The sequence below is a fragment of the Mirounga leonina genome, unplaced genomic scaffold (genome assembly GCF_011800145.1).
Source record: "Mirounga leonina isolate KUSES-001 unplaced genomic scaffold, KU_Mleo_1.0 Mir_125, whole genome shotgun sequence".
NCBI lineage: Eukaryota > Metazoa > Chordata > Mammalia > Carnivora > Phocidae > Mirounga > Mirounga leonina.
This window is the reverse complement of record NW_023270305.1, coordinates 76,070,645-76,214,823: the sequence shown is the minus strand read 5'-3', so window position 1 is coordinate 76,214,823 and position 144,179 is coordinate 76,070,645. Positions and strand designations below refer to the sequence as shown.

General features: G+C 45.0%; 2 protein-coding genes across 9 annotated transcripts in view; one reads left to right on the top strand and one right to left on the bottom strand.

The window, feature by feature from the left end:
• The first annotated feature begins 63,367 nt into the window (after positions 1-63,367).
• On the top strand, positions 63,368-130,004 carry FHL2 (four and a half LIM domains 2). Of its 6 annotated transcripts, XM_035001876.1 has the most exons (7): positions 63,368-63,546; positions 67,884-68,033; positions 108,320-108,499; positions 116,820-116,994; positions 123,403-123,572; positions 125,596-125,782; positions 129,345-130,004. In XM_035001876.1, the coding sequence occupies exons 3-7, from the start codon at positions 108,344-108,346 to the stop codon at positions 129,494-129,496; spliced, it is 840 nt and encodes a 279-aa protein (XP_034857767.1). In that variant the 5' UTR covers positions 63,368-63,546; positions 67,884-68,033; positions 108,320-108,343; the 3' UTR covers positions 129,497-130,004. The 6 variants fall into 6 exon arrangements, with proteins under 6 accessions (XP_034857767.1, XP_034857770.1, XP_034857768.1 ...); XM_035001879.1 differs by lacking the exon at positions 67,884-68,033; XM_035001877.1 differs by lacking the exon at positions 63,368-63,546 and having other exon boundaries at positions 67,778-68,033.
• Positions 130,005-138,791: 8,787 nt separating this feature from the next.
• CUNH2orf49 (chromosome unknown C2orf49 homolog) overlaps positions 138,792-144,179 on the bottom strand; it is a 9,674-nt gene continuing 4,286 nt past the window's right edge. The window contains exons 3-5 of one of the 3 annotated variants that reach the window (XM_035001872.1): positions 141,821-141,947; positions 141,572-141,694; positions 138,792-139,413 (exon numbers count right to left, since the gene is read on the bottom strand). In XM_035001872.1, coding sequence (XP_034857763.1) covers positions 139,357-139,413; positions 141,572-141,694; positions 141,821-141,947 — 307 coding nt within the window. In that variant the 3' untranslated portion in view covers positions 138,792-139,356. Of the gene's footprint in view, positions 139,414-141,571; positions 141,948-144,179 lie in introns of those variants that run through there. The other 2 variants (XM_035001871.1, XM_035001873.1) reach the window with 2 other exon arrangements.

Here is a 144,179-nt window from a genome sequence, read left to right as displayed (position 1 = left end):
GGACACCTGGTCAGTTAAGCCTCCGATTCTTGATTTTATCTCAGGTCATGATCTCAATGTCATGAGATCAAGCCCCACATTGGACTCCATGCTGGACATGGAGCCTGCTTAAGATTCTCTCTCTCCCTCTCCCTTTGCCCCTCTCCAGGGGGGCTCAAGCACACATTGGCACACTCTCTATCAAATTAATTAATTAATTAAATATATTTAGTTTTTGCAAAAAAATATTTATGTAATATAAACATGTAATGGGTTTATTATTTTAAATGAATTAATATTTTTAAAACACTTCTCATTTTAAATTTCAAATACATTAAATATCAGTAGATATAAAGCATACAAATTCAAGATACTGGAGTGGTTCTAGATTAATGCTTATTCCAAGCCTAGACTCAGCTGACTCAAATGTCATTTTTGTGAAAAAGCCTTAAGATATATTTGTTCACCATTTAATTTTGGGACCTAAACAGTGCCTAGATGTTCAATAAATATTTGTCAAATATCTGGATGATTTCTATTAAATTCCCACCAAAAGAAAGCAATGCAATTATCTAATAAGTTTTATTTCCATATCTAGGCATTTAGGCAGTAAACTTTGGCTTAACTATTTTTAAAAAGCTTAAAATATCCATAAAGAATTTGTCATATATGTGATCCAAGTTAAATATAATACCATCTTTGGGGGCACCTGGGTGGATCAGTCAGATGAGTGTCCAACTCTTGGTTTCAGCTCAGGTTATGATCTCAGGGTCCTGGGATCAAGCCCTGCGTCGGGCTCCATGCTCACTGGGGAGTCAGCTCAAGGATTCTTTCTGTCCCCCTCCCTCTGCCCCTCCCCCCCATTTGTGCTCTCTCTCCTCTCTCACTCTCAAATAAATAAATAAAACTTAAAAGAAAATACTGTCTTTGGCCTGATGGGGCTTCTAGAGTGGCTCTACCATTTTACATTACACTGGAAAAGTATGAAAGGTCCAGTCTCTTCATATTCTCACCAGCATTTGGTATTGTCATTTCTTTTTTTTTTAATTTTGGTTTTCACAGGTTCAATGCTAGGATAAAGAAATACAACGGATTTTTGTATGTTAATATTATAAACTGAAACCTTGCTAAATTCAGTTATTAGTTTCAGGAGTTTTTGTTTGTTTTTTGTAGATTTCTTAGGATTTCTTACATAGACAATCATGTCATCTACATATAAGAATAATTTTGTTTCGGGATGCCTGGGTGGCTCAGTCAGTTAAGCATCTGCCTTCAGCTCAGGTCATGATCTCAGGGTCCTGGGATTGAGTCCTACATCAGGCTCCTTGGTCAGCAGGGACTCTGCTACTCCCTCTGTCACTTCCCCTGCTTGTGTGCTCTCTCTCTTTCTCTCTCTCTCTCTGATAAATAAATAGATAAAAATCTTAAAAAAAAAAGAATAATTTTATTTCTTCCTTCTTGATCTGTATACTTTTTATTTCCTTTGTTTGTCTTATTGCACTGTTTAGAACTTCCAGTATTATGTTGAATAGCTGTGGTGAGAGAGGTCATTCTTGCCTTGTTTTTGGTTTTAGGGGGAATACCCTCTTTCTCCAATAAGAACAATATTAGCTCTAGGATTTTTATAGATGTTCTTTATCAAGATGAAGAAATTTCCCTTTATGCCTAGTTTTCTGAGGACTTTTATCCTGAATAGGTGTTGGATTTTGTCAAATTCTTTTTTGTATCGATTAACATTAAATAGCTTTGTTCATTAGCCTGTTAATTTGATGAATTACATTAACTGATTTGCAAATGCCTTCTATCCTTGGAATATATTCCACTTGATTATGGTATATAATTCTTTTTATATATTATAAATTCTATAAACTAATATTTTGTTGAAGTTTTTATGTTTTTTCTCCCCCTCCTCCTCCTCCCTCTCTTTCTCTCTCTCTCCCTTTTGTAATGTCTTTTTCTGGTTTGAGTATCAGAATAAGACTGGCTTCACAAATGAGTTGGGAAATGTTTTTACCCCCTTGTGTTTTCTGGAAGAGACTGTGCAGAATTTGTGTTAATTCCTTTTTTTTTTTTTAACATTTGGTAGAATTCTCCATTGAAACTATCTGGGTCTAGAGATTTTGGAAGAGTTTAAATTACAAACTCAGTTTCCTTAATTGTTATAAGGCTATTCAAATGATCTATCTCTTACTGGGTGATTTGAGGTATTTGTTCTTATTGAAGAGTTTGTCCATTTTTTCTAAATTGTTAAATTTATGTGTGTAGAGTTATTTGTAGTGTTCCTTTATTATCCTTTTGATGTCTGCAGGGTCTGTAGTGATAATCCCAATTTCATTCCTGATATTGGTAATTTGTGTCCTCTTTTTTTGTCCTTGTTAGTTTTGCTAGAGATTTTTCCATTGTACTGATCTTTAAATATATATATATATATATATATATATATATATATATATATATATATTATAAAGACGATTTGTTTCACTGATTTTTCTATTGTTTCTGTTTTCAATTTAATTGATTTCTGCCATTATCTTTATTATTTCCTTCATTCTCCTTGCTTTGGGTTTATTTGGCTCTTCCTTTCCTAGTCTGTTGAGGTAGAAACTTATTATTCATTTGAGACTTTCCTTTTTTTTAATGTATGTATTTAGTGCTAAAAATGTCCCTCTCATTGCTGTGTTAGTGGTGTCTTACAAACATTGATTGTTGTATTTTCATTTTTATTCAGTTCAATGGATTTTTCATTTCCCTCAAGACTTATTCTTTGACCCATGGATTATCAAGAAGTATTATATTTAGTTTCCAAGTTTTGGGAAATTTTTCTGTTGTATTTCTGTAATTGGTATCTAGTTTGCTTCCACTGAGGTCAGAGACCATACTTTATGTGATTTTAATTATTTTAAACATGTTAAGATTTATTTATTGCCTAGGGTATGATCTGTCTTGGCATACCTTCTGTGAATTTCTTTAAAAAATATATTTGACTGTTGTTGGGTGGAATGTTCTATAAATGTCAAATAGATCCTCTTGGTTGATGGTGTTGTTCAGTTCTTCTATACTCTGGCTGGTTTTCTGTCTAGTTATTCTTTCAATTGTTGAAAGAGAGGTGTTGAAGTCTCCCAGTATAATTATGAGTTTATCCATTTCTTATTTTCAATTTTATCTATTTTTGCTTCATATATTTTACAGCACTACTGTTTGGTGCATGAGATTACTATGTTCTTGGTGGACTAACCTTTCTATCATGATCTTTTTATCTCCCTATAATTTTCTTTGCTATAATTTTCTTTGCTCTGAAATCTATATTATCTACTATTAATGTAGCCACCCCTGCCTTTTTAAATTGATGCTTGCATTATGTATCTTTTTTATCCTTTTCCTTTGCTAGGTTGACTCTTTACCGGTCCTTTGGCTAGAGAACACAGGCTTTTCTTGGGGCTTTTTTGTCCTCATTCATCAGTGTTTCTGGATTGTCAGCTTCTCCAGCACCTGCTTTGGAGTATAATGGGTCAAAAGAAAATTCAGGACCTCACCGCTGTGTTGCTCTTCAGGTCCTGCAATCTCTAGTAGGAGCTGAGAAAACATCACCAAGTCCTATCTAAGAAACAAGTCACAAGTTACACCACTGTGGACAAAATAATAAACATCCACAGGGCATGCAACAATCAGGTGCAAGATACATCCCCCAGCAACCAGAGGGCAAAACAAGAGTGCCCAAGGATTCCAACACCTTGGCTTCCGCTCATGCCATGGGGTTGCTACATAAGCTACTTCTCACCTCTATAGAGAAACAGAAGAGAAAAGGAGAAACCACATGAGAGGATGTGAATTTTACAAAGAGAGAGTAAACACTTCTTAAATGGACTGATTAAAATTGAATCAGACTAATCTTTAACCCAATTTGATGTTGGAATAGCTGAGTCTCACTAACTGTAAGTGAGAATGCAGAAGAAATCCAGATTTCATGTAGGAAATTAAAGACATTACATTTTTTGGTATATCCTAGATCCAAATCATACTTTCTAGATGTTTATTATCTGGTTAGCATGGGCACCTAAGTGGTGGTGTGACTATCTTATATATTTTCTGTAATAGTTTTGTGGTTTTACTTCCATTTTTTTGTTTCATAAGTAGTTCCCATTCTTGTCTTTTTCTTTCTTTCTTTCCTTTTTTTTTTTTTTTTTTAATTCTAAGCCTCCTAGTTTCTTCAGCCTCCCCTAATTCCCTTTAACTGTTAAGAGTATGGACATGACATATGAGAGACATTTCAAATAAGCTGAGGATCCCTTAAACTATGAAAATGTCTCTTACTTCCAAGCAAAGAGGACTGAGAAGTTTCTAAGTTTCAGCTGCATCAAGGAGTAAATACAATTGCTATTCTAACTGAATCTTGATTCAACAAGCCTTTAAGGACCAATGTGGCAGGTACTGGGTCAAATGCTTCCTATATTATCTTATCTCAATATCATAATAGCCCTGTGGCAACTATATTATCAACCAGAATCTCAGATGAAGAAACTGAAAAGTGAGGGTGCCTGGTGGCTCAACGGGTTAAACTTCTGACTCTTGATTTCAGCTCAGATCATGATCTCAGGGTTGTGAGATAGAGACCCATGTCAGGCTCTGCACTGAGCATGGAGCCTGCTTGAGATTCTCTCCCTCTCTCTCTGCCCCTTCCCTGCCCCCACTCGAGCTCACTCACGCTCTCTCTCTCTAAAAAAGAAAGAAAGAAGGAAGGAAAGGAAAAGAAAGGAAACTGAAAAGTGAATGGACACACTCCAGGTCATCCAGCGGGGGTGCAAACCTGCACACCTTGGAAGTCCAAGGCTCCTCTTAGCCTCCAAATAATCTACTTGAACAATTCAGAAAAGACTTCCTGTGCTCCCAGATACCATGCATTTCCCTTCCGTTTCCATGTCAGGACCTTCAAGAGGACAGAATGGACAAGAAATTGCCTCCTCAAGATGGCAGCCAATAGGTGTTCCCAGTGTGGTTCTGCCAGTCAGGGTGACATCAACAAGCACGTTCATACACTCCCACCTTCCTGTACTGGAGCAATAATGGAGCACACTGCTTTTGAAATGCTTTCTTTTGGGTTCTCGATGATCCCCTTAAATCAGTTGTCTTCTACGGGTTCTCCATGTGATACTTTCTCATCTTTTTTCTATGTAAATATTGTTTCTCTGCAAAACTATTTTCCATTAAAAACATATTTACAATGTAAGCGATGTTGTGAATTATTTAATTTGTTTGACCATCTCACTGCTGATTTTGCTTGAGGTTTTATCAACATACCCACTTTTTTTCCTTTTTTATGTATCTAAACCTCTACATGAAGCAGCAGAATCATTCACATTGTGATCTTGAAGGTCATATTGGGGCATTAAAAATACCCTGGTTGGATTTTAGGGTGTTTATCACTTGGCAGGCGAGGGGGTAAGCAGGATTGAACAATTAAATGTAAAATTTTTCTGACATTTATTTGAGATATGTTCTCAATTATTATTCCTCAGAAAGACAGCTTGATGTGTGTCTGTGTGTGTATGTGTGTGAGAGAGAGAGCGAGAGAGATTTTTAGATGGGAGATTGGAAAGGAATCTAGAGATAGTGCAATCAGTTGACAAAAACATGAGGTTTATCCACATGAAATTCCCAATATTGTACCATTTTGACCTTCAGAAATGACACTTTTCATAATTCAACATAATTGCATTGAACGTGAAGTAGACGGGAAAAGGACAGAGGGAGGAGGCAGAGGAGTAAGGGAAGACAGGGGCTACAAAGTTCTAAGTGTTGGTGGTCACTGCGCTCAGACGGCCCTTGGGCAGAGCCTGGGATTGTGGACTCATAATAATGGTAAAGTCAGTTCAGAAATGTTACGGAAATTTACTCAGGAAATACAAGGGTAATGAAAATATAAAAGAGTTGCAGGAGAGTCACTTACTCCTGAAATTGAAGGGTGGATCTGGGGCCCAGCGGGAAAAGATCCTTTGAATATGGTGACTTTGGGGGTTGACAGAAATATCTAAACTTTAGGAGTGGGTGCATGTTGAAGGAAAAAATACTATCCCCAAGAGGGTCAAGTAGACGATGAAAATAAACAGGGCCTTTGAACACACACACACACACACACACACACACACACACACACCAATGTCCCAGATAACATGTAACTGGGGCCGTGTAGCTTACCCATTATATAAACTGTGTCTCAAGATTCCCTCCCTCCAGCGAAAGGCCGCCAGTGTGTATCTGGGGGTCAAAGGACAGGACAGCTCTGACAAAAAGGCAAGTGAAAGGGAACAGAGCAGAAATCAGGGCTGTGGGCTGTGAAGGAGATCTTCTTACCCCTTCTCCTCACATCCCTGGAGCCATAGGCGTTATGGTAGCAAGGAATGGCATGCCTGAGAAAAGGCCACAGAAAATTCTGCCCCTGGGGGATCCAGCTCCCCACCTGATTCAAAGTTAGATGGCGATACACATATTGATCAAAACTCCTAGCCGGGTCCTCACTTGTCCCTGCTGTGAACTGAACCTGAGAGGACCTCACACTGTGGGCATGAGTACAGACAGATGGCCTCGGACTTGCTCAAAATATCTCCCCCAGGGTCCGGCAGGCAGCAGGCAGCCTTTCCAAGAATGTGTTTATCAAAAAGGCGACTGGAAACTTTGCTTTTTTCTAGAACTCTGTTAACATGCAACTTGAGAGAGCCACGCAATGCCTCTCTTTGGAGAGAGGGGCTGACTATTTATAATACTAACAACCCCGGAGGCCGGCAGTCATCTCCCAGGGCGGGGGGGGGGGGGGGGGGGGGGGGGGGGGGGGGGGGGGGGCTGGCCCTGCAGCAAGGTCAAGACCATTCATTTTCCCATCCAGACAGGGTGAGGGGTGTTTGCTGCACTCGCTGCAGAAGGAGGAGGTCACAGATTCTAACTGCAAACTCCTCCCTGGACGTGCGGGCCCGGTGGCTCCACTGTTCTTGAGAAAAACTAAATTTCTAGGAAGAAATAGTCAGTGGGCCCCTGAGGGACAACCATTCTACCCTCCAGGGGAGCCCAACCATTCGCATCCCTTGTGCTTTCTCGAGCTCTCCACACCAGAGGCCACGGGCCTGAGCAAGGCTGGTTTCTGCTGCAGGTGCTGGGGAAACGCAAGAGGACAATAAGGATCATTCTCCAGGGGAATTTAAAAACTGAAACTAAGGCTTCAGTTGTGTGTTTAAGGCTTCAAGCCCAAGGAAGGGACTTTTAATGCTCACAAAAGGGGGATATCATGCTTTCCTTCGCCAGCTGATCACCTGCCATTTATGGCTCAGGGATGCTGACCTCAGTTCCACAGAACCTGGTAATCACAATACAATTACAAAAATACAAAACAACTTAAAACTGCACCCATTTTCCATTCTCCCTCTGGTATTTCCAAATTGCAAGCACTTTGGGTACCATGGGTTTCCATTTCCATACTTTACTTCTTTGAGTAGAGCATGAGATCCTTGAGAAGTTTCTAACCTCCGCACACATACCTTAGAGGGTAATAACCTCACTGGACCAGGGTCTGAAGGGGGCCTTCGGGCACCTGTCATCACCTCGGAGAACCATCAGGAAAGCGTCCGACTGAGAACTCCCAGGATCCCGCTGCCTGTGCAGGGCCCACAGAGTGTGGATTTGTGAAAACAACACCCGAGATAAGAGACAATAGAACACTGCTGTCTGTCTTAGGAGAGAGTTGATGCATAATTATAATTAAAACTGCATCTTAAATAAGAAAAGTATGGTATTTCAGAGACTTGATGAAAAGCTGGGATGGCCTGATTGGGGCCAAAACCCCGGAAATAAAAAGTATGAAAATGTTATTTTCTGAGTAAGAAATCATATTGAAAACCACAGGTCTGTTTCCAGTTCTTTCTGAGGTCAGCAGTATAGAAACCCATTTTATGTTGCAGTCCACCGGCTAGACTGTGTTCCAGACCATGGGTGTTGGACTCGGGCAAAACCAGGCTTGACTGCCAATTCTGTCTTACTACTTCTCAGGTAAAAATAAGCATTGTACTTCACCTCCTGGAACCTGAGCTTTTCTCATCTGCAAAATAAGAAAAACATATCATAAAATTGTAAAGAATAAATAACATAATCTATGTAAGAAGTGTATCATACGTTGTGCCGGGCTCGGCACATACCCTAGCTCTACATGGGGATAAGCATTCTGAACCAGGAAAGCCACTTTCCTCTCATCATTCCTAGAGCTAATTTCTAAGCCTCCTCCCTACCCAGCCTCCTTCTCCTCTCTCCCATTGCCTTTTCTATACTTCTTTTCCACAGTGACCAACACCATACTTTCTTGCAAGATGATGTCTGACAATTAAGACTAAAATGTTAAAGTTCGGGGTGCCTGGGTGGCTCAGTCATTAAGCATCTGCCTTCGGCTCAGGTCATGATCCCGGGGTCCTGGGATCGAGCCCCGTATTGGGCTCCCTGCTCGGCAGAAAGCCTGCTTCTCCCTCTGCCACTCCTCCTGCTTGTGTTCCCTCTCTCGCTGTGTCTCTCTCTGTCAAATAAACAAATAAAATCCTAAAAAAAAAAATAAAATGTTAAAGTTCAACCAGGAATATATTTTCTTAAAGATTGATTTATTTATCTGAGAGAGAGAGAGAGCACAAGCAGGGGCAAGGGGAGGGACAGAGAACTCCCTGCTGAGCACAGAGCCCAACATGGGGCTCGATCTCACGACCCTGAGATCATGACCTGAGCCAAGATAAAGAATTGGAGGCTTAACTGACTGAGCTACCCAAGCACCCCAGGAATACTTATTAAGAACAGTTTAGAGTCTGGTGCCAGAAATATAGACTCAGACTATTAAAAATGGAAGCTATGATTCTTAAAATGCTTTTTAAATGTAGTACCAGACATTGAATATTCAATTAAAATTGAATTAAAATGGATCAAAAATGGAACGTGATTTTCTTTGCCAAAGGTAATTTTTGTTAATATAAAATATGTGATAGCTACTTATACCATGAGGAATAAAGGGGATTTGCCTAAGGCTTCTGAAATATTAAAATTTATGTATGTACAGCCAAAGATCTGAGATTTAAGAAAATCTCTAATAAGAAAAGCAACAAGTAAAATAAACAATAGGAAACAAGCTCGTAAGAAACAGAGGAAATGCAGAAGTAGAAGGACATTTTAAGAATAACAAATTAATATGCCAAAACATAAGGAAGATATATTCATGAAACAAGAACAGACTTCAATAAAAAAGGGCAAAGACCAAAACAGAGCTATAAAAAATAAATTTATGATAGGAAAAATGAAATTCAGTTAGAAGGGTTGAAAGTTAAAAATTTAAGAAATCTCCTTTAAAAAAAAATAAAAAGGGAAAAGGAGGAAAGACAGGAAAAAAAATAAGAAAATTAATGGATCTATTTCAAAATAACAGGTGTGCCAGATAGAGTGAAAGGAAAAAATGGAGTGTAAATCAAAGAGACAACACAGGAAAATTTCCCAGAACTGAAGGAGACACATTTCAAGACTAAAAGAACCCCAAATGATTCACACCACTCATCAGTGAAAACTTTCAGAGTCCTGGGGACAAAGAAAAATCCTAAAAGTTTCTGAAAGAAAAAAAAAAAGCAAAGTCAACCAGGCAACATTTCAGGGATGCAAATGAGAATAGTGTATTTCTCAACAAAAAACATCTTAGAATTCCATACTTAGCCAAATGGCAGTGGTACATTTTAGTAGAAGAAAGCACTCAGGCATTCAAGATCTCGAAGATTTGACTGCCCATACACTCCTCAAAAAGCAATGTGAGACCCTGTTCCACCAAAATGGGTAAATATGCCAAGAAAGAGGAGGATGTGGAAACCAGGGATCAGGAGATCCAACCCAGGAGAGAGGAAAAGGAATTCTCAAGATGAAAGTGAAGGGAAATCCTTCTGCAGCTAGAATATAATCAGTGCAGATTGGACTGGAATGACAGAGGGCTACTGCATGGATGTGAAAGGGAAAAAAGACATGATAGAGTTTTGTAAGGGGATGTACATTTTTGGTGAAGTATTTAAGAATGAATTCATGAAGGGTAATAGGAAACAAACAAATGGTAGAAAAAAAATGAGGTGATTGTTAATTCCATGAAAAGCAAAACAAAGGAAATATAACTACATCCCCCAAATGGTTCAATTTTAGAGTTATGATAGCCACCGTATATTCATTTAACAAAAAAAAATTAAGATTTATTTATTTATTTTAGTTATTTATTTGAGAGAGAGAGCGAGCGAGTGTGTGAGCAGGGAGAGGAGCAGAGCAGGGGAGAGAGGGACAAGAAGACTCTATGCTGAGCACAGAGCCTGACCTGGGGCTCGATCTCACAACCCTGAGATCATGACCTGAGTGGAAACCAAGAGTCAGATGCTCAACCAACTGAGCCACCCAAGCACTCGTATTTAATAAAAATTTTTGATAAAACTACATTAAAAGGATAGGAAGGCAAAAGAAAGGGGTGAGTGCAGGGGAGGTGGTGAGGTTTAAATTAAATAATACCTTATCTCCCATAGGAACAAGATAGTAAGCAAGACTAAATAAAATTTAAAAATCAAGAAATATTTGAAAAATCAAAAATGGAAGGAAAGTCCTGAAACAAGTTATATGATAATATGAACCTAAGTACCAGAAGAACCAGGTAAAAGAGTTAGAAGTTTTTGTCTCTGGGAAATGAAGCATGGGATTGTGTTTTTTATTATAAGCCATGTAAAATTATATAACTTCTAAGACATATATTACCTTATGAAAAAAGAAAAAGTTGACTTAATTTTACAAATGAAGAACATAACTAGCAAATTATAAGAAATGTGAACTTTAGCTGGAAAAGGTCTTTAAATATATTTTTTAAGTCACATCAGGACAAACATACTTCTTTTCCAACAGTGTTACTGAGTTAAATCAGGGGCTGTGATATATACTGTGATATATAACAAGGAGACATTAGATCTGCAATCAGATACAAAGGTCTCTACGAAAGAGTCACAGTAATGAGAATATTGGGGTCCAAGCTGTAAGCCCGAGGGCACTTAGATTCCTTCCTGGGAAATACTGAACAACACAAGGCCATGTAATGCAGCAGAAAGTGCCAAGCAGAGGGGAGCTGATCAGTTAATTCTAAACTGCTCTCATGTAAAAAATAAGTAACATCCCAGAGTTCACTGTTCATCCCCCAAAAAATGTTGGGCAGGAGGGGTTTGGGTTTTGACCATCAGATAATGATCTCTAAAGTACAAAAATGTACTCGATGGTTACATTATTAGAACATCAAGATCATGAGAAATAATGGCACCCATTGGATCACATGGGAACCTGTGCTGGTTTGGGGTGTAATATTTCCAAAGAAACATAGATGGGAAAACTCCTGTGATAAGAAAATTCATTGTTGAAGGCAATGAAGATGTTAAACTTGGAGACAAGAAGATAGTATGATGCAATCATTGTATTAAACACTTATTGTGCTGTTGGATCAACAGAGAAAACAAGAAGCGCAAAACCCCGTTCAGGCACCTGCAGAACTGAAAGCCAAGTGAGGGACTTTGCTCTGCGCTCCTCTAGTGCTCTGCCTGTCTATGTCATTGCCATCACTCCGTATTATTATCATTGACTGTGACCTTCTGCAAGGCAACGTATGTGGTTTACTCACCTTCACGTCTGCAGCGGCCAGCACCGTGCCTGGCGTATGGCAGACACTTGAAGTCCTGGAGTGGGTAGATTTGGGCTCAAAGAACACCAAATGGTAAGAGAAAGCCAACAATGGACTGGACAGTCTGGTGAGATGATGAGTGCTTAGTCACCAGAGTAATCAAGAGGAATTAGAGTCCTTTCCTGGGTGACTGCTAAGATTTCTTCCAACTTAAGGAACTTTCAATTAATGTGGGTTTCAGCTCTGTTGATGTTAGACTCAGGATTCTCTCGTGATAGCTAATGGCTTCTATATTCTTACCTTTCTCAGGTAGATGGATAGCAGGGCACCAGAGGCGGGAAGAAAGTATGACTGCAGGGGAGAACACACTTTTGCCAATAGCCTTTAGTGAGTTTTCCAGTGTCCCAGAGGGAGATCAGTTACCATAGATCAATCGAAGGGAAGTGGGGAAATGGCATGGGTGACTAACACAATGTGAAATAGGGCAGAAGGAAGGTGTGAGAAAGTTCCTTCTGGTTCAAACTTCCCATATCTTGAAGTCCTTGCCATTCCTACCTACCAAATCACCATATCAAGATCTCAAGGACAGAAAGAATTAGAGGAAAGAAATGAAGGAAATTATGGATGGGAGGATTGCTACATTGTACAACCCAGGGGACCACAGTGAACCTCACAGTCATGAGGAATGGTGCCCTCTGGGTCTTGAGCAGTGCTCAGTCTGCACAGCAAGTCCTGGTGGTCCTGGTGAGACCAGATGCTGGCCAAATGAGGGTGTTTTATACCTGCTCAGAAGTGAGAAGGGTAAGATTGGTATCAAAATCCCGGGAAAACAGTACCAATAACCACAACCAGCTACCTCTGAATGTAATCAGATTTAAAATCAACCTATTTGCTAGACTGTTCTAAATTATACTGTACTGGGGCACCTGGGTGGCTCAGTCATTAAGCGTCTGCCTTCAGTTCAGGTCATGATCCCAGGGTCTTGGGATCGAGCCCCGCATCGGGCTCCCTGCTCGGCGGGAAGTCTGCTTCTCCCTCTGTCACTCCCCCCTGCTTGTGTTCCCTCTCTCGCTGTGTCTCTCTCTGTCAAATAAACAAATAAAATCTTTAAAAAAATAAAAAATAAAAAATAAATTATACTGTACTCTCCTAATCTTGAGGTTGACTCTACATGTAGTTGAGACTAACTACATACCCAGAACAACTTTCTACTGAGTCAATATGTAATATGAGGTGCCTTAGTCTCCCAAATGCTAGACACTCGCAAATCTGATGGCCATGTTTATTGTCCCCTGCCCGGGACTCATTCAGTGGTTCTATCATGAGGCGGAGAACAAGTGGAGTTAAGAGGGAGGTGGATAATAGGGAGTAGGTGGGAAATCAGAGGTCAGAGGTGCTGACAGCTGAGAGGAGTTGGTGAGCATGTGTCAGGGGCAAGTGCAGACCACTCACACCTATCTATTTTTATATGAACACTTAGCTGCCTGTGTCAGAGCTTGGAGGGCATCGGTACCCAACGTCCCCAAAGCCTATTTTAAGAGACTTCACTTCAGCGACTGATACATCATGCAAATTCTGCCAAATGACTGAACAAAAAGAGGGTCTGCAGCAGCTTTCATAACTGGAAAAGCAGAAATACTGCCTCACTACAAGTGTGTAGACTTCAGGGGGAGCTAGCAAGAAAATCATCAGAAAGAGGCCCCAGGGAGAAGGTTCATTGTATCCTGTAATACATTTTATACCCTCCACTCCTTCCCCAACATGGCTTAAGTACCTTTGGTTTTTATTTTCCTGTTATCTTTTAAGTATTTTTAAATAAGTGGTATGTCTCCTTTTGAGGCAAAGATTTTATATTTATAAGAACAAATAAAGGTGCTGGGGTGCCTGGCTGGCTCAGTTGGTTAAGTGTCTGCCTTCTGCTCAGGTCATGGTCCTGGGGTCCTGGGGTCCTGGGATCGAGTCCCGCATCAGGCTCCCTGCTCAGCTGTTGGCTGATGAGTTCTGAAGATTCAGGGGGCTTGGAGGCGATTTGGTCCGCATAATGAAGAGGACACTGGATTCTCTTTCTGGAATAGGATACATGCCAAAATGTTCCTCTTATCCACTAATACTTTCTCACATCCAATCACAAAACTGAGTTTGCCAGGCTCACTTTAGACTTGGAAACAGGATACACTGCTTATCAAAGCACAAATGAAGAACAAGGGTGCCATTTCACTATCCTTCTGGCAGGTGCTGACTTTTGAGTGTTCTGCCCACGCAAGGTCTCTCCAATAACGATGATGTCTGATGCACGGTAGACGTTGAGGGTTAAGGGAAGCATTCGTGGCCACACTGGAGAAGAACCGTGGGACCGGTTGCCCTGAGTGACCAGTCAGAAGACTGAACAGTCTGGTTTCTGTCTCCAGGCCTCTACATGCTGCACCAGGCAGATTCTCGGGATGAGTAAAGGGTGGTCCAGCAGGTGGCCTTTGACTGACTGTCAAAGCAGTTGACTAACATCTTCCCTCACTGGATGGCCTTCAAGGACAATGTTCCTGATCCTAAAAGCCCCTGCAGACCCGCACAAAACCTAAGTAACTCAAACTGAATCCTTGGAAAGAAAAGGGGAAAGTAAACAGGATTTAGATAACTGTGGTTAGAAAAATAGCTTCAGGATCATTTGGCCCGAGTGTTTAGAAGACTCAGAGGGCCTGAGGAATGCAGTGATTCCGGGAAGATGGATATGAACACACATTCCTTTACAACACCCAATTACTAAGCCTTCGTTTGTTTTCTTGGAACCAATCATGTCTGAAAAGAGGTCATCCTCTCTGAGGCTAGGGAACAAAAAAGGGCTCGAAGGTCCCAGTTAGACAAGACAAACAAGGGAATGGAAGAACATCAAATAATCATTAGACCATCCAAATTTTAATTCTAAGACAACAAGAGGCAATGCAATGAATACTCTACTGAAGGAGTCTTCACAGGGACCCCACTAGATACCCAGCCCCACAGTAAGACTTAGGTACCACCGCAAGGTCTGACCCGTAGGGTATAGCAGGGAAGTTAAGCAGGTATAATAGGGAGTAGTGGGGAACTGAGGTGAGCTGGCAAGCACATGATCTGGCTCAAAGGCAGCCCTCCTCAGTGCCAGTGGCTGCAGGAATGCTCCAAGCAGGTCCACGGTTGCCAGATCTCCTGTTGTTTCAAGAGTCACTCAATCTACAATTTTAAGTAAAATCTCACAACGTTGGCAAAACATTTTTTAGAATAATATTATTGAGACTAAAAACATGTCCACTGGCTGGATTCTGTCCATGGACCTCTGCTTTACAATGTCTGACCTAAATAAATAATCTACAGAGAAAGAACAGCAAAACTAGAAGCATCGCACTGATTTCAAGCTGTATTACAAAGCTGTAGTCATCAAAGCAGTATGGTATCAGCATAAAAACAGATGTGTAGATTAATGGAACAAAATAGAAAACGCAGAAACAAACCCATTCATATATAGTCAATTACTTTACAGCAAAGGAAGCAAGAATATACAACGGGAAAAAGACAGTCTCTTCAATAAATGGTGTTGGAAAAACTGCAAAGCCACACACAAAAGAATGAAACTGGACCACTACCTACACCATACACAGAATTAACTCCAATTAGATTAAAGACCTGAATATAAGACCTGGAACCACACAACTAGAAGAAAACATAGGTAGTAAGCTCCTTGACATCAGTCTAGGTGATGAGTTTTTTATTCTGACACTAGAAGCAAAGGCAACAAAAGCAAAAATAAACAAATGGGACTACAACAAACTGAAAAGCTTCTGCACAGCAAAGGAAAACATCAACTACATGGAAATGCAACCTACAGAATGGGAAAAAATATTTGCAAAGCATCTATCTGATAAGGGATTAATATCTAAAATATATAAAAAACTCATACAACTCAATAGTAAAAAACATACAATCCAATTAAAAAATGAGAACTGCATAGATATTTTTCCAAAGAAAACATATATAAATGGCCAACAGGTACATTTAAAAAAAGCTCAACATCACTCATCATCCGGGAAATGCAAATCAAAACCTCACACCTATTAGAATGGCCATTATCAAAAAGACAAGAAATAAGCGTTGGCCAGCACGTGGAGAAAGGAGAACCCTTGGGCACTGTTGGTGGGAGAGTAAATTGGTGCAGCCCCTCTGGAAAACAGTATGGAGGTTCCTCAAAAAGTTAAAAATAGAACTACGCTATGATCCAGCAATTCCACTTCTGGGTATATACTGAAGGAAATGAAAACCTTCACTCAAAAACATAGATGAACCAGTATGTTCACTGAAGCTTTGTATACAAGAGCCAAGATATGGAAATAACCTAAGTGTCCATCAACAGATGAATGGATAAAGAAAATGTGGTGTGTCTGTGTGTATATTTATAATATATTTATAATATAATCTATATTATATATTAATATATAAATATATCTGATTTTTATTGTATTATATATTACATTACATATTATATGTATATATTATATGCTATATATTATATATTTATTTTATATTACATATTATATATTTATTTATATTTATATATTATATATTTATTTTATATTACATTTTATGTATATAATATACAATATAGTATATATTACAATATGTAATATATATTATATATTTACGTATACCACATATTCTTTATCAAATCATATATTACATATAATAATATATATTTAGGTATCTTTATATACTTACATATAATGAAATATTATTCAACCATAAAAAAAGAAATGAAATCTTGCCATTTGCAACAACATGGATGGACTTTGAGGGCATTACACTAAGTGAAATAAGTTAGCCAGAGAAAGGCAAATACCATATGATCTCACTTATACGTGAAATCTAAAAACAAGCAAAAAAATCCCCTCAACAACAACCCCCCAAGCTCATAGAGACAGCAAACAGATGGTGGTTGCCAGAGGCAGGGGGGTGGTGGGGTGGGTCAAATGGGTGAAGGGAAATAAAAAGGTATAAAATACCTTTCAGTTATAAAATAAATAAGTCATAGGGATGCAACACATATTTGAAAGTTGCTAAAAGAGTAGATCTTAAAAGTTCTCTTTACAAGAAAAAGAAAATTCTGTAGGCATGTATGGTGATGGATGTTAACTGGACATAGTGTGGTGATCATTTGCAATAGACACAAATATTGAATTACTATGTTGTATGTCTGAAACTAGTAAAATGTTGGATGTCAATTATACCTCAATTAAAAAAATAATCTACAACCTATAACTTTATGAGACAACATATACATCCAAGAAATGAGGCACAATGATTCAATTGTAGCTTTTTTGGAAATGGAAAATTACTTAGGTTATCAAATCAATCCAATTTTTGGATGAGCAACACAGACCCAGCAAATGGAGCAGGCACCATGTGAGTAGCTGGGGGCAGGATGAGAACTAAAAACTCCATCTTCTATCCAGTGCTCATTCCTCTACAGTAACCACCAACCAGGCACCCAAGACCTGAGAGCCTTTGCCCTTCTCTTCTCAAAACCAGTTGGTGGCTAAGTCCTTCATTCTATCCTTCATACTCGTTATATCTTCATTATGAAGGCAATGGTGGGATTGGACTGACTGATGAGAGAATAAGGAAGTTGGGAGGCTGTGGGCACCATTTCTGGCCAGAGGGACTGGCTCTTAGGCTGCATGATGCCCTTTCCTGTAATGCTATTAGACTGCGCATTTGATCCCTACCCATGAACTCCAATTGGGCTCCACCTCTCCTACGGAAGCCCTAGGACCACCTGGCTGAAAGTGATCTCCCCATCCTCTAAGCACTCCAGATGTTCTACAAACCAGTCATGTGGCACTACCCGTCCAACTAGTCAGTCATTCCCAGCTTGGCACTCCCCGTGCTTAGGCTTCACCCTCACCCAGTTAACTCAGACTCTCCGGCACCCAGGTTGTTCTAATGTGCAGCCAAGGTTGAAAACCTCTGACCTAATCTTCGAGCCATTTGAAGGTGAAAATGCCCAAGAGCAGGACCAGCTACATAATTTGCAGGACCCACCGAAAACAGAAGGACTTGTTCTTTCTAGAGCAATCTGGTCATGGGTTTATCAATTTTAGAAATCTTTTCAAGATATGAGCTCACGGGGGGGCACCTGGGTGGCTCAGTCAGTTAAGCATCTGCCTTCGGCTCTGGTCATGATCTTGGGGTCCTGGGATGGAGCCCCCACAATGAACCCCAGCGCCAGGCTCCCTGCTCAATGGAGGGTCTTCTTCTCCCTCTCCCTCTGCCCCTCCCAGCCCAGCTCATGTGCGTGCTCACTCTCTCTCTCTCTCAAATAAATACATAAATAATCTTTAAAAATATATATATCGGGCGCCTGGGTGGCTCAGTTGGTTAAGCGACTGCCTTCGGCTCAGGTCATGATCCTGGAGTCCCTGGATCGAGTCCCGCATCCGGCTCCCTGCTTGGCAGGGAGTCTGCTTCGTCCTCTGACCCTATCCCCTCTCATGTGTTCTCTCTCTCTCATTCTCTCTCTCTCAAATAAATAAATAAAATCTTTAAAAAAAAATAAAAATAAAAATAAAAATGTATATATCAGCTCTTGGCCTTGTTGCTTTTCTTTATTCATGTTTGTTTTACATTTCACTGATTTACGCTCTTTATAATTTTCTTCCAATTAGAGCATTGATTTTCTTTTTAAAAGATTTTATTTATTTATTTAACAGAGAGAGACACAGCGAGAGAGGGAACACAAGCAGGGGGAGTGGGAGAGGGAGAAGCAGGCTTCCCGCAGAGCAGGGAGCCCAATGTGGGGCTCGATCCCAGGACCCTGGGACCATGACCTGAGCCGAAGGCAGACACTTAAGGACTGAGCCACCCAGGTGCCCCTAGAGCATTGATTTTTTAACATTTCAGCTTTTTAAATACATATACATTCAATCCCAGGTATTTTGGGTTTATGTTTGATGTTTATGTCCAAGCTTCATGAGAGAAAAGGTTAGATGGTTGATTTTCAGACTTGGTTCTTTCTAATACATGCAGTTGGAGCTACGTATTTTCATCTAAACACCACTTTAGCTGAAATTCATAGGTTTTGATATGTCGTATTTTCGTTATGAGTCAGTTCAAAGTGTTTCTAATTTGCTTCCTAGTTCTTTTCTTTCCAAATATTTTGCCCCTTTTGAGTTGAGATTTCCTAGATTTTATTGTGCCCATGGGTTATTTAGAAACGTGTTTCCTAACTCCAAATGTGTGTAGATCTTCCAGTTAACTATTTTTTTTTTCTAATTTAATTCCACTGTGGTCAGAGAACATATTGTGTATGATTTCAGTCTTTTGAAATTTATGGAGGCTTACTGGGTGACTCATAGAATATGGTCTATGCTGGTACATGTTCCTTGTATCCACGAAAAAATATGTAGTCTGTCCAAACTTCTTTGTGTTGCTATATATAGATACCAAATAGATGAAGTCATTTTTTATATTGTTAATCTTTTACATCCTTACTGATTTCTTGTCTGCTTTTAACAATCCATGAGAGATGTGTGTTAAAATCTCCAGCTACGATTACGTGTTTCTCTATTTCTCCTTTCAATTCTGTCACCTTTTCTTTATATATTTTTAAGCTATTATTTGGTGCATAAAAATTTAGGATTGTTATATTTTCCTATTGATCTTTTTATCATTATGAAATAACCTCATTTCTAATAATATCATTTTTTTCTTAAACTTTATCTGTTGGCAATGTATGTTTATTAGCTTTAATTTTAGTGCTTGCTTGGTATCTGTTATAGCCACTTACTTAATTCTGTATGTTTTTTATACTTTAATGTGTCTTCTATAATCAACATATAATAATGCTTTTCTTCCAATCTGATATTTGTGTCTTTTCATTTAAGTATTAGTCCATTGATAATTAATGAAATTACATTATATTTAGTTTTAAATCTATCATCTTGTTAATTTTTTCTATTTGTTCCCTCTCTATTTTTCCTTTATTGCTTTACTTATTAACCAAGCATTTTTATTATTCTATTTTAATCTATCAGCCTATTACTTATACATGCTTTTATTATTATTTTAGTGATAATCCATGAGATTAAAAATACATCCTTGACTTAGTGTAGTCTATCTTAATTTAGTACTTTTACCACTTCCTGAACAGTGCATAAAACTTAAAATAGTTTAACTTCACTTACACTGCTCCTATTATGTTTTGTTTTCTTAATTTGGTGCTATTGTTCTCATATATGTTAACTATATTTTATTTTTTAAAGATTTATTTATTTATTTATTTATTTATTTTAGAGAGAGAGTATGAACAGGGGGAGAGGCAGAGAGAGAAGGAGAGAGAGAATCCTCAAGCAGACTCTCCACCAAGTGTAGAGCCCCTCGGGGTCTCAATTCCACAACCCTGAAATCATGACCTGAGCTGAAATCAAGAGTCGGCTGCTCAACCGACTGAGCCACCATGCGCCCATCATTTATGTTAACTGTATTTTAAACCCCATAATCCATTATTCATTTTTATCTACCTTCATATTTACCCTTTGGGGTGTTCATTTGTTTTTATGTATCTGTACTTCCATCTGAGATAATTTTCCTTCTTTTTGAATAGTTCTCTTCAGTACTTTTTTAATGAGAATTTCTCTTTGTCTGAAAGTGTCCTGTAAGCGTTTTTCTTTCAACACTATACAGATGTCATTCCATTGTCCTCTGGCTATTAAAAAAATCAGTCATCAGTCTTACTCTTGCTGCTTTGAACACAATACATCTTTTTATTCTGCTTGCTATTAAAATGTTCTCATCTTTCAATTTCAGTTCTTTCACTGTGATGTGATTCAGCATGGATATCTTTGCATTTACCTGCTGACATTCTCTAACATTTTGAATCTATGGTTTAATGTCTTTTATTGTGTAAACCATATTTTAAAAAACAAGTACTTTCAAAAATATTGCTTCTGTCCCACTCTCTCTCTCTGTCCTCTTCTCTGGGGAATCCAATCCATACATTAAACCTTTATATCATGTGTCCAATCTTTTGTGCCCATTTTATTATTTTCCATCCTTTTTTCCCATTCTGTACTTTAATCTGGATATTTGTATTGTCCTTTCTTTAGCTTACCAATCCTTTCTTCTGTTAAGTCTAATCTTATATTAAAACCATTCATTTAACTATTAATTTTACCTAGAGTATTTTTTTCAGTTTTAGAATAATCATTTGAGGTATATGGAGATGGTATGCACACACACACACACACACACACATCAGTAAAATTTTCTGTCTTTCCACAGTTTCCTTGAGGATGACAATCATAGTTATATTAAAATCTCTGTCTGATAACTTAATATCTAAGTAACTCGTGAGACTTTTTATTTTGATACTTTTTTCTTAGTTTTCAGTCATTTGATCCTAATTTTAGTGTGGCTTGTGGTTTATTTCAAGTTCTGGACATGGCCTATGAAAGACTCTGGAAGATGTTTTCCTGCAAGTTGTACTGATGTTCCATCTGGCAGACAGAGAGCATGCGCACTGATCATCATGATCCTGTCATGGGCTAATTTTATGCTGTCAGGCTTGGTTTGTTTAAGCTTTGCCCTTTCTTCTGTGACATAGCCTTTATTCCTAAGACTAGGCCCTTCTGGGAGCTCAGTCAATATTCTGTATTATTGACCAAGGCCTCTCTTCTTTCATGGGTCTTAAATTCCAGTCTCTCTCTCCCCAGCACCATGGGGCTGCTAAAATCCCTGGTCATCTCTCTACATTCCAAGCTGCAACTTTCAGCTGGTTTCAGGTTTGCCTGGTGCACGCTCGCCTTAAGAGTGGGCAAGTGTTTCCAGGGGAAAATGTGCGTAGAATTTTTGGTTCCTTTCTCTACAGGTCCTTTCTTTGTGCAATTTTGCTTCTTAAGCATCCACTTTTGTAGCCCTGAACTCCAGCCTCTGTGTCCAACCCAGTGGGACACTCACTGAATGCTGTGACCCTGTCCACCCACGCAGAGAGCTAGCAGCTGCTATCAGGAAAGAGCAGGACAACTGTGGAACTCCCCCTGATGTGCTCCCTTCTCTCAGGGACTGCCCCACATCTAGTCCTGCCTGCACTGATTGCATTCCAATGCCTTCAAACAGTTTATATATTTTTTCCAGCTTTTATTTTGTTTTAGCAAGAGGGTTAGTCCATACTAGCCACTCTATTATGGCTAGAAGTGATGATATGCCCTCCCCCACCCCAAACCTCCCTAACACTTCAATTTAAATAGATATTTGTCATCGGTAATATTGTTTGCCTCCTTCTGAGGCACTTTAGCTGCATATTCACAAAGAGAGGAAAGATGGGATCTTTTCTTCCAGATGTTTTTAAATTGACAATTATTTAATTTAAGGAAATCCTCAAAAATTGCATAGCCATAGTTTGCATCCCAAGAATTACTAATATCTGTACCTTCAGTGGGTAACGCTACATTCTTCTGCAGTGGTGGACTAGGATGGTCCAGGCCCACACTACTTCTGATACAAAAAAGGCTGGAAAAAATATAGGAAAATGTATCTGGAGTCATTAGAGAACTGCCGAGAGAGTGAGGACTTGAAAGAGCAAAATTCAGGGGCTGCGGGTGAAGGGGAGGGAAGCCAGATGGTGAGCCTGATGTTCTGTGCCACTTTGCCCGTGAAGCACATGCTGATTCCAAAGCGAATGGACAAGACTCGGTAGCTGGTCCTTGTCAATCATCACTGGAAAAAATTAACAAAACTTTAAGTACCAGCCTCTGGGACCCAAACTCCTGCCTCATGACTCATGTCATCAGCTATCCAGAGCCCAGAGGATTTATTCTCTAACTCACTAAGAAAATATCTGCGGCTAGAAGATGGGACTTGCCTGGGCCTCGCCCAGCAATCCCCAGTAAGGAGCAGCCCAATCAGAGACAAACGAGCTGTCGATACCGCTAAGGAAATCTGAGGGTGAGCTTTTACAGGGACTAAGCACAGACATCGCAGCAGTAAATATAGTAGCTGTCATCGATCGTGTGCCCACTACCGACCGGGTGCTGGGGGAAGGGTCTTAGACCCACACTTCTCCAAGGGAAGGCCCCAGGTCAGCTTCACCAGCATCGCCAGGGAGCTGGCCAGACATGCACAATCTCAGGTTTCACCTAGTGAGTCAGAAACTGCTTTCACACAAGAGCCCCAGGTGATTCATATATAAGTTAAAGTTTGAGAAATGGTGACCGAGACTCATTGTTTCTTTTCTTTTTTTTTAATGTTATGTTAGTCACCATACGGTACATCATTAGTTTTTGATGTAGTGTTCCATGATTCATTGTTTGCGTATAAAACCCAGTGCTCATTGCAATACGTGCCCTCCTTAATACCCATCACCAGGCTAACCCACCCCCCCCCTGCCCTCTAGAACCCTCAGTTAGTTTCTCGGAGTCCATAGTCTCTCATGGTTCATCTCCCCCTCCGATTTCCACCCCCCCTTCATTTTTCCTTTCCTTCTCCTAATGTCCTCCATGATATTCCTTATGTTCTACAAATAAGTGAAACCATATTACAATTGACTTCCTCTGCTTGACTTATTTCACTTAGCATAATCTCCTCCAGTCCCATCCATGTTGATGCAAAAGTTGGGTATTCACCCTTTCTGATGGCTGAGTAATATTCCATTGTATATATGGACCACATCTTCTTTATCTGTTCGTCTGTTGAAGGGCATCTCGGCTCTCTTGACACTCATTGTTTCAACCCTCATAATGACTCTGTGAGGGAGGTACTATTCTTATCTCCATTTAATAGATGTGAAAACAGCTTCTCATGTGTTTCTCTTTGGCAGGCTATCCATCTGCCTGTGGCTAGCAAGAGTGGAGCCGGACCTCGCACCCAGGTCTGTCTGACACCTAAGTGACACATGTCACCATGACACAACACTTCCCACTGGTTCCTTCTACTCTTGGTGTCTGCTAGAGTTGGACATCATGGAGGTCCAGCATCCTTCAACTGTTAACATTGTTGTTAAAGTTTCCTTGCATCTATTTTTTTTTTCAAATTTTTATTTAAGTTCTAGTTAGTTCACATACAGTGCAGTATTGGTTTCTGGAGTGGAATTCAGTGATTCATCACTTACATAAAACACCTAGTGCTCAACACAACAAGTGTCCTCCTTAATGCCCATCACCCATCTAGCCCATCCTGCGCCTACCTCCCTCCGGCAATCCTCAGTTTGTTCTCTATCATTAAGAATCTCTTATGGTTTGTTTCCCTCTCTTTTTTTTTTCCTTCCCATATGTTCGTTTGTTTTGTTTCTTAAATTCCACATATGAGTGAAATCATACGGTATTTGTCTCTCTCTGGCTGACTTATTTTGCTTACCGTAATACTCTCTAGCTCCATCCACGTCCTGGTACCTATATTTGAATTGTGTTATGGGCTGAATTATCCCCCCCACCACCAGATTCATATGTTGAACTCCTGACTTCAGTCCCAGTACCCCAGAATATGATTATATTTTTGGATAGGGTCTTTAAAGAGGTCATGAAGGTTAAATGAGGTCCATTAGGTGGTTCCATAATCCAATATGACTAGAATCTGTGTAAAAAGAAAATAGGTGTTATGGACTAAATGTTTGTGTCTCCCCAGAATTCATATGTTGAAACCCACCCTCCAGTGAAATGGTATTAAGGGATGGGCCCTTTGGGAGGTAAGCAGGAATAGATGGGGCCATGAGGATGAAGCCATCATGAATGGGGTTAGTGCCCTTATAAGAGGCCCAAGAGAGTAGGCTTCTGCTCTCGGCTCTTTCTGCCATGTGAAGACACGAGGGGAAGTTAGCTCTCTCCCCCCGAAAGACGGAGGTCACCGGCTCATAACCACGCCGGCACGCTGACCTCGGACCTCCAGCCTCCGCAGCTGTGAGAAGTAAGTTTCTGTTGTTAACAAGCCACCCAGTCTGTGCTACCTTGCTGTAGCCACCCTAGCTAACGAAATACAAATCAGTAGATCTATTTCATGGCCCAAGCCTGCTGGTCTATTTTAACTTGCACAACCAATCTAGATCTAGTGATCCATTAGAGACAAACTTCAGGGTAAGTTTTGCTATGTCACGGTTACTGTAATTCTATATCCATATATAGACACACAGGTTGATGAAAAATTAATTCATTCAAATCTCAATATCTGGAGATCAAAAGATAGCTGTATGATTATATCACATACCAAATACGAGGCGTTTTTGCCTGATCGAGTTTCTGGGCTTCGCTGATCTAGACTTAAGAGGAAATGACAGACCTGCACCCATGTAAGTATAGGGCAGGAAGAAAATGTGGCTATGGGGAGTGGGGCCCCAGAGACTACTCAGGACTTAAAACTAGCCTTTCCATAATAAATCACCTCTTCTAAGCATGGTGTGTGTGTTAAAAAGAAGGCATGTTCCATTATCTCAGGAGGCTGAAAGTTAAAAGGCCTAATTTAAACAATTTTAAAACCTAATTAATGGCAACAAAATAAGTGTGGATTTGATGCAGAAAGAGCCGGCTCTGTAGACCAATTTGACGTAAATGAACAGTGCTGATTCTTTAAACCCCAGTGGCATCATATGCGGTGTTCCAGATACAGTCACACGAGTTTAGTGGGACAAATGCAGAAGTTCAGAGGCAGACTGGAGCAAGAACCTTCCAGGTTTCAGGCAGGGCAGGAGGTGGCTTGGTTCCCAGGGTGGGCATGGGACCCCTCCAACTTCATCATCACTCAAGGCCGAGCCAGCAGAACAAAACTCAGCTCCATTGTGTTGTCTGGGTCACCTCCTGGGCTACGTTACCCCTCGGAGCTTCACCTCCCACAGTGACAGTGCTGGGGATATGACAGAGAGCTCTCACCAGGGGTTAACGCCCTTTGTTTTTAGGAAGTCGGGAGGAACAAGAGATAGACAGAGGGTGTTGGTTTCTACAAGTATGCACAGTCCTGTAAATGCCCTGCCCCTTCGTGTGTGTGTCCTGCAATTCCTTACAGTATAGCAAAGGACTCATTTCCCCTTGATTTGGCATTCTGGGTGCAGTGTTATTAATGATCCTCTCTGGAGGTGTGCCCTGAACAGGAAAGGGAGAAGATTTTATCTTCAAAGCCACTGCTGAGGGAGGGCACCAACTCGATCTTGGGCAGTGGAAACTGATAATCCAGAGTCCATCAAAATGTGCTTGGTGTTAGGGTTACTGTGAAGTTTCTCCAGGCGTGTAAATCACTAGCTAAGCTACCACTGTGTCCGTGTTGTTTTAATTTTCTTTTCCTAGTTGTTTTTATCTCTTCATCCTATTTTCATCTATCGTGTAAGTTTTGTTTCCATTTTTCTTGTTTATAAAACATGTTCCTAAGGTTCAAGTCACTGGGGCGCCTGGGTGGCTCAGTTGGTTAAGTGACTGCCTTCGGCTCAGGTCATGATCCTGGAGTCCCGGGATCGAGTCCCGCATCGGGCTCCCTGCTCGGCAGGGAGTCTGCTTCTCCCTCTGACCCTCCTCCCTCTCCTGCTCTCTGTCTCTCATTCTCTCTCTCTCAAATAAATAAAATCTTAAAAAAAAAAAAAGGTTCAAGTCACTGAACCTCAAAACCCAAATAAAATGGCCACCTCATTTAATCCTGAGTTGTGCTTCTTTTAAAAGACAAAAGTGGGGAGTAATTGGAACCCTTGTGTGTTGCTGGTGTGAGTGTAAAATGGTACAACCTCTATGGAAAACAATATGGTGGGTCCTCAAAAAGTTAAACATAGAATTACCATATAAGCCAGTAATTCTGCTTTAGATATATACCTCAAAGAATCAAAAGCAGGAATTCAAACAGGTATGTGGACACCCATTTTCATAGCAGCATTATTCACGATAGCCAAAGATGGAAGCAACACAAATCTCCATCTGCAGATGAATGGATCAACAAAATCTTCTATCCTTTCAATGGAAAATTATTCAGTCTTAAAAAGGATGTTTTTACAGAAGCTGCAGCATGGATGAACTTTGAAGACATTACACTTGGTGACTAAGCCTGTCAGAAAAGGACAAACATTTGATATGATTCCTCTTGTATGAGGAATAAATAAAGTTGTCAAGTTCATAAGGACAGAAGGTAGAATGGGGGATGCCGGGGTTGAGGGGAGAGGAGAAGTGGGGAGTTGTTGTTTAAAGGGTACAGACTTCCAGTTTTGAAAGACAAACAAGTTCTGGAGAAGGATGGTGGCGAGGGTTGCATGATACTTAATGCCACTACACTTGGAAAGGTAAGTTTTATGTTATGTATATTTTACCATAATTTGGAAAAGGCACAAACTGGAAGCCAACTGAGGGGGTTGTTTGATTAATGACACTCTCAGTTCAGAAGGGACACAGATGTTTCTGTGGCTGTCATGGACAAGAGCTAGTACCACAGATGGATCTGGTGGGAAGTGTGTGTTCCTCTGAGCACTCTTCACATCAAGCAAGCAAAGTAAAAAGGGCAATATATTTTTTTCTTTCAGTTACTTAAAAATAGAGAAGTGAATTTAGGTCGATGTTCTTGATAGCTCTGTTTACTTTCCATCTCAAAGAATTCCTTCCTATTCTGGGAAAAACTAACGAACGTTTTGCATGCATTTCCATGTTTTCAGAGCATGAGGAATGTGATTGATGAAGGTGAGGATGGAAACTGCCAAGTCCTTAGGAAAGGTATGTTTTGAAACTAAACCCCACCACCCAAAGTCCTTTTCCTCAGACTCTGTCTGATACTCAGACATAATTTATTTTATTTTATTTTAAAGATTTTATTTATTTATTTGACAGAGAGAGAGCACAAGCAGGGGGAGTGGGAGAGGGAGAAGCAGGCTCCCCGCTGAGCAAGAAGCCTGATGCGGGACTCGATCCCAGGACCCTGGGATCATGACCTGAGCAGAAGGTAGCTGTTTAACTGACTGAGCCACCCAGTTGCCCTGACATAACTAATTTTAACCAGCCAGAAATCGTCAAGGGCATCGTATGTATGTGTAGCTTGGTGGTTCTTTCACACCCCGCCCCATGTCAGGATTTCTATGTTCACACCCTGCAGTGACAGAGAACATTGACCATGATTCAATTTCAGCATGCTCTTTTCATAAAAATTAAAATCTCTGGACCACTTCAATGAACTTGAAGTCAGAGTTTCCATGCCAGGGCTTCGGAAAAAAAGTATTTGGTGACCAAATATTTTATGTGGTTTTGCAGTCCAAATTTTATCACAAGCCCTAAGAGCTATTTTCATCTCATTTTATTGATCCAAATGTGAATACTGGATGATAGAACAGGCACAGAGTACGGGCTACTTCTGAACAACGGAAATGTCCTCGGGCTGCTTGGCCAAAATGCACAGTGAACAGAATTTTAGAATCATCTCTTTTTTGTTAGGTTCTAAAACTGGGAGTTCAAAGGAGCTTCTAAAGGGAAGTAAAGCAGAGGGCTGGCTCCAGTCTGGGACGAGTTCAGGCAGGGCCCCTTGAGAAGAGTTAATGGGCCCTTTGGTTTCACGCAGGCTGCACTGAGCATGGAACAGGGCAAGGCCAAGTGGGGGCAAGGAAGGCAGCTTGCATGGACAAGAATGTTGAACAAGAGCTGTTATTCCCCTCACCGGTGTAGACATTTGTGAACTCAGATTCTCTTGATTGCACTAAAGTGGCCTGTTAAAGCACCCCAGGGAATGGAACAGTTCACTGAAATGGCCACCATTCATCCTGGGGCCTGGGGACGGGCACCCAAGAGGAAGGGCAGATGGCAGAAACATTAAGAAACTGGGTTTCAGTCTCTGGCATGTACGATTGTGGGACTATTAGCAAGTTCCTGGACTTCTCCAAGGCCAAGTTTCTTGATCTATAAAACAGGGACTGCCTATTTCACGAGCTCTTGGTCGGGATGGAATGAGATAAGGCAGGTAACACACAGTACAGCAGCTGGTGTGTGGTAAGGCGTGTGCTGGTTATTAGGTCCGGGTGTTCTTTCGGCGGCCATGGGCCACGGGCGAACCACCTGTCAGCCAGGCAGCTGGCGTTTACGGGGTACCTGTTGGTCACCCAGCACCCTGGGAGGTGCTGAGAGGTACGTGCTTGGAAGACAGGTGATCCTGGACTCTACAGACCGAAGAAAGAAAGAAGACATCTATTTAAATGTGGGTTGTGATGAATTACATCAGCATTCAGAGAGGACCTGGAGCTGCACCTTTTTGGGGGGAGCCTCTGAGCGGGCGGGCAAGTCCCACTGGTCTGCCAAGCCTGGTCCTTCCTGGCCTCGTGCCTACAGGCCTCATCCAGACATGGCAGAGCAGCTTCGACATCAAATAGGGTCCTCTTTAGGGTGAAGATCCCCGATTAAGAGATGAGGACGGGGGGCCTGAGAACAATTATTTCTTGGCTTGACATTGGGCCACTCTTGGGGCATAACCATGGAAGGGAACCTAGTTCGGTGATTACTTTGTTGCCAAAGAAATGATGCTCAAAAACTGTGATCTTGTTCTTTCTGTTCCTTGTGGTTCGCTTGCTCTGTATGTCCATGAATTTAGGTTGAATAAAAATTTGTACCCAAAAAGGTGACTTACTTTCTTCTTATGCCAAGACTCCTATGAGGTATGTGTCCTTGCGTAGCGTCGAGTTTTACATTCGGTGGGGTTGCCTTCCCCCTGTGCAGAGCATGTACACTGATGGGCCTGATCCAGACTCCAGAGAAGACGGGGGGCTGGGCACACGAGGAACTGAGCCAGGCAGGAAGAAGACAGCACTCTGAAGGAGGGTAATTTGCAGTGAGTTTAATAAAGAGACTCTTTTTAGAAGAATGTCCAGAAGGGACAGTGAAGTTCCTCAGGGCCAGCAAAGGGAAAGCGCTGACTGCCCCCCCCAGGACTTGGGCAGGGCGAGGGAAGAAGTGATTGCCAGCACCCAGAGAGAGAGCTTCTAGGGGCAGAGAAAGCCACCTGGCAGGAGCTGGGGTTTTCCATAAAGAAATACAGAATGAACAACAGCAACCTGGCAGGGAGAGAGAAATAAACACCACAATTTCACTCTCTCTGATGTCCTGCCAGGGTTTCCCATTGGCCAAACCCAACTGGCAGCCAGGTTTATGGAGCCCATTGAGTCAGTCCACAAAGGCCGGCCTCCCGGATACAGAACAGGCCGGAGACCAGGGGAGGCGGGGATCTGGAGGGAGAAAGGGAAAAGATTCAGCACAGGAAGCTTCTACACATTCTCTGTTGCATGAACATGGTGCATGTATTCAGATTAAGAACTTGCCTCAAGTAGTATTTATTATGGAATAGAATTCTATATATAAATGGGCCCATCTTCACATCCAGTAAAGAACAAATGATGAGAAGTTCCTGAAATTCTTTAATTATTCCTGTCGGCTTCCATGAAAATGTATATAATGGTTATGCATACGCAGTCTCTAAACTAAGTTTTTATTATATAAATAAGAAATACTCATTGTTAAAGAAAGGAAACCAGAAAAGAATATTAAGATAAAACTTAAATTACCTGCAACCTTATCTTCCAAGAATGACATTTTTAAGATCTTCCTGCAAAACTTTTCAGTCGCTTTTCTGCACACATGTGCAAGTATTTTTATACAACAACCATGGGATTGTGCTCTATGTCCATTTTCATCTCCAGCTTTTTCCACTTAATGTAACTGGCAAGCATATTCTTGTGTTGCTGGCCACATGGCTCCTCTCTTAAGCACGTATCATAATTTACTTAGACATTTCCTATTATTGGATATCACTAAATGTCCAATTTAAGCTCTCTCCCGTTTTTTGCTGTTGTAGTTACACCACAACGAGACTATGTGCAACTTTGAAAAACATGAATCTGGCTTCTTAAGCTTGCTGCCCACACCCTCCGGAGTAGAGAAAGACCCGGTTTTAAATACACCTTAAAAGTACACAAAGCGAACAAGCATTTGCCACTCGTTCATGGATTGCAGCCACATTGCTCTTGCACACAGATTAAAATGGGTGTCCCACCAAGAATCCTAGAATCTGTTTTCAGCGGTTCTCTGACACACAGCAGGAGAGGAAGGCCCGCGTCCCCACTGCCCCACAGGACAAATAAGCAGATGTGGACCCACCGCAGAGCAACGGGTGAGCGGGTCACTGACCTGGGAGACCAAGCACTACCTTTCTATTCACAGCTGTGCTTCCCCTTCACTGTCGCTCTTAAAGCCGGACTGCTGGGACAGGGCCAATTTCTGCACACAATTACCAGTGACCGTGGGCACCCCCAAAACCCAAGGTGTAGGGCATCTTTGGGATGATCCCACAGACTCCCCCTCCAGCCACGGCTCATCAGTCTCCCTGCTTCTGTTTAAGCAGGTTGTCCTCTTGGCAAAGATTTAGAAGCAATTTATGTTTGCTGGGGGGAGAGAGGAAGAGAACGAAAATCAAAATAGAACAGTTAGCACAAAAATTTTTTCCTACCGAGTGTTGTCTGACATTGGGTTATCTGGAATCCATCTACTCCCAAAAGAATTGTAAAAATGTTAGGGGGGTAGGGGGTGGGAGTTCAATTGCGGAAGTTTTGCAAGTCTGATCTGAGGCAAGAGAACTTGCCTGCATATGACAGAGGGCCAGCAAGGGGACACCTAATACTAGGTCCTGTGTGGAGTTCAGAAAGCGCATCATAGACGTGCTCTGGGGGTCACGTGAAATCCTTCAGCCAATGCCATGTGGCCACTTGGGCGAGTCTTAGTGATTCACCATCAAATAAGCCTCGGGCCCAGCATTCTGGTCCTTGGGGTCTGGTTGGTCTAGAGTCTCCACCGCTATATAAACGAAGACATGCTACACCACATCAGAGAGGCCACAGTAAGTTATGTCTGGTGTTCAGAATGGGCCCAAAGGAGGGAGCAAGGGGTCATGTCTACCAGCAGATGGGCCAGGCCCTCCCCTGTGGATGGTCTGCCATCCCAGCCTTGGAAGGCAAGTGAGAATGACGATGAGGATAAAGACTGTGGCCGAGCACTTGTAGGTGCCATCATGTACCCACCCCAGCCAGGGAGCACCCCCTCACTACTGCCCAGCATGCCCACCCCCAGCTCAGCTAAGGCTGCATTCAGATGAGCACCTCTCAGCTAGGTTATAAAGACGCTGCTCGGGGCTCCTGGGTGGCTCAGTAGGTTGGGCAGCTGCCTTCCACCCAGGTCATGATCCCAGGGTTCTGGGATCAAGTCCTGCATCCGGCGTTCCGCTCAGCGGGGAGTCTGCTTCTCCCTCTGCCACTCCCCCTGCTGTGTGCTCTCTCCCTCTCTCTCAAACAAATAAATAAAATCTTTAAAAAAAAAACTGGCCGCTCCGTTCACCCCAGTCTACATGAGGAATCTGTAAGGGTGGGTTAGTTGCTCATAACAAGCACAAACTGATATTGACACCTAGGTCCTCCTCCTGCAGAGCTGGGCCACTGACACCGCCTCCCCCCGCACACCAGTCATGGGGTATTGGAGTGTCTTCCAGGCACGAAGAGGAGAACATTCCAGACTTAAAGTGGGGACAGCAGCAGCTCCTATCCAGAGGCAGTAAACCTGTGGCTCGCGGCCCAAACCCAGCCTGCAGACAGCTTTGCTTCTGCTGGCAGAGCATTTTTGAAAAATGTAGGCTGCTATTTAGAAATGAGTTTTCACGTAACACTCTGGATGTCCAGATTCTCTCGACACCTGAGAAGAGCTGACAACACGGGGCCCTGGTGTCCACAAGGAAGAATCAGAAGGGAGGAGAGGATTCCTGCCCTGCTGCCCTCCGCACCCCCCACCCCCTGAGCGAGGTCTTGGCAGAGTCGTCCTACGTACTGCATCTAGATAGTGTGCGCGCACTTCTGACCAGGGAGGGGGGTGCAGGCCTGAGGTCGATGGCCAGAGGTTTCTGAAAGCCTCTTCCTTCTCCTACAATTGCCTGCTTGGCAACTTAAGCGGTGGTGGGACAGTCTGCTCACCGGGAGCACTGGTCACAGAGGGCATCTAGCCCAAACCAGGGAACCTAGACCCATCTGTGGAGGCAACCAAGAGCCATTTGAGGATTTTTTTTTAAAGATTTTATTTATTTTTATTTATTTGAGAGAGAGACAACATGAGCGGCAGGGACAGAGGCAGAGGGAGACTGAGAATCTCAAGCAGACTCCCTGCTGAGCACAGAGCCTGACGCGGGAATCAATCTCAGGACCCTGAGATCATGACCTGAGCAGAAACCAAGAGTCAGAGGCCCAACCAACTGAGCCGCCCAGGCACCCTTTTCTGAGGGTTTTAAACAGAAAAATGACAGACTCTGATGGAAGTTCTATGGGATGGATGGGGTAACTGGCCCACCTTTCTATCATCTGGCATTTCTCTCTCTTCCTGCGGTGTTCCACCTTGCACCTCGGAGGTCCGACAGAGCGCACCAGCATGGTGGAGCAGGAGTGAGATATCTCCTCTCTTTGTTCTCCAGCTCCCCTTCTCCTCCGTGTCCTCAGCTGATTGCCCTGGTTCTTATTTCAATGAGAAAAGAGAAGCCATTGAGAAGGGAGACGCCACATCTCCCCATCACCTGCCTCTTGACCCTGGTTGCTAGAGAGACACCCTGCTCTATTCCTAGCCAGCCCCTTGTGTAGTGCGCCAAGCCCCAGGCCCTCTGTCTTATGCCAGGACTTCACCCTGCATTCTCCCCATCTCTGGAATCATCCTGCCTTTCCTTTCTACTGGTTCTTCCCACCAGCATGCTCATCTATTGTGGGTTTAAATATAAAAATAAATAAACTCATCAAAAAAGTCCCCCTTCTCTATTTTTCTACTCCCCTTGATAGTAGAACTCCTTGAGAGGGTTGACTCTGCCCATTTCTTCACTTCCTCATGTGCGAGTTTGACTAGACTGTCATCAATACATTTCTATCAGGACCCATTTGTCCAGGTCACAATGCCCTCCACTTTGCTGTATTCCATGCCTTGCCTTTTGTCTTTGTCTCTGTAGCACTACACACCCTGATCCATCCTTCCACTGGAAATGCCTCTTTTGCTTGGCTTTACGGGTACCATGCTTTCTTGCTTTCCCTCTTCACTCCGTCACTCCATCAACATACACACCAGTCTTTCAGTTCTATGATTTGTTTTCTTGCAGTTTGGTCTCTCAATTAAGCTTCGAAGTCCATGGAGACGGGGACTGATCTGGGCCATTTTCTTGTCTCTCCTGAGCATTCAGACAAGTGCCTGGCACTCAAGAAAGTTTCACTGAAAAAAAAATGAGTAAATGGGTCATAATTCCTACAGTGCCCCACAGAGCACAGATGTACATACGAGTGAGCACTTAATGAGTTCATTCATTTCCCAAGACTGCTGTAACAAATAACAATAAGCTTGCTTAAAAGGACAGAAGAATATTCTCACAGGTTTTTGAAATCTGTCCAACATCAAGATGCCATCAACTTCCTTCCAAGGCTCTAGAGAAGAATCTTACCTTGGCTCTTCCAGTGTCTGCTGGCTCTTGGCCATCCTTGGCTTAGGAAAACACAAGTCCAATCTTTGTCTCCACTGCCTTCTCCTATGGGCCCTTCTGTGTTTCTCCTTCCTCTTATAAAGATACCAGTCATTGGATTTGAAGCTGACCCTAAATCCGGGATCTCAGAATCCTTAACTAATTACATGTTTCCAAACAAGGCTATATTCTGCTAGACATGAATTTTGGTGGGGGACATTATTGAATAAGTTCACATTTCCCTTGAAATTTAGATTGTCTGAGTACCCAAAACAGCTACTAGAGATTGATCTATTGGACCCCAGAGAGTTTTTAGTCCTTCAAGTCTTTCTTAGAAAGACAATGTTCCTAAATTGGTGGAACCGACAGCAGAATGACATTTTCGATCTGTAAACACAAACATGTAAAAATGTATCTTCCTTTATTTTCTTAGATATGATTTTAAATTTTGACCTTGAGCTCCCTTTCCATCTAACGGAAAAGATGTAGGAGGTCATGTCCAGGTAAGTTCAGGTCTTTTCCTCAGTCATTTTAGCTTGAAATACTCTGAGTTAGAACTCCCATGCCCAGCCCAATCCCTCCCACATCTGCTCTCATCCAGTCCTAGTGGGCTCTGCACAAAAGGTCTCTGGGGTCTTGTCTGAACTCCTGGGATATCTCTCAGGACTGAGTGTGAGGGCCCCCTGACCACAGACCCACAGATCTGGCAGTCTGTCCCCTGCAGTTGCTTAGCAAGGACTCCACACCAGCATCTAACTTCCTTGTCCCTCTCCTTTCTGGTCCTTCCTTCACTTCTTCTAGACCTGGGAATAAAGGGGGCTGTGTGGATAGGGGACAGCCTAGTTCTGCCTGATTGCACTGTGCACAGATTTTCCTTTCTCAAATGTGGATGGAGATCATTTTGGTTTGGTTTGGTTTGGTTTTCATTTTTTAAATGAAAATTAAGACTTGTCTTTCTTTGACCTAGGCTTCCATCATGCCTGCTCTTCTGAGATGGGACTCATGTTTGGCAGTCTGTGTGGAGCGAAGGCCCTGGGGCATGAATAAGGAAGTTCACTAAAGCAAAAGTGGGGACCCCAGTCTTGGTGCCAGGACATCCCTTACATTATACCACCCACATAAGCAAGAAGAGATTGCCTGTGAGACTGCACCCAAATATTTCCATTCACAGCACCTTCAGAGTCCCGGAAACCACTTCATGGTGGCTCAGGCCAAAAAAATACCCAATAGTCTGTTTATTAAGTAGTTTGGTTAAAAAACTTCATAAGTGTTCATGCCCTAACAACACAGTAGCCATTTGAACAAAATAATGCCTATATATTGAAAGAAAAAATAATTTTTTATTTCATTCTTTAATAAACACAATTTCTTATTATTTAGATATATGTCTGTCAGGCAATGAACAACTTTTCAAACATCAGAATCAAATTGGACACCATCTGTTATGCGCTGTGTCCCCAAAATTCATATGTTAAAACCCTACCCCCCGGTATGTCTATATTTCGAGGCAGGACCTTTAAAGAGGTAAAACTAAATGAGGTCATATGAGTAAGGTCCCAATTCACTAGGACTGGTGTCCTTATGGTAACAAGAAAACACACCAGGGATGTGTGTACACAGAAAAAAGGTCATGGTAGGACAGAAAGAAGATAGTGTCAGAGAAGAAAAACCTTTTCCTCTACTCTCTTTGGTTGAGTGATTAGGGCCTGCAAATTAAACGAGGAAAAGACAGATATTAACAAGAAAAAAGCTACAAAATTTTTATTAATATTTACATTCAGAGAAAAGTTTATAGAAAAGAAATAAAACTCAAAAAAGTAGTTAGACTTTGAGCTTATATACCATCTTAACAAAGGAAGGGGCATTTTGGCTTCAAGGGGTGATAAATAGCAGGGAAGTGACTAAGAAATATATAGGAGAGCTAAGGGAAGATAGGGGTTATGTTAAGATCTGTTTATGAAAACTCATGTTGGTGTGACTCCCCATCTCTGGCGTTAAGAGTGCCCTTCCCTCCTTGTGGGCACTGTGGGGGACACTTTCAAAAAGGGAAATGCATGCCCTGCTTTTGGGGAATAAAGGAGGGCCGACAACTCTTCCTGCATCTGCTCACTCTCAAGGGCCTTCAGCTTAAAATAGTCCATGTCCAAAGTGGCATATTTGGGGGTGACATATCCTGATCCCCTTCGACAATCATCTGCAAGCCAAGGAGAGGCTTCAGGAGAAGTCAACCTTGCTGACCTCTGGATCTCAGACTTTCAGCTTCCAGAAAAGTGAAGAGATAGATTTCTGCTGGTTAAGCCACCCAGACTATGGTCTTGTATTACGGTAGCCTTTGCAAACTAATACAACATCATTCGCTTCCTTTGTTTTAATTTTATTTTATTACAGTGACTTGGACAAAGAACAGAACTCCATCTGGCACTAAAACTACCAATGTCCTTGAGCTAGCTGTCCACATTCCTTGGGCCACATGTGAGGCCTGCAGTCTCCCCCAGGAGAAGCTGGAAGAGCCCACGGGCCCTGTGAGGCTGCTTCACCACCCCTGGGCATGTCATCCAGAGTTCGGGAACCAGGCCTTCAGACCAGAAATCCTCAGTCTTTCTCCTTCAAGAGGCACAGCTGTAGCGAGATAGGCTGCCCATTTTCTTCTTACACATGTTCAACCTTCCTACTCTGTTCTTTTGACAAATAATTTTTCATCTACAGAGTATTATAAAACTGCGGGGTGTTCAGTATTTTATATCAACCTACAGGCCAAACCCAAGTGTACCAATTCAATAGCGTTTAAAAAGAGAATGTCAATGTTATGAACCCCAAAAATAGAGTAATGGAATCACTGAAATTCGAGCAGTGAAGGGCAAGCAGAGGTGGAAGTTGGCGTGTGGTTTTTATTTTCCTCCACTTACCTCATGGAAACCAGGAGGAAATGAGGAAGTGCAATGGAATAAGAACTTGAAGCTTAGGTACATTGCTGAAATTATAAAAGTAGAATGGATACTTATTTAAAAATAAGTATTTTGGGGGGCGCCTGGGTGGCTCAGTCGGTTAAGTGGCTGCCTTCAGCTCAGGTCATGATCCCGGGGTCCTGGGATCGAGCCCCGCATTGGGAGCCTGCTTCTCCCTCTCCCTCCTCCTGCCACTCTGCCTGCTTGTACTATCTCTCTCTCTGTGTCAAATAAATAAATTAAATCTTTAAAAAATAATAATAAAATAAAAATAAAATTAAGTATTTTTTGAATGGAGAAGGGCGGGAAAGATGGGGGAAACATTAGAGAGCCAGATTCCTCACCCACACTATGGAGAGTGAACAGATATAGGCTAAATCTGATAAATCACCAAACAGAGGAATAAACATGTGCTTTCTCATTGTTTTAGAAGAACAACAAACAGGTAAACACGTCTATCCCTGGGGAGGGCTACTGTGTGTATAGCGGGGATTCAAGCAAAAGCAAGATACCTTGACTTTTTCTTTACTAGCGTTCTATTTTATTGGATTTTTTAAAATGATTTGCCCTCATTGCTTTCATAATTAAAGTCTTGTTTTCTAAGAAGAAAATGTTCACCAAATGTTAAGTGGAAAGGACAGAATCTAAAACAGAATACAGTTGCCTTTGAGCAATACTGCACAAGTGTTGATTTGAACTGTGAAAGCTCCAGGTATACACAGATTTTTTCCGATAAATACAGTACAGTACTGCAAATGTATTTTCTCTTCCTTATGATTTTCTTTAAAATTTTCCTTTTCTCTAGCCTACTTTATTGTAAGAATACAATGTACAATACATATACAAAATATGTGCTAATTGACTATGTTATCAGTAAGGCTTCTGGTCACCAGTAGGCTGTTAGTAGGTAAGTTTTAGGAGTCAAAAGTTATTTTTTTAAAAGATTTTACTTATTTATTTGTTTGACAGAGAGAGAAAGAGAGAGCACATGCAGGGGGAGCAGCAGAGGGAGAAGCTGACTCCCTCTGAGCAGGGAGCGCAACAGGGCTGGATCCCAGGACCCCGGGATCATGACCTGAGTCCAAGGCAGGTGCTCAACCGACTGAGCCACCTAGGTGCCCCTAGGAGTCAAAAGTTATATGTGGATTTTTTACTGCACTGGGGTGTCAGCACCCCTAATGTGCTGACATTGGGGTGTCAGTCAATGTCAGCCAATGTCAGTCAATGTCCTGTGTCGCTCAGCAATCAACTGTACTATATAGTATGGTTCCAGTATACTTCATATATCTAATCATAACATGTTACAAAAAAATATTTGAAAGACATAAAACACACTGCTAATAATGGTTAATTCTGGATGGGGAGACCATTGGTATTTTTAATTTCTGAAAGTAGAATCAGAAAAATATCACTTTCAGAAGCAGAAAAAGATTTTATCTTAAGAGCTAGTACCAGAATTTTTCTCAGGGAGAGAAATTTTCAGTATATGAGAATTTTAAATTAGGTTTTTTATTTTAATTCCAATATAGTTCACATACAGTGTTATATTAGTTTCAGGTGTACAATACAGTGGTTCAACAATTCTATATATTACTCAGGGCTCATTACAAATGCCCTCCTTAATCCCCATCCCCTCTTTCACCCATCCCCACTACCTCCTCTCTGGTGACCATCAGTTTGTTCTCTATAGTTCTGGGATGGGAGTAACAGAGCCGAGGCAGGGATATCCGCCAATACCCAGGCAGTGGTGAGAAATCGCTCTATACCCCCTCTCAAGCTGCAGAGCCAGCTCATGCTTGAAAGCAATGCCCTGGTCACAGAGACAAGTCAAACCTCTGAACAACTACTTTCCCATAAACTCCTTTTCTACCAAATTCCTAGACAATATGGTCCCCACGGTGGCCTTTGTATCTCTGTAAGAGTCTGAAACCATCCCTGACTAGAAGGATGGGTGTCATGGAAGGTCTCCATGACTGATAGGAGGGAAATCAATGTGTGTAGATTGATATTCAGAGTGTATGTGTTGCTGTGACAGGTGGGACAGGAGGTGTTGGTTCTAGTTCACAAGAAAAGCTCTAGTTCAGGACTCTTTTGACCAAGGAGTCTCCAGAGGACCCTATAAGTTCTGGTGCCGTGAGGGTGGAGTAGGCTAGGAGTCACTGGTGGGTGGACATGCATGGTTTAATCACCTGGACAAAATGAAAACTGTTTGTGCAAGAAAGCCTGCCAGCTAGAAACCCTGCCTGCCAAGGTCGCTCTGGGATGCACTGGAGGCAGCTAACTTTCTGTCCCTGTTCTTTTGTGTCCCTTTGGAAGCTTCTCAGACCAAACGCGTTACTGAGTTTACAGCCTTTAAGAGAGCATCCAGGGATTGCAAACTCATAAGCCTCAAGCAGCCAGGCAGATGCATGAAGATGCAAAGCAGACTGCTTGAGGCCCACCGGGGCAGTGACAAGTCCCTGAGCTGGGAACAGATAGAACCATAGAAACCATGTGCAGCAGGACTCAGCTCTCTAGCTGGAGGAGAATCCAAGGCCCGTCTGATCAATTCAGATCATGAAGTCACTGGAGAATCATGCCAGGACTGGAAGTATCGGCTCCAGCAGTGCTAGTCCAGGTTTCCAGACAAAACCTTGGGCAGAATACTAGCTCCACCAAATCAGGTTACATCCGTCAGCATTTTGCTCAATTGTTTGCTCTATTTTTTCTCCTTCTCCCCTCCCTCCTACATATTTCTTTTCAGTTTGAGCAAAACAGACCTTGAGTTTCTTGTTTCTGGAATGTTACAGAAAACAGCTTACTCAGAAAAGCTTACTTTCCATAAATACACTGCTTTCCAAACGAGCGAAGATGATAACTGGAAAGCTACAGACATTCCTAATTTGTTTTTCTCTGTTTGCTTGACTTTCTCAGGGACATGATCATCCAATGCACACATTCTTTTCTGATCTGCACATTAGTTATAGAGAGCTGAGCACAATTCCTTCAGCCAAAGGAGTTGCAATCCACAATCCTTCCAGAGCCCACTGACAAAGGAAAGAGGAAAAATTATTATTCACATAAAGAACATGGAGTTGATGACACTCAGGATTAAAATTCCTCTTTTTGTTTATGCCTAAATATGACAAAACAAAAGATTAAAGCAGGACAAATGACCTATCTTGAAACCTCACCTACTTATTACAATGTGCTACCACAGTTGGAGGATTGAAAGTTCCAGAATAAAGAACTAATTGATAGAATTCACCAGTGAAGGCATCTGGTCCTGGGCTTTTCTTGGTTGAGAAGCTTTTGACTATTGATTCAACCAATAATTGATTTAATTCAGTCATCGATCCCCACACTAGTTACAGGTCTGTTCTGACTTTGTACTTCTTTATGATTCAGTCTTGTTAGGTTGTGTGTTTCTAGGAATTTATCCATTTCTTCTAGCTTTGCAATTTGTTGGCCTATAATTGTTCATAGTGCTCTTTTATGATCCTCTTTATCACCAATCCTTCACAAACTCTTCCAAAAAGTTGAAGAGAAGGAAACATTTCCAAACTCATTTTATGAGGCCAGCATTACCCAGATACCAAAGCGAGAGACAAAGATGCCACAAGAAAACTACAGGACAATATCTCTGATGAATACAGATGCAAAAACCCTCAACAAAATACTAGCAAATCTAATTCAAGAACAATAAAAGGATCATACACCACGACAAAGTAGGATTTATCCCTGGGATGTAAGAATGGTTCAATATATGAAAATCAATTAATGTGATACACCACATTAAGAGAAGAAGGATAAAAAACACATGATCATTTTAATACATGCAAAAAAGCCACTTGGTAAAATTCAGTACATTTTTATGATAAAACTCTCAACAAACTAGAAATAGAAGGGAATTATCTCAACAAAATGAAGGACATATATAAAAAGTCTACTAATATCACTTATATTAGTGAAAAACTGGAAGCTTGTCCTCTAAAATCAGGAATAAGGCAAGGATACCCACTCTCACCACATCTATTTGACATAGTACTAGAAGTCCTAGCCAGAGCAACTAGACAAGAAAAAGAATCAAAAGGCATTCAAATCAGAAAAAAAGAATTAAAATTGTCCCTGTTTGCAGACAACATGATTTTATATATAGAAAACCCTAAAGACTCCATTCTAGAAAAACTGTTAGAAATAATAGAAAAGAATTCAGTAAAGTTGCAGGGTACAAAATCAACATACAAAAATTAGTTGTTTTGCTATACAGATGGTCCCCGACTTACAGTGCTTCAATTTATGAAATTCAACTTCATGATGATGTGAAAGTGATATGCATTCAGTAAAACTGTACTTTGAATTTTGAATTTTGATCTTTTGCCAGTTACTGATATATGGTATGATCCTCTCTCATGATGCTGGGGGGCAGCAGCCGGCCACAGCTCCCAGTCAGCCACACCACCACAAGGGTAAAAGATCAGTACACTTACAACCATCCCATATCCAGGCAACCATTCTGTTTTTCACTTCCAGTACAGTATTAAATAAATTACATGAGATATTGAACACTTTATTATAAAACAGACTTTGTATGAGATGATTTTGCCCAATGTAGGCTAATGGAAGTGTTCTGAGCACGTATAAGGTAGACTAGGTTAAGCTATGATATTCAATAGTGTAGGTGTATGAAATGCATTTTGACTTACGACTTGACTACATGTTGACTTATTGGGACATAATTGTAAATCAAGAAAGATCTGCATACTAACAATGAACTCTCTGAAAAGGAAATTAGGAAAACAATTCCATTTTAAATAGCACAAAAAAAGAATAAAATACCTAGGAATAAACTTAACTGAGAAAATAAAAGACTTGCATACCGAAAACTACAAAACACTGATGAAAGAAATTAAGCAAGACACAAATAAATGGAAAGACATCACATTTCATGGATTGGAAGACTGAATATTATTAAAATGTCCGCGCTATTCAAAGCAATCTACAGATTTAATGCAACCCCTATTGAAATCACAACAGCATTTTTTAAATAGAAAAAAAAAAATCAAAAATTTGTATGGAACTTCAAAAAGATGATGAATGGCCGAATCAACCTGGGGAAAGCAAACAAAGCCAGCAGTATCACAATTCTTGATTTCAAACTATACTACACAGCTAAAGTAATCAAAATAGTGTGGCACTGACATAAAAACAGACACATAGATCAGTGGAGCATAACTTAGAGCCCAGAAATAAACCCATGCATATACGGTCAACTAATACTTGAAAAGGGAGCCAAGAGCACTCAATGGGGAAAGGTTGTTTCCTCAATACATGATGTTGCAAAAGCTGGATCTTCACACGCAGAAGGAAATTGGACCCCTATCTTAAACCATTCACAAAAAATGAACTCATGATGGCTGAAGACTTCAAAGCAAGATTTTAAATTGTGAAACTCCTAGAAGAAAACATAAAGAAAAAGCTCCTTGGGGCTATATCAAACTAAAAGGCTTCAGCACAGGGAAGGGAACCATCAACAAAATGAAAAGGCAACCTATGGAATGGGAGGAAATATTTACAAATCATTGATTAAAAAAACAAAATGGACCAAGTAAATTTGAAGATCTTACCACTTTTATTAAGATTCATGAATCAGGCAGCATCCCATCTAGAAAGTAGAGGGAAGCTCCGGGACCTGTACACAATGGAAGGTTTTTAAAGGAAAAGAGAAGTCAGAGAAAAGGAATTTATTAGCAAGGAATGCATTGTTTCAGACAAGGTTGCCTTCCTAAGGAGAATGGAAGGGGTCTCTTGGGGAATTGCCTTCTAGTGTTGACTAGGAAATTCCAGTTTGGCTGGTTAGAGATTATGATGTTCTTGGCTGGGGGTGGGGGGGTGGGGGTGGGTAGGAGAGGAGGTTGAAACTGTAGTTATGTTAGGTAGTAAGTCTTGGTTTACTGCAATGGAATCTTAACTAAGTGACACCATTTGGGGCCTGTGTTTTTTGTTTTTTTTTTTTAACACCATATACCTGATAAGGGGTTAATTTTCAAAATATAAAAGAACTCCTGCAATTCAATAGTAAACAAACAAAATAACCCAATTTTAAAAAATAGGCTACAGAGGGGCACCCGGGTGGCTCAGTCTGTTAGGCATCCAACTCTTGGTTTTGCCGCACGTCATGATCTCAGGGCGGTGAGACTGAGCTCTGTGTCAGGCTCTGTGCTGAGTGTGCAGCCTGCTTAAGATTCTCTCTCTCCCTCTCTCTCTCTGCCCTTCCCCCCCACTCTCACACACTCTTTCTCTAAAAAAAAAAAAAAAAAAAAAAGGCCACAGACTTGAATAGATATATTTTCCAAAGAAGTATACAAATAGCCAATAGGTATATGAAAAAACAATTAATGTCACTAATCATGAAGGAAACACAAATCAAAACCACAGTGAGATATCACCCCACATCTGTCAGGATGGCTATCATTTTAAAAAGAGAGAGGAAGAGAGAGAGAAGTGTTGGCAAGAAACGTGAAGAAATTGGAATCCTTGTACATTGTTGGTAGATACAGCTACCAAGGAAAACAGCATGGAGGATTCTCAAACAAAAATAGAACTACCAGCAGCGCCTGGTGGCTCAGTCGTTAAGTGTCTGCTTTCGGCTCAGGTCATGATCCCAGGGTCCTGGGGTCGAGCCCCACATCGGGCTCCCCGCTCAGTGGGAAGCCTGCTTCTCCCTCTCCCACTCCCCCTGTTTGTGTTCCCTCTCTCACTGTGTCTCTCTCTGTCAAATAAATAAATAAAATCTTTAAAAAAAGAAAATAAAACTACCATATGATTCAGCATTCCACTTCTCAGTATTTATTCAAAAGAATTGAAATCAGGATCTTGAAGAAATATAAGCACTCCTCTATCCACTGCAATACTATTTACGATAGCCAATGTGTGGAAGCAACCTAAATGTTCATCAACAGATGGATGGATAAAGAAATTGGGCAACATACACAGAGTGTAATATTATTCAGCCTTAAAAAAGAAGGGAATCCTACCATATTTGACAATATAGATGAACCTTGAGGATTCTTTTTTTTTTTTAAAGATTTTATTTATTTGACAGAGAGAGACACAGCGAGAGAGGGAACATAAGCAGGGGAGGTGGGAGAGGGAGAAGCAGGCTTCCCGCCGAGCAGGGAGCCCGATGCGGGGCTCGATCCCAGGACCCTGGGATCATGACCCGAGCCGAAGGTAGACGCTTAAGGACTGAGCCACCCAGGCGCCCCGAGGATTCTAAGCTAAGTGAAAAAAGCCAGTCACAGAAATACGAGTACTGCATGCTTCTTATATGAGGTAGTTAAATAGTCAATTTCATAGAACCAGTGAGTGGAATGGTGGTTGTCAGGGGCCGGGAGGAGGGGTTACTTATCAGCAGGCATAAAATTTCAGTCAAGCAAGAAGAATAAGCTCTAAAATCTTCTGTACAACATTGTAAATATAGGCAACAAAACTGCATTGTACACTTAAAAATTTCTTAAGCGGGTAGGTCTCACGTTACGCATTCTTACCACAATGAAATGAAAAATTAAAAAAAAAAGAAATACTGAACTGAGCACTCAGCTTACCATGGTAAGGTGTGTGGTTTGATACCAAACAGGTCAAGCCTCACTTTTCTATGGATTAGCTGGCTTTTCCATCCTGGATTGTAGAGCACACAGAAGTGACCCTTAGCCACACTGCTCAAACTCACCAACGGCTGGCTGCTGGACCCTTTCCTCAGAGACTGGTTTTCAAAAGACAGAAATAAGGTGTTTCATCTTGTTGTTTTGCTTTTATCTGATCTCCTTCCTCTACATCCTGCCAACCTTAAGGGTTTTAAAACCAATGAATTTCTTCACAACAGAAGACAAATGTTGACTCCTTGCTCAAAATCTCCCTGATTCCTGCCCAAAATAGAATAGTAATTTGGGATGCCTCTTTCCTCATGATTTTTTATGACAAAACTAGATGATGGTGAAAACACGGGGTAAAATATTGTGCATTTTAAGAGTATGTGTGTCATGGGGCGCCTGGGTGGCTCAGTCGGTAAAGCATCTGCCTTCGGCTCAGGTCATGATCCCAGTGTTCTGGGATCGAGTCCTGCATTGGGCTCCCTGCTCGGCGGGGAGTCTGCTTCTCCCTCTGCCCCTTCCCCCTGCTCATGCTCTTGCTTGCTCTCTTTCTCTCTCTCAAATGAATAAATAAAAAATCTTAAAAAAAAAAAAAAAGAGTATGTGTGTTCAAATAGATAGCTATCACTTGTTAAATTCTTGCCCTTTTTTTTTTTTTGACACGGTACAAAACCCATATGTGAGAAAACAAGGGTGTGTGGAGAAAGGGGAACCTCTTGGGTTAGTTCTTTACCATACCCTTAGTTAGAAAGGTTCACTATCTCCTTTATCTTTTTGACTTTTTCTTTGAGAAGCAGCCTCATCTTCTTGCCAAGTTAATGGTTGGGGAGTTTGATAGAATTTTCTTGATACATTTCATTTTGTGGCTACCTTGTACATCAGGAAGCGATGGCTTTGGTCTCATTTCCTCCTGGCTGGGCACCTTTCATTTCTTTTTCTTATTCCTTCAGCTCCCTCTCTCTGTTCTCTCCCACTTCCTCCCCCACATCCTTTCTTTGTGCTCCCCACCTCGGCACCTCTCCTCTCCTCCCCTCCTTAGACCGTAAGCCCACAGTTCCCCTCCTGGTGGTGGGGGTCCAGCCAAAAATTACTGCTAACCTCTTCTCACCACCCACCCCCCACCACCCTGGGTAAGATGTCAGTTCTCTGTGCCTCTGTTAAAATGACTTCGCTGCAATACCAATGAAATGTCAAAGACATTTCACAATGTCTCCAGACACATCCTGTGTGTCTGGAGAGTTTCACTGGTGAATTTGTGGTGCCTTAAAACCTTCCATGTTTTCATAAATTACACTGATCCAGCACCATAAAGTGAGTTAGAGGTTAAGGCCTCTGGTTTTACATAGGTAAGAGGTTCGGTTCAAGGGGAAGTTGACAAATATGGTAACATCTTGATTTTGTCAAATGTCACCAATTATTTTTCAACTATTTTCGTTCAGCAAAACCAAATCTCTCCCTTCCTGGACTTTCTGATTCATGTATACTTTAGGTGAACTATAACCTCTGTGTTTCTAGTACATTTGCACTTAATACAGCCAACTGTGTTTTGTTCTGTTTTTTTAATGTCCAAGAACACTTTCAGAGATTTTAATAAGCCTCTTTTAAAAGCCTTTCTTCCTCTCGGGCCCCCAAACGGGAAATCGTATTTTACTAAGGGTAAACAAATTTTATCATCTCCAAAGTTCAAGTGTGGTTTCATGCCAGCACACAACATGATTAAAGAGGTTTCTGAGTTTGATAAAATGTGCTCTGATCCCTCTGGTTCAAAAGTGTGTATACGTGAAATTCCCAAACAAGTTTATAATTATCTAGGTTATTATGCATATATACATAATTATATCTTATATATACATAACATGTACACATTCATAGCATATAAATAATTGTATACATAATTATGCACATTATAATCACTCTATATACATAAATACATTACATATATTAAATTCTCAATATATTATACATAACATATATTGCTTGATGGGGACCACTGCCTTAGATCTTGCATGCTGGGAGGCTCAATACTCTCCTCACCTAACAACTCCACCATTCTGTTAACATGTTACTATTACTCAACACCCACGTACCTAAAAATTCAAATTAACAATTTTCCTGCATAGATATACAGATCTTTGTCAAAAACCATCAACCCTCTTTTCACTTTCATGGTTGGTGTCTCTGGAGAATATAAAAAGCATGACTAAGAAAAGGCGGATGGACCATCAAATACACAGACCTTAAGTCAAACCCTGCAGCATTCCATCAAACCTGTCTCCTAATGTCCCTTTGCTCCCTTAAATAATGTGATTTAATCGGAAATCTTTGTGCATCTAATCAACCGGATGTGGTTGCTACCACGTACTCAAAGGCTTGAATCTAATCTTTGCCCTGCTTTACCAATCCAGCTGACTGGCTAGCTCCTTCCTCCACAGCTCATCTCTGAGCTAGGACAAGATACAGGTCCTCAATTCAGCCCAGCTGGAAGATTCTGAGGCTTCTCCAGCAAGTGTATGATTTCCTGGCAAAAGCCCTTGGCTGGCAGGTTCGTGGAAAGTGATTCTGGTCAAAATGCTCCCTTTGTATGTGTGCCAACAACACACTTAGGAAAAGGTTCACACTTAATTCCTGAGCATTCCTTTGTACTCTGGAGGTGTGTGTGCTTAGACATGCGTACACACACACACACTCACACACACACGCATGCACACACGCACACACACATGCACACACACAAAGGTACATGCATACACACACAGCACATAGAACTTTTTCTATCCATTCCTACATGTCCATGAACCCAACGTGCCTTTCATTCCATCCCACAAAAGAGCCAAAAGCTGACTTTAAAATTTTAGCACCATTATTCCAATCTTAAGAAACAAGAATGTCACTGTGTGACCTGGGGCCCAGGGCTAACCCCAGGTAGTTTGAATTTTGTAATCCCAGGGAGGATTTTGCTCTCCAATCCTCCAAGAATCTAATTCTTGTCTTCTTATCTCCCCTTTCTGGTATGGCTAACAGGCGGATCTCTTCCTCTGAAGCAGTTATCAAAAAGGATGGGAGAGGTAAATGCTGGAGAGGAGTGGTATTTGTTCGCGGGTTCCAAGGAAAATCATTCACACTAATGCTTCATTATTGGCATTTGTTTCCTGAAAGTCCTGAGAGCATTTCCCGTGTGTCTTGCCCATGATGCCGCCCTGAAGATATACACCCTCATGTGTCTTGCCCATGATGCCGCCCTGAAGATATACACCCTCGTTGGAAATGGCAAGAATGGAAATATAGGAAGAGGGTGAATGGTCCTTAGGATAGTTGTCTGAAGATAGGAGAATAAAAATGAAGTGAAGAAATGCAACTCATTTTTGTATGTTGATTTTGTATCCTGCAGCTTGACTGAATTTCTTTACTAGTTCTAATAGATTTTTGATGGAGTCTTCAGGATTTTCTCTAGATTGTGGCATCTGCAGAACAGAGACAGTTTTATTTCTTCCTCTCCAATTCGGATGCCTTTTATTTTTCTTGCCTAATTGGTCTGGCTAGGACTTCCCAAACTATGTTGAATTTCTATACACAAACTCTCTGAGAAAGAAATAAAACAATCCCATTTACAATAACATCAAAAAAAATAAAATAATCCAGAATAATTTCAAACAAGGAAATGAAAGATCTATATACAGAAAACTCCATGACATTGATGAAAGAAATTGAAGACAGAAATAAATGGAAAGATATCCTGTGGTCATGGATGGAAAGAATTGGTGTTGTTAAAATGTCCATAATACCCAAAACTATCTATAAATTCAATGCAATCCCTATCAAAATACTTATGGCATTTTTCACAAAAGTAGAAAAAACAATTGTAAAATTAGTATGAAATCACAAAACACCCCCAAATAACCAAAGAAATCATGAGAAAAAAGCTAGAAGCATCACACTTCCTGGTTTTAAATCATATTACAAAGTGAAAGTAATCAAAACGGTATGGTACTGGCATAAAAACAGAGTCACAGAGTCATAGACCAATGAGAGCCTAGAAATAGACCCATGTATATACAGTCAGCTAATATTTGACAAGGGAGCCAAGAACACTCAATGGGGAAAGGGCAGTCTCTTCAATAAATGGTGCTGGGAAAACTGGATATTTGCATGCAGAAGAATGAAATTGGACCCCTATCTTATACCACTTACAAAAATTAACTTATAATGGCTTTGAGGAAATTAAATCATTATCTCAAATTAATATCCACACCCCATGTTCATTGCAGCATTATTCATAATAGCCAACACATGGAAACAACCTAAGTGTCCATCAATGAATGAATGGATAAAGAAAATCAACACAAATGACCCTTGAGGGCATTATGCTAAATGAAATAAGTCAGACAGAGAAAGACAAATACTGCATGATCTCACTTATATGTGGAATCTAAAAAAGCGAAACTCATAGAAACAGAGAGTAGATAAATTGATGGTTGCCAGGGGCTGGGGGTGGGGGCAGTGGGGAGATGCTGGTCAAAGGGTGCAAACTTCCAGTTATAAAGTGAATAAGTTCTGGGGATCTAATGTCCAACATGGCAACTATAGCTAATAACACTATATCTTATATTTGAAAATTGCTCTTAGAATGGATCATAAGCATTCTTACCACACACAAAAAAGGCAACTATATGAGGTGATGGATGGGTAACTATCTTACTGTGGTCATCATTTTGCAGAATATCAAATCATCACATTGTATACTTTAAACTTGTACAATGTATGTATGTCAATTATATCTCAATAAAGCTGGGGGTGGGGATGAAGTAAAGATTCACAATTTTAAAAATAAAGGAGCAAAACAGGAAACTGACATGGAATAATAGGCTGAATAAATCAAGATAGACATTTCTTCTTTTATTTTTAAAGATTTTATTTATTTATTTGAGAGAGAGAGAATGAGAGACAGAGAGCATGAGAGGGAGGAGGGTCAGAGGGAGAAGCAGACTCCCTGCCGAGCAGGGAGCCCGATGTGGGACTCGATCCCGGGACTCCGGGACCATGACCTGAGCTGAAGGCAGTCGCTTAACCAACTGAGCCACCCAGGCGCCCCGACATTTCTTTTTTTTAAAGATTTTATTTATTTACTTGACAGAGAGAGAGAACACAAGCAGGGGGAGGAGCAGAAGGAGAGGGAGAGGGAGAAGCAGGCCCCCCACCGAGCAGGGAGCCCGACGTGGGGCTTGACTCAGGGCTCGATCCCAGGACTCTGGGACCATGACTCGAGCTGAAGGCAGAGGCTTAAGGACTGAGCCACCCAAGTCCTCCCAAGACAGATATTTCTTAATAGAAGCTTCTTTTGTTCAATCCATGATCTTTGGGCTTGTTGGAGATCAGATGATGTGTCAGGGTTATGGATCATAGATTCAATTGTCTTTAAAACACTTGCCTACCCACTGCCTGACTTCTTTCAGTCCCAGCCTAATGCCATCAGCTCATGGGTTTTGGTGTGTTAGAACTCGAAGCAAATATACTGTGTGTTAAGATTAGTGACTACATTTAGAGGAAGCGGTTTCAAGTTTGCAGTTAATGATCCAAGTTGCGGAGACCCATTTGACTCACACTCTCCGAAATGACCCCAATACTGGTTCTACTTGACTAGATTCTCCACTGAGTACTCCGTGAGAAATCTGAATTAAAAACACAGTTTTCAGGACGCGTGGGTGGTGCAGTTGGTTTTAGCTCAAGTCCTGAGCTCAGGATCATAAGATCGAGCCCCGCATCTGGCTCCACACTCAGTGCAGATTCTGCCTGGGATTCTCTCTCTCCCTATCCCTCTGACCCTCTCTCTCTCTCTCTCAAATAAACAAATCTTTAGAAAAAAAGAAGAAATACAGTTTTCATTTTTGAAATGTAAGCCTGGTGACTGTACAATTAAGACAATAAGACAGAAAATAAGACAGCATCCAAACGCAAAATCAAGGCATACCATCTTGTTTGTAAAATATTGAAATTCCTTGGGGCGCCTGGGTGGCTCAGTGGGTTAAGGGTCTGCCTTCGGCTCAGGTCATGATACCGGGGTCCTGGGATCGAGTCCCACATCGGATCCTTGCAGAGGGGGGAGCCTGCTTCTCCCTGTGCCTGCAGCTCCCCCTGCTTGTGCTCTCTCTCTCTGGTAAATAAATAAATCAAATATTTTAAAAAATGAAACACTGAAATCCCTTATCCATTGGTGACAGCAACTTTGCTAGCTCCCCACATGTCCCCCTGTTGCCTTCGGATGCTCGGGTGCTGCCCAAGAATCTCCTGACTGCCACATCATCCGGTCAGCTGCACCCAGCAGTAACGCAACAAGAGCCTCCGGACACACACTTCTCTCTTGGTTGGGCAGCCATGACCGTTAGTGCTACAAATCTTTGAACATCATTCCCACACAAATCCTGGTGAATTCTGTCTTTGGGAATCCTAGTTACTACAATTCAAAAAAGACTCAGGGGAACTGGAATCAGGCAACTCAATCATGAGGTTGCCACATGAAGCAGAATACAACAACTGCGAATTTTCATCAAGAGAGATAAAAGTTATTTTTAAAAAAGATTCAGTTTTGGGGCACCTGGGTGGCTCAGTCGTTAAGCATCTGCCTTCGGCTTGGGTCATGATCCCAGGGTCCTGGGATCAAGTCCCACATCGGGCTCCCTGCTCCACAGGAAGCCTGCTTCTCCCTCTCCTACTCTCCTTGCTTGTGTTCCCCCTCTCGCTGTGTCTCTCTCTCTGTCAAACAAATAAATAAAATTGTTAAAAAGAGAAAAAAGTTTCAGTTTTTTAGATGTGGGCATCTGGAAGCCTGATCATTAAGGGAAAACTAGATGCTGGGTAATATGATTTTAACTGTTTTTTGGCTGATGTCAAGGAAGATGGCTGAACCGTCCAATTATTAGCTTGGTACTTCTGTGAAAGCAGAATGTTGAGCTGGGAATGATGTGTCTGTCCACTTGGATGGCAGACACTTTTGCCATTGTTGTCATTGTTGATATGGTGGTGTTCAGAAGAAAATGGGGAAATTTTCCACAAACTGATGGAGGGGACCCCAGCAACCATTGTATTTTTCAGCATGGGAGCCGCAAAAGTTTCTGGTGTAGCATCCCTTACCTCCCACCATACTAACCACTCAAAGGCAGAACTTAAGGTTTTGGGTTGTTGATGGAAGGTAAAGCAGCAATGCAAGAATGTGGGGAAAAGACTGGACAGAGAATCCAGGAAGTAGAGGTTACATTCTAATCCAGCCATTGAATCTCTATGAGGATTTATTATTTTGTTAAAATAATTTTCCTTTTTCTGATCAAAAATTGTATGTGTCCATTATTTTAAAAATCCAGAAAAGTATAAAGCACGAAATAAAAACTACCCAATTTTCCATCCTCTACAAATGTTCACATTCTACTGGACCCATCTCTGGACAGCTGTCTCCAGTGGACACATGTAAACACACAGCAGAGAAGACACTCTCTTATGTCAGCGGAATCCTGATTTTCATGCTATTTGAGACTCTGCTTTTTTAACTTCATATATGTTGCAGATATTTTACTCAGTCAGTATATATAGCTCTATTTCATCTTAAGAACTGAATTGTGTTCAAATTGTTACATTGCTGTTAATGTATAGTAATTCCTTTAAATAAAACTCTAGATGAGCCTTTAGGTTGTTCCCATTTTTTTCTACTGTGGGTAAGTCTATGATGAAAATCCCCATCTAAACCTTTTCAGAATTATCAAACATCTCCTTAGAACAGAGTTCTAGAAAAAGAGTATCTGCATCAAATGGCAGGCTTGTGTTAAATGTTAACATTGTTGAACTGCTTTCCAGAACTCTGAACTGATTTATACTCCCACCCACAATGCACACGCCTTGCCATTTCATTCATTCATGCCATCGACATTGGCGATGGCATGAATGAAGGCTCGAACTCACAACCCTGAGATCAAGAGTAGCATGTTCCACCCACTGAGCCAGCCAGGTGCCCTAACTAATGCCAACTTTTGATTTTTCCCAATCTAGTAGAAAAACCTGACATATCAATTTTAGTTTTATTTGCATCTCTTTTATGATGAGTGAGGTCAGGCACATTTTAATAATGCCATGGGCTGTTCCTTTGTTGTTGCGTGGCCCATTACCAGCTTTATGAACTTGACCCACTCTCCTATTGGATTGTTTACCCTTTATCATATGAATCTATACATCATCTATTTTAAGGATATTAATACTTCGTCGTAGCGATTGTGAATATTTCCTTCAGTTTGTGTTTACCTTTCAACCTCCGTATGTGGTATTTTCTGCTACCCAGTGTTTTCTTTGACAGTTTCAATTTTTCATGTGTTCCCTTACCTCAGTAGTATGAACAGAGTCCCCTGGATGAATTTCAGCACCTGACAATGAGTTGGACATCCAGCTTCCAAATTCAGAGACTGTGTGTTTTACTTGGTAACTCACCACTCATTCTCTGCCTTGCCTCTTGAACCAGTCTCCACTCCCGTTCGCAAATTCTCTTCATAGTGCTAAGCAGATCAAAATAAACCTATTCCTCTCACCATAGTTCTAGAAGCCCGCCATCAGCACTTGGCCAGGCCGGTGCCGGGGCCTGGGATCACAGGTGCCAAGAGTGACTCCGACATGGTCATAGAAAATGAACATCAGTTATCATAGCAACAGCTGTTGAGCTGTGCTTCCAAGACTTCTTTCTCACTTGGGTCCACATGTCTTGAGCGGCGCACGTGTGCTGAGCACAAGCTGATGTCCCGGACGGCAGTCTGAAAGGTTAGCCCTCCTGGGATTTTAAAGCTGCTCGTTGAAAGCTGTTTGTTAACAGTTTCGGCTACATGAAATAATAGTTTCCAAACGGGACTGGACCCAACTTTTAATACTCCACCGAAACGAAAAGAGTGAGTAAAGAGAACACAAGGTGATTCGAAGTCAATCAGAGGGGTCAGGACTGAATCACTAAACATGGATTTCATCTGGAAATTTCTCCTCAATATGGCAAAAACAGACGTTTTATAAGCTAAGGAGAAGCCACTGTGTGAAATGAATACCTTGCACTTACAAAGCAATCTGAATGGATTTGTTGAATGCATGAATGCACGAATGACCGAAGGAACAAAACTCTCAATGTACCTTACTGTTGGATAGAGTAAGCCTTCAATAACGTACCCACAGCAGTTCAAGATAAAGGAACACAAGGGATTGTGCTCTCTAGTTTTTTCTTAAGTGAGGATGTTTTAAATGCCTGGAGAGTAGTTCTCCAATGGAGAAGTTGGATATGGAAGCAAAGATTCCTTAGAATGACCTGAGCAGCTTTTTTCAACTAAACATACTCTTGCTCCTTCCAGATACACTGCCCCACCTCCCCGTTCCTCCCAAATTTGGGGTACATTTAGCTAATTCCACCTACAACATACTAGTCACTGATTAGGGCTAAGTAGGGAAATGGCCTTCTCGAAGCATCGCTCTCCTGCTCCTGGAGGGTGAGGAGCTCACTTAAACAAAAAAAGATAAATGAGGTCAGCTCAGAGGACTGGGATACATTTTTAGTTAATTTGTCCAGACATTTGTATATAATGAGACTTTAGTTAGCATAAAATATGTGTCCTCCTAAAAACAGTTTAAAAGGTCTAAATAGGAAAACAGAATCTACGTTAAGTAATTTCAACAGAGGGCGACGGAGGAGCCAAGACTGAACTGGGAGGAGGAGGAGGAGGCCTCGGTGGGCCTCAGTGGGAGGCAGCGTGATGGCACCCCGGAGCTGGGGACACCCGGGAGCTGGGGACACCCAGCAGATGCTGGGACAGGGGGGCAAGAGTTGCAGCTGCTGCCTGAGACACGACCACAGGCCGAAGTGAGAACTACCCGCTCCCCCTTCCTGCAGCCAGCCCCCCCACACCCCCAGCTGAGCCCCTGGAAGCAGCAACCATAGACAGGAACTGGGAAAGGCCGCTCGAGAGCTAGAGCGACAGGGCCCTGGTGCTGCAGAGCGGAGCGGGCAGGGAAAGGGCTGAGGAGTGGGCTGGGGCATCCAGCCCCCCCTCTTGGCCTGGACCAGTGTGGACAGAGTGCTGTGGGGCACTGAGACCACGACAAGCTCCCTGAGCATGGGGCCAGGGCTCCTCCCCGGTTCTGCCACTGGGCCTGGCAGGGGCCAGAGAGCGTTCCATGTCTGTTGGATTGAAAAAATGACAGTCTCACCTCCCCTTCCAGAGTGTTTACATAGGCAAGGTCTTAGAGATAATGACCCTCATAGTGTATCTTTAAACAAACTGGTTTCTGTTCCCTACCTGGTATTGGAGAGTTTAAGGTAGGGAAATAATCTTGGAACTTCTACTCTTCTGACATTTGTCCCAACTGAGCCACAAGGGTGGGACTCTTCTGATTCTTAAATTATATTCATGCATGTTTATTCTAAAGAGTATGAGGTCGGGGTGCCTGGGTGGCTCGGTCAGTTAAGCACCCAAATCTTGGTTTCTGCACAGGTCATGATCTCAGGGTCGGAAGATGGAGCTCCATGTTGGGCTCCACGGTCAGCAGGGAGTCTGCTTGAAATTCTCTCTCCCCGCCACCCCTCTAAAATAAATAAATAAACATAAAGAGCATGAGATGACTTAATGAAGAAAGCAAATATTTACCTCATGCCACCCAAGTCTCCATCCACCAATGAGCGGATCTACAAAAAGTGCTATATCCATACAATGGAATATTATTCAGCCTTAAAAAGCAGAAAAATTCTGACATCTACAACACAGATGAACCTTGAGGACATTATGCTACGTGAAATAAGCTGGTGTGTTTGTCCCCAGCTCTTTGTTCCCTAAAACCCTTGTAATTTCTAAGTGATATGAGCAAAAGGAGCATCTTTTGTTATAGTATTTAGTTTTTGTCCTCAATTCCTGAAATAGCTCCTTTGGAGCATCTTTCGTTATTCCTTACCAGCCCCTTTCAACCACAGGAGTTCAAGTTAATGAGGTGACTTTGGGAAAGCCCCTAAGGATTGGGGGAGAGAGGGAGCTGGTTGCCAGGGGAAACCACCAGGTGATAAGAAGGTTAGAACTTTTAGACCCACACCCCAACCTCTGAGGAGGAGAGAAGGGGGTTGGACCTTGACTTAATTCCCTATGGCCGTGATTTAATCAATTGTGCCTACATAACAAAGCCTCCAGAAAAATCCCAAAGGATGGGGTTCAGAGATATTCTCAATTGATGCACACATCGAGGTTCTGGGAGGGTGGTGCCCCTGGAAAGGGAGGGCATAAAGATCTGTGCTCCTTCCCACACACCTTGCATCTCTCCCATCTGGCTGTTCCTGAGTTGAATCCTTTATAAGAAAGGGATAAACATAAAGTGTTTCCTTGAGTTCTGTGAGCTGTTCTAGCAAATTGTAGAACCCAAGGAGAGGGGCATAGGAACCTCTGATTTATAGCCTTTTGGTCAAAAGTCAGTAGGGAGCCTAGCCCTGTGACTGGCATCTGAAGTAAGGACAGTCTGGTGGCTCTGAGCCCTTAACCTGGGGGATCTCGCATTAACTCTAGGTGGACGGTGTCAGAACTGAATTGGATTGCGGGACACTCAGTGGGTGTCACAGAGAATTGGAGGACTGGATGGTGTGGAGAAACCCCACACATTTGGTGTCAAAAGTGAAGTGTTGTGAGCATATAAAGGAAAAAAAAATTCATTTGTTCCCTCCAGGCAGTCACAAGAGGGCAAATCCTGTAGGATTCTGTTTGCATGAGGCCCCGAGTGTCTTCTAACTCGGGGACAGAAAGAACAGTGATTGTGAGGGCTGGAGGTGGGGGAGGGACATGGGGTGGAGGGTGGAGGGGTCACTGTTCAGCAGGCACAGAGTTTCACTTTGGAAAGGCCAAAAGTTCCAGAGGTAACCAGTGGTGAAGGTTGCACAAAAAGGTGAGACTTTCCACTTAAAATGGTAAATTTCATATTATGTATATTTTACTACATTAAAAAAATTAAGATTAAAAAGTATATATATTTACCTTGCAGTTTTCCCCCAGAACTTGTAACCATAAACCCAGGTATTTGGGACATTTCAAAATAACCTTTGGAAGTCCAATATGTCAGGAAGTTCATCATGCTTTGAAAGACTCATAAAACAGTCTTGCTTTACAACTGGTTGGACACTTTGGCCTTTTGAAATAAGGTGACACCTCCCTGGATCCTAAGGAAGGCAGGCCTACTTCGGTGGATCTAGACCGGGAGAGCTGGACACACTTAGGTTGACAGGAGACACCACATTAATAACACTAATAGCACATTAGTCATCTGGGAAAGGAGTGAGGAAACAGGAGACAAATGATTCTTTTCCTCACTTCCTTTGTGCTGTTTAGTTTCCACTTTATGAGTGAGCAGCACTGAAGGGTCTGCTAGCTCAGCTGTGGGAAAGAGAGCATTTATCTGCTGAGGGGCAGGTTGGCTGAAGGTCTGCTGTCTCTCCCCTCTGCCTTTTCTGCCCACGAGTCGGGCTTTAGGATGTCAGTTACTTGACGAACGCAACTGGCACTCAAGAAAATAGAACATTCCCGGCAGCCTTGGTAGTGCCTGTCGAGTGGCCAGGCTCCTGCTCTTGGAAACCCCTGTCTTTGGGGTCAAACTGGATCCGCCTTCCTACTCTCAGACTCCTGCAGCTTCAAGGTCCCCACCGCCCCCTCTGTAGGAAGAAGAATAAACAAACAGAGTAGAGTAACTGTGGAATACTGACATTGAACATTAACCCCACGCTTCCCAAAGATTAGTTTACCATAACCATTGTTATATGTGTTCCACATGTCCACCGAGAGAAGGGGACAGACAACATGGCATTTGCAATCGGGAGATGTGGGTGTCAAGGCCACGTGTTGCCTGCCCAGTCTCTACCACATGCCAGCTTCCAGCCCCCCTTAGACAGTGTCTCACACATCATAAGACCTCAATAAATGGCAGGTATGTGGTGATTAAAGCACGTGTGTATCGTGGTCTAGAAATGCAAGTTACAGGAAATATTGCTTGATCTTCCTTAAAAACAACTTCATCAGGATGCTGGGTACCCACTGTCACCAGCATGGTAGGACATTCCTCCCTTGGCATTACTGGGTTGTCCCCTGTCCTTCATGACACCAGAATCTGGAGGCTTATGTGGCCCACACAGGGAGCGCCAGACAATTCCATCATCCAGGGCAATCCCCTGGTCACATCAGTGGTAGCAGCACAGTCCTCCCCCCCTCCCCCCGCCTCAGAGAACCCACCCCCCACTCTTCGTTCACAGCTCTGTGGGGTGAGGGCTAGGGGTGGGACATGGGACCAATTCTCCGTCTCTAATGGCTTCCAAAGACTTTGCTCTTTCCCCTCTGCACCAGTTGGGGACCTAGGCGGAAAGAGATGCCACACCCAACCAAGGTAATTGGAGGAGAGTTTTAACAAAGGAACTATTTACAAAGGTATGGGCAGCATTTAGGGAAACCACTGAGGGACGGTGCAGAACCTTGGTGCTGGCAACTGTGGGAAGTCATGATGCCCTTCATCCTTAGATCAAGGAGAAGAAACTGTTACCAGAGTCCAGAAAGGTGCCCCAACAGGTGCCGTGGCCTTCCCCAGAGGGAGACAACTAACCCACAGCATCCCTGCAGGGAAGATCCAAGCACCAAGGACCTGACCTCACTGCCCTGTCTTCTGATCTCTTGCTGGTTCCTTCTATCAGCTAAACCCAAGCAGAAGCCAGAGAACAAAGAAGCCCTTTGATGCTTGTTCACATCAGCCACCTGGGCACAGAGCAGAGGGTCGGGAGGGCCAAACAGAAGATGTTCCTCTGCCCTTCTATCCCAGGAGTCCGAGCGTCACCTCTTGGGGGGACAGGGAGGGTGAGGTGTCTCCAATGGTTCCACCACATGGTATTTGTAAATGGTTCTAGAATTGTAAGCTTGCTGACCAGATGACAGCCCATTATCTACAGCAACAGATGGAGCACTCCTGGGCGTGGCTTCATGTATAGATATGGGGGCTAGGAAGGTCCCCCAATTCTCCTTCAGCTTCTAATGATGGCTCAACATGTCACCGGTTAAAGTTTCGTCCCTTTGATTGAAAATGTCGATCCCTGCTGGAGCACAAGTAACTTTAGGCAAAGAATTATCCAGCTGCTATCAACAATATGAACCATGGGATAAAGATTCCAAGAGCAGATCTGATAGGAACTTGAGGGAGAGAAAGCACAGAGCATCTACAGTTTGGGGGCAGTGCCAACCTGCTGGCATATTGTCGTGCAGCGTTCTGTGTGTATTTTTGTCATGTGTCTTGAAGCAGAGCGATGGGCTGGATCCTGGGGATCTTAGCTGAGAAGAGCTTAGGCTGGTTCCCGGCCCCCACGTGCTTTCTTCTTGCACCTGCGCTAGTCAACAGCACCCTAAGACCCCAGTCATTACTGAGTTAGCTTCCTGACTGGGTAACTGGGTTTATTTCAACACCCAAACTCGTTCAGCATAAGCCAAGTTCAAAACAAAGAGAGGCCTGGACTCTATCACACCAACAAATGGTGATGCTATTTTTCAGGTTGAAACTTTCCAGAGCCTTTCACAGATGTATTTATACTATGCGACACTTCTGCAGCCTTTCTTGCCTGTTTATGATTCTGGGAAGTGCAGACGGAATGTTTATGTAGAGATTTCAGTGATAGAAAATGGAATAGTTAGATGACGAAAGGTATTCATTTGAAAACAAGGACACGGCAGCAGGTCTCAGGCTCGTCGGCCTAGCTTCTGTGGATAAACACTTTGGAGGCAACAGATTCCATAAATGACTCTCCGTTGCACCCCTGACACACATGGGTCCACATCTGAGGACTTCTCAGTATAGAAAAACAGGGCTCTTGCCCCCTTGCTCTTCCCAGCCTACAAGAGTTAATGCTGTTCTATGCCCTCTTTCCTGAAACCGTTCTTTCCAAACTTCTATCTCTCCTGATCTGCTTCCTCCTCTGATAAGAGCTTCCTCTCCTGATCTGCTCGTCCTTCTCTGGCTCCCTGATTAGCTCATCTTCCTCTGTCACAGGATCGACTAATCCAACAAGGGAAAAATCTGTGTGGGGTAAAAGAGACTACTTCCCTCCAGCTAGGGGCTGGTGTGTGCATAGACTCCCCATGCCTTCCCACCCCAGGGAGGGTGAGGAGGAAAAGGCAGTCCCAGCTGCAATCAGGCGAGGTGGGCCTTACTGGCCCTGGAGACAGATGAGAGGCACATACTTCCTGCTCCAGGCTCCATGGTGCCAGGCTCAGCAGCAGGGCCTGGCGCTGCACTCAGGTGGTGGGGAGAGGGACCCCATCCCACTTACAAAACTCAGCTCTGGTAGGTTCCAATAGTAGCAGAACCAACTTCACAGAAAGATCAAGCCTGTCCAACATGAAGCAAGGAGCATTGGTGACAATGACTGTGGGCAGCAACAAGAAATGGCATCTACAGTGACCAGGAGGGAAAGATGCTCCAGATTCAAGGTGAGGGATTTAGGCTCACACGATGTGTGAATACTACACATGATAGACTGTAAGCTCCTCGAGGTGAGGCTCTTCTATTTTGTTCAGAGCTGAGGCTCTAGGATCTAGCCACGGGGCTTGGAACATGGAAGAACCTCAGTGAACATTTATTTTAAAAAAAGAGAGAGAGAATGAATAGTACTGATGGATGAATGAGATTTCATGACCCCAGGGGCAAAAACCCTGTGAGCATTGGCCGGGGAACTGAGATGCTGGCACTGGTGGGGGGCCCTCAACCAGGCTCGGGGCCAGGGACAAGTTCCTAGAATGCTCAGGCCATCTGGGGGTCTCCATCTTCTTGCTATCCTGTGCCTACCAGTTTCTGATTCCTGAGGGGTCGACTCAATGCCTATTTGCTGAATTGAATCAAAATGTTTGTTCCAGACCCATATGTCCTTTGGTTTGGGTCTCTGAGTTTTTGGCAACAGGACCAAGAAGAGAAGAAAGTGCCACATCCATGACAATTCTCCCGGTCACACCTAGTCCTGACCACAGCCCAGATCCTGGGCCACAGCCCCCAAAGGCAGATGCTGTTCCCACCTACACATGTCTGCTCTGGGGGTGACTCTCAGCAGGCATGGTGCATCATGTCCCACCCCACCCCAAGACTGTGTGCATGCAGTCGGCCCCTCTGAAGGGGTGGGGGTGAGTCAGCATGGAGGAGGGAGAATGTCACACCAGGATGCTTCCAACAGCTCTTCCTGGAGGTCAAGGGAGAACCCCACAGTTGGATGGGCCCATACACCAGCCTTGACAGGCTGCCAGTTATGAGGGCCTCAGTGCCTTGCCTCAGGCCTGGCTTTGTCCAAGAGGAGCCCCTTCAAGCCTCCCCTGCACTGACCTCTTCCCTTGTGTAGGGAGACTATATGCCCCCGCACAGGGGCTGACCTGAGGCCAGAGTCACCCTTCTCACCAGATGTCTGCAGGGCTCAGGCCTGTGAGTAAGCCAGCCGAAATCCGAGGAAGGTGGTTAGAGCTAACACAGACGGGGCTTTAGGGGGACTATCCAGGAAAAGCTCTGGCACCGCAAGTTCCAAAGAACAGTCCAGAGGGTTGCTCAGCCTCTGACTCCAGGCTCTGTCCCTGGGTGGTAACTGATATAGAGCCTATTCCTGGAACAGCAACTCAACACAAAAGCTATCGACCAGGTCCTAGTCATAGAGGGGACTCCCCTCTAGTGTTTGCATGCAGAAGGGTAGTCATTAGACCATTAGGGTCCTTCTCTACCTCTAACCCTGGGAGCCCAGTGGGAGGGGAACCCCTCTTCCAATTACACGTATCAGTGGTATGTGCTCCCCTATTGCATGCTCAGGGTTAGAGGTCATTCTTTAAGTCAAATATAATCAAAAAGCAAGGCATCTTCAGGACGTACATATTCTTTAAATACACATAGAGCCTTTGTTATGTCCTGGCCAGACCATAAACTGGGACATGTTAGGTCAGATAAAGGTGATCTGGGTGTATGGGTATTTTCTGTCACTTCTATTACTTAAACTTTCTTATTTTCAGACTCCTCTTTCTCTTTGTGCTTTTTTTTCTTTTTTCTTTCTCCTTTTTTTTTTTTTCCTCTCTTCTTGACTTACCTTTGCCTTGATAGGGGCACTCAGGGACTCTATCAGCATTCTACATCATACTGTTGATATTGGCATGAGAAAAAAAAAAGCTGCTGACCCCAATATGGGTCTTTCCAAAGCCTGGGGAGACCCCAAGGAATTCTGTAATCCTAAAATAAATTTGGGTTCATTAATGCAGAAACACAGGAAGTTCTCTTCTGATTTTCAGAAACTTGGTTTTTAAATGAAATTAATGTTCTTATTATAAAAGCAATGCAAGATCATTGAAAACAATTTAGAGATGACATATAAGCCAAAGAAGAAATTCAGCCATAATCCTATCATCCAGGCAGAAGCACATTTCCACACTGAACGCTTATCCTTTCAGAGTGTATGTGTGAGGGAACTGTGTGTACGTCAAGTTTCCCTTAAAGTTGACCTGCCTTTTTACTACCAATATGTCATACCATGGTCTCTGTTATTAAATATCCTTCTATGGCATTTCCAAAGATTGCAGTGTTTCCTTTATGGCAATACTATTCTTCATTTTACCAGTCTCTGTTGTTAGTCATTTTGGTTGTTTTCAACTTTCCCCAATTATTGAAAGAGCTGCAGGAGATGTCCCTGGAGCTGTATCTCTGCCCACACCCCCGATTCTTTCTCAGGATAAATTCCCAGACATGGAACGTCTGTCAGTAACACAGATAGCAGTTGCCAAACAGCCCACCCTGCTTGGCCTTCCCCCACCTCCAGCCACAGATGCAATGCCTTCCAGAAATAAGAAATTTAAGGGTGAATAAGGTATGGTTGCCCCCCCAAATTAGTCTTCTCTCTCCTCTTCTAGCATATGGTTTTAAAAAGCTCCATAAGAGGGCACCTGGGTGGCTCAGATGGTTAAGCGTCTGCCTTCGGCTCAGGTCATGATCCCAGCGTCCTGGGATTGAGTCCCGCATCGGGCTCCCTGCTCCTTGGGAGCCTGCTTCTCCCTCTGCCTCTCTCTCTGTCTCTCATGAATAAATAAATAAAATCTTAAAAAAAAAAAAAAAAAGCTCCATAAGAGTTCTGTGATTTGTAGCCCAAGAATACCCCTGTCATGCGTGAGTGGGGAGGATGGGGAGAGAGAGCTCTAAGTGCACTCCACTCCTAGCTTCCCCAATGTCCAGCATGAAGCCAATCCCTTAGAATCTTCCCTGGAATCTTTTTCACCCACACAAATGCCCCGAAGCCAGAGTAGAAGGTTGGTGTGCTCCTTCCACGAGGCAGCACTGAAAATCCACACCACATCACAGAGACACTGTGGTGTGGCGGGGGGTGGGGGGGAGTCTCCTCCCCCTTCTGTGCCTCAATGCCAGCCCCCTAATCTGAGGAAGCCACGGGCAGCCCGCCCAGAGGCTCTGCCATTCGTCTGATCAAGTGAGATACCTTCCCAGCACTGCGGCTTTCTCCTTCCACTGCTCTTTGGGATTGCTGGAGTATGTGTGGGGCCAGGGATGTCCTTGAAGCGGGCAGGCCAAATGGGGAGCTGGCAGCCCCTGCCCATCTGGGGGCCGAGGCTCCTTTAATTTGGATACCTTAAAAGGCTCTCGGGAGCAAGGGGCTGGGTTCTTATCTCCTGAGCTCTGGACAGTGCCTTATTTATAGCCCTGCTGACAAGAGGCGGCAGCCGGCCAGCAGCTGCATACGCAGTTGGGGCCATCCCACAGAGCGCTTGGCCCTGCGCTGCCGCTGTCCCTTTTGGTCAGGCTGGAGGACAGAAGGACAGGACAGGTAAGCTTCCTCTTCTCCCCGGCCACCCTTCCTTCCCTGTGTCTGCACAGGCTTCGCTGCCAGAGGTGCAGCCTTCGTGCCCTGGGAGGGAGCTCTCTGGCACTGTGGACCCGCAGACCCCAAGCGCAGACCCAGGCGGCCCTGGCAGGGGGCTCCCACCCCGTGGCTGCAGGGAAAGAACAGAACCCGCCCTCTCCAATTCTACCGCAGGTGCCTCCGGGAATATAAAGAACATGGAGAGAACCCTTTGCTCATGTGAGTGGGAATCAGGAATTACACTGAGTTTTGAACACCAGAAAGCTTTTTTTTTTTTAAGAGGAAAAAGAAAAAGAAAAAAAAATTATAAAATAAACATTGGAATGGGGGGAACCACAGTGTTCGGGAGCTTTTGCTGCCTGACAAAATTTCCGGATGGCCTGGGGGGGAGGAGGCAAATTACCGACGAGTCTGATTACGCTGGGAAAGTATGTTTATACAAGATGACTTGTTAACGTCAAAAGGACAGATAGCTGTTGTGTGCTTAAAAGAAATGCATTAATATTTTACTAATTTCTAGAGCAGGATATGAGCAAATGCACAGTACTGAGTAACGCTGGGGCCAATTGCGTAATAATGTTAATACCAATAGGATGACATATTATGGTAAGTGTCATACATATAAATGTCCTCTAGTGCTACTCTATGCAAGGCACCTTATCAGGTCCAATCTAATAAAAAACATATATATGATCGGATCAGGTTTTTAAAAATAATTCTGAGGTCAAAAGATAGTATTAACAGCTGATGTTACTTTATCACATACTTGCTCTATATCGGTTTGTTCTTGTTTTATTTGTTTCTTGAGGAATGTTGTTTGAATTTTGTTTTATTGCTAGGTTTATAACAAGATGTACTGTAATCAAATCTATTCCATTTTGAGATCCATCCAATCTTACAAGAGTTTTTGTTTTGAACGAAGTAGCCAACTACTCAACTCACATGATGACATTTTGGAGGCCTTTTCTAATACTAAGAAAATATTTCAATGTACAGCCTCCATGAAGTGTTGCATAGTCTCCCCCGACTGCTCACTCAGTCTCGCCTGTCCTTGAACACGTTTTGCACATATTAGAATTCATCATCCCATTTAGTGCTTCCAGAGTTCTCCATTGGTTCCAGATCCCTGAGGCTAGGCCACGTCATACTTCTCTCTGTAATCTGATAGCTCTTTTTTTTTTTTTTAAGATTTTATTTATTTATTTGAGACAGAGAGAATGAGAGACAGAGAGCATGAGAGGGAGGAGGGTCAGAGGGAGAAGCAGACCCCCCGCTGAGCAGGGAGCCCGATGCGGGACTCGATCCTGGGACTCCAGGATCATGACCTGAGCCGAAGGCAGTCGCTTAACCAACTGAGCCACCCAGGCGCCCAATCTGATAGCTCTCAACACAGGGACCTACACACCGTCTACTGGTGTCTAAAATATTTCATATTTAAAATAGGTGGCCAAAAACTGAATTTAAATCATCCTCTCCCCACCATCAAAAAAACAAAATTCAACTGAGTAAATTGGAAAGATCTTACTGGTTTTATTCAATGATTCATGAATCGGGCAGCATCCCATCCAGCAGACAGAAAGGAGCTCTGAGGCGCTGTACGAAATGGAAGACTTGTGTAGACAGAAGGGAGCAGGAACAAGGAAGTTACACCAGACAAACAAGTGGACTCGTTCCTGCAAGGTCACTTTCCTTTAGAGAATGGCAGGGTTCTATCAGGCAGATGACCTAACCAATGCTGATCAGGTGATTCCTGGTTGACTGGTTTAAAATTCCATTTCTGGAAGAGGCCAAAATTGTAATTAAGTTAAGTCTGTTTGGTGACATGGAGTTTAGTATAAGTGACTCCATTTGGGGCCTGTTCTCTTCTTTTTAACACCATGCAAGAAAGAGGTGAAATTTTTCATAATGTTTATATTTTCTTTTGTTTTTTCTTACTGTACAAATACATGTTCATCATAGAAAATACAGACCAGCAGAGAGAAGATGAAAAACTATGTGTAGTCTTACTACATTTATTGTTTATCTTAACTAATTCTTGATCCTAAGAGGTCCTTGATTTTAAGACCAACCATTAATTTAATACTAGCTTTACAAGAGAGGAAAAAAAATTCTCGCTATGTTGTCCAGATTGATGTATTTTAAGATGCATCCGAAAACAGAAAATTACATGGGGGAACTCTAAATTACAATTAAGAAAGAAAAAAATATGTATATAATCAGGTTATTTGGTAATCTACTTTTGTTCAATTTATGATCAATGTTCTTTTACCATGTATTCAAACTTTAATTCTTTGAAAATTAGTCATCTTTATATGACACTGCAACTTCTTTCATTTAGCCAGAATATTAAAATACCCATAATAGTTGGGAATAATACTAATGGGAAGTTAAACATAAATTGCGCTTTAGATAAGCAATTTTTATCAGAATATAACTAGTTTCAAAGTACAATCTGCTAACCTTTACACTATTAATGCAACCTACTGAATAGTAAAAATGCACAACCATTTCGTGCTTTGATCTACATGACCCCTAAAAACTTATTTTACTGATTTTTTTCATTATCACTGATTCATCACCCTTTTATCATTCAGTCTCCAATGTACCAAAATAAGGTTGAAAAATAGAAAGGAACTAACATAAGTTCTGAGCAATTTGATATTTGACAAGATGTATTTCATAAATATCATTAATTATCTTAAGTGTGCTTTAAAAAATTAATTTTAACCTTGAGTACATTTTTATAATTTGGGGCTTTGTTAAATTTAAAGAATAAATTTTAGATAGAAGAGGAATAAAAATTCATTTTAACAGAAGACTTTTGTTACAGTTAAAAAGTAATACTGAAAAGTTACACTGAAGTGAAATCATACCAAGCCAACGACTCATAAAATATAGTCCATGTGTTTTACCAAGAAGGCATGTATAATTAGATTTTAAGGGGAAAGGGCAAGAATTTCTTTTCGGTTTTTAGGAAGTGAGCCTTCTTTCCCTGTCTGGGACCCATCTAATGAGCATGAAGTGTGTAGAGGAATCTGAAGAGGCAGGAGGAACTGACTATTTTAACGTTAAGCAAAAGGCAACAGAGTGCTTTCTGCCTGGCTCAGTTTTGTCTGATAAATCTAGACTAATTTCAAAATGTCAGTCATGGTTTAGCATGAACACGAAAAAGAAAAATCCATGATGTAGATTATTCTATTTCTCTTTAATTGATATCCCTTGTATTTTCTCTACATTTTAAATAGCTTACCAAATTCGTACCCAGAGACTAATCATGGAAGTTTTTTTTTTTATGGAAGTTGTTTTTAAATTGCAAAATTCCATGCAAAAATAAAGCACTTTAATTATTGCCGATGAGTATAAAAACTATAAATAACCAGCCAGAAGGGTCAGCCTTTCAAAAAATAATAGCTACAATTTATTGAATGAGCACTCTCTCTGGGAACTAGTATTAACTCATTTAACATTCCCAGCCACTCTACAGGCATTATTATTATTATTATTATTATTATTCCTATTTTCAGATAAGGAAACTGGCTTAGAACAGTGTTATCCACCGCAGAAGGTGCAACCAAGTTTAAGCGAGTCTGGCTTCAGGGACCCTCTAGTTGGCATTAGAATAACAAAAGAGCAATCTTCAGGCCATATGCCATGAATAGTGTTTGAATGGCAGACATGCGCACTGTAGGAATGGTGGGCGATATTCCTATAGGGAAGATATATATGGGTAAAGATTACACCAACAAAGGTATGGAGCCGAAAGGAAGTAAGGAATTATGAAAGCAGAAACAGGTGGGGAAGAATGTGAACAATATGGAGACAGGAATAAATGGGATTCGCCCGCAGACTGAAGGGCGTGTCCTACGGGGACAAGATGAGCTCAATGAGTGTGTGTTGGGCAGGGAGGGGTAGCAGTAATGATTTAGGGACAATGCTGCTCTTTGTTCTCTTTGAACATTTCTATAAACCCACATTTTGTAAGAGGAAATGAAGAGGTGTCCTGCAGCGCCTGGGTGGCTCAGTTGGTTAAGCGACTGCCTTCAGCTCAGGTCCTGATCTCAGGGTCCTGGGATCGAGTCCCGCGTCAGGCTCCCTGCTCAGCGGGGAGCCTGCTTCTCCCTCTGCCTCTGCCTGCCACTCCCCCTGCTTGTGCTCTCTCTCTCTCTGTCAAATAAATAAATAAAATCTTGAAGAAAAAATAATGAAGAGGTGTACTGGCTCCCCAAAGTAAAAAAAAGAAAAACAAACTTCTCTGCCAAGAACCTGAATTGGGACTAATTTCAATTCCAAACTTAAAACAGAATGAAGCTCTGAGCTAAAGAGGCACTAGTAGCTGACCTCTGAGAGCTTGCCGTGTGCTGGGTGGTTGTGAGGAGAACACGCTTGTGCACACCCTCGTGTGATCCGCAGAACCGCTCTGTGAGGAGTGCTTCCAGTCTCCTGGCTTACAGGTGAGGACAGCCCCGCGCTGAGAAGTGAAGCGCTCAGAACCAGTAGGTGGGGATGCTGGGATTGGAACCCAGGCAGTACAGCCCCAGGACTGACAGCAGTCCGACCAGAGATTGCTGGGAAAGTCTCCACTATGGAGAAAGAAACTCACCTTAAAAATGAGTGAGGGAAGCGTGCCCGGGTGGCTCAGTCGGTTAAGCATCTGCCTTCAGCTCAGGTCATGATCCCAGGGTCTTGGGATCGAGTCCCTACATCAGGCTCCCTGCTCGCTGGAGAGTCTGCTTCTTCTTCTGCCCCCCCTTCCCTCCCCCACTCATGCTTTCGTGTTCTCTCTCACAAAAATAAATCAATAGAATCTTTTAAATAAATGAGTGAGGGCTTTCCACTCACCGTTTATTTTTCTTTTTTAAAATTCTTCCTTGGGGCACGTGGGTGGCTCAGTTGGTTAGGCGTCTGCCTTCGGCTCAGGTCATGATCCCAGGGTCCTGGGATGGAGCCCCGCATCCGGCTCCCTGCTCCGCGGGAAGCCTGCTTCTCCCTCTCCTACTCCCCCTGCTTGTGTTCCCTCTCTCGCTGTGTCTCTCTCTGTCAAATGAATAAATAAGATCTTTAAAAAAAATAAAATAAAATAAAATAAAATTCTTCCTTTATTCCCAGCACCTTCTCAAGAGCATGGGAAAGGTGTTAATCTTCTTAGTCAGACCCCTGAAAGCTAGCACGGTGCCTTACACACAGCAGCTGCCTAATAAATATTTGCCGGACTAAATTGTTGTGTTTAATTCAGGCATAAGAAGTGTTGAGATGCATAGGAAGGAGCCAGAAGTTTTCCTTGTTAGCTAGTATTCTTCCCTTCTGTGATACTGGCGTGGAAACAGGTTTGGTATTCCTTTTCCATTCTTGATACACAAGGACATAATTAATGATTGTAATAATTCCTCTTTAAATGGGATTTTCATTGGGCAATAAACACTAATATTTGATGATAATATATCCTTAAGGAGTAAATTCCTTGGCTTGGGAGTTCTTATTCACCTCAGTCAGTGTGGTGTGTGTGTGTGTGCACGAGAGGACGTGCGTGTAAGTGTGGGGTGTGTGTGTTGAGGGAAGGGAAAGAGGATTGGAGATGCTGAATAAATTCTAGACATGAGGTTCCTTCTTCAAAATCTCTCCAACTTTGTTCAGAATCTCTTGATTAATTTATTAGGAAACAACAACATTTCTGCTCTCTTTAAATATAATTCAGTGAACAAAGAAGCCAGTGAGAGAGAACCATCTCCTTATTTCACAACCCCAACTTTAATGACCCTGAATAAACCAGATATTATGCCCTTCCAATCCCTAAATCAAGACAGAGGTCAACGAGACTTTCCAGTTAGGTACTGTGAAAAAAAAGAGTAATGTGCGTTCAATGTCAAGAAAGCCAAGAGATTTTTGAAAGTGCCTAAGACAAACTCCTTTGAGGCGCCCCTCTCTCTATTCCTGCAAATTGAAAATGCAAAAATCTAATGAACAGTTGCAGATGTGTTGTCACTCAAATTAGCCAGCATGGGCAATCATCCAAGTGAGGGGAGAAGTATTCACGACCACAATGCCATGTCTAAAATACTCTCAGATGGAGAAACCGAGGGCAGCAAAGAGGTCCGACTGAGGATCTTCTCAATAAAACAGAATTCTCAGTAAGTCAGAAGGTTTGGAAATTCACAGTGGCATGTTCAACATCAGCTAAAGAATCAAATTTGGATAGAAGTATCAATAAACCCTTCAGACACTATTATTAAGAATCCTCCAGTCTCGCTGTGAATTAGCTCTCTGGCAGGATCCTGGCACCCCGTCCCAGGGCTGTTTATACTTTCTCACAGGGCACTTCACTGTTTCCTGGGAAGCGTCTGCAAACCTCTGCCAGCCTCAGGCAGGAGCAGCTAATGAAGCTCCAGAGGCCTACATGAGCTCACTTGAACCACAGGTCTCTTTTTTAAATGTATCATTTTTGTAACTTAAATTAGACCGCGTCTCTTGCCTGCTCAGAACCCTCCAATGGCTTCCCAAATCACAATAAAATCCTATTGCTACGTAACCTACAGACTGACAAGATCCAGGCCCTGAAATCTGACCTCATCTCCTCCCTTTCTCGCCTCCTTTCCCCACCTGTGCCAAGCAGCTGCCCCCACCCCAGGGCCTTTGCACTTGCTGGTGCCACCAATCCGATCAGGCTCTCGTCCAAGAACATCACACACCTCCTTCCCACCAATTTTAGCACCACCCTTGAACATCCCATCTAAAATTACACTCTCTAGCTCGTTGCCCTGATTTATTCCTTACCCGGATTTACTTTTTTTCTTTTTCTAAAAAGATTTTATTTATTTGAGAGAAAGAAGGAGTGGGGGAGGGGCAAAGGGAGAGGGAGAAGCAGACTCCCTGCTGAGTGAAGAGCCTGACCCGGGCTCAATGTGGGGCTCCAGGTGGGGCTCCTTGCAGGGCTCAATCCCAGGACCCTGAGATCATGACCTGAGCCAAAGTCAGACGCTTAACCGACTGAGCCACCCAGGCGCCCCTGATTTACTTTCCTTTCAAAGCACTTATCATCTCACACATATACACACCCACAAAGTGCCATGTATATTGGTGTCTGTCTCTCCCCTAATAACATGTGAGCTCCAATGAAAGCAGAGGTTCTCTGTTTTGTTCACTGACGTATCCCCAGCATCTGCAACAGTAGGTGTGTGTAGTAGGTGCTACATAAGCATGTGTTGAAGGCTGGAGGCTCCATAACCCAATTTTATGTATTGCATTTGAATTCTCTGAAACTCTTCCACTGTAATTCATGCCATCAGCCATCGCAAAGTGCTCATGTTAGGGTCTAAGTCTAGTTCTCTGGGTCCACAGCTTGTATGTCCTTGTGAAAACTCCCAGTACATCTGCAGTTTGTTAAGGGAGGACAGCGGGTTCTGGGGAGTCAGGCTGCCTTTGCTTGGCTTTTAGCCCTGCCCCTTACAAGGAGCTCAGGCAAGATGGCAACTTCCCAGAACCCCATCTGTAAAATGGGGCTAATAACAGTAACTTCTTAAAGTACTTGTAAGGACTGAACAAGGCAATAATAATAGTAACAGCGATCATTAATTGAGCACACACCATGTGCCAGAGAGCCCGCTGTGCATTTGACTCGCTTCACATTGTCCTGTCTTCGCAACAACCACGTGGTGTGGGCAGTATTATCATCCCAGGTTACAGATGAGAAAACAAACTGAAATCCAGAAAAGTGCCTTAGCTGAGGATATAAGAGTTGATGTATGAGTTTCTTCTGGCTGCTGTAACAAATTACCTTAAGTGTATTGTCTGAAAGCAACGCAAATTTAGGATCTCACGGTGCTAGAGGTCAGGAGTCTGACGTGGGTCTCACAGGGCTAAAATCGGGGTTTCTGCAGGGCTCTGCTCCTTCTGGAGGCCCGAGGGGAAGAATCTTTGCCTTTGCCTCTTCCAGCTTCTGGAGGCCACCTGTATTCATCCGCTCATGGCCCTTTACTCCACCTTCAAAGCCAACAAGGTAACATCTTCAATCTCTCTTTGATTCTGACTCTCCTGCTTCCTTATAAGGACCTTATGATTACACTGGGTCTGCTTGGATAAGCCGGGATAATCTCCCCATCTCAAAACCCTTAACATAATCACATCTGCAAAATCCCTTCATAAATTCTGGACGTCAGGATGTGAAGAGCTTCAGGAAGCCATTATTCCACCTACGGGTTACGAAGAGGCAGACCTGGGAGGTGAATCCCAGCTGACTTTCTGACCACTACACTTCTGTAGTACCCAGCAAGGCCTCTGGTTTTCAGCAAATCTTTGTCCCTTGCTGTAATGAAGGGAAAATGGGAAGCTTGGGGCCCAGGTTTGGGTTTTGGATAGGACATGAAACAGGAAGGTTCACCCCTTCTGCCCTGCTCCCCTGTAATATAGGATGTCAAAGATTCACAGCTCACTCTAAAAGTCACTTTCTCTTAAAAATAATCAGTCTCACCTCGTCCTCAAGCATATTATTGACTTTCAAGAAACTACAGACATATGATAAAAGTAGGTTGCAAAGTGGAAATGAAAGCCTTGCTTAGAGACAGGCTGCACCTCCCATGGGGGTGAAGGGCCCAGGCAGTCCAGAGTGGACCTGGAGCCAGGACGCCCCACAGTAAGAGGGCAGGTGAGGAAGAGCCTATTGAGGCCCCACAGGTGCTGGACCAGCCTGGGGGGACCTAGCTCAGGGTGCTCCAGTGAGGCACACACAGCCCAGTGACACAGATGACCTGGGACAGGAAGGGAGGTGGCCCGGGTCTTAGCAACAAGGACTGTGGAAATGTCAGCAAGCAGCAGAACACCAGGAGGCAAAGGGACAGGGCCAGTGAGCCACGTGTCAGCCACACGAGGGAATGATGCGCAGGCCCCCAAGTCGGGCTGGCGGCCTCTGATGGTTTCAACCTCTCAGGGTCTGGAAGGAGCTGGGAGGCAATTCCACGGCCCAGCAAATGAAACAGTTTGGGACAGAACCCTACTCCACCTGGGCGGCAAGGACACAAGGCAGAAGCCTTACGTGGGTACAGAAGAAGAGGGAGGAGACCAGAAGTTGGGAACGGATGGCAGTTTGGGGAAGATGAGGTATCCACAGCTCAGCAAGACTCCCAAATCTGTGGCAGTTGAACTCTGTCCAGACCTCACCTCAAGGGGCACAGGGCTGTCCCTAAATAGACACATATTCCCTCCTTCCACTTGAGGCCGGGTCATGAGCTGCCATGGTAGAGAGGGCTCAGTGCCTCCAGGTGAGCAGGACTGAGGACAAGGCCACAAGCACACTTCCGCACGACAGGTCATGACCACCATGACCTTGAATTTTAGAAGGAGGTACCCATTTGCATTATTCTGACACTCACCTTAAAGTATACACCTCTGAAGAAATTAGAGGTAAATAAACAGTGGGCTCTATGTTTTTGCGACCAAGCAATAATAATAATAATAATAATATAGATTGTGTGCTATAGATGTACTTTCCTTAATTATCCATCTTAGGTGACCATAGAATTTGTGGTCCAAATTGCGGCACTCTGAAGGGGAAAGAGAGTGTTTTTGCTAATATGCCAGGTCAACGGGTATAACAAACAGATATAACCTCTGAGCCCCAAGCTTCAGTCACATGCACCAAGGTCCCTGGGGGAGCTGCCTTTTCTGGAAACACAATAATGTAGAGGGATTATTCAATGTGGATAAGCTTCCTGAAACCTCAGACGTTCTTACTCCTTTTGCCAGGAAGATAAGAAACCTCAAAGTAAGATTCCTTATAAGGATGTGATGCCTACACTCTGGCCACGAAGTTAAATTCACATGTGTTTCTTTCTCCAAGAGATGATTAGTATTTGAGAGCTGCAGGTCCCACCTCGTAGCCTGATTTCCCTTTGTGACGTTTTCCTAAAATGGGTGCCTGTCTTCTCTGTTGTGACTCCCCAGGTTCATATGGGAACCATGAGTTCACAAGAAAGTCTCCCTTGCCTGAGTCTGCTCTAAATGCAAGTTGTTCAAACGAGGGTCCGTTTCATAATTATAGTGAGCCATGATATCTATGTAATGGATTGAGACCTACATATTCCTAACAATAACATAACATTGACTAGATTTAAAAAAAAAGAAAAAGAATCACCTTACATCATAAGGATAAGAATTATTTTATGGCATATTTTGTCAACACTACCTATGGGGCTATGTGATATGGTTAGGACTTAAAAATGCACTTCCTAGTGTGGGTTGCTATCAAAGTGTTAGATATTTGCAGATTTCCTTTCTCCTAAACCCTCGCAGTGCCCAGGGCACCTCACTTCCTCCTACCAGCCCCTCAGATGTCTTTCTCTCTCTGCAGAAGGCTACTTGATCCCTTAGGCTAGAACCAATGAAACAGTTACCTACTAGATCAGTTGTACATATGTGAGTCTTTGTGAAAAAAAAAAAAAAAGAAAAACAAGGGGCACCTGGGTGGCTCAGTAGGTTAAGCATCTTATTCTTGATTTCGGCTCAGGTCATGATCTCAGGGTCAGGAGATTGAGCCCCGCATTGGGCTCCATGCTGAGCGTGGAGCTTGCTTAAGATTCTCTCTCTACCTCTCCCTCTGCCCCTGCGCAAAAGAAAGGAAGGAAGGAAGGAAGGAAGGAAGGAAGGAAGGAAGGAAGGAAGGAAGGAAGGAAGGAAGGAAGATGAAAACAGAACCCTGTGCCTTCACCAAAGGGTGAAAGGGACATGTGAGTAGAAATCTCTGAGAAGCTAACAAAACAACTTGGCTAATTATCAAGAACTCCACGCCCTCTCCTGCAGCATCTGCCACCCCAGTCCTATCTGGGTCTAAGTGAGGAAGTGTAGATGGTTCACGTAGTGTGGTCTAATCCACCTCCCTTCTCTGCCACCGACTATGTAAGACAAATCACAGCTTGAGGACCTGGCCCCTTCTGCCTTCTGGTGTTTTGCTGGCAATCTTTGGTGTTCTGTAATTTGTAGACACATTGTCTTAATTTCTGTCTTCGTGCTCATATGGCATTCTGTGTGTATGTGTTTGTGTGTCTAAATATGCCTTTTTTTTTATAAGGACACCAGTCCTATTGGATTAGGGCCCACCCCTCTGCAGCAGGCATTGGGCTTCCAGCTAGTACTGTAATTTGGCAGAAGGGCTGGGGGTGGTTAAGCGGTTAGCCCCACATCAAAGGCTGCTTTTCGTGACTGCTGTCTAAGGAAAGGGGGAAGGGGGGATGTTGGTACAGAGCAGGAGGAAACCACTCTAGGCAGGATGTCTGGAAGGAGAGATAAAGCAAATTGCAAAGGTATTTTAATAGACATGCTGTTTCCATTCTTTACCATGTGTTTTCCATTCTGTTTTCAGTTACTTTTGACTTGAATTATGGGGCTCTCTCTTGGTTAAGGTAACTTAGATGCGGTTGCTTTTATACATCAAAATGAATACTGACTTTTTTGGGCGGGGCTGGGGATAATGGTAAGAGGCCAAGACAGAAAACACGTTGCTTTTCAGAAAGCTGGAAATGTTTTCTGTTCCCTCTTCCTTATGGGAGTGGAGAATGTCTGTTTCCAAGAGCCCAGAGCACCTTGCATCTGCTATGAAAAGGCAGCCCCAAGGATAAATGGTGTGGCCATTATACTTCCAAGGAGGGAGGGGACAGAGGGACAGGACGTCAGATAACCAGTCTTCCTGCTACAGAAACGGGGTGGATTCATCTGAGGTCTATAGCAAGGACTTCCTTTCTTTGTACTGCAATCTCTTCTCCTCTCAGATGCAGATAATTATATTGGAAAAAGGCTATTGTTAGAAGTTATGGGCGCCTGGGTGGCTCAGTTGGTTAAGCGACTGCTTTCGGCTCAGGTCATGATCCTGGAGTCCCTGGATCGAGTCCCGCATCGGGCTCCCTGCTCGGCAGGGAGCCTGCTTCTCCCTCTGACCCTCCCCCCTCTCATGTGCTCTCTCTCTCTCATTCTCTCTGTCTCAAATAAATAAATAAAATCTTTAAAAAAAAAAAAAAAAGAAGTTATGAAAATTGCTTTGGAAATCTTCAGGTGGCTTCTAAATAACTGAAAGTTAGGCTATTTCCAATCATTCAAAAGCTGCCCCCTGTCTTTGCTGGAGCCATGTTGCTCCATTGGCCCTTCTCAACATCTGGGACCACCGGCTACCTCCATGCTGTGGTAAAATACAGAAGAATCCTCCTTCTTCTGTGGGCAGAGATCAGAGTGAGAAGGGGGAGGGAGGTCCCGGGGCCACCTGACACCACTGCCTGAGTCCAGCCCAGTGCCAAACCTCATCCTGTCCCCAACTTGTGTCAGCCTACAGGGGGGACTCTGTGCGTTTCCCATGTCATCCAAGCTTCAGGAAAAGGCAAAAAGAGAGAGAAAAAGAGAGAGAGAAAGATCAGTGCCCTGACACTGTTGACTGAAACCTTTAATCTTGTTTCCTAGTTGTCTGGGAAGCATGGCATTTATCGAGTGAGAAAAATCAGAATGAAAAAGAGTCCTTTTGCAATTGTTTTGGTATCTTGGCCCTGACAACTGATCTAGACAACTGTTTTCTCAACCTATCAATCAGTCAATCAAGGAAAGAGGACACAAACACCAACCTAAAGATGTAATTTGGTGGAAATATCACACTGCAGTCCATATTTCATTTTATTGAGATTTCTTTCATCTGGGCCATTAGGTTGTCAAAGATAAGTCACATCTGTCAGGACAAAAAAAAAAAAAAATTGGCAGAAAAACTTATTTTACTAGTCCTGATGTTTTTAAGTGGCTTGTGGTTAGTTCGTAGATTCATGTCTAATCTAGAGTTACAATCCTATAATAAAAAAAAGTAAATCAAGCCATGAGGAAACTACAAATCAAACAAAACAAAACAAAACAAAATCATGCTTGTCCTTGTATGTGACCCATTGTTCCCATAACAATTTTACTTTCTCGGTAGCTTTATCTTATCTGAGAAGCACCAACTCTCCATCTACACTGGGCCCCAGCAATCCCCGGCTACATGGCCATATATAACATTCATCTCCACACCCCTCTGGCTACCAACTTGGGGAAGCCAGGAATTAGTTAAGGTTCAGAGGACTCTTTGTTATTCTCACCAGTGACATGGGTGTCTAAAAAACCCAAAGCAAAAAAGCAAACAAGTCACACATGAGCATACCAACACGACTTTAAGCCAAAACAGCCATTTCTTGCTATCGCCCCTCCTTCTTGATCCTCTTCACAGGCCCTGCTCACTGCTGGGCCGGCATGGGGCTGGGGGGCCTGCTCGTGTGCTGGGAAGAACAGCACTGTTGGTCCGCGCTGGGGCAGGTCCTCTGGCTGACCCTCACTCAATGATAGGACTCCAGGAGAAGCAGAAAGCCTATGGGAACAAGAAGATTGAGAACCTAACTCTGGCCCAAATATAAAAATAGTGTGGTGAGGAAATAGAAATGTATTTTCCATTAAATCAGAGAAACAAATCTGGAAAATTAGATCCGAGCCCGTTTGAGTCCCTGATGGCAGGGACTATGATTTATGAGGCCAGCACAGGGCTGTGCCTTCCGCACGGTAGATATGCCTTGATTTAACAGTACCATATCCACATAATGAGGCCTGGAGACATTTGTCCTGCTGCTCAGAAGTATTGGCTTTCTGTGAAGTCACTGTGACTATTCTCACCCAACACCCCACATCCAGTGACCAGGCATGCTGGCCTCCTCTTTCTTGAGCCCTGGCCTGTAACCTCGAGGAGAGCAGACCACCACCATAAAGCCCCAGATCACTAGCGCCAAGTCACATTTATGAGGACTCTGTCCTAGGCATTCCATGTGAAGCTGGCCATCGTGCCAGGCTGGTAACAAGCTCGTAACTCTGGGACAGGGACTACGTTGATTCTCACTTGAGGGCCTTGCTGATCAATGGAGCCCACCCACATGGATTGTTGTAACGAGAATCAGCACTCTCCCGTGAGTCTGACCTACATATAACGCAGGGCCATCAGGCCACTGGGCCACCACTGGCTCTGCACCACCCCCAGGGCCCCATTCTTGGGTACAGATGGAGCCCCTGCAGCTGGATGGCTCTGTAGCTCTGGGAGAAACGTGCCTTCCCTTTTTCTCCCAAACCCTGCCCTTCTAGCTCCTCCTCAGCCATCCCTCTTTCTGCCCCTGACCGTCCGATTCTTCCACATGTTACTATTAGTTATGAGCAGTTTGCTTCTATTGTTAGCAAAGGTGTTGGCAGTTGAACTGTGTCCCTCCAGAATTCATATGTTGAAGTTCCAACCCCTGTACCTTAGAATGTGACCTTGTTTGGAAATACATTTGTTGTAGATGTGATTAGATAAATTAGGGGTGGGCCCTAATCCAATAGGACTGGTGTCTTTATAAAAAAAAAGGCATATTTAGACACACAAACACATACACACAGAATGCCATATGAGCACGAAGACAGAAATTAAGGCAATGTGTCTACAAATCACAGAACACCAAAGATTGCCAGCAAAACACCAGAAGGCAGAAGGGGAGACAAGGGACAGATTCTCCTTTGGAGCTCTCAGAAGGACCCCACCCTGCCAGCACCTCGATCCTGGGCTTCCAGTCTCTAGAACAGTGAGACACTAAGTTTCCGTTGTTTAAGCCCCCCCACCCCGCCCCAGTCTGTGACGTGTGACAATTTGTTCCTGCAGTCTTAGCAAAAGGAATTCAGGGGGCATCTCTCTCAGAAGGTAAGGCATGCCCCTCTGGGAACCCAAGCCAAGTGCACCCCCGACACCCTCCACTGGATACTCTCCCCTGGGGACCGTGTGCATCCAGGGAGGTTGGATTATGCGTCCTTCTGCAGGTCTGTGTGTCATACAAGACAACCTACTTTCGGGCGCCTGGCTGGCTCAGTTGGTTAAGTGACGGCCTTCGGCTCAGCTCATGATCCTGGAGTCCCGGGATCGAGTCCCGCATCGGGCTCCCTGCTCGGCAGGGAGCCTGCTTCTCCCTCTCCCACTCCCCCTGGTTGTGTTCCCTCTCTCGCTGTGTCTTTCTCTGTCAAATAAATAAATAAAATCTTAAAAAAAAAAAAAACACAAGACAACCTACTTTCTAGACATGCATTAAACTAAAGGACAAAATACCCAGAGACACGTACAGCAAGGTACTACTCGTATAAATATACTTATAAAGAGATGCGTCCTTAAAGAAGACACAGAACTCTGTACATCGACACAAACCTCATCCACAGTGAAAGCCATTAACACGGCCAAGCACACACCTGCAACGTGCTCCCTGCATCATCCTAACTAAAATGAATAGATAACGGGATCTGGTTTTATGGACCCAATTCTGTTGATACCTGCAGCTCTGACCTACCTGATGGTCAGATCGTCTTGCTCTCTTGTTTCTTGTTGGTGGTGTTTAACACATGGGTCTCTATGGCTTATTTTCCATCTGAAGAAGTTAGGGAGCTTCTGTCCAGGGGATGTATCCCTATGGTCCAGGCAGCTCGCACTGGTGCTCACCTGCCTGGCTAGTTCACCTTCACACTAGGATGCCAGGGATTCGGGAAGGTCTGCTGGTTCAGCTTGACACCATCTCCATGACGAGCCTTGAGCAGCCTTCCACAGCCACGCGCAGAGTCAAAAATGAGAAGCGATGCATGACACAAACTCTACGTGATTAAAATTATCCCACCTCCACCTCTATGACAAAACATAAGTGCCAACATATAATGGCTTAATTCAGTGGTTCTTGATGTGTGGTTCTGGCTCCCTGTGTCCCTTTCAAAGGTTTTGCAAAGTCCAAACTATTTTCTTCACACTTGTTTGCTCTGTGGACATGTATATTTAGCACAAAAGCAGTGGTGGGGGATCTCCTGTGCCTTAGCAGGAATAGGGGTGGCCGCTCCTGTAGGGGAGACCAAACTTTACCTCTACCTTTGTAGGGTCTCCAGCTGTGCCTGAGAATTAAACTGACATAAGACATTAATAGGAGCGGGCGCCTGGGTGGCTCAGTCGTTAAGCGTCTGCCTTCGGCTCAGGTCATGATCCCAGGGTCCTCGGATCAAGCCCCACATCGGGCTCCCTGCTCTGCGGGAAGCCTGCTTCTCCCTCTCCCACTCCCCCTGCTTGTGTTCCTGCTCTCGCTATGTCTCTCTCTGTCAAAAAAATAAATAAAATATTTTAAAAAAAGACATTAATAGGAGCAAAGCACCCAGATTCTTACACGTCCGTGGGAGCCTCCATAGAAAAATGGAAGCCCCCACAGGGTGCTGGGTCTGTGTCTCTATACCAGGTTGAACAAAGAGAGGTAATTGTGGAAAAGGAACAAAATATACGGGGAGCTTAAAGGGAGATAAGAGGTATTTTAACACGGTCTCTTTGAATAGATTTCTCTGGGTCTGGACTCCCCGTCTGGTGATGAGAATGTTTCTTTCCTCCTGGCATAGGGAGAAATCATTCACATGGGAGCTCATTCAGGAAGAAAACCGATCAGAGCATTCTTCTGCACCTGCTGTTTTTTTAAGTTCCTGTGGCTTAAAATAATCCTTATGCCAGAAGTGGCATTTTTGAGTGATTTTATTCGGCCACCCTTCAGACATTAGGTCTAATCATGAGATGTGCCACCCTTATTCTTACTTGAAATCTATGTATTTTGGCCAATGGCGAGAAAGCAGCACATACTCAAAGAAAGCTGGTTCGAGCATATACTGTACCGACAGGACAGCATCGCAGACTTGCAAAGTGTTTTCTCCCACCTGGGGTCAAAATTGAGTCTTTATCCATGAGAAGATGCTCAACATCAATTATCATCAGGGAAATGCAAATCAAACTCACAGTGAGATATCACCTCACACCTGTGAGAATGGCTATTATCAAAAAGATAAGAAATAAGTGTTGGCGAGGATGTGGAGAAAAAGGAACCCTCGGGCACTGTTGGTGGGAATGCAGACTGGTGCAGCCACTCTGGAAAACAGTATGGAGGTTCCTCAAAAAATTAAAAATAGAGCTACCCTAAGATCCAGTAATTCTACTTCTGGGTATTTATCTGAAGCAAACAAAAACACGAATTCAAAAAGATAGATGCACACCTGTGCTTATTGCAGGATTATTTACAATAGCCAAGATACGGAAACAAACTAAGGGTCCACTGATGGATGAATGGATAAAAAACTATGGTCTATATACACAATAGAATATTATTCAGCCATAGAAAAGAAGGAAACCTTGCCATTTGCAACAACATGGATGGATCTTCAGGGCATTACACTAAGTGAAATAAGTCAGACAGAGAAGGACAAATACCATAGGATCTCTCTTATATGTGGAATCTAAATATATATATTTATTATTATGTATATTTATATTTTTATATATTATATTATTTATATATTTGTATACATATCTAAATATGTATATATTTACTAAGCTTATAGATACAGAGAACAGACTGGTGGTTGTCAGAAGTAGGGAGTAAGAGAAATAGGTGAATTGCTTTGGGTTTTTTTCTAGTTTAAATAAATAGAATTTAAAAATCTTTGTGCATTTGGCTTTATGTACAACAAATATATGTCAGTCCAGCCTTCAGGTACAAGGTATGTGATATGACATCCCTTAAACTACAGCTGTATCACAGAAAATTATAAGCCATAGGCTACTGAGCACTTAAGAAGCTATGGTCAGCAGCATTTAGCTTAGTTGCTAACTGCTAGAGTATCTCCAGGGAGACATGGTGTTCTTCTTTTCTTTAAAAAGCAAGTGGAAATTTTTTAGAAAGAGTGGAAAGTTTCCTTTTTCTGACAAGGAAAAAAAAGTCAGATTTTATGCTTCTTGATCTTGGAAACTTTCTGTCCATTTTTGTCAAAGGATGAAGCAAGAGTGAGAGCCTGGAGAGAAAGGGGACAATGGAGAGGCTTTACCTTTCTTTTCACTTTTGAGAGTTTATTTCTTGTGCTAGTTGAAAAGGAGAGACTCGAAGGAGAGGCAGTGAGTGTTCAGAAACTGGTAACAGCCAAATGACTTGCTCGGGAGCCAGTGGGACGGAAGTCAGAGGAGAGGCAGGACCTCAGTCAAATGTGCTCCTCATCTGAATGGGCCAGCCACACCATTGCCTCCGACTTTGGGCACATTAGTTAGCCTCTGGGCCTCAGTTTTCTTGCCTGTGAAACCCACCTATGTTGTTTCCTTTAGTCCCATCAGACTTCTTAACACTGACATTGCCACATCCTCAAAGGCCATGGACTCAACCTACTAAAGCTTGGCTTTCCTGTTGCTCCACGGAAATGGATCTCCAAAGTCACCAACAGCCTCCATATCACTTTGTCCAGTGGACCCCCAGCAGTCCCTAGCTTATTCAACACTACTGGCATTCCTCCTAGAAATACTTCAGTGCTCAGCATACCCATCCTTACCCTGCATCTCTCCCCCACCTCCCAGAGAGCCTTTCTCAGTCTTTACGCACCTCCTCCTCTGCCTGCCCCTTAAACCTGAGAGGCTGTGGGAACTTGACCTTTAACCCACTCCCCACAATCCACAAGCCTTCTTGGATAACTTACTCATTCTACTTTGGTTGTTTATTGTTTGTTTTAAATGACCTTTGGCTTGTGGTTCCTATGTCCATATCTCCAGTTCTTACCTTCCTCCTTGAATCTCGTGTCCATACAAGATTTAAAAAGCTTTTTGTATGGCTGTCCCCAAAGTGCCTCAGTTTTAGTAGGTCAAAACGGAATTCATCAAATTTGACTTTTCTATTTTCCTGAAGATGGTGGTAGCTTATAGTTACCTAAGTCAGGAGGCTGAAATTATCTTAGGCTCATCCTCTGTATCTAATCATCTATAACAATTTCTACTGATTTGACATCTTTAAAATATTCTTGAAACTGACACTACCTCCCCATTCCTACTACTACCACACTGCCTTCTTTTAACAGGACCAACACAGCAGCCCATGGTCCTAGGTTGGGCTTCCCAGGAGGAGATTCTGGAAGGAAGTGGGAAAATGGGACAGGGAAGAGGAAGAAGGTACAAAGGACATGGTTTCAAGCCAAGTGCCAGCTGCAGCCTGATCCCACAGAGGTGCACTTGAACGTAGACTCTGCCTTGGTTTGATCCAACTTGAGGAAGGGAGCTGGGCTCTCAACATTCCCACATCAGTCAGTCATTGCCAAGGACACACTGGGAGAAGGAGTAAAGGAGCCCCAGTAGCCCAAGGGCTGTCCACACAGAAACAGTAAAAGGGATCCAAAGGGACCCAATGGGGTCTAGGCAGAACATTGACACCATCTCCTTACACCTCCTAAATGAGCATGTGGTAGATTTCTATACTTCAGCCAAATTTATCTACCAAAACCAAAGAACTGGCCAGGTCAGTCTCCCACTTAAACCCTTTCAGTGACTTCCAACCTCTTAGCAGCACTCTGTGGAAACTGGCTTTCTTCACCATCCTAATAGGTATCAGAATCAGACAGGGGGAGGGCGACTGTGTTAAAATACAGCATGGTCTCCTGAAGATTCACACTGCACACGAGCTCATTAAAGCCTCTGAAAAGTCCTGCATTAAAGAAACCCATTCACTTGTTCAGCCAGGGAATTACTAGCCTTATCTGACCTTAACTTGAGTGCTTGCTTGTGTGTGTCTTGTGGGAGGTACCTCTTAACACACCTCTGTCAACAGACCTTGGGGGGAAGTGTTGGCCTAGAGGATAAAGTTCCTCAGCATAGCACAGAAGTCTCTCCATGGGCTGCCCTCACCTCCTCTCAGCCTCATCCCTGACTCTAGTAATGCCGAACTGTGTCCCAACCCATGACATACACCTTGACGTGTCGCAGGGGCCTCTGTGTCCCATTTGTGCTGTACAATTGAGCTTTCTGTCAAAGCTCAGGTCTATTTACACCCCTTCCAGGAGGCCTTCCTAAGATCCTATATCAGGCAGGATTCTCCAGAGAAACTGCATCAGATTACGGAGACCAAGAAGTCCAAAGATCTGCAGGGTGAGTAGATATGCTAGACCCTTAGGAGAGCTGATGTTTCTGTCTGAGTCCTAGAGCAGGGGAAAAAAACCTGAGGGTCTAGCTTGAAGGTAGTAGGGCAGAAAAATCTCCTTACTCTGCAGAGTCAGAGTTCTGTTCTATGTAGGCCTTCAAATGATTGGATGGGGTCCACCCTACTAGGGATGACAATCTGCTTTACTCAGCCTACTGACTCGCATGTCAATCTCATCCAAAAACACCCTTACAAAAATGCCCAGAATAATGTTTGACCAACTATCTGGGACCCCGTGGCCCAGTCAACTTGATGCATGAAGTTTACCATCACAGACCTAAGGGCATTTCTTGTGTTCCCATCACTTTTTACACATACAATTTCTATACCTTTTTTTTTTTTTTTTTTACCATCCTCACCATTTTTAAGTGTACAATTCAATAGTGTTAAGTGTGGGCGCCTGGGTGGCTCAGTTGGTTAAGCGACTGCCTTCGGCTCAGGTCATGATCCTGGAGTCCCGGGATCGAGTCCCGCATCGGGCTCCCTGCTCGGCGGGGAGTCTGCTTCTCCCTCTCCCACTCCCCGTTTGTGTTCCCTCTCTCGCTGTGTCTTTCTCTGTCAAATAAATAAATAAAATCTTAAAAAAAAAAAAAAAAAAAAATAGTGTTAAGTGTGCTCACATTGTTGTGCAACAGATCTCCAGAACATTTTCATCTTGTAAAACTAAAACTCTGTACCCATTGAACAATAACTCCCCATTCCCTTTTCCATCTGCTGCCAGTCCTGGCAACAACCATTCTATTTTTCTTTTTTTTTCCTCGATGGATTCAATGACTCTAAGAACCTCATGTAAGTGAAATTATTCAGTATTTGTCTGACTTATTTCATGTAGCTTTAATGTCTTCAAAGTTCATCCATGTTGTAGGATGTGTCCTCCTTTCTTTTTAAGGCTGAGTAATAGTCCATTGTGTGCATACACCAGATTTTCTTTATCCTTTCATCCATTGGTGGACACGTGGCAACTTCTACATTTTGACTTTTGTGAGCCATGCTGCTGTGAACACGCATGAGCAAACATTCCTTCATGATGCAGGTTTCAATACCCAGAATTGGGATACACTTTCCATATCTTTACTCAGACCAGATCATACTGGACTCTCATCTTGACCAAGCTGCCTTCCTCCCTTTCGGTCACACTGGACTTTAAGCTTTGGAGGGGAGGGGCTGAGCTTGATTCATGCTGCCAGCATGATGGTAAATCACTCAGCAAATAATAATTTCCTGCCCAGGAGTTTCCTTGTGCCCAACCCCCTCCACCTGATTTCTCTGAGGAGGACATCATGAGCTTTCGATGTCAGAAGAGTCCCATGTTCCAGGATCATTCACAAATTCTCCATTTCAAAGATTAGGATTCTGGGTGAGCTGGGAAAAAGGATTCTAACTAAAACCATGAGGGAGAGACAAGGGCTATTAAGATGTGCTTGGAAAGAATTGAGAAAAAAAACGTTGCATGTTACACTTTGTTTTCTTTAAAAGATGCTCTAAGTGGGACGAAATCCGTCTTTGATAATACTGTTTCTAAAGTTATAACATGTTTTTATTTTTTAAAGTTATGTCTTAAGACTTTAACTCAAAGACAATATTAGGAAATTATGCTGATGGCCTTTAATCTTGTCTACAGTTTAGGACACAGAGGGTGGCAGTCTGCCTTAATTTTAGGATCAGTTGTAGTGAACAAAATGAGAATGAATGAGTCTGAACATCTAAAGTGATGATGGCAATATGCACACGGGGGTCCATTTGTAATTCTTCCATGGATGTTCACACTACTGCCCCTCCCACCGTGCCTTCAATTTCATGAGGATTTCATCATCAAGACACAGGTTCAGGGCCAAAATGGCGGACATGTTGTAAATGATGAAATGGAATTTGGAAACCTGAGAATAAGAGTCTTCTTCGCATGGTGTCGAGACATCTTACCTGAGGTTGACTTAATGTGCAGTGTGCCACTTCCCAAAAGAACGAGGCATGCTTCTACTGTGGAAATTTTTCAAACGCTCGAAGCTGTGATGGCTGCCTCCTGTGTCTGGCTGTGTAGCACAGTGGGTTTCGAGTCCATTGAATGACTCACTTCCCTGCTCCTCTCCTGCATGCTTCAGCATTTCCCTCGTCCTGTGGGGACCCCCCTGGTTGCCAGCATCACAGAAGCACAAGCCAATACAAGGAGATGCACATACTATAAACCTCCCTCTGCTTGTCTGTGCCAAGAAATCCTTCTGGTCTGAGTAAGACAATCCAACGTGTTGGGTTTAGACACCAACATCAGCCAGCAGTGTCCTAATAGGTGACACGTTTCCCAGAGATGTGCAGTTAGAATAGACTTCAAAAGGCATCGGCCTCAGAAATCTTCTGGCAGGTAGCTTACCAGCCTTCAGAGCACTGTCTGTGGAAGGACTAGCCCTACCAGACACTCTCATTTTGGCTGTGTGGCCCCAGGTCCAGTTGGGGTTATTTCCCTCGGCTGGGCACATGCCCATTATTGTCAGGGCTGTGAAAGGAGGCAGACATGCCGGGCTTCTAGAAGGCGGAGGAGTTGCCTGGGTTTAAAACTTCTCAGGTCTCCTTCCAGCTGGCAAGCTGTTTCTGCTTCGGAGACAAAACTCTGATGCTGCCCTCCCACTTTCCTGTGTCCTGACCCTGGTGTGAGCATTCATCTCTGGGCTCTGCCTCCCCCCCAAATCACACACGTGGCTCCCAGACCCGCTGGGGGGGGGGGGGCACGTGGTCGTTCCAGGATCCCCACCCCAGCCTGGTAGCCAGGCCAGGGATCCTGGCATTCCTCATCCTCTGGAATGTCCCTTCATTCTGGTTAACTTGGCCCCAAGCCCTTGTGGTAGAAATGAGGCAGGAGTCAGCTTGTTCTTCTGGCAGGGACACCAGGGAAGGCTCCTGCCGAGCTCTAGCTTGGTTACCTGCTCCCACGGAAGAGTGAGCTGTGTGCTTTTCCAGTCGGACTCCCCAGGCAGCTCCAGGACACCAGTGGAGTCCACGATGGACCAGAGGCAACTCCTGGGTGACTCTGCTTATCATCCTTCTGCCTCCTCTTCCTGGGATCAAGAGCCTTGATGGGCATTTAAACCATAACATCACATTATCTACAGCGCATCATAAATAGGACTCTAGAGTAGCAGACCAAATGGTAACTTTTGCTAGTCCTACACACAATGACTTGAACAATTCTTGTACGAAATGTGCAATTTACCATTACCTCAGGGGCTGATGTAAGAAGCTGCCCTCGGCCCTCCCCTGCTTTGCTCCTCGGCCCTCCCCTGCTTTGCTCCCTCATTGGGCTTGTAATGTTGTGGCCTCCCTCGGAATGGCCAAAGCGGAGTGTGCAGCTGGGTCATGGGAGTTTGGGGGTAACTTCAGCGTCTTCCTCTGAAACCATTCCTGACTTCCAGGGAATAGTAGCCTGAGCCTTATTTGTCCACATGAATTAACCAGCTAAGTGCTGGTGCCTTGCCTATTTCCCAGGTGGAAGGAAGCCTGCTTTTACCATCTCTTTCTTCTTCTCTCCCTCACTTCTCTGTTTTCTTATGCACAGTGTCCTTTTGTTCTCACTGGGACTGTTCTTCCCGGCAGGCCTCTGTGGCCCCTTCTCTCTGTCCCAAAGCTTCATTGCAGAGACATTCTCCTCCTTTGAGCCACAGCCCCCTCTCTGCCTCCTTGGCCCGCAGGGAGGCACCCCGCATTGTTGGGGGCTGCCGCAGGCTCTCCTGGCCTCCCTTGTACCAGTCCTCTGCTCTGCCCCAGTACCATGTGGGGTGCAGAGCCCCCTAAAACCGCATCTCCTCCTAGAGTCTGAGACAGAAAGAAGAAATGAGTCTTCCAAAGACTCTGTGTCTAAATTCACACCCACCTCACTTTCCTACACAAAAAATGCCACCATATCAGCAATCAAAAACAAAAGACAGAAAGAAAAGAAAACATTTGTTATAACAGTGATAATGAACGATAGCTCCTCTGAACTCTGCATTCCAGAATCTGGGATGTCAAGTTTACATTCATTGACTATCAGCCCAATTAGTTCTGCTCAAACAAGGACTCTGCCCTCCCTCTGCTTGTGCATGCCCCTTGCAAGGGAGCAAGAAAGACCCATCCAAAGTAAAGGAGTCCTCACGGCAAGCCCACCTGGCCACGTGAAACGGTGCTTCTCCCAAGTGAAAGCATGGTTCGCAAGAGCAGGGTGCTGGTCCCCATCTCGGCCAGGGGATGGCCGCTCTTACTGCCTGGTGATGTGCAAGTCAAAATTAGGACCGCATGACTTGGAAAGCTGCATAGTCGTCTCTGGGAGTGCGGATGGCCACGGCAAAGGCAAGTACAAGCTTAGGAATCTGGTCTACCTTTGGGAAGGATTATCCATTAACAATATGCGTGAATGAGGGAAATACACCAGTTTTTCTTTCTGAGTAACTCCACCATAAAACAGGTATGGTTTGAAAGGGATGAGCTGTGTGCTCCTACGTGGGCTCATCTCTGCAGCCTACTGATCTAAAGCCCGCTTTGGGGGTCAGGATGCCCCTCTCAGAGGCTGGAGCAGAGCTGTTATCACTAAAGAGGCTCCTGCAATTAAACCTGCTTTGACAAATGGCCCACCAGACACACTCATGCAGGTGCAGAGGACAGACCTTTACCAGTTTCCCCGGGAGACAGAATTTTTGTTTTGTATGCTCCCGTTTGGACAGACAGACTGTCTTAAAGTGAGTCAGGCATGCCCCAGCCATAATTTTAAGACGTGAATTCATTACATTTGGTTGCTAAAAATCGAGGCTGTGGCTTCCGTTGGCATGACCACTTCCAGGTCTTCCCTCAGGGAGCTGCCTTCTGCACCTAGGGCCCAGGCAGGGGGTGGCAGGGGCCCATCTGGGGCAGCCCCCTCCTCAGGAAGAGCTAGACACTCAGAGACAGAAGTGCGAAGGTCCATGGGTTGACCCCTGCCGCCTGATTTCCTGCTCACAGTACCTATGGAAGGTACTCCTGGGGGGACTCCAGCTAATGCGGGAAGAACAGCTCCTGGTTCCCTTCTCCCCCTGCTGGAGAGGACAGACCCTCCACTTTTCTTTTCTTTTTTTTTTTTTTTTTTAAGATTTTATTTATTTGTCAGAGAGAGAGCAAGAGAGAGAGAGAGAGAGAGCACAATCAGGGGGAGCGGCAGTCAGAGGGAGAAGCAGGCTTCCCGCTGAGCAGGGAGCCGGATGTGGGGCTCGATCCCAGGACCCTGGGATCATGACCTGAGCTGAAAGCAGATGCTTAACCAACTGAGCCACCCAGGCGCCTCTCCACTGAGCTTTAATGCAAGTGCTTGCAAGTCAGATCTCCGTGCAAAGCCCAGATAATGGAACCGCCCAAATGGGCAATAGGGTTGATTTGTTTGGTTCAAGTAGGCCCATATGAGCCCTTGTATGACAGCCCTATCTTGGTTTAGGCATTTTCAGGATACCCAATTTGAATTCAGACTACTGACCAAGATGCAGAGAATACAGAAATGAATGTGTCTAACCCTGCCCAGAAGGGACTCCCACTCTTTCATTTGTTGTTATAAACAAGGGAAAGATGAGACAGTATGGAATGGTCAAAAACAAGGGATGGGTACTCGAGGTAGCCTTCGCAGGGGAGAAGGAGTTCAGGGGGCTGAACAGAGTGTGGAAAACTCTCTTGGCTCAGGGGCAGAGGTGGAGCATGCAGGAGCCAAGAGACCGGGTGGGAAGGGGTCTCAAGGACCTCCTGACTTACATGGGAAGCCCCTGTTCTCCTGACTTGATGACTTTCCAAACATACTCTCAAAACAGAAAACCTCCAAGCATTTCCTTCCTTTGCTCTCAGCCTGACCTGGAAACTCAAGGGACCCGTGATGATATAGGGAAATGGGCACGCCACACAGACAGGGTGGGAGACAGAACTGGGTCCCTAAAATGGTAACAAGGTCAAGGAGCCGGGTTGTGGTAAGGCCATTGGCAAGGGGAAAGTGTAATTTCAGATTGTAGAACTGAAAGCAGAGAAAGACTGCGGGGGGGGGGGGGGGGGGGCGGGGGGGGGAAAAAAAAGAAGGGGGGGGGGGGGGGGGGGGGGGGGGGGGGGGGGGGGTTGCAGGAGGGAAGAAAGAAAGAGAGAGAGAGAGAATGGGAGGGAGGGAGAGAGAGAGAGGCAGGAAGGCAGGGAAAGGAAGAGGGATTTACTGAGTTTAAGGACGACTAATGAATAATTTGGGTATCTGACAATGATTTGTCCCTGGAGTCCCTCCATCCCTGCAGGAGGCAATGACTAATCTGGAAGAGTTACAGAGTCATTCCTCAGCATCTCTAACTGTGCAGAAGTTTCCAAAAATATGTGTGCGGTTAGGATGGCCCAGAATTTGAAAAGATTCTTTGGGGGGCAAATCATACTGCCAGCATCCTGCAAAGGTCAGACATTTTAGAAAATCTTTTTCTGGTCTCCCAGCCATCAGGGACCATTGCAATGCTGTCCAGCAAAGCCTGGTTGTCCCAGAAGCTCTGCCGTGACTCTCAGGGCCCATGTTAAAGCACCTTCTGAAACAGGTAGAAGACAGCCCTTCACTTGTGTTCTTAGCAGAACATAAAGCAACAGAAAGTACAGCTCTTTGTCACATGCACCTCACCTACCACACTGCACGATCATTTCTATGGTATGAGACATTTTGGAAAATTTTCAGGGATTGATTAACCATAAAAATAACTTGAAGAAGGACTAAATAATTTCAAATAACCCTTTAAGGTGAGAAGAGAGGCCATCCTTTGTTTCAGAGGTTAAGTAAAGAGGACACACATGTGGGTGGTGCACACACACAGCTCCACAGGGGTGCCTGGGCTGGAGCCCAGTGCTCCCCTCCCCTCCTGGCAGCCCAGGCTCTTCCTAGCTAGATTTTCTCTTAAGGACCCTGATCCAAGTGGAAGTAGTACAGAAAGGACTTGAGGGGCAGGGACGGCGCACTGGGGATTTTAAAGTTGCGGTGCTGACTCATAAAGTCAGTTCACAAAGAATACTTGTGACTTCAGTGTGGTTCAAAATCCACATTCTGAGAACCAAGAGGGCATGAGATGCTCCCATTTCAGGGACTCCAGGAAGAACTGGCAGAGGCTACCCGGAAAAGCGCTTCAGGGATTTTAGGGAGCAAACATGGTTCATTCAAAATAGGATTTTGCTAGGTTTGCGCAGACCTCGGGCGTTTACACTTTTCAATGGGTTTTGGAAAAGCAGACAGAGGGAAAACAGAGTAAAACTGTTGGCAAACAGAGAAGCGACCGGGTTATTGCAGAAAAGGGCTGAAATCAGAGACAAAAAGATCTCAAAGAAGAAGCAAACGTTTCCAGGGCCCACTTGAGAAATTGTTTTCATCTGAAATAGTCCAGCAACATTTCCTGATCCACAACTGGCCTCTGAGCCTCACAGAAGTGAACCGCAGTGCGAACGGTTTCATTTTATTGGCCGTGAGGCTGCCAGATAGAACCTTTCTTAAATGACTTATCAAAGCCACAATGGAAACTTGTATGAAATGCTCCAAATCAGCTTTAACCAATGATGGCAAATTCAGAAAATCATGGAGTTGTTTGTGGATTTGGCTCGATGTCAGGCATGTTTTGAGGTTTTGAACGTGGTGACTATTTGCATCCATTAAATCAGTTTGTAAAAAAGAACAAAGAAATGGGATATGGAAACTCTGCGTCTTAAGAAAGAGCCAAGCTTTTCTCCCCTAACCAGAGCAAAAGGGGGTGGGGAGGCAAAGAGTGTGCATCTCCCGAAAGACTGGGCTTTTCCTGAAAGTCTTAACAGGCACAGGGGCAACATTTGGGCACCTACAAGAACAAAGCTGTAACCAGACCAAGATCCTTCGGTTTGCTCCAGGGGACACTGGCACCGAGCTCAGGGGCACAGGAGGTGAGCGCTCTGTCTGCATGGTCATCTTTGATAGAAATGTTCTCTCTCCACCCAGGCAAATCGTGCTTTTAGAAAAAGTGAGCCCAGGCGTCTGAGCCAGCATACTGGGGTGGTGCTGTGTCATGGGGAGGCATGCACAGACCTGCCCCCCACCCTGCGCCCTTCCCGGGAACAGAGCAAGAACTCAGGTCTTACCACCAGCTTTTATGATCTTAGACACTCACCCTCCAACTATCTGAGGCAATTAAGAATGATTACCTCTGAATCAAGGGCAAATCATCCAACAGCTTCCTGCCCCAGGTTTGAGTGGGCAGAGCTGCCTGTGAGAAGTTCTGCTCGTGAAATGGGAGGAGTGCTGTAAAAATCCTCATCAAAATGGTCAGTTAGGGTAGGGGACATGGGGACATCTGAACTTCCGCCCCTGTTTTCATGGGTTCCCTTTCTTCCCGGTGCTGGTGAGGTCTCCTAGTACCTGCCAGGTGGCCAAGGTCAGGAGGAGACCCCGGCCTGACCGCCCCTTTGCCCACCTTGTCCCCCCACCCCAGGTCTGACCACGCTTCTAGAAGCTGTGTCTTCCTCTCTGGGCCTCCAGGAGGAGAGAATTAGGTTTCAGCTTTGGTACCAGTGACACACAGGCTGCAAGGATTTACCTTGTAAGTTTTGTACTTTGTGTCTCCCTCCCATGAAGTACCAGACAGAGTAATACTTGTGATTGGATTTTCGAGTTCATTTCTACCTGTGCTTCCCTCCCGTGAAGTATCCGGCAGAGTAAGTAATACTTGTAATTGGATTTTAGAGTTCCAGTTCCCAGTCTGTATTTAGTGTATCTGTTTCCATGTCTCCCCCCTCCACCCCCGGAACTAAGTCTGGGTTTCTGGTAAATTACTGAGTCCAGAGTTGGAAGCCCTGGGGAGTATTTTACCTCAAGGCACAATTAGTCATCAGAATTACCTGCAGGGCTTGTTAAAACACAGGGAATGTTTTACTTCTAATCAGTTTCTGGGTGATCCTGATGCAGCTGGTCCAGGACCACATTTTGAGAACCACGTCCTATGCCATAGGGCCTTCCTTTTCTTTTCCTGCTTCTTAGCTACCCCATCCCTGAAACCTCCCCCCATGAAAGAGGAAGAAGTCAGGCTGATGCTGGCTGGTGGGGGAATTACAGAATTGAAATTAACAAGAGAAGCTTGAATTACTTGAATCACCTGTAAGAGTTGCCTCTATGCCCTTCCCAGGAAATATAATTTCTTAATTTCTTTTCTTCCACGAATTAACCTTTTATCCATAGCAGGTAATTTTTCTGTCAAAAAGACAATCTTTTATCTTTAGAATACAATCTCAACTTTAATCCTTCCTTCTGATGAGAATTAAGTCCGTTTCCTTCCCTTTTTTACTGAGATATAATGAACATATAATATTATGTTAGTTTCAGGTGCATACCATGAGGATTCGATAATCGTAGATATTGTTAAATGATCACCACAATAAGTCTAGTTAACATCTATCACAGTTACATTTTTTTTCTTGCGATGAGAGCTTTTACAATCTACTCTCTTAGCAACTTTCAAATCTACGATACAGTGTTATTAGCTATAGTCACCATGCTGTACATTACCTCCCCAGGATTTACTTATTTTATAACTGGAAAATTGTAACTTTTCACCACCTTCACATTTCCCTCTTATTCTGAATTCACCTCCCCTTTACCGTCAAACAAAATACCCATGGAATAAAAGCTCAAGTTTACTGAGGGCCTACTATGTGCCAAGGACTTCATTAATACTGTTTAGCGATTTACATGAGCCATCTCGAAGGATCTTCCCAAGAATTTTGCAAAGTATATGTTATTCACCCATTTTACATATGAGTAGTTTGAGGGTTAGGGAGATTTTGCGGTTGCCCGAGGCCACCTCAGTAAGTCCCAGGCCAGGTAGGACAAGGATTCAAATCCAGACCTGATTCCAGAGATCAAGTTATATTGTCATAGCATTCTATTTTCTATAATATTTATCTGCTATACTGTAAAGTAATCAACTACAAAGTGAAAGATTTGCCACATATTAAGCAAGTCTTCTGTGATCCACCGTTCATTCAGTATCTGTTTTTATTAAGTACATACTATGTGCCATGCGCTATAGTTAGGCCCTGCGAATACAATGGTATAAAAGATAGAACTCTTCAAAATACATTTTACCAGACTATCTTATAAAAATGTATTTTATTTTATTTTAAAGATTTTTTGTGTGTATTTATTTATTTGAGATAGAGAGAGAGAACGCATGCACGAGCACGCAGGGGGAGAAGCAGAGGGAGAAGGACAAGCAGACTTCTGGCTGAGTGGGGCTTGATCCCACTACCCAGAGATCAGGCCCTGAGCTGAAATCAAGACTGAGCCACCCAGATGCTCCTAAAAATTTATTTTTTTAAAGATTATATTTATTTATTTGAGACAAAAAGAGAGAGCATGAGCAGGGGGAAGGGCAGAGGGAGATGGAAAGAAAGAATCCTCCAGCTAACTCCCCAGTGAGAGAGGAGCCCACATGGGCTCCATCCCAGGACCCTGGGATCATCACCTGAGCCAAAGGCAAACGCTTAACCGACTGAGCCACCCAGGCGCCCCAAATTTTAATTTTAAAATAGTTTGTCCTTTGATTCAAATTGTTCCCAAAAGTGCATACCATTCAGCTCAGAATTGTATTCCTTCTGCCTCTATTTCTAGCAAACTTCCTTGATGTTCTATAAAGTCAGTTTAACAAACTTTGTTACCTATTTGTCTTAAAAGAGCATGTGTTGCTTTAATTTTTAAAATATTTTTATTTTTTGAATGAATGATATATTTATATAGTTCAAAATTTAAAAGAAACAAAAGGGTATAGAGTAAAACTTAATCTCCCACTCCTGGCCCCCAGCTCCCCAGATCTCCCCAGAGGCAACCACTAGTATATGTATATATTGTCTTCCTCCCTTCCTTTCTTTTTTTTTTTTTTTTAAGATTTTATTTATTCATTTGAGACACAGATACAGAGAGAGAGAGAGAGAGATCATGAGCAGTGGGAGAGGCAGAGGGAGAGGAAGAAGCAGACCCCCCGCTGAGTCAGGAGCCCGATGTGGGACTCGATCCCAGGACCCTGGGATCATGACCTGAGCCGAAGGCAGATGCTTAACCATCTGAGCCACCCAGGCGCCCCCCTCCCTTCCTTTCTTAACACAAATATTTGGTTACTATTTACTTTTCTTTCCATGGACATAACTTGGAGATGATGCCAAATCAATAAATATAGTTACCTTCTTCTTTTTAACAGTTGCATATAGAAATAACTCTAAAATGTACCATACAATATTTAACTAGTCCCTGTTGATGAACATATAACATGCTCCAATATTTTGCTATTATGAAGAATTCCACAAGGACTACTCTTGTATGTTTATCAATTTACACATGAGCAAGTCTATCTGTAAGATAATTTCCTGTAAGGGGAAGCGCTGGGTCAAAGTCAAATGGTATGTGCATTTGTAATTTAAAAAATGTTCCATTACAGAGTTTTTCAAGCATTACAAAAGGAAAGAGACTAGTATAATGAACCCCTACACACCTGTCACCCAACTTCCAGTTGTCATTAATCCATGACTGATATTATTTCATATATAAATATATATATGGGCATATAGATAGATAGATAGATAGATAGATAGATAGATAGATAGATATAGATATATTGGCCCTATTCATTCCCCCCACCTCAAATTATTTTGCAACGATTTCAGACATAATGTTATCTCATTGGTAAATATTTTGGCATTATTTCTGAAAGCTAAGGGTTTTAAGAATGTGTGTGTGTGTGTACCATTTCATTATCACACCTAAAATAAATTCATAATAACTTTTCAATGTCATCCACTATCTTGTTAGTGTCACACTTCCCCAAACTGTCTCATGAAAATTTATTTTTGAAATGGTGTGTTCTTTGTTTCAGAATCTCTTCAAGTCCACCCTATTCATTGCAGCTAGTTAAGCCTTTTGATCCCCCCCTCAGCTCTCCCTCTCTGTCTCTGGAAGATCATTCTGTAACTTGCAACTATACAGACAACAAATCTAGATAACTGTCAGAGGGAAAAGGCTTGTCTACACACATTTTGCTCAAGATACTGGCCTGCTTTGACTATGAGTGGGAGTGCAGGTCTGGAGCCCACACTTCTGTCCTTGGTGAGAACCTGTGAGGTTCAGGGAGGAATGGGGGAAGGAAGACTGGGTTCCGCACATCCAGTTCTGACTGGGCTCACTGCTGTGGCCAGTCTCAGCGCTCTGGAGGGCAATGGAGTGACTGGTGGGATGAGGGGCATTTCCTGCCCTGCGAGCTACTTGCATGGCATCTGACAGACTCCAGGTCAAATCCCAGCTGGCATAATTATTCTCAGGAGGCCTTGAACAAATCTCTCTGAGAAATTTCTAAGGTGAAATTTCCTCACCTTAAGACGGGGGTATTAATCCTTATCTTCAAGGGGTGAGACTCAAACGATAGAACATGTAGAGTTAGAGCTCAATGAGTGTAGCTAGTATGACTCTCTGTGATTCCATGATGGAGACCCACAGAGAGTCTCAAATACCCCCAGACATTGAGCATCAACCAAGAGAAAAGAATCAAATAGCTCTTCCTTCTGGGAGGCCCACTGATTGTTAAATATAACATGCCTGCCCACGGTACTCCCGCTCTCCCTCTGCTATCCTCCCCTCCGCTCATCTTCCCCCGAGTCGGCAGGCAGGGCAGGCTGCCACCCACTCGAGAGCAAACATTTCTATCCTGATGCCCGCTTTCCTGCGGGTTGAGGGGTGCCATCTGTCCCTACTAAGTGTGGGCTTCAGGCCCAGGGGCTGGGCTTTCAGTGCGGGAGGCACTCTCTGCAGCTCACCTTTGTTTTCTCGCCCCGAGGGAACAACAGAACCTCTGAACAGCCCTCTGGCCCCAGCCTAGCGGAACAAAGAACCTGGCATTATCCATTCGCTCTAGCCATCTGCTCGGCTCATTTCGGGACAGAGAGGGGTCTGCGGGGTAAGGCGAAGAAGCCCACGGTGCACATACATCCCAGGCCCTGGCCTCCTGCCGCGGCAAGACCGGATCAATGGTCCCCGTTCCGCACCCCAGCCCGCCCCCACCCGTTCTCGGGCTTCGGCTGGCGTCGCGTTCCCCGGACCCGGGCGGAGAGTGCGGGCGTGGGGAGACCCCTGCCACTCCGCCCCGGCGTGGGGAGACCCTGGGTGGCGGCCGCAGCGACCCGCGCACGGCCCTTGCCCTCAACTCTGTCCTATGAGCCCACGCCAGGCACGGAGCTCCGGTAACCCCGCGCGTTAGAGACCCAGGGGGATCGGAGCCCAAAGCACACAAAGAGTCGGGGTCCACTTGCGCCCCGGCCACCGGGAGGCCGAAGGGCGCCCGCCCCCCCGCGCCCCCACGCCCCCACGCCGCTGCCCGCGCCGCCGGCGTCTCGGAGGCGTGCGTCTCCTTATATGGTCAAATGACACGGCGGGGGTTCTCTCGGGCGGGAGCCGCGGCGCTCCGCCCGGACGGCCGCCCCGCCGCAGCCCCGCGCCGCCGCCGCCTTCGCCCCGGGACGCCCGCCTGGTCCCCAGAGCCCGCCCGCGCCGCACGGTGAGTGCCCTCCCCCCGCGCCCCCCGCGGGAAGCCGGCGCCTTGGGGACCGGGGGCCTGGCCGCGGGAGAGCCGGGGAGACTGGAGCCGAGACGTGGGGGAGACCCGGGAGAGGGGAGCGGAGATGCGGGGGACACCCTGGGAAAGGGGGACCGAGCCGAGAGGGCGACCCGGGCGGAGGGGAGCAGAACCGTGGGGACACCTGGGAGGGGGAGCCAGGCCTTGGAGGCGACCCGAAGACCGAGGAGCCGAGGTGCGGGGGAGACCGGGGAGAGGGAAGCTGAGCCTTGGAGAGATCCGGGGAGAGGGGAGCGTAGCTGCGGGGTGACCCTGGGCAGAGGGGAGCAGAACCGTGAGGACACCTGGGAGAGGGGAGCAGATCCGTGGGTTACCCAGGGAGACGGGAGCGGAGCCGCGCGGGAGACCCCGAGAAAAGCCGGGTAAGGGCAGCAGAACTGTGGGGACATCAAGGAGAGGGGACCCGAGCCTTGGGGGAGACCCGGGCAGAGGGGAGCAGAACCGTGGGGACACCTGAGGGGAGGGGAACGGAGTCGCAGGGGAGACCCGGAGAAAGGCAGGGTAGAAGGGAGCAGAACTGTGAGGACACCTGGGAGTGGGGAGCGAGCCTTGGGGGAGACCCGGGGGGAAGGGGAGCTGAACCGTGTTGGGGAGAGCCCGGGGGGGCGCTGTAGGCAGGAGGGACCCACCGCCCCATGCCGGGAGGGAAGACCGAAGTCCGAGTCCTGGCCAGGCTGGTTACCGCGGGGTGGGAGCCGGGCCACTGCCACCCACGGGAGAGCCCTGGGCAAAGGCTGGCCGCAGGTCCCAGCGCGGGGAGGTGACAGCCCCTGCCCTTCCAGGGGGCCAGAACTCGGGAGTGTGAGCGAGTTGTCCCGGCCGCGAGCCCCACGGTTGCCAACGGTTGCCATCTGCCTGTGGGGGTGTCCAGCGCATTTCCCTGCGGTCCAAAGGTGTGGAGCTCCCGATGTGGCCTCAGGCATTGACTCGTGTAGAACTTAAAAGACTGAACCATCAGATTTAAAAATGTGGGCTTATTTTAAACAAGAAAAATTCTGATTCTTAAGTGGTGTCCCGGGGTGATATTTTAGCATACCTGAAATTTTGGGAAGAAAGTGTTCAATGTGGTTTCCTATTTAAATTAAGAATCAATCATGCCTCTTTTCAGATCCCAGTTTGGGTTTCCGTTGGAAATAGTCTAACCCAGTGTAAATGAAATGTATACAGCTGCCTTCCATGATGTGCACGTATGGTGTGCACTCCCTTGCACTTATTTTGGGAGGTAACAAATCACAGGTGGGGCTTATAATCAGGAGACCTGTGTTCGAAACACAGGCCATTTACTTCTTGCAGTTCTGGCATCAAGTACTGGGGACATACCTGAATATTTCAAGGAGGACTTCTGCTGCATATTTTGACTCACAGTTGCTTGTTAAACCACCTCCAGTACTGAAAAAAGTCTGAGTTGTGGACAAAAAAAGCCCTATAGGATTTTGAAAAATAATTAGGCTGGACATCAGGAGGCCTGGGTTCTTCTTTTTTTTTTTTTTTTAAGATTTATTTATTTATTTATTTTATTTGAGAGAGTGAGAACGAGGGGAGGGAGGGGCAGAAGGAAAGGGAAAGAATCTTAAGCAGACTCCCTGCTGAGTGAGGAGCCCAGCATGGGGCTGATCTCATGACCCATGAGATCATGACCTGAGCCGAAATCAAGAGTCAGATGCTTAACTGTCTGAGCCACCCAGGCGCCTGAGGAGGCCTGGGTTCTATCCCTGTTCTGCATCTAAGGATGCATTACCCAGCCTCTGGGCTAGGGCGGCTTCATTTGTCAACAAGGGGGCTGGAGTAAGTAAGCTTCTCTCTGCCTCAGATGCCATGAGATACAAAGTTCCTTGAGCCTGAGTGAACAAAAAGAGATATTGGATACTTGCTGTGTAGTTTTATTATGAGAATTCCATCAAAGCCCATTTATCACGTGGAATTATCCTGAGAAGCCACTTCCTGAACATGGTTACCTTGAGCAAAATGACCAGGCTCTTCTCTAGTGACCAAGAGCCTAGTCTTCCAGGAGACCAAGCAGGCATTGTGACTTTGGGGTGAGTCACCAGGTACCTCTGTTGTCTTGAGTTGTGGATTTTGACCTTGGCCCCTATGATGGTTAATTTTATGTCAACTTGGCTGGGCCGCAGGATGTCTAGACAATTGTTCAGACATTACTTCTGGGTGTATCTGTGAGGGTTTTTCTGGATGAGACTAACATTTGAATCTGTAGACTGACTGCCCTTCCCAATGTGGGTGAGCCTCATCCAGTCTGTTGAAGGCCTGACCATAAAGGCTGAGCAAGTGGGAATTCCTCTTGCCTGGGATATCAGTCTTTTACAGCCTTCAGACTCAGATTGAAGAGAAAACTAAGCAAGAGGGCACTCCACCTGCCTGACTGCAGAGCTGGGACGTTGGTCCTTCCAGCCTTTGGGCTCGAACTGAAACTCAGCTCATCCTGGGTCTCAGGACTGCTGGCTTTTGAACTGTAACTTACACCACTGGCTCTTCTGGTTCTCAGGCCTTCTGCAGATCTTGGGACTTAATAGCTTCCATAATAGTGTGAACCAATGCCTTGTAACAAATCTCTTTTTATATATGCGTGTGTGTATGTATGTGTGTATATGTATGTATACATATGTATATATCCTATTGGTTCTGTTTCTCTGGAGAACCTAATACAGTTCTCTAGTAACTTTGCTTAAAAATTCTCCTGCCAGCAGGGCACCTGGGTGGCTCAGTCAGTTAAGCATCTGACTCTTGGTTTCATCTCAGGTCACGATCTCAGGGTCGTGAATTTGAGCCCTGTGTCAAGGCTCCGCACTCAGCACCGAGTCTGCTTGAGATTCTCTGCCTCTGCCCCTCCCCCTGCTCCCTCGCTCACTCTTTCCCTCTCTCTCAAATAAATAAAATCTTAAAAAAAAATTCTCCCACCAGCGATCCGTCTTGCTTTTTAAAGACTCGATGACTACTTGGCCACTGGTGGTGTTGCCTTTCCTCTTGCTGTAAAATACGGCCCCCCTCCTGGAGATCTAATGAGAAGCCTGGGGCAGCTTCCGGGGTCTCAACCATTAGTTCAGTTGTCCTGAGTGGTTCTCACTTGGACATCACGTGTCATCACACTCATCCTTGGCCTTCGTAATCCGTACGTTTCCTGCCCTGAGTCAGTCTGCGGCTTAAGGATCTTTAGGCTCGTGGTACTAAGTGAGGCAGGTGATGTCTGTGCCAGTAAGAGAAGAAGCTGCCCTGTTTTGGGGGTAAAGAAAACGAATATCCCAGGGCATCCTTGAAGCCTGGAGATATTTAGGTTTCCAGTCAGAAAGAAAATGGTTCTGTCCGTGTTTGATGATACAACTTTTGGAGCCAATGAGAATTAGCGAGCCAATGAAGAAGGAAGCCGGAGATGTGCAAGCCTGTCCTGGCAGAATCCCGAAGCAGGATGCTACAGCAGCCCCATGAAGGAGCAGGACCGGTAGAAGGAAGAGGCCAGCCCATCATGGACATTGGGCGTCGCCATAGGAAGAGGCCAGTTGGGGCTCATAGCAGATGGAAGGCCAGGCAGACAGAAAGTAAACAGTGAGCTGCCTTTTGGAGACTGGGGGAGACCGATGAGAGAGAGTGAGCAGATTTCATTTTGTTCCTGTGGAAACAAAGCATAAATAATGTGTTCACATGTTCCCAGGAAGGTGGTGGTAGAGCTATAGGGTGGGGCCTCCCCCAAAACCCCCTCACTGGGGTGATTTATGAGCCTGAGTCAGCCCGCCATTCTAGCGGCATAATTATGCTTGTCTTTCGTTGACTGAACTGACATGTTTTGAGATTAAATGACAAGATGGTATCTTAAAGGTGATTTAAATTCTTTGGGGCTAGAACTATTCTGGAACTCTTTTAGAGATTCTATGTTTTTGTCCAGCCACCCACTACCTAAAACAGTACGTGGAGAATAGTGGTTACTCAATACATTCTTACTGACTGGTTTTAAAAGCTATAGGACATCAAACCAGTATCATCCTTCTTGTATTCATGGACTTAAGGTCAGAAACTTTGCATTTATTATTTTCCCATTTCTTTTCATTATTCAGTATTCCAAAGGTAATCTGGAAGATAGTGGTTTACCTTAGTCAAGCGTTGTCTCAAACAAAACATTCCCTTTTATTTAAAGATTTATTTATTTTAGAAAGGGGGGGAGCCCAAGCAGGGTGGGGGACAGAAGGAGAGGGAGAGAGAGAATCCCTGAGCAGACTCCCTACTGGGCACAGAGCCCGACGACATTGGGACTCCATCCCAGGACCTGGAGATCATGACCTTAGCTGAAATCAAGTGCGGGCCGCCCAATTGACCGAGTCGCCCAGGGGCCCCTCAACACAGAATGTTTCATAAAACCATCAGAGACAGATCAAGATTTTTTTTTAAGTTTTAGAAAGTTACCTGTTTCTATACCAAATTATAAAACATCGCTGACCCCTGCCCATATATTCTGTAAAGGCTCATTAAATTAATCCTAGACGTTTATCACATAGTAGTAGGCCTCGTCAATCTTACATCTTACCAAGCATCTAAAAATCAATTTCAGGGTGCCTAGGTGGCTCAGTCAGTTAAGCGTCTGCCTTAGGCTCAGGTCATGATCTCAGGGTCCTGGGATCATTGAGCTCCGTGTTGGGCTCCTTACTCAGTGGGGAGTCTGCCTCTCCCTCTCCATCTGCTGCTTCCCCCACTCATGATCTCTCGCGCGCTCTCTCTCAAATAAATAAATAAAATTAAAAAAAATCAATTTCAAATTGATTCTAAATACATACCTATATTCTTTAAAATAGCAAACTCCTTGAACTTGCACCTCTCTTTCGTTCACTGGAATTTTTATGTAAAAGAAACAGTTTAGCTAGACTAATAGAGTGTTAGAGGTGAGCCCTGTTTGTGTGTCCACACATCTGTGCACAGGAAAGCAAAGCGTGCGGGCTACTCTCCAGCTACAGTTGCAGGGGTGAGAGCCCAAGCCCTTGGTCAGAGGATGTTGGATTTATAGGCAAGCTGCGTCCCTGCAGAACATCCAGGGCCTTTCCTTGATATCTGGAGCGTGTCAGGGGATCTAGCACATTCTTCACAGAGATGCTTGGAAGCATCTGGCTGGTTTTTGCTCCTTGACCTGACCAGGCCTCTCCTAGAGGTGCAGCTGTGTGTTCACAGGGGTGTAGAGTCCAAACACAATAAGAAAGAGTCTACCCACTGTGGAAGCAGCAGTTTATCTGGAAGGGGAAAAGAGGCCAGAGACACAGCAGAAGGAATGAAGCTCGGGGTCTGTTACATTAGAAATTTTAAGAGCGTCGGATGCCAAACCACATTACATTTCAGGTTTGGTATGCAAAGGGGATGGTTCACATAAAACATTCCTCGTTTTCATTCTTGATTTTTGCCCACATGTTTGTACTCCCCATCCATTTGTCCATTCATTCCACAAGTATTTATCAAGTGGCTGACCCTGTGTTTATCACCTGATGGCAAGACCCCCGCAATATGCCTACCTTCACGGCGCTTATGGTTCAGTGGGGGACACAGGTGGTCATGGTGTCGCATGGTGTCATGAAAATATTGCATTTTTAAATACATTCTTTGAAAAGAGCCCACATGCAGCGGGCTGATTTTCTGAATTCTCTCCAAAAAGTCCTGACTGTTGATAAGCAATGGAATTTCCCACCGGGGTCATTTAAAGGTGGATGTGGTTTCAGCAGAGACTGACTTACTGACGCTGTTGCTCGTGTTGTGGGAAGGATTTGGGAATATTTGCAGATTTCTTTTTAAGAACGGACTACGTTAAAAACGGCTTATAAAGCAGGGTTGATAGAAATACTTGGGTCTTGAGGAGGAGGAGGAGGAAAATGGTATCTCTGGGGTCAGATCAAAGTCAGTATCTGAACGGAGCTTTGAAGACAATGCTTAAGGGAGACCTCTTTTGCAACTCAGGCCTTTTTAGACAAGCCCCTGGGGCCCACCAGGCCTCCCTCTGGGAAGGACAGGCCAGGTACCTCGCACTTATGGGCTGGCCAGCCTCTTCCCTGTATACCCAAGACATCCGGTAAAAAAAAAAGGAAAAGAAAATGCATGAACTTCTGGCTCCTAGCGTTCTTGTGTCTTTCTACCTTCTTTACCCTCCTTTCTTTCTCCTGCCTCTTTCCATCCCTCTACTTCTCCTTCCTCTCTCCTTTCCTCTCCCATTCTCTCTGCTTCTCTTCCGTGTGCCCAGCTCTGACTCTTCCCCACCCCACCCCACCCGCTCCCCGCTTGAACTTTGTTTCACGGTTTTTAAATCTACAGATAAAAATAACCCTCATTTATAAGCCTGGGGACGTAAAGTAATAGTAATGTTGTTGGTAGGTGAGCCTATGCGTCACTGCTCCAGGGCCCTGGGAACCTTTCTTTTTCTACCTGCCCCAAAGCCGGGCCCTCCGGAGACCCCGACCCTGAGAAAGAGTCCTGAGAAAGAGTCCGGTGCCTCCCCGCCTGCAGCCCAGCCCTCGGTGCCCCGGGGCTCACCTCACCCAGAGCAGTTATGGGGGCCTGGAGCCACCCCCTGTCCCCTACTAGCCAGCTTTGTCAAATATCCTACTTGCTCAGAGCCGGAGGGGGAATGACGTCAGAGACTGAGTTAGCCCCAGGCAGGGAGTTCAGGGAGGAGAACTCCAGGACACAGTCATTTGGAGTCGGTTCAAGGAAGTAGCAAGTCAGCAGCCACGCCTCGTGCTCAGGTGCCTCCTTGCACACCGCGGCTCGCTTCTTGGAGCACTTCTGGGTCCCACATGATGGACAGGACCCTGGGCTAACCTGTCAGGAGGATGCGGAGCTTCAGCCGGGGGAGGCGATAGTACTGGAGCAGGTTGAAAGAGCATCCTTACGGATCCAAGATGTCCTATTTTTATTTAAAGAAATGACTCAGAAGTAGACCCCGATACCCTGGAAACCTGTTTAAAGAGTCATTGTCCTTGAGTTTTGTCTTCCTCACCCCCACGTGGCATCTCAGCTGGGCCTCATGATGATACCCATTGTCTACAGGGCAGAGCCAAGTTCACGGTCGAGAGTACAGGCCCTCCTTTCTTTGACTACCTTCTCAGCTTCCTGTGCTCATCGTCCTCTGCTCCTCATTACGCCTCTGCCATCTGCCCGCCGGCCCGCAGTATCACCTGGCTTATCCTTGTCCAGTGCAGGGAGACATCTCTGGGGAGCCTGCCCTGCTTTCCCATAGGACTCTCTGTCAGTGCCCTGAGTGTGGAGCTTTATAGTCTGTTTGACACACTGTTGACCCTTGAGCAACAGGGGTTTGAGCCACGCGGGTCCACTTACACACAGATTTCTTTCCCAGTAAACATAGTACACTATAGTAAATGTATTTTCTTTTCCTTGTGATTTTCTAAATGACATTTTCTTTTCTCTAGCTTACTTTGTTGTAAGAATACAGTGTATAATACATAAAATATACAAGTATGTGTTCATCGACTATTTGTATTATTGGCAAGACTTCTGGTCAACAGTAGGCTATTAGTAGTTAGGTTTTGGGGGAGCCAAAAGTTGTATGTGGATTTTTGATGGCTCAGGTGTTGGTTTTTCAAGGGTCAACTGGATATCGGTTTTCCTCCCAGACTACAAGTCCCTTCAGGGAGGGCCTGTATCGTATTCATCTTTGTATCACTAGCACTTTGCATACCATCTGACAATTCCAGCTCTGATGCTTCTGGAATGAATAAATAATCAGGGGTTCTGTAGGGTTAAAAAATGCAAAGTCATGGGGACCTTTTAATGTAGGACAATAGATATGTTTTTCCCATTAAAAAGAAGCTTAAAATTGATAATATAAGTTTAAATACACACATTTAAAAAAAGAATATTCTATTTGGTAGCATCTGCTTAAGAAAGACTTGGTGTTAAATACTTTGTGACAGAAGGGAAGCCCTTCGTTTTCATTTTATTTTATTTTTTTATTTTTTTAAAGATTTTATTTATTTATTCATGAGAGAGAGAGAGAGAGGCAGAGGGAGGAGCAGGCTCCCAAGGAGCAGGGAGCCCGATGTGGGACTCGATTCCAGGACCCTGAGATCATGACCTCAGCCAAAGGCAGACGCTTAACCATCTGAGTCACCCAGGCGCCCTCGTTTTTCATTTTAGCTTTTGGTCTACTTCCTTTGACTCTCAGGATCTGTGCTTCAGGTAATTCTCTGGGAATCCTGAAGAGGACCTTCTCAGATCAGGCGTTATTCGGCCGTGTTCCTCCTCAGTGACGGGTGCTCATTTTATACCTGAACACATTTGTTTGACAGAAGTGCTCTCCCAATCCTTAAAATTGCAGTGACTTCTTAGAGAAGATAAGGAACCAGATGGGAGAGAGTTCCACCGACAGGAGAATCTCTCATTCAGCCCCTCTGGGCGGGTGGCCGCCACCGCACTAGTCCTGCAGGGAGGAGGCGTCAGGGCTGACGACATTTGTCCCCAGAGAGCCTCCGTCATACTTTGACTCGATGCAGGGGCTTCCTTGTTCTCCGAGTTTATTCCCGTAGATTATTTCTGCCCCAGTCCCGTGGAACTAGGAGGTAGAAAGCACATAGATGCCAGGTACACGAGCAACATCGTGATCATTACGTTGATGAAAAAATTCACCCGTTTCACTGGCTCAAGAACATAGAAATGGTCTCTGAAGAGATGACTGGTACAGTCTGTATCCCTCCCCTAGCAGGATCTGTACTTTGTCTGAGCCCCCACGGAACCACTTTTTGACTTAGATTGCAAAAAAGATGGCTTTTTTTGGGAATGCTCACGTGGATCTTCTTTTTTTCACTAATATTCTTTTTTTTTTAAAGATTTTATTTATTTATTTGAGAGAGAGAGAATGAGAGAGAACACATGAGAGGGGGGAGGGTCAGAGGGAGAAGCAGACTCCCCGCCGAGCAGGGAGCCCGACGTGGGACTCGATCCAGGGACTCCAGGATCATGACCTGAGCCGAAGGCAGTCGCTTAACCAACTGAGCCACCCAGGCGCCCTTTTTCACTAATATTCTTGGGCCCTGCTTTCTCCATCCATAAAACGAGGTAGTTGTAGATAATCTCAGGAATTGTACTTTATAATTTATAAAGTAATTCTACTTTATAGCTCTGTCTCCTTTTGTTGTTCGTATTTCAAATTCTCAAATCACTATTCTTTTATTTTTGTGAGAAGAACAGGCAATCAGTGTCCGGTTCCCCACAGGTAAATGGCAGCCTTTATTGGAAAAATGTATATGTTGGAAAGACAGCTCTCAATTGTGATGACATAAACAATTGCCACTTTCAAGGACCAGTAACTAAGGAATTACAGGAAAACACTGAATCTTCTGCCAACATAACTGCCGCAACCCGAGATGGCCTGAGTACAAAGGATATTTATACAGTGGGTTTCAGAAGAATAATTCAAATGCACAAGAGCCTCATCTTGTAATGTTATCACAAGAATGTCCAGACAATGTTTTCTTTAACTCCAGGAAGAGCAATTTAGAAGGCTAGATCCTGCCACATGGGTCCAGCTGCATGTTTAATACTCTTGGAAAAAATTGTTCTATAAACACAGAAATCACCAAGTACAGAGGCTTGAAGGATATTTCTTTCTTTGCTTACCGTTTTCAGAACCTTGTATACACAAGAGCACAAAATTAATAAACACTATCAAATTTGCTGTTATCATAAACCAGGCAGCAATATTTTATTTACACTACAGGCTATCCTGGAATTTCACTCTTAAATGGTTTGAAAGCACTGAACATCGAACCAAGTGTAATTGGAGTTCGCGAAACATGGCTCAGAGTTACATAGTCAGTCTCCCTAGTGAACACTTTGTAAAACTTTTCACTTTTAGCAAATTAAATATTGCCACTTGAGAACATATTCCTGAAGAAGACTGCGTCCGTGTTTTTAACACCCCGGGGGCACATCTGCCCACCAAGTACGCCCACGGCCTCATTCTTTCCAGCAGTTCCAGCATGCTTATATGGGGACAGCACTTGAGGCCAAGAAGCTCCTCCCACCTCCCTCCACACCCTCCTCATTCCCCACCCCCACCCCCATCCCTGCACACTCTGTGCGCACCCTGGAAAAATGCAGGATGACTGGCACGGAGATGCATTCCTTTTCCTCTCTGAAAGGCTTGAGGTGTTTTCTAGAGGGCCATTGACCATGGTCACTGCGTTCTCCACTGCGTGATAATCTGTTCTTGGGAGCCAGGCTTCCCTTTATCCTGCTATCTGAATACCTGAGCAGCGGAAGGATAATCTTTTCATAGCGGAGAAGTGATCCGCCCCCGGGGACATAGGGCAGTTTTTCTAGTGCAAGGGCAGATTGTGCTTCCCAATGTCACATCAAGGTCAAGGGGAATGTTCTTTTGGCGTCTCAGGTTTACCAACTCCGACACCCCCTCCCTCTGGTCGCTGTGGTTTCTTACTCTTCAAATTTATGCATCATAAAGGGGAGCTCATGGAAAATCTTTTTACAGAAATGAACATATTGTTTCTATCCCGGCCTGTCTATTTTGGGGGCAGCGAGAAAGGGACGATGTAAGGCAGCATCACGTGTTTGAAGCGGACACACAGCCCTGCCAGGATGAGAGCTCTAATGCCGGCTCACCCTGGATCCAGAGCCCATGTAGCTTTCTGTGATGGGGTCAACAGTGGGGACTTTGAAGGAAGTGAAATGCGTTCAAACAACAAACTGCCCCGAGGCTAATTTTTTTTTTTTTGTAAGTATCGCTGAAAATCACAACTGTTGAAAGGGTGAGTTTCAGGGGCACCTGGGTGGCTCAGTCGTTAAGCGTCTGCCTTCGGCTCAGGTCATAATCCCAGCGTCCTGGGATGGAGCCCGGCATCGGGCTCCCTGCTCATTGGGGAGTCTGCTTCTCTCCCTCTCTCTCCCTCTGCCTCTCCCCCCAGCTCATGTTCTCACTCACTCTGCTCTCTCTCTCTCTCTGTCTCAAATAAATAAATAAATAATCTTTAAAAAGGGGGGAGTGAGTTTCAGTTCTTCACCCAGAAGGGTGGCTAAAGGTGACATCCCTTGGCTAAAGGTGACAACAGACAGCAGGACGACATCGCGAGGATGCTCACAGGAACCTGCTCTTTCTCTTCTTGTCAACAGGCTGTTGAAGAGCCGGGCGTCACGATGACCGAGCGCTTTGACTGCCACCATTGTGAAGAATCTCTCTTTGGCAAGAAGTACATCCTGAGGGAGGAGAGCCCCTACTGCGTGGCGTGCTTTGAGGCCCTCTATGCCAACACTTGCGAGGAGTGTGGGAAGCCCATCGGCTGTGACTGCAAGGTACCCCTGGGCCTCCCCCGGGTCGCGCCCGCTACTCCGGGATCCCTCAGTGCTCCCCAGAAACCATGGGTTTTTGTGTGGTTTGTGCCGAAGCTCTGACCCTTAGTGCCTATTTAATTCCGTCTCTGATGGGCTTCTCTCCTCCGGCCAAGAAGCCTTTCGGAGCCTCCTCCCTCCACTCCTAATTCCGTAGCACTTGGTGAGTGCATTTCCAGTACGTTCACGCTGTGTCCTGAGCACACCTCTTACGTTCTGGCTATTGGTGTCCTGATCGAACACCCCACCCCCACCCCCACCACCTCCCCAGTGAAGGTGTGGCTTTCTAGAGGGCAACGCCGTCTCACTCGTGTTTGCCCTGTGCTGACTCAGGAGTAGCAGGTGCCCCTGAGTAAATACTGGGTGAGTGACCCAGAACGGATTCCCCGATAAATGGGCAGGTAAAGCACTGACTTCACTGGAACATTAGGGGCTCTCTTCTTCTCAGTGGGAGAAGATCAGGATTGGTAGCATTTCTTTTTCAAGGGGAAAGGCTCATGCCTAAGGGATGACCAGCTTTCCCTCTGTGGATGGCAACAACAGGTTCAGAGGAGGCTGCAGGCCATTCGTGCTGACTGGCTGGGGTTGATGGCTGAGGACCCTGGCCCGTGCTTCTCAGCACATCTTAGTCCAACCTGGACCACCCAGCAGTCCCCCTGGAAGTCCGTCCCTGTTGCTAAGACCTCTGATATCTTCACCTGCTAACCAGTTGCTAAGACACACTTGATAAGACTTTAAGGGGCTGCCCTCCTCGGAGCCACAGAATTGGTACGCACTGGGGTCCCTTGGGGAGCCCCAAAGGAGTCCCCAGCTGAACAGACTTCAAGGCGATTCGGGGCATCTTGGTATCTCTTTGCCGCTCTCTTCCCTTGCACTCTGCAGGGAGCTTTGCCACTTTCCTCGTGGTCACAACCATCAGTACGTAGCTGCTGCCCGACGGGTCAGGCCGTGCCTGCATCGGGCGGTTGTGACCCAGCCAGTGCGCGGGTGTGACGTTTTCTTTCCTCTGTCACGTCATTCCCAGGAAAGGCCGGAAGCGGAGGGCCGCACCGTCCGTTTCTGCTGCTGGGTATTTGGTGACAGTTGGGGAATAACTTCCATCCTGTGTAGAGGGCAGCCTTGGCCCCGGGCAGAGACAAAGGCTCTGCAGCCTGGGCCACTTGAAACCAGGCTGCAGCCACGTAACTTTTGGCCACGGAATCGGGGAGGCCTGCCTAAAAGAACCCGAGCAGCTGCAGTCCTGTGTAAACTTCAGAACGTGCGGAGGTGGGGCTGCCCTGAGCAAAAAGTGGCTGATCTGGCTTGTCTAAAAAGCGAGAGATACTGTCCGGTCTCTAGCGCTGTCTCATGTATGTGTCACTGTCCCTCATGGGTTCTTGGAAGGCTCTTGGTCCCTGTTCCTTTATTTCTGAAGCCAGGCATAAATGCTCCGACCCCAAACTGCCCGGTTCTAGTCCTGGCTCTGTGTCTCACTGGCTGTGTGAGCTTGCGCTGATTACTTGACCCCTCTGTGCCCATCTTCCCCTTTATGAAATGCAGATAAAACAGGTGCCAGCGTGATGAGGTTATTACCGCAGGTGGATCCCAAGCCAGAAACCATGGGTTTTTGTGTGGTTTGTGCCGAAGCATTCCGAATAGCAGCCAATGGTCTCGTAAACTCCATCTGACTACTTCCCTATTCTTTCTGCAACACGTTCCCTCCACACACCCCCTGGGAGCTTTGCCCTCCCTCTAGGTCAGTTTGCATTGTGGGAACATCAATAAAAATGTCTGGTTTGAGGAAGAACCAAGAGACAGAGGGGAAAAAAATGATCTCTTATAAAAGTTTAACCTGGAATGGGCTTAAGTAGGTGAAAGGCTCAGATATTTGGACAAAGAATAACCCTGGTTTAGAGGACACGTTTTGGATATTTGGAGCTAGTCATCCTTGACCGGTGGCTAAAGTAAAAACAAAAGAGCAGTCCCTTCTCATTTCTCCAATACGATTTAGTGCAAAGACCCTTAAAACTAGTTACTCTTCGGCACACACTTGATGAGCAGATAAACAAGAATCCCCCAAACGGGGCCAAAATCAACAAGACTGCTGCAAAGCTAGGCGTTAATCATGCTGAACTTTTCAACCCCGATTCACGTGTTACTATACGTGGAATTATGCCATGTGGCTTTCTGCATTGTGGAAGGAAAAGGGATGCTTCCTTGAAGTTCGCCTTGGCTCTTTGGGGCTCTTGAATATTTGGAATGGTTTGCTCCGCTGTCAGAAGTCATTATGTCATTGACTTTGGCGAGGAAGCAATGATAGGAAAAACATTCCTGTTATTTCAGGAAGTAAAGCCCCAAGTCTTGGCAGGTGGGGCACTCAATAGAGCCACTTGAGCTGGCAGATCTGGTGGCCCTTCCCTTGCCTTAAAATAGAGGCACCAGGAGCCCTGCTCAGCGTCTCCTCCGAAGGACACGTGAGTGTGTATAGATTTAAAATCTTGGCACACCAGTGGGAATCAGGCTCATTTTGCGGGTACTGAGAGACTTTTATGTGATATAGTTGGGACTTCAGGACCTGTTTGGATAATTAGCTCACATAGGTTTGAAAACGTTTCTATGCACTTAGTTGTATTTGCCATTTCTGTTTAGTTACTCTGGGGAGATGTTGTGCTCTCAAAGGGGAGAAATTATTCATTTTAGGACCAGTGGAATAGGTGAGAACAGGTAATGCAAATAAACTTTCATGCTCCTCTAACATTACCCTGTTCCTGAAATTTTTCTTGGACCTCTGTGGATACTAGAACAAAAAATTTTTGGCCCGATGACAGATATTTTCGGATGGTTCTACTTATGTTCTTGGCTTCAAAAAAATCAAGACACTAAGGAAAATGTAGGCGAGGCCCATAACTCGAGACAGCTGCTAGTACTGTGCACTTCACAAATCAGGGACTTGAACAAACTCTGGGCTGCATGGCTAGCTCAGTGTGTTTCTAGAACATACTTTCCAGCTTCTGAGTAATTAAGTGGGAAACATGGAATTGATAATCAGTTTGGCACAAGCCCACCCACCAAACTGTAAGTTTCTCAGCGAACGTCTGTAAAGTTCTCAAGGATCAGAAAATCTCTGGGGTCCTTGGACTGAAAATAGCCAGGGGACTGAAGGGGAGGCAGAGGCTCTTACCCCTCCATGTGAAATCCAGCTGTCTCTGCTGTACTTCTAGAAGTCTCCTGACCACGGCCGGTGTAGGCATGAGGTCTGATCAGAAACACCTGTTCGAAAAACAAACTGAGGGTTCTAGAGGGGAGGGGGGTGGGAGGATGGGTTAGCCTGGTGGTGGATATTGAGGAGGGCACGTTCTGCATGGAGCACTGGGTGTTATGCACAAACAATGAATCATGGAACACTTCATCTAGAACTAATGATGTGGTGTATGGGGATTAACATAATAAAAAAAAAAAAAGAAACACCTGTTCGTCCTGCCCTCGAGCAGGACGCAGGCCTCCCCCCGCCCCACCTCTGGGCCGTTGTGGGAAAGGCTACTATTCCAGACACGTACCAGACACGTCCTCACAGTCCAACTCCCGCACCCCGCACTTTTTTATTCGTGGAGGTGCTTTTTAAGTGCTTAGTGAGTGAATTGTCTTTTTAGAGTTTCCATGTAATTTGTCCGCAGAGTTTGTAATGAGCACTGAAAATATGTCTATTTATTTGGACATCCTCCCGTAAGAGAAAAATCTGTTTCTAGAGGGAAATGAAGGAAGCAGGATCCTCAGAGCTGGGAATGAGGCTGACCAAGTGGGTCACACAGGAAGGGCTTCTAAGGCCCTGAAAGACCAAAGGGGCACACCACTCAGCAGCGATACCTCCCCCTGCCAACGTGGGCCTCGAGCCACACGTGCCTGGGTCCACCTTCTGTCAGCTGAGGCGTGGAGACCTTTATGTCGCCTATAAGCCTGTGTTTCCATGGCTGGAACCGGGATGGCCTGCAACTGTCGCGGTAATTAAGTGAGTTACCACGTTTGGGACACCTGAGACGGGGCTCCACAGAGCGCGTGTTGTCTTTTCTGCCACCATCCTTCTTCGGGACCTTTGTTCTTAAGTATTTGAAGGAACATGCAGTTGAAAACATGATACCCTGGCAGTCTCAAAGCATTGGGTATCTGTTCAAAGTACGGAGCGTGAAGGGCTCTGAGCATCTATTTATCAAGTGAAATCGCGGGGATTTGAGGAGGGGTGGGTTTGGGAAATCCGCGTCTGAACTTCCCCCAGCCCAGGAGGGGTGGCCTCAGCACCAGCCTCAGTCCAAGCGACCCTGCTGCCCCCCCCCGCCCGGAGGGGCCCATCTTCAGCTAGCCCAAGGCTCGAGGGTCCTGCCAGCCACCTGCTCGTCCCCCTGGCTCAGCTGGAGTCTCAGGGCAAGTTCGGAGCCAGGCAACAAGGGCTTCCCATATTAGGAATGTTTCTGAAGTGGAAAAATAATGAGATCTGAAAGGAAGTGTTCGGGCCTAATCTTACATTGTTTATCAACATTTTACTGCAATTTATGACATTTCCATGAGCACAGAATTAGCCTTGGTATGTTTTCTGGGATGTGTAAAAGATCTATCCTTTCTTTCCCTCTCTCTTTCCTTCTCCTTCACTCTCTCTAGAGGACTTTAAAACCACGATGTTTCAAGGACATTTTGAGGTTCTTCAACGTCAGTGAGTCTATACTTCTTAACCTTGTACCTCCAGCATTGAAAGTGTGTCCTTGGTGTACTGGATACATAACAGAATTAAGCTAGATGGACTAGTTGGTCCTAAGAACGAAAACTAACCATCTCTCTGGAGCTGTGCACGCAAGAAAGGAGAAGGGCCTCTAGGTACCAAGACTTTAGGAGAAGGATTCAGCGTGACGTGAAGCTCGGGGCCAGGCACGCGGGTGTGGTCTGCTGTAACAGCCTCGGGGCCTTTGGGTGGGTAGTTGCCAGCCCACCTCTCAGCTCCGGGGGCTCCTGTGCCTAAAATCCTGCCCCATGCCGAGACGCAGAGGAGAATGTCGTCTTGGCCAGAAGCCTCAGCATGCCCTCAGAAAGCCGAACCGGCAGGGTTTAGTTGCTGTCCTCTTGCCATAAAGTCTTTTCTCGCTTCCTCTCTATTGTGGGCTTTCTTAAGAAGTGAGTCCAAGAGGAAGCGGGGACATGAATTTATTAGCTTAACTCCGACTTCCAAAGAGAGCACAAGCTGGGAGCCCAAGAAAGAGAATTACAGGGAAACCTGATAGCGGAATGAGTTGGATAAGGCTTGCCATGCAGGATTTTGAAAAAGCTGTTGACACAGGCGCGTGGCCGCAGCGGGCTCGCTGGGGGCGGGCATGACCCCCCTCCGGCCGGGGCAGCTCACAGAGCAGGTGGCATGCGGGCTGGGCCTTACAGCTGGGCGGGGTTCTGCCAGTCGGAGAGCAGGGGAAGGGCCTTCCAAGGCCAGGCCCTGCGTGGGCCGCGGCGCAGAGGTGTGACGGGCTGGGCGCTGGGCTTCGGAAGGTCCGGAAGGCTCACGTGGGTGCCTGAGGTCTAGTGAGCCACGCGGCTGGTACCCCGAGCAGGGAGGAGCACGTTCTAGGGTCGTGACTGCCAGCACATCAGCTGAACCCGTAGCTGCCGTGCTCTCAGGTTCACTGGAGGAAGAATGGGTGTCTGCAGTGCTTCCGACCCATGGGAACATTGAAACGAGCTTTTCCACGCCTGTCCGTGCTCGGCGACCACTGCGCCATTCTTTCCTCCCATCTGGGGCCTCGCTAAGCAGGGTGGAGGCCATGGGGACATCTGGTGGCTTTGCTGTCACGATGTCACCCGTAGAAGTTTCTCCCTCAGTTTTTTGAAGATCAGCCTGGTAAGGCAAGTTTCCTTGAACCCGTATTTCCGTTCCTTCTTGTCTCACTAACACGCTGTGTAGCCTGTCTGTCGATGCCGATGTCCTGGGCAGAGCCCACACGCAGTGCGGGGCCTGAGACGGCCTCCCCTCGGCCCTCAAGCCCTCCCGGGGTTTCTCTTCTCAGCCAGGCTGTGGGCGAGTCGTGGAGCACGGAAAACGCTTGCAGCTTTTCCACAGGGTCAGTCCTGCTGGGGTGTCTGGTCTGCACAGAGGGCACCCACCTAACATCGGCAAAGGCTTTTCCACCTGCTGTGTAATAGTCAAAACCTAGTTTTTTAGTTGCACTGAAATACGCATAAGCTAAAATATACCATCTGTGCCCTTTAGAAGAGTGCAGGTCAGTAGCACCACATGTATTCACACTGCTGTGCGGCCGACCTCCCAGACTCTTCATCTTGCAAAATTTGAAACTCTGTCCCCAGGAAAGACTAACTCCCCGCCGCCCTCCCCCAGCCTCTGGCTCCCACCACTCTACTTCCTGTCTCTGCATTGGACTACTAGGTACCTCGTCCAAGTGGACTCATACAGTATTCGTCCCTTTGCATCTGGCTCATTTCACTGAGCGTAATGTCCTCAGGGCTCCTGCACGTTGTAGCACGTGTCAGAATTTCCTTGCCTTTTTGAGGCTGCATAATATTCCCTCGTGTGTACGTACCACATTTTTCTTTCTTTCTTTTTTTTAATATTTTGTTTATTTATTTGACAGAGAGAGAGGGAACACAAGCAGGGGGAGTGGGAGAGGGAGAAGCAGGCTTCCTGCTGAGCAGGGACTCTGACGCGGGACTCAATTCCAGGACCCTGGGATCATGACCTGAGCTGAAGGCAGACGCTTAGTGACTGAGCCATCCAGGCGCCCCATACCACATTTTTCTTATCCGTGCAATCCGTTGATGGACATTGGGGTTGCTTCCACTTTTTTTGGTGCCAGTGGATGATGCTGCTACGGATACAGGTGTACAAATTCCTGCTTTCGATTCTTTATGCATATATCCAGATGTGGCATTGCTGGATCATATGGTGATCCGATTTTTAAGTTTTTGAGGAACTGCCAATACTGTTTTCCGTAACAAAAAAAAAAATGTTAAATGCATTTATTCTGATTCCATTATCACACTGATCATGATCAAAAACTCCCAACTCTTCTTAAATGAGGCTGACTCCCGTTCTTATCTGATAGGACTTTAATGGCTTGTTTGACTTTATTCAAAGTCTCAACAAAGACAGTGCTGAGCTGCATTCATTTACGTACAAAATGTGGCATTACTTCTGAATGTTTTCAGTGGATATGTACAGATCTCGTCAAGGGTACAGTTTTTGAAAGCAAAGAGTAACGCAGGCTCGACCAGGAGTTTACCTGGAATGGCTCACTGCAGATAGCTTCTGAATCTGAGGGACATGAACTTGAACCTTGCTTGGCTCAGCTACGTGCGTGCCCGGGTGTGACTGTGGGCATGTTACTGAGCCTCCGTAATAATACTTACCTTGCAGGGCTGTGCAGTGCCTGAACTCACAACCTGGCAATGAGTATCATGGTTGGTGTCCCAGAAGGAGAAAAATAATGATTTCTTCCTGAAAAACACGGGCTTCACAGTTTATGATGAGTTTGCCTATATAGTCGCTAACTCAAATTCTAACAGTTTATACTTTGTTTCCTTTGTCAAAATAACCAGCCGGGCCGGGTGATTTTTTCCTCTCCCATTTCAATAGTTCGTCCCCTCTCTGCTGCCTTCAGGATCATCTTAACCTCCTCCCTCCCGCCCCAGCCGGGACTTGGATTCCCCCGCCGGGCCCTGGGCTGTCCCTCCCGCCTGACCACACCTCTGCCAGGGACCCCTCTCTCTCACACCTCTGCTGTGCTCATGCTCTTTCTCTGCCTGAAAAGTCCCTCTCCGGCCCCCTCTGCCCACCTCCCTGCTGTCCAGGGGCCGTCCACACCAGAAGTCTCTCCTGACCCCTTCCCTCCAGCTGAAACCAGAGCCCTGTCCCTGTCCTCTCTGAAATGCCCTGTGCTCTGAGCCATGTGCTCTGTTTCTCTCTCACCAGTTGCCAACGAGTTGCATGTTCTGTGTTCCTCTTCCTTACAGGTCACACCTAAGGGAAACCCATGTGTTTTTGGAAAACATCTCTTTCTCACACACAGACACACACACACCCCCCACCCGACACCCCCCCATCTAAATGGTCGCTCCGAAATGCAGCCGGAGGAAAGCAGCCCAGCCCTCCTCATTTCACCAGCGAGGTCAGGGTCCAGGCACGCCCACAGGCCCTGGGCCACGCTCTGCTCCCTGTCTGCCCCGGGGTGTGTAGGACTCCCCTGGGCTGTGGGTCAGGCACAGCAGCCGCGACCCCCGCCCTGACCCACTCACTGTGTCCCATGCTCTGAGTCTGCAGGACTTGTCCTACAAGGACCGACACTGGCATGAGGCCTGTTTCCACTGCTCGCGGTGCAAGAGCTCGCTAGTGGACAAGCCCTTCGCTGCCAAGGAGGACCAGCTGCTGTGCACGGGCTGCTACTCCCACGAGTACTCATCCAAGTGCCAGGAATGCAAGAAGACCATCATGCCAGGTCAGGACGCGCCCTGCCCCCGCGGTGCTGCAGAGCACGCTTGCGCTTTTCTTCCCTTCCACTTGCTGAATCCGCGCTCGATGGGCTATTTCAACAAACGGGCACTGTGCCCGCTGTGCGCCCGGTGCTGGGCTGGGAGCCGGGGGGTTAAGGAGTCGTGAGGGGAGAGCACACCCCGTCCCCTGTCCTCCTGGACTCCGTGGTCTAGACAGACGTTCATTCTCAACAGACCCAGACTTGATCACAGCTGGGTCAAGTGTTAAGACGAGTAATAAGGGTGACTTGCTGGTATGGGGAGGATGGGACGGTGTCCCTTGTTTCTTGGGCGAAGTTGGCTTGTTCTCTTTTGTGGGAGAGAGGAAGCTCTTATTTTAAAACACTGAGTGAACAAAAGTATATAGACTTTTTAAATACAGCATTCAAAAAAGTCTTGCTAGGCACATCCAGAAATGAGGGCAAGGAGAGGAATCACCAGGAGTGAAGCATGAAGCAGTGGCCAGGCCCCTGGCACCCAGTCACGTGGCTGGGACGCAGCCTGCCGTGAGGCCTTGGAGAGACACGGCCCTGAGGCCCCCGTCGGCGGGTGCTGGCAGAGCCTCTCCCAAATCAGGCTCAGGGTGGCAGGAGGGGCGCCAGTCAGGCCCGCCTTCCAGATGCCGAGAAGCCCCGGCCAGCTGGCCGATGCGCCCCACATCGCCCGGGAGGGTGCCCACCTTCAAAACAGCTGCTGAGGAGGCAGCGGGGAAGCATCTTTCATCCCAGGGAGGTTTAGAGTTAAGGGCAGACATAGGAAGAAATCTAACGCACAGTAATAATGTGTTCAATCTGATGAAGTAGCTGTGAAGGTTTAAAAAAGTGGTCTGAAGAATAAATTAAAGTGCACGTGATTGAGGCTTGTGATTTCAAATGGGAATTTCCTTAATTTATCACCTGTCGTGATGTTCAGGGTATCTTACGATTCGTCATATTCACAAGCTTAATTCGTTTCAACAACAATCACTTAAGGACTTGAGGTTTGGTGTATTGGTTGAGGTTTTTTAAAGGGATATCAAGTATGTGAAGCGTTCAAGTGTAGTTTTAAAGGAGCTGAGGTGTGGGGGCACCTGAGTGGCTCAGTCGATTGAGCATCTGACTCTGGATTTGGGCTCAGGTCATGATCTCAGGGTGGTGTATCGAGCCCCATGTGGGGCTCCACACTGGGCATGGAGCCTGCTTGAGATCCTCTGTCTCCCTCGCCCTCCGCCCCTCCCCCACGCGTGCACGTGCACACTCTCTCTCTCTCTAAAAAAATAAAACCAGGGGCATCTGGGTGGTGCAGTTGGTTTAGCGTCCGATTCTTGGTTTGGGCTCAGGTCATGGTCTCGGGGTCGTGGGGTTGAGCCCTGCGCCAGGCTCCAAGCTCAACGAAAAATCTGCTGGAGTTTCTCTTTCTCTCTCCCTCTTCCCCTCCCTATGCACACATGTGTGCTCTCTCTCTGAAATTAATAAAGCTTTAAAAAAATTAAATTAAGGAAAAAAAGGAGTTGAGGTCTGTACTTTAATAAATAGAAGCAAACACAAAGCTCCTGGGTTCATGCTGAAGTGTGACGGGAATTAGGGCTCCCACGGTCATTTAGAGCCAGACCCTTTAGTGGAAGAGTGCTTTGCCGTAGCCCGGAGTTTTCCTTTTATTTTTGGTTTGCTTTGTTTTTGGCAGTGAAGAGATACTGAAGAGTTTTTGAGCGAGAGACTGACGTATGGGAAGTGTTATTTCAGGGAGCTGTATTGGATAAGAAAGAATACATTTTAAAAAGGCAAGGGCATAATAAGGCCTTCAGGAAGATGACTTCTTACTGCTGCTACATTTCGCTGCTTAATACATCTTGAAGATAGCTGACTCCACGCTATTACAAGGAACAAAACCCCCAGACCAAGGCCTCTTACAGAGTTGCGTCAGCATTGCAGATGGGGGACAAGGGCCCAGCGTGGGGGCCGTGAAATTAGAACCAAAGCCCGCGGAAAGCCGGGCTGACCCCTGGTCCTGTGCCACAGAGAGTCACCCACGGAGACAGAGTGGTCCCGACACAGTGAGAACCATGAAATTAATTAAAAGCAAATTAAATCTTTACTGAGTTTTCATGACAAGAGCCCAAGGGAGTTTCCGTTCTGCCTCATAGCCGACTCTCTCCATCCCCTTCCACACTTCCCTGGGTCCCAGGCTGCCAGAGACCCCTGCTCCCCTACAGCGGGCTCTTGGGGCCCACTTTCTTCTTGCTCACTGCCTTTTGTTTGGTTTTGCTTGCTTGCTCGTTTGCTCCCCCTCAGCAGTGCTCTGACCTTTTGCCAGGAACTCCTGCCGGCCCGTCTGCATCCCCCTGCCCTCCTCAGCAGACCTGGAGGACCAAGTGGGGACAGGCTCCCGCCATGCTAGAGCTCTGGGGTGCAGGGGGAGGTCACACATATACTTGGCACCTGCGGGCCCGTCTGCGGACCCTTCAGACAGCTGAGCGAGTTTACTGTTTGGATAGTGCAAACAGTAGATAGATAGTAGATAGAGCGCCCCCCACCCCGCCCCCCCGCCCAGCTCAGGCACTTGTAATGAGAAGCAGCCAAATCACCACGAAATTCTAAGAGCATTGACAGTTTTACGCTTAAATGACCTTAAAGTTCACCTGTCTTGTCTCAGCGGCGAAGAGACCAGAAGTTTCGGCGGCGGGCCCTTTGCTACAGTCAGTGGCCCGGCCAGGATTAGGACCTTGCCCAGTGCTCTGGTCTCAGAGCTTCTATCTGCCCTCTCAACTAGGTGAGAGAAGGTGGACCAGGAGCTGGCGGGTATGGATGGTGGTGAATTCAGAAGGTGGAGTAACGGGACACACAAGACAAACTTCACGGAATGGGGTGCTACAGCCTCCCTAGAAGGACGACAAAACAGCAGTGTCGGCATCATGTCCAGTTCAACAGCTTGGTGTAGTCCAAGTGCCTTGGACGCGGGGCCAGCAGGCTGCACAGGCGGGGGGGGGCCTCCCTCTTTGCTGCGCAGTAGCCGTGTGAGCATAGCCACTTGCAGCTGGGAGAGCCTTGGCCACCCCGCCCCCTGCCAGTCTGAGTCACTTTAAATTCAAAAGCAGCCCTGCAAATGTCATTTTCCCACCGTAGTGTCTGTCCCGGCTTCCCCCTCACTGTGGCGCTCCTTCCCTGAACCAGCAGTTCTCAGGGAAAACTTAGAAACTGACAGGTTGGGGTTTCAGCCTTCCTGTTTTCTGGCTTGGACTTGTCACTGGTCACCGCCCCTCACTGAGCCCTCCCTAGGGAAGCCTGGCTCATACCCGCCATGATGGAGGCGCGGGCCCAGGGCAGCGTCGGGAAGGGACCCCAGGGAGGTCACATTTGAGCAGGCTTGAAGGATGAGCTGGGTTTCACCCGATGCAGAAGTCCCAAAAGGGCACTTCTGGCAGAGGACATGGGCTCAGTGCCCAAGGCAGAGTGTCTAGAAGAAGCCTGGTGAGACAGATTAAGACAGAGAGAGAGAGAGAGGAGGGTGGGGGGGAGGGATGGGGGAAGAAGGGAGGGAGGGGGGAAATGGAGAAGGAAGGGATGGGAAAGAAAAGAATGGAAAGGAAAAGAAAAGAAAAAGAAGAAGTGCTAAATCCTAGCACTACCGCTCTTTCTTTGGTCTGATTTTTTTTTTTTTTTCCTCATTAAACTTTTGTTTTAATGGGTCTCGAAATTCTATGACAGATTTTGGGGCAAGCTGTTTCCATTTAAAAGTACTTATTTTAAAAACTAATAACTTAAAACTGCCACACACACACACACAAGTGCAACCACGAAATCACGATGAATGGATGAATGGGGGTGCGGGTCATCGGCTTGGCTGTGGCAGTGAACTTAGGTATACAAAACAGGAGGCTTGTGTGAACTGACAAACTCTCGCCCACCGGCCCCAGACCTGACAAAAGTCCCCGGAAGTAGCCAGGAAACCAGAGCCTGCCACAAGCCACAGGGCTAGGGCCCCCAGCTTCTCAGCTACCACACGCTGAGCCTCTGTTCGCAGAGGCTTCTTGCAGGTGCACTACTTCCTCAGAGCAGGCTCACGGGAACTAACCCTTCACCCCTGTTGCTGCTTCCTCACTTGTCTGGCTGAATCAGAAAGAGACACCCCTTGTCAGGACCCTGTATGCCCAGGCGCTGGAGAAGCTGCGTGCTCTGCTGCCCCCTGCTGGTTGTGTTGTACGATAACCTCTGCAGGCCCTGGAGGCTGCTGGGAGCCGTGCCTCCCAGATGTGCGGTGCCTCCCAGATGTGCGCCCACCACCCCTCAGGGCTGCAAGTGCCCGCCGCCGGGTTCCCGACTAGAGAGGAGACAATTGTCTGGGACTGGTGTTGATAGAAGACCGTATTCCCCACCACGCCGGGAATGCACTCACGCGGTCTTGCTTGCCGTCTCTAGTGAGCACAGGGCTGCCCTGTGTTCATTGACAAGATCCTGTGGTTTTGAGCTGCTTTATCAGGGGAAGGTCAGAGATTAAAAGAGCAAGTGGCAAAAATACATGTGGGAAGATAAACCCCTGGAGACAAAGAAAATCATTCCAGATTTAGATCACAATTCTTCCACTTTTTACCTGAAATTCCGTTGCTCAGTGTAATTCTCCTTGTATCAGGGTTCATCACCCCACGACTGGACTCCACAGCTTTGAAGATCGTTATGTGACCCACCATGAATGCCCCCCACACGTCACCTCCCCAGCTTCCAGCACCGACACACACCCTGAGTATTGTACATACTCTGTGGGAGGTGGTGCCCAAATGTCCTGGCTTGGAAACACAGGAAGCTGCGAAAGTGACCCGAAAGTGACAGCGAATAAAATAATCTTGCGACGATTCTCTGCACATATCCTAATTTCTCGAGAGGTGGACATTTCTTTGTCAACCTTGCAAGCAGCCAAAATGCAGCCCTTAACCTGTCATGTTGACCCTATGATCTTTTTGGACTTAAGCGAAAGGCGAGTTTCTAGATGCCCGCATTTGGCTGTCAGCCGCCACCCTGGTTCAAAGACGGCGCTCCAGCTCACCGCCTAACTCCCCCTGCCCTCATCCCGCTGGGACATCTAACCGCTGCGTCCTTCAGGCCTCAGTCCCAGACTTTCAGTGAGCCCACAGCTGGCTAACATGGTTCCAGAAAGAACCAGACAAATATCTGGGGACTCGAAGGTCACGGTTTCTGTCTCAACGACTCGTTGCTGCCATTGTAGTGTGAAAGCAGCCGTAGACATTTGGAGTGAGGGAACAGGGGTGGCTATGCTCCAGGAAAACCCCAATTGTAACTCGGGGTAGTGCAGACCGTGAGCAGGTCACAGGCAGTGTGCCCGGCCTGGAGCTAGCTCAAGTATTGGGAGCACTTTCCTTTTATTCACTCCTTACCCTTCTTTCCCCCCACCCCCCGCAAACTTACCTTGGGCTGCATGCAAAGGGAGTTTGCATATCCATCTGTCTTGAACCATCTCTTTCTGTAAATACACATACTTTTATTCTCTTGGAAAAGTATGGGAAAACATCAACAGATGCTGAATACTGTGACTCCAGCCTGGTGGTGGGGGGTGGGGGGCGAACCAGACAGCATTTCCGCTCTCTAGGACTTCTTGATCTACTTGAGGAACATGTGTTTTTGTTTTTTTAAAAGATTTTATTTATTTGAGAGAGAGCACGAGCAGGGGAGAGGGGGAGAGGCGCAAAGGGAAAGGGAGAAGCAGACTGCTGAGCAGGGAGCCCGACCCGGGGCTCGATTTTAGGACCCTGGGATCAGGACCTGAGCTGAAGGAGACTCTTAACCGACTGAGCCACCCAGGTGCCCCTACATGTAGCTTTTAATGACAGCACTCAGATACCACTTTTAATGGTAGGCCTAAGACACATCACAGCTTGGTTTCCACGGCGGGTCACATAAAGTGAGCGCCGCGGAGGCTCCTCTCAGACTCAGGCTTGAGGCTCTAGGTTCATGGACGCCCCACCGAATTCCATCCCATTGCCAAACAGAAGGGTGTTCGTTGACAGGCCGTTGGTGCTCTGGAGCTCCCACTCCGTCAGGACTGGTCTGAGCTCTGCCAGGATTCTCTTTCTGTTTTGCAGTACTGAGAGACAGAGACAGATCCTTTTTCCACTTCTTGTTCATAACCACCCTGCCAGACAAATACATACCGAGCACGCACAGAGACTGTCCTGGGAGCTGGGTGTACAGCCGCGAACCCAAAAAGCCCGAGTCCCTGCCCTCTCCAAAACGGGCCCGTTCCGAGGCGAGCCTTTGAGGGCTAACATGACTTGCTGTCGTGACAAAACTAGCGGGGGGCAGGTTCTCGCCGCGGACCGCGGGGCCTCCAGGCCAGGCTTGTCACCGGCTCTGCCCTTTGCCGCTTCTCGTCAACTCTCGTGACAGGTACCCGCAAGATGGAGTACCAGGACAGCAGCTGGCACGAGACCTGCTTCGTCTGCCGCCGCTGCCGGCAGCCCATCGGCACCAGGAGCTTCATCCCGAAAGACAGCCAGAACTTCTGCGTGCCCTGCTATGAGAAACAGTACGCCGTGCAGTGTGTTCAGTGTCAGAAGGTAGCTCTCATCCCCCCGCGGCCCTTGTCCGTTCCAGTCCGTTCGCCTCCACAGCCCTTGGCTCCAGCCCTCCTGCCCCCAAGGGACGGCACCTGTCCTACCTGAAGGGCACGGGAGTCTGCGGGCTGGCCCTCCACCCCCAAATTCTCCCGTGCGCGTGCGCATTCATCCACTGGACGGACCCCCCGCGCCACGCCTTCCTCCCACAACACGAGCGCCCCTGTGACCAGACATAAATTCCTGCGCCCCTCCCTCCTTCTAGAACATGGCCAAATATTTGCTCCTGTTTATGACATAACGTTAAAGGGGAGGAAAACTTATACCCCAAAGCGGTCCCGTTACACTGCACTCCATCTTTGAACAGAAAACCTCACAGGAGGGGGGGAGGGAGGGGTGAGGGAGGTGAGAAGCGAAGGCAAGTTGTGCCCCGTGGACAGGGCCCAGGTCGCTAGTTGCGCACTTGCCCACTGGGTCCGGTGCCGTCCTGTCTCGGCCGTTGGGTTAAAGAGGGAGAAGGAACCCGTTGTAGAGTGACTGCGCACCCTGTTTGGCTCGGGCCCTATTAGGGACTCCGCTGTTGGGTCTGTGGGGGCCAGCAGGGCCTCCAGTGCCCATCCTGCCGGCACCTCTTCAAAAGGCAGAGTAGTACTAACTAGGATTTAAATTCCACTTCTCCCAATTCCCGCTTGTAAGATTATACTGTTTATCTACTGTGTATCCCTGCCTCCTTGGATGAACCGCTCATTCCTGCGTTCGTATCAGGAAGCCTCTTCTCTGCTCACTCCCACTCTGTTTGGTTTGCTCCTTCTCAAGATCCAAGAAAAGTTTGCGTCATCTGCTTTTCTTCCACTGTGTTCCTCCCTACCTTATCATCACTCTGTTTGCTTGCGGGTGAAGGTAACGCATCCTCTGGGAAGCCCTTGTGCGTGTTCATCAGACACATGAAAGCATTCATGCCAGAAACATCCATTCCCCCCTGCCACATTGAAGGAGGCCCTCAGGGCTACTAGGGTCTGGGGGGAAACGCACTCCAATGGCAACATTCAAGTGCTTATCGATAAGTGTGCTTTGGAGGAGAACAGAGCCTTAGCAGAGTGTATACGGGGATGATCTGAACCAATCTGAGGAGTGGGAGCCAGGCTGCTGTTCAGGGAGGGATGCTCTGAGAAAGTACCACCCAGGAGCAGGTCTGAGCTAGCCGGGTGATGGGGGTGGGGATGGGGGACATGGAGTCCAGACGCAGGGAGGACAAGGGCGTGTATGCCAGGCAGAGCAAAGCTCTTACTACACACGCCTTCTGTATCCACACAGATAGCTTGCAACCGAATATATGTCGCATGCATTCTGTTCCAAGGGGGAAATTTATAGGACGATCATTAATGCTTTATAGTTTAGTGAAAAGAATATACAATAGAAAGAGTCCTGAACCCCGGCACCTGCTTTGCTTTTAGCTATGAATTCTTAGGCAAGTCCCTTCATTTCTCTGGGTCTCAGTTTACTCACCTGTAAAATGGAAATAAGGTCTATATTATCTAAGGGCCTTTACACGGTTGACCCTTGAACAACACGGGGGCTAGAGGGTACTAACCCCACTGCACAGCTGGAAATCCACGTGGAACTCCCCAAAAACGTACCCACGAAGAGCCGCCTGTTGAGCAGAAGCCTCGCTGATGGCATAAATAATCGATGTGCACGTACGTGGTAGGTTCTCTGTATCCTGTGCTGCCGTCTTACAATAAAGGAAGCTAGAGCAAAGAAAACGTGAGTCGGGAAATCCTAAGAGAAAACGCACTGACCGTACCAGGCTGTGTTTATGGAAAGCAGTGCGCGCAGACGCGGACCCGTGCCCTGCAAACCGGCGCCGCTGGTGGCCGGGCGCGCTGCCCTCTGTGAGGACCAGAGGCGCCCAGGCCCTTTCTCCGAGCCTTTTCCACACACGGCGGCGGGGGCCGGAGGGGGTCTTGCGCCATGCAGAGCCCGCCGCACCTCGGGATGCTCACCGCGGCCCCCTTGCCTCCTGCAGCCCATCACCACCGGCGGCGTCACGTACCGCGAGCAGCCATGGCACCAGGAGTGCTTCGTGTGCACCGCCTGCAAGAAGCCGCTGTCGGGCCAGCGCTTCACGTCCCGGGAGGAGTTCGCCTACTGCCTGAGCTGCTTCTGCAACCTGTATGCCAAGAAGTGTGCCGGCTGCACCAACCCCATCAGCGGTGAGCGTGCCCATGGTTCCCAGCTCTTGCTTTTGGCTCTTGGGTTCGGGGGTCTCATGGTGGTGAGATCCAGCCCCGTGTGGGGCGCCACCCTCAGTGTGGAGCCAGCTTGAGAGTCCCTCTCTCTCTCTTAAAAAAAAGAATAATAAAGGTGCTCCTTAGCATCTTAGAGGGACTTGCTGACCACAAGGCCATAGCTACACGAGGGCAGAGGGCAACATTCTAGGTGTTTCTTTCTTATCCCCCAAAGGCACGGGCAGAGTGAGAGCCCAAAGTCTGGTTGGCTGCAGACCGGCATTGTACGAAACTATTAGACATGCCAAGAAACTGAGTATGGAGGACAGATGGCTGCTCAGACTCCAGGCCTGTAAACGTGCACCACGCATCACCACACAAATCCGTGACTGGGCCGGAGGGAAAAGAGAGTTCCGTAAGGACACAGGCAAAGTAGCGGGACGTGGGATTCCCAGCTCTGCCACATTCAGGTGACTGGCTGATCCCTGTCAATGGCAGATGGCAGACCCATGTTATAGCCAAATGGCGTCCCCGTGCAGCCCTGCAGTGTAAGCACACACGCATTCTACAACCGCTGTGTGCTTGCCCTGACTCGCTTTTTCCTCGGGTCTAGAACTGGGTGCACCTCCCTCAGCCAACTCGCCCAATGTAGGAAGCCCCAGGTCACCAAAATCATCCTTTCATGTGTAATCCAGAGCTCATAATTCCATATGAAATTAAAATATAAAGAAAAGAAGCACAGCATTTAAATTTTTGTTAACCCGATTCCAGCCATTTATATACCAGATTAGAATCATTCGGAGGGAAGAAATGCAGTCTTTTCCCCTAACATATCAATCTTGAATGCTGTTTTCACGGTAACGTCTATGGAAGTAAATGTCTATAATGTTAAACTTTATAAAGCAATATAATCTAGATAAAAGCACTTTTAAATGTAAAGTATCAGAAATGTGTTGTTATTCCCATGGTAGCACTAAAAAAAAGAACACAAGATGAGGAAAACAGTGGACACTTTCCTCCAAAAGAGGAGAGTTACTTCTCTGAAACACAGAGACTAATGTTCTGGAACGTACAGAGGAATTTTGAAATTGCAGCTAAAATGTACTTGTAGCCAAATCCCCAAACAATTACATGAGATTGTGACTTTAGATTGGATTTTTAATAGATCCTTACTTAGCACTTTCTCTTTAGCAAAATTTAAATGATTTTGTAAATGAATCTGAAGTTCTACTTCCCAGCATTCTGTGTGCAGTGATGCAAAATTCACACGTAAATACAGTCAGTCCTCCGTACTCAGAGTTCAGATCTGCAAATCCGTCCACTCATTAACATTTATTTGTAACTCCAAAATCAACACTCAAGTTGCTTTCATGGTCATTCCCAGACAACTCACAGATTGGTGAAACATTTGAGTCGTCTGATGTGTGTGCTCCCAGCAGAGGTGAGGCAGGGGGACCCTCTGCCTCCTCATTTCAGTTCTCATCTTATAACCAAGGGTCCTCTTCATGGTCTGTTTAGTGCCATGTTGTTTGCATTTTTGTGCTTTTTGTTGGCAGTTTTGCTGCTGAAAATGGCTCCTAAGGGGCAGTACGGATATGCTGTCTGTGTTCCTAAGCAGAGGCAGGCTGTGAGGTGCCTCCCGGAGTAAATGCGCCTGTTAGATGAGCTCTGTTCAAGCTGGAGTTCTGGGGCTGTTGGCTGTAAACCTCAAATAACAATAGTTGACTGTGTATGCCTCTCACCTTTGGGAGGATTTGTCCTCCTTGGGCTGTTTTTGGCTCTCATTTCTGTGACTTGCCCCATTGGTTGGCATTTCAAGGAAACAGTGAGTGTCTAAAAGGAGGCGGTCCCCTGGGACGGCACCCGACACAGCACCTCCCACTAACATCCTTCTTCATCCTCTTCCGGCCGCAGGTCTCCAATGTAGCAGGACTTATCAGAGGTGAGAGAAAGGAGAAACATGGAATGGCAGAAATGCTGGGGCATCCCAGCCTCTTCTCAGCTTTTCAGTTTGCTCAGTGCTGAGAAGAAAAACAACTACCTTTTTTGCAGTCCCTGCCCCTAAATCAAGTGTTGCCTAAACCTCTGGTTTTCAAACTTGGCTACATATTCAAAACATCTAGGAAGCTTAAAAAATTACTGCTGCCTGGGTCACGATTTAATTGGTAGGGGCTACGACCAGGGTGACTGATGAAGCTTGAAAAGCTTCCCAGGTGATTCAAGTCTGCAGGGAAGTTTGAGACCCACGGGCCTAAATCATTGGCTTGGTTCTGCGTCACGGCCAGCGCAGGAGCTATGTGATCACAGCCCTTAGGAGTCCGGGATGTGTAAAGACAGTGTTTTAGTAGCGTTGGACATTCGGTGTAGCTCTGCTTTTAAAGCTGTGGGATATTCAGGAAAAGAGGCCGAAAAGCTCTGCCAGTGCGTACCCCACCTGCCACAGGGCTAAGGTGGCACTGGAAGGAGCACTGAACTTGCACTGCTCCAGTCTCTAACTAGCTGAGGGGGACTAGCTCGCAGGTCTCCCCCAGGTGAAAGACAAGGCCCCACGTCAGCCTAGCCAATTCCGTTACACAAGGATCTAGCTATTTGGTGCGTTACAGACTACTCAGGCTAGCCTGAGACTTCAAGCCATTATAAATGGAGCGGTCAGTATGGTTGCTTTCTTTTTACTGTGGTAGACTGAACCATTATTTCTGGAAAGAACTCTTTGTAATTGGAATTCATGATCCAGATTTCATCAGAACCGATCACAACTCTGAATAACCCTGTGTATTCGGTTCCAGTTGATTTCTGATGGCTCAGTGGCAGGACCAAGCAACCATATTGTTATAGGAGGCCAGTGTACCTTAAACATTTGATGAGAATTAGTCATCAGGCAAGAGTCAAGCACCGAACTGAGTTACTACTTTTCTTGTTTAAAATCTGAGATGGTCTTCTCTACTGCCCACACACCGTCATGCGCTCCCACCCACCTTAGCAGCCCACCTTCCCCCTCTCACACCTAAGTCCATGCTTCTATAGCTTATCACATGATCTTCGTTCTGCAAGAATGTCCATGCCCCACATCCACAGGCCATTTCGTTTGTGAGGTCTTTCCTGGCCATTCCAGAGCAAATTAGTATTTTCCTCTTCCCTCCCTTCAGCACCTCATTGATTAAATCACAAAACACTTGAGCAGCAGACATGAGGCAGCCAGTGAAGGAATGAGAAGTCAGCTCCATATCTCCTGGAGTTTCATTCTCGTGGAACAGACAAATAGACACCATCACCCCTCCATAATTATAGCACTGATCATGTCGTTTCGGACCCAGTTTATATAGCTGTCCCTGCTGACCCTTACGAGCTCTTCAAGGGTGTGCAGGGTGTCTGATTTACAGGTGGATCGCCAGCACCCAGCCATTAGAAACTCACGCTCTCCAGACTACACAATCCAGCTTTGAAATGGCTCAAAGCAGAATTCCTTCGTTGGTCCTGGGGGCCTGGTTCTACCCAGCAATGTTGCCTTTCTCCCTCCACCCCGGTGTTCTTTCTTCTCTGTTAACAGGACTTGGTGGCACGAAGTACATCTCCTTTGAGGAACGGCAGTGGCACAACGACTGTTTTAACTGTAAGAAGTGCTCCCTCTCACTGGTGGGGCGAGGCTTCCTCACAGAAAGAGATGACATCCTGTGCCCTGACTGCGGGAAAGACATCTGAAGCCCACACAGCTGCTTGTGATGCGCACGGATTTAGACACACTCATTCTCCACCAGGCAGTACTGTGTCTGGTCTCCACCTGCCACGTTGAGACTTTCCTCTTGTGCTTCTCAGTGATAGTCACATTTGTTTAAAACCTTTAATCCTTTGTACTAGCTCAGTCCCAGGGAAGGAGGAAACCCTTCTGTAAACCCTTCCTCGGTAGGAAGATGGTGTTGAATTTTTGTAATCAAGCAAGGCAAATCCAAGTGTAAAAATCCTTTTGAATGACATCTTTATACATGTATCTTTCTTTCACTGCGTATTTAATTTTTAAGTGCAATTAACATGTCACGAACTTGAGTTTTCCAAACTACATGAGATAATGAAGAGTGGGCATTTACAACTGTGTAGCTTCCTGTCATGTAAGACCTAGAGCAAGATCATATAGCTTACAATAAAGTTATCCAGAACAAAATCCTTGGCCACACACAGCGCGTGAAATAATGATTAAACATTGAAATTCTGAGCATGGTGGTATAAAGCACTTTATTGTATGTTCCACTGATCACTGTATGAAGTGCAAGTTCAGACGGGCTGGGGCAGCGTTCATGGAGATCCATCACACCTTTCATTTCAAAGAAATGCCTTCAGTCAGCACCACAACCTCTTCCTGGCTCCCTTCTCTTTGTTCCTCTCTCCCAAACTCTCTTTCTCTCAGAATTTAATGCTCTGCATTGGATGCAGTAACAGAAACTCTAGAGTAAGAGCAGCAGAATATGAACTAATAACAGTGAAAGCAGTTTGGGGGTCACTTTTCTTAACAGAGCTCGGTGCTTTTCCATTGCCACGGGTCCCTATCCTACCCTGACCTGCTTTCTCATCCATAAAGTGAAGGATCACAAAAGGATACAAGCACCTCGAGTCTAGAGATGACCTCTTGCTCATCTGTGTATTCCTGATACCCTAGCAATTTAGGGCATGCTTTGGAAGCCTTCAGTGTTTCTGAAAGGAGAGGAGAGAGAGAGAGAGAGACTCCAGCTATAAAGATCTGAGCTCCTAGTTTGGCATTTGTCTGTAAAACCATCCGTGAAAGGGGCGCCTGGGTGGCTCAGTCGTTACGCGTCTGCCTTCGGCTCAGGTCATGATCCCAGGGTCCTGGGATCGAGTCCCACGTCGGGTTCCCTCCTCGGCGGGAAGCCTGCTCTCCCTCTCCCACTCCCGCTGCTTGTGTTCCTGCTCTCGCTATCTCTGTCTCTGTCAAATAAATAAATAAAATCTTTAAAAAAAAAAAAAAAAACCATCCATGAAAGCACGGTATACAGTTGGAAAGCACTGCCCAATTTATGAGCTAGGGCATTGCATATTTCCCTTTTAAGAATGCTAACAGTAGTGACTTTTGTCCTTAGTTTTCTAAGACAGTGCAGTACCATAAAACAACAGGCCGTGCAACAGAAAAATCTGGTGGAAATCCGGTCCCAGCCATGCTGAGCATGTGTGAAGGCAGTTTCCTCATCTGAGTGCTGGACCACGTGAGAGGTGTCTGACGATGTCTGAGACAGGCCTTCAGAGAACTCCATGGCTCAGTAGTTGTCTTGCCTTCTCCTACGTCATGTTTTAGTGAAAGCATTCTTGCAGGTGTGCTTTTTAAAGTGAAAATAACAAAATTCAAAACAAAAAGGTAAAAGCTTTGGAAATGTCACTGTGGAACACCTTACCTGTTCCTTATTAGAACCACAGACACACCGGACGCACCTGACCTTAAATTAATGGAAGGGGGGAGTTCCACTTCTAGTAAGTAGCTCCTATTGGACTCCAGTAATCTTCTGGACAAAATATTTTTAAGACTTGAAAACACTGGGGCATGATCCAAGGCAGGAATAGTTGGGAGGGGAGTGGACACTTGAAGAAGGAAATGGCAATGGGTAGGTTTCCCATTTTTATGGCTTTTACCCAAGGCCAGGCCCAAAAGGGGAGCTAAAACTCCATTAGAAAATCTGCAGTCTTAAATGGCTTGAAGAACCAGAGGCCAGAGCTTGGGACAAACAACATCTGGAAAGTTAAAAGGGAAAATGGTATGAAAAAGAACCCCAAGTTCTTTGTATGAAGACCCTATCCATCTCTGTCTGACAAGTGAACCACACATGCAGAGGCTAGACCCCAAGCAGCCCAGCCAAGGCTCAAAGAATGAAGTGTGGTCGGGGGGAACTGCAGGATGGTGGTGTGCAGAGCTCAGTGATTGTCTTCCCAGTGTGACAACCATTTAACTGGGAAAATTGTGTGTTTGTGTGTGCGTGTGTAACACATACCAAATAAATACCTTCAAATCTTAGAAAATTATCCTAAAGGTGTGCGGCAAATGGAGAAACATTCAGGAATATCTACATGTTAATAAGAAGAGTGAGAGTCTATGGCACTTGAGCCATGGACTGATCCACCCCACCCCTACCCCCAGTTTCACGTGACAGAAGCTCTACTCTAAGAAGGTAAGGGCTCCTACTGGTCTAGGGCTGTGCCCCAGGCATGACAATCTGAAAATCCTGGGGCTCTGATCACTCCTGTTGCAGCCTGCCCATAGGGTGGAGGCTCCACATTAAAAGGGGAAATCTGAGAAGACCAGAGGCTACCATGCTCCTAGGAATAGGACTGTGTGAAGACATTTATTAGGATGATGTTGGCACATTCTGCTAAGAAGAATACCAGCCTTCCCTATCCAGCACTTACTCGTAGAGAAGTGTTGCTCCAGGAGAAGCAAGACGCTGTCCAGACCCAAGGTGTGGGTGGGAGTGGCAGCTCCGTGAATTAGTAGCTCAGCAGCTCTGCAGGAAGGGACTATTTGGTACCAAGAATGGAGGAATCTGTGCCTAGGCAGATTATCAAAAACAATGGAGATTTTGGTGGCAAGCAGTTGAGAGGGGGCTGCTAGCTATGTGATACGTACAGCAAAAGGCAAAAATGGCACACCAGCCAGAAGTTTAACAGAGAGCCAGAGAAAGAGACAGCTAGGAAGAGCCCTCCCGGGATCCCATTTATCACTGAGGGTCCAGGAGACTGTGGGCATGGACTGGGTCACACCCACTCAGGAGCAAAGAGAGTGGGACATGGAGTGGATTCGAAAGCATTCTCTACGCCACACACACATCATCAGCAAAGAGCAGAAGTCTCATTAGCTCAAAGTGCTTAAGCAGACCCTCTAACCAAACACTGGCCAAACATATAAACATGTTCAAAGAATTAGAGGAACATGTATGATAGCAATGCTCACCAAACAGAGAACATCAATAAAGAGGTAAGTGCTATAAAAATATCAAATGGAAATTGTGGAATTGAAAAGTATAATCACCAAAATGGAAAATTCACTGAAGGTGATCATACATTTGAGTTGAGAGAAGAAAAAAAAAAAAAAAAAATCCGTGAACTTGAATATAGACCAACAGAAATTGTGAAATTTGAAAAACAGGAAAAATGAAGAAAAATTAACCTCAGAGCAATGTGACATAGCCTTAAGTGAACCAACATATGTATAATGAATAGGAGCATCAGGAGGAGAGAGAAAAGGGACAGAAAAAATACTTGAAGAATGGCTGAAAACTTCCCCAAATTTGATGAAAAATTTTAATCTAAAAACACATCCAAGGGGCACCTGGATGGCTCAGTCGGTTAAGCAACTGCCTTCAGCTCGGGTCATGATCCCAGGGTCCTGGGATTGAGGCCCGCTCAACAGAACCCACTTTTCCCTCTCCCTTTGCCCAGCCCCCGCTCGTGCCCACTTGCACTCTCTAATAAATAAATAAAATCTTAAAAAAAAAACAAAAAAACACATCCAAGAACCTGGACAGACTTGGAGGAGAGAGTTTGAAGTTTGAGTCCAACCACACACAAAATCTGGGTCTGTCTCCAGCCCCACCCTACTCAGCTATCAGCTGGGAATCATGACACTGCAGGTATTTCTGACTGGCTCTATAATCCTTTTTATTAAGCAAGACTTGATATTAAATCATGAAATAAAATGTTCATAGAGGTGCATAATACAGGTGTTAGCAGGTAAAACCAAACTACAGAGACAAGTCAGAATAGTGGTAACCTCTGACTGGGAAGGGACATGAGAGAAGCTTCTGGAATGCTGGAAATGTTCTGTATTATGGTTGGCAAACTATGGTCCATGGCTAAATTCTGCCCACCGCCTGTTTTCTTAAACAATGTTTTATTGGAACACAGCCATGCCTATTCATTTATACATCATGTGGTTTTTCCAGCAGAATTGTTCCTTACATTTTAAAAAGGCAGAGCCAGCTTTTTTCTCTAACTATAAACATTGTTAATTCCTCTTTTGTCACATAGTCTACAAAATCTAGATTTACGTTGATTTTACCTCCGATTTTAGTACCTTGGAGCTTTGATTTAAAAATGCATAACCACCTTGTAGAACAAATTATATATTTATTAGAATTATATACTTAAACTTCACAGTAATATTTAATAGTTAGCATACTGTAAAACTCTTAATAAACTAGTCTACCTTCAGCCCAAACCATAAAAATCCAGTCACTGAAGTAATTGAAAGCAAAAAGTTTTCCTTATGAGGCAGTCACCTGTTGGGGAAAGTCATCAGAAAGAAGTGACTGCCAGTTGACACATGAGCCGGACCCAGGCGCTCGGTGGCTCCTCACCCCCTCCCCTGTCCACAGCATGTGGGAATGTAGCTTGCCTTCCTGCTCCTGGAGGCTGTTCCAAGGACACAGCCTTGAGACAGTGATGTCGTGTTGAGAACACCTGCACAGTATATGTGAATGAACCCAGTTAAGGCCGCTTTATGAACTTTTAAGATTTAGAGGGCGGGTATGGGGATCCATTCGTCTTGCTGCCGCCCAAGATAAGCCTCATGTGTAAGCTCCCTCTGCTTATTAAAACTGCCACCTACCCACCTCGAGGGGCCTGTCTCTCTCTTTTCAGTCTGCCCCAGCCCTCCTAAGGGGTACGGTTTCAGATGACACCTGGGAAGCTCCCACTCACATCGCCTTGCATGGACCTGGAACATAGCAAACAGCTCAGTAAATGTACCTGCTCTGATACCAAGAGCCCCGGAACTAGGCCGATGACTACGGTCTCAATACTGTCCTTAGTGTCAGCTTTATCTCTGTCAAAACTTCAAAGAAGTGTCTGCAAAAGACCTCAGCGCTGTTGGTGAAGCAGAGCCCGAGAGACTTGGGAGCAGAGAAAGCGATGTCATCAACACAGGTGAAGCTAGAGTACATTTAGAACATATCACTGGCTGGCCACAAACGGACACAACTCAATCTGTCAGCAGACCGCCGTCCTCACGTCATAAATCAGCCTAAAAAATAAGTCCTAATTCCTTTTTGTTTTAAGATTTTTATTTATTTGACAGAGAGAGAGAGGCAGTGAGAGAGGGAACACAAGCAGGGGGAGTGGGAGAGGGAGAAGCAGGCTTCCTGCCGAGCAGGGAGCCCGACGCGGGGCTCGATCCCAGGAGCCTGGGATCATGACCTGAGCCGAAGGCAGACGCTTAACGACTGAGCCACCCAGGCGCCCCAGTCCTAATTCCCTTTATATCTAAAATAAAACACAGATTATTTTCTTACATGTAGAGAAGATTATGCGGGAAATGCCATCTCTGAATACATAGGAGTTTTCTGAAATCCTTCCACTCAGGATGTTCTGAGTCAGATATTTGGCCTGGCCTCACCTGGGACACTCATGGAGCTGTGGTCAGCTGGCAGCTAGCGTGGGGATGGGGGGCTAAGTCACATCTGGTGGTTAGTGCTGTTTGCTGATGTTTTTCTAGCAGGCTTTTTCAGGTGGCTGCAGGAAGGGTTCCAGAGTGAAAGAAGCATTTGTTTGATGAAAGCAAATTATAAGGCCAGTCCATATTCCATATTCAAGCAGTGGGAAACAGACTCCATATCTGATGGAAGGAGCAACAAATTATGTAAACGTTTAAAATCTACCATATATATGATGCTTTTCCTCAAAGCTTTCCAAAACCGTCTCCCCTTAAAAATAACCTCTTCAAAGAGGCCTATCCTAACCACTACATTTAAAGTAGCTCTTCACCTTCCCTTCCCCATCTCTCACTATTTCATTTCTTGGTTTGATTTTCTGTCATTACAATTATCCATTATTTCACTGAGCAGGAAAGTGATTAACTCACATCTTTATTTTTCCTGCCACAACAGGATAGACAACTAGGCTTAACAAACACTGGAAGAGCAAAGCACTTCAAGTAAAAAGTGCTTTAGTAAAAATAATGAAAATAAATTTTGTCCAGACAGAAAAAAAAATGACCTATTTTCTTTTAAATTCAAGGTAATTCAAGGTAGAAAGTAAGCTGCAATGTTTCCAAGTCAGTAAATTTAGGGCTTCAGTCTCCAACATTAACATACCAGTTTAGAAGTACACTTTTTAAAGACCAACCCAGACACAAATAAGTAATCCTTCAACTGAACCTCTGGTTTGCTCCAGTGTGTAAGAGAGCTCATCACTCGGGATAAGGTTCGAGGGACTTGTTTCCATCCTTCAAAGCATAGTGGCAGTCGCTGTGGCAGTCGCTGTAGCCTCAGGCTATCCAAACCCCGGGCCAATCTAGCCCATCAACGCCTCACAGCTGGGGCCCTGAGACGTGGCCAGACGACTGGCATCATGCCTGACCCCAATCAGTCCTGGTACAGAAGGTTGTACTATAAAGCGTAACACTTTCCCACCATATAGTCTGCTCAAATAAAAAGAGATCAAGTCGTTACAGAATGTTTTTCCATTTTATTTTTTTTATGAATGACAGACCTACTCAATAATTTTATTCAGTTTATTTAAATAAGGATAAGGCTACTTAAAAGACCTTTTACATACAAAAATGTACATTACAAGGTTAAACTTTCTGTACTGAATTACAAAACCTGCACAAGCATTTAATAAAAGAGCACACTTAAAAACATTTTGACCATTTTGTAGCCTCTAAAAATTACTGAAGTGGCACAGTAGTAAATAGAGGAAGCTCTTAGATACATATGATTTAATCTACTGGCAGTTTTACTTAATGTAAGTTTTTAAAAAGGTCATTGCTATTGAGTGAGTCTCTAGACCAGTTTTAGAATCCTCTCTCAAAACTTAAGTCAACCAAAATATTATTTCAAATAATAATTACAATTCGGAAGAATTTTAATACTAGCAAAAATATTACGGCCCCATAGTAGTAGTTGAACCAACTTTCCAAAGTGCCTGGTAGCTGTCGAGATTAATAAAGCTATTTTGGTAAACTGTACTGCCTTCACAGCCACTGGGAAGCAATTTAGGGCCCCTGGTGCTGCAGGGGCTTGAGATTCCAGAATTCACGCAGCAGTCTATGATCCCTCAAATGTAAGAGGACCCGGGGTCATCCTATCTTCACTCCTCAATGAATGCGTAGGGCCAAGCATTAGGATGTACAAACCTAAGCCTGATGCTTAGGGTCTGCAGAAAGGAGGATGGAGAATGGAAGCAAAGAAAGTCAAAATATGGGCGAGGAGAGTAAGAAAAAAGAAAACGGGGGACAAAGAAAAGGGGAAGAAAAGAACAAGACCACCTGCCAATGGCAGGAAGTGGTAAAGTGCCTGTAACTACACCTCAGAAGCCACTCACTGACTTGACCATTCAGTTGCCTACTGAGATAATAAAAAAAGGTGGCTCTGTTGGAATATGAAATCAATAGCAACAACACTAACCCATGTTAGTGAGCTGAGGGTATTCCAAAGCTGTCTGCCATTCAAATCAAGTCCTTCTAAGCTTTAAAGCACACCACAGCAACCCTTCAAAACCTAAGATTCCCGACACTTCTGCTTCAGAGTCCCATCACTCGGGAGGCTTCATCAAGTGGAGGAAGACATTTCAAGACAAGCTGTATCTATACACCTGGAGAAGGCACAGTGCTCTGAGATGTCGGTATTACGTACTACACAGTGCGTGGTTTAGCACTTCTCCACATTTCAAATGCAAAATAGCTCAAGAATATGCTGCTATATGAGCATTGATTCTGAATGTTCATAATATAAACTTCAATTTGAAGCAACAATGTTACACAGTTCAGCTGTTATTACCAACCTACTCTGTAAGTTAAATATACAAATTAAAAATTAATTTTATTGAGTAACTAAAAATAAGTTTCCACTGACGTAAAACTGTCAAATGGCTAACTCTCTCTTAACTAAGAGAGAAATGCAGATGAAAGCAGAAGGGACAACCGAATTATCAAATATAATCTGTCATCCTACCCTAAAATCTGTACTTTTAAAATCTTCCTTAATATACAGTTATGTAGAGGGTTACAGTTGTCCTTCAGTAATATCACACATATCAGCCCTGCATATAACTATATATTCACTCATCTGACATAACATCAGTAATTTATGCAACACATAGTATGCACCAATTTTGTCTTATCTGTACAGATCTATAGTCTGGATAAAGGCAGAATGGGTAAAAACTGTAGGGTTCAAGTTTTAGTACAGTACTTACCTGACAGGCTGAAAAAATTTTTTGTAAGGCTATTTAATAGCTGAACTAAAATACTTGTTTTAACAAATCAAAAGAAGAATGAGACTGCCATAAAAAGTTAATGAAAAGGCGAACCCCAATTTGAAGATCAGTCATATAAGGAAAAAAGTATAAAGTATCCTTTGCACTTGGTTAGAAATACAAGGCAAAAAAGTGGACAGGAGGACGTGTGCCTATAAGATATATCCTATGTTCCCACTGACTTCCATCATACGACTGGGATGATAACACTGCTTTAACACAAGACCTCAGTGGTTAGTAATGTGTGTGGCAGCCCCGTGGGAAGCTGCCTGTTACCCCAGCATGGAGCCCCGTCCGGCTGGTACTCGTCTCCTATGCGGTCATTCTGCGGTGACTGCTGGCTTCAGCCATCTTCTCTTCTGCCTACTCCAGATCATGCTAAGCTTCCCACCTCCCCACTGCTATCCCTCCTGGACTCTCTGAAGTGTTGGAATTCCATCCCCCTCCTCCTATTCTCTAAACCTTCTGCCATCAGGTACCACCTCAGACATGACTACCTCACCTGAAGATTTTAAAGTTGGCTTCTTTTTGAAAGGATGAAGCTCCTAGGAAGGAGTGACACCTGAGCTCCCAGAGTGGGATCACAGACTGCTCATGAAAAGAGTAGTGAGGACTGCTGCATGACAAGGACATCTTAAAGGCTGGACCAGCTGTGAGACTGACCAGTCAATTCCTAATAGACCAATTCTATGACTTCAAGGGAAGGAGCAACAGCAAAGCACTGATTTCCTTTTTGATTTTTATGGGAAAAAGCAATGTAAGCACTTAAAGAACAGCAATTTCATCTGTATATTCTGAATAGTTTATTGGCAGCACTACAAATATGCTTTTCTTGGTGAACCTTGAAGAGTTTGGCAGTATTTACTAAAATACTGGGATAAACTGTTAAATTCTTTTGCTAGGGAAAAGAAATAAAAATTGTGAACTTCTAAAATATTTTGAGTTTAAACAAAATCTCAAATTTCCCCAAACACTGAAACAGAGTAATGAAAATATAATTCCTAAAATTCATCAGATGCTTTATATCAGACTTGCAGCTAATGATTGACTAGGATCAATATAAATGACTTACACTAAGTCATCTGTTTAAAAAGAAATACTTTCCTAATAAGGGCACAAAAGGCAAAAATTAAAAAAAAAAAAAAAAAGAGGAAGGGAGGAAGGGGAAAGGAAAGACTATTTTTTCAAACCTAATTTTAAACCTCTTAAGAAAATTCCACAATAATCAGGATCTCTGTAAATACTGTCAATATATGTGAACTTGCTTGAAAAACTACAGTTACAGTTATATTTACATTTTTGGAAACTTTCCTTCAGGGCCATGTAACATGTTGTATCTTCCTCTTTGCTTCTGGGGGCTTCAGGTTATTCTGAAAAGACATGAACAGAAACCAGTTTATACTTGGAGAAATGTCAGAGGATAGCTTGAAATGAGCACTTTAAACCACCAAAGTTTACTACTAATAAACGAATGGTAGATCACTGCTGCCCTCTGGTGGGAGAAGATTTTAGGAGATTAGGGGAAAAAGCAAGTCTCCCCTGCTACCCATTTTTTCCAGCTGTGGTTCTCAAATGTTTGCATATTAGAATCACCCACAGCACTTATAAACATGCCCAGACCTGAGCCTTATCCCAGAACTAATTAAGTCAGAATCCACAACAAGGTGGCAGGGTTGAGGCTCTGACTTCTGTCTGGGTTTTCTGGAAGCTCCCCCAGGTAATCGTAAAGTGCATTCAGAACTGAAAACCACTGAGGACTCCAGACCTGCTTCTTCCCTGCCTACGCCATCGCCTTCCTCAACCTCACACTCCAAGATCTTACAATTAGTAAGAAAAAAATAAAGTCACACCTCTGAAAGAGTAAAATGTTTCTGAGTAGAAACATGTGTTTTAAGAGACCAAAAAAAAGATCCTCGAGGCTAACTCTTTTATTACAATATTTGAGGTCTAGGTTATTCTTCCTACTTTTTTTTTCCCTTCCACTCTTATTTGACACCCTCCTCCTCCTTCCCACAAAAGTGACTGAAGTAAGTAGAGAGGCAGCTTGGTGTCATTAGAAGTTCATGCACTGAGGTCAAACAGGTCTGTATTCAAATTGCAGCCTGGCCACTTACTAACTCTGAAACCCTGGACAAGTTTATTAAACTCTCTGAGCTTCTATTTCCTCATCTGTGAAATAAGAAAAAGGACTGTGCCATGTCACAGGGTAGCTGAAAAGATGAACTAATGGAAGAACTAAGCGCTGGCCAGATTTACAGTAGTCTTCTTTCTACTATTTTAGAATGTTTGAAGTACTCTGAGTTTTGATCCCTTTGACACACAATTCTAAGAGGATAATAAAGTCAAAGTATACCACAGAAATACTATAGACTGAATGCGTGTGTCCCCTCAAAATTCGTATGTTGAAACCTAATCCCCAACATGACGGTATTAGGGGGTAGGGTCTTTGGGAGGTGCTTAAATCACAAGGGAGGTGCTCTCATGAATGGGCCCTTAGAAAAGAGACCTCAGAGTTTCCTTGCCCCTTCTACCACGTGAGAACACAGTGGGAAGCAGCCAAGTATGAACCAGGAAGTGGGCCCTCACCAGACACCGAACATGCCAGCACCTTGATTCTGGACTTCTCAGCCTCCAGAACTGCGTGAAATGCATGTCTGTTATGTAGGTCATCTAGTCAGTATTATTTTTTGTTATAGCAGCCTAAACAGACTAAGACAAGGAATAAAACCTATAAAACTGCTGGATGTTTAAAAGTAAAATCATTTTCTGAGGAGCATAGGGAAGAATCAAGTTATGTATATGTGTGTGTATGTATATACATACAAATATATATATATACATGTATGTATGTATAAACACACACACATATATATACATAAACATATATATACCATCTCATAAATTAAACTCTAAATATATTGCCTATCTGTACCAAATTTGCCAGTATATGAAATCCAAGCATCCAAATGCTTAACTATAATACAGTCTAACAGTACATCTCCCAAACTTCCCCTATCCCTCCAAGGACAGGTAAATTTGAGGGGAAGGGGAGGCCCGTGATAAATCCTTAACACTCTAAGTGTGGTTTTAAGGTAAGTGTAAAACAGACAGACTGAAGGTCAAGCTCTCAAATGCTACTTAATAAATATGTGACTCGACAAATCGCTTAACATTCTGAGCGTTACTAACAAAAGAATATTTTTCTCTTTTAGTTCCAAAAATGGTTAAAGGATCGAAATGAGAAAGTCTAGGAAAAGTGCCTAAGACATTTTAAACAGAAATAAATTGAGTGGACTTGAAAAAACATTAACTTATCATCACGGATTTTATAATTGCAGAAGTCAACACGAGAAAGGACACGAAAGAGTCAGAAGAAAGGACACGAAAGAGTCAGAAAGGGCATGAAAGAGTCAGACCATTTAAGAGTTCAATACCTGCCTGTGGCCCGGCTCACCCACCCCGGCTCCACTACCCACTCAGAGACCCCATCCCTCTCTCTTCCTAGCACAGAAGCCGCCCCGCACTTACCACAGCCTCAGCTTCTTCTTTAGGGGCCACTCGCTTTAACTTCACGGGAGTAGCTCCAACAGGGGACAAAGGTGGGGACTTCACAGGACCCAAAGGACTTTTCCTATGCGTTAAGTCATGGTTCTGTTTAGTGTCATTATTATTGTGTTCCATTTTATTGTTCATAGGCAAATTGGAAGACAAAATTAGGGGTGAAACACTTGAAGAGGAATTTGACAATTTTCGAAAGGCATTACTGGTAAAGCTTGCCTGAGGGGGAGGCCTGAGTCGGTCATTATCTCCATTCTCTGTCTTTCTCACTTTGATGCTTGTACTTGTTGAACTTCCATCAAACACAATGAGAGGTCTTTTTCTTAACCCATCTACAGTGCTAGTCCTGAAATCAAAGAGATGCATTCTTGAAAAATACCATCTGCAATGAATGGCAAACCGTCTGCAGGAACTCAAAGCTAAAACAATGACCAGAAAACATTTATTGGTAAGACTGATCTATTTTAAGTAGGACTACTGGGAATGAAATATTCTATGTTCACCCTAAATAAAATGATGATTTTCTAATGCTTCAAAGTATAAGATACTTATTGACAAGAAACTTAGGTTAGCTTTAACGTACACACAAGATAGATTTTTAAAACATCTATCAACCAATTAACCCTAGAACTTAAAATAAGATTTCCTAGTAACTGGGCGCCTGGGTGGCTCAGTTGGTTAAGCGACTGCCTTCGGCTCAGATCATGATCCTGGAGTCCCGGGATCAAGTCCCGCATCGGGCTCCTTGCTCAGCGAGGAGTCTGCTTCTCCCTCTGACCCTCCCCCCCTTATGCTCTCTCTCTCTCTCTCTCTCATTCTCTCTCTCTCAAATAAATAAATAAAATCTTAAAAAAAAAAAAAAAAAGATTTCCTAGTAACTAAAAAAAATTTTAGGTTTTAAAAACCACCCCATCTAATTGATAGGATTATCTTGACTATGTATCAGTTATTATTTAAAAAGGATAATGGGGCACCTGGGTGGCTCAGTTGGTTAAGCGACTGCCTTCGGCTCAGGTCATGATCCTGGAGTCCCGGGATCGAGTCCCGCATCGGGCTCCCTGCTCGGCAGGGAGTCTGCTTCTCCCTCTGACCCTCCTCCCTCTCATGCTCTCTGTCTCTCATTCTCTCTGTCTCAAATAAATGAATAAAAATCTTTAAAAAAAATAATAAAAAAAAATAAAAAGGATAATGAACTATAAAACTATAGCAAGACTACCACAGTCAGTCTACAATGAGAACATTGTATTCTATTCTATTTACCAATGGTCTCTAAAGCCAAGGCACTCTCTAAATTCTAACTATGACATTTGTGAATGTTTATTTTAAAATTTGGAAAGTCTTCATTTTAGCTTCTGAAAACCTAATTTCCACTCTGAATCAGAAAGATAAATAATAAAAGCATTCATTTGTCCACTATTCATTATACCTCAAGTGAAACAACAGATTTATGGGGGAGGAAAAAAAAAACCTTTTAATTAAACATGTAACAAGAACTTGAGCAGTCAGTTATTAGGAAGAACACTTCAGCCTTGCTAGTCAAAGTGTGGTCGAGGGACCAGCAGCATAATCATCACCTTGGGAGCCTGATAAGAAATGCAGAATCTGGGGCTTCAACCTCTACTGATTCAGAATCTGCATTTTAACCAGATCCTGGGTGACTGGCCAAACTCACCAATTCTTAGGTCACCACTGAACATCATCTGGTAGAAGATATAAAATGAGTTCCCTATATACACACTGCCACTACGGAAGGGAAACAGAGGGCTCATCTGAGAGAGCAGGGCTCATCAGCTTGTGAGAATTCAACCTAAGATCCCAGAGGCACACTGAAGTTTGAGAAGCACTGCACTGTTGATCTGGGCCTAGCTCTACGTGACCTGGGGCACATCACAACCCTTCTCTAATTCAAAGGATTTTCTTTCTTTATTTGAGAGAGAGAGGATGAGAGACAGAGAGCGAGAGGGAAGAGGGTCAGAGGGAGAAGCAGACTCCCCGCCGAGCAGGGAGCCCGATGTGGGACTCGATCCCGGGACTCCAGAACCCTTCTCTAATTCAACAATACCTGACAATCTCTTAGATCCTTCCAGCTTTAATGTTTTGAGTCAAGAGTCAAATTTGTGATTTTTTTCAAAAAGTCACAAATCCGGGGCGCCTCGGTGTATCGGACGGTTAAGCCTCTGCCTTCAGCTTGGGTCATGATCCCAGGGTCCTGGGATCAAACCCCACATTGGGCTCCCTGCTCAGCAGGAAGTCTGCTTCTCCCTCTCCCTGCCGCTCCCCTGCTTGTGCTCTCTCTCTGTCAAATAAATATGTAAAATCTTAAAAAAAAGTGTCACAAATCCTTTCCAAAAGGATACTGAGGAGCTTAAAGGGACTGTCATATGAAGTAACAGATTTGAAGCTTTGCTTAGGACAATGTGCCTGAATGTGCAGATCAAGAAGAAAATATTAAGAAGCAACAAAAGTAAGAGGTGCCTGGGTGGCACAGCCAGTTAAGCGGCCAACTCTTGGTTCCAGCTCAGGTCATGATCTCAGGGTCCTGAAATGGAGCCCATCGGGCTCTGGGCTCCGTGTTCAG

What these genes read in the sequence shown, in the direction of transcription:
- FHL2 (XM_035001874.1), top strand. Translation starts at nt 71,540, where the DNA reads ATGGCCCTTTACTCCACCTTCAAAGCCAACAAG. An exon ending in CAAGAAGACCATCATGCCAG is followed by an intron (nt 116,995 to 123,402) that starts GTCAGGACGCGC and finishes CTCTCGTGACAG; the next exon opens with GTACCCGCAAGATGGAGTAC. An exon ending in AGTGTGTTCAGTGTCAGAAG is followed by an intron (nt 123,573 to 125,595) that starts GTAGCTCTCATC and finishes TGCCTCCTGCAG; the next exon opens with CCCATCACCACCGGCGGCGT.